The 141,822-nt window shown below is 46.2% G+C and overlaps 7 protein-coding genes across 13 annotated transcripts; 5 read left to right on the top strand and 2 right to left on the bottom strand.

Annotated features, from left to right (window-relative positions):
- The first annotated feature begins 2,087 nt into the window (after window positions 1-2,087).
- On the top strand, window positions 2,088-8,242 carry etaa1a (ETAA1 activator of ATR kinase a). Its single transcript, XM_031739422.2, has 6 exons — window positions 2,088-2,391; window positions 2,928-3,059; window positions 3,162-3,232; window positions 3,326-3,438; window positions 4,255-5,696; window positions 7,170-8,242. Exons 1-6 carry the CDS (start codon window positions 2,235-2,237, stop codon window positions 7,274-7,276), a joined length of 2,022 nt encoding a protein of 673 aa, XP_031595282.1. The 5' UTR covers window positions 2,088-2,234; the 3' UTR covers window positions 7,277-8,242.
- Window positions 8,243-63,218: 54,976 nt separating this feature from the next.
- esf1 (ESF1, nucleolar pre-rRNA processing protein, homolog (S. cerevisiae)) lies at window positions 63,219-73,351 on the bottom strand. The gene is made up of 14 exons (XM_031734764.2): window positions 73,252-73,351; window positions 71,693-72,069; window positions 71,180-71,484; window positions 70,981-71,094; window positions 70,782-70,891; window positions 68,821-68,973; window positions 68,121-68,235; window positions 67,759-67,939; window positions 67,523-67,672; window positions 67,297-67,424; window positions 66,597-66,687; window positions 65,445-65,536; window positions 65,218-65,364; window positions 63,219-63,727 (listed from the first exon to the last, which is right to left on the bottom strand). Exons 2-14 carry the CDS (start codon window positions 72,045-72,047, stop codon window positions 63,401-63,403), a joined length of 2,268 nt encoding a protein of 755 aa, XP_031590624.1. The 5' UTR covers window positions 72,048-72,069; window positions 73,252-73,351; the 3' UTR covers window positions 63,219-63,400.
- Window positions 73,146-85,818, top strand: ndufaf5 (NADH:ubiquinone oxidoreductase complex assembly factor 5). Its single transcript, XM_039613652.1, has 12 exons — window positions 73,146-73,211; window positions 73,535-73,905; window positions 75,460-75,500; window positions 80,575-80,638; window positions 82,384-82,431; window positions 82,528-82,631; window positions 83,248-83,287; window positions 83,399-83,596; window positions 83,687-83,747; window positions 84,243-84,326; window positions 85,306-85,388; window positions 85,567-85,818. The coding sequence occupies exons 2-12, from the start codon at window positions 73,669-73,671 to the stop codon at window positions 85,651-85,653; spliced, it is 1,047 nt and encodes a 348-aa protein (XP_039469586.1). The 5' UTR covers window positions 73,146-73,211; window positions 73,535-73,668; the 3' UTR covers window positions 85,654-85,818.
- A 747-nt stretch (window positions 85,819-86,565) lies between these two features.
- On the top strand, window positions 86,566-89,763 carry LOC120440668. The gene is made up of 2 exons (XM_039613648.1): window positions 86,566-86,636; window positions 88,545-89,763. Exons 1-2 carry the CDS (start codon window positions 86,582-86,584, stop codon window positions 89,261-89,263), a joined length of 774 nt encoding a protein of 257 aa, XP_039469582.1. The 5' UTR covers window positions 86,566-86,581; the 3' UTR covers window positions 89,264-89,763.
- Window positions 89,764-90,176: 413 nt separating this feature from the next.
- On the top strand, window positions 90,177-97,445 carry LOC116316236 (dynein regulatory complex subunit 4-like). The gene is made up of 11 exons (XM_031734759.2): window positions 90,177-90,336; window positions 90,468-90,560; window positions 90,859-91,056; window positions 91,154-91,360; window positions 91,439-91,493; window positions 91,670-91,875; window positions 92,593-92,760; window positions 96,512-96,598; window positions 96,675-96,884; window positions 96,997-97,062; window positions 97,137-97,445. Exons 1-11 carry the CDS (start codon window positions 90,334-90,336, stop codon window positions 97,170-97,172), a joined length of 1,329 nt encoding a protein of 442 aa, XP_031590619.1. The 5' UTR covers window positions 90,177-90,333; the 3' UTR covers window positions 97,173-97,445.
- A 3,909-nt stretch (window positions 97,446-101,354) lies between these two features.
- On the bottom strand, window positions 101,355-123,156 carry kif16ba (kinesin family member 16Ba). Of its 7 annotated transcripts, XM_031734771.2 has the most exons (28): window positions 122,832-123,151; window positions 119,863-119,932; window positions 119,670-119,783; window positions 119,458-119,574; window positions 117,770-117,867; window positions 117,584-117,693; window positions 117,226-117,368; window positions 116,785-116,953; window positions 116,472-116,603; window positions 116,221-116,396; window positions 115,989-116,054; window positions 115,846-115,905; window positions 115,655-115,774; window positions 115,256-115,307; window positions 115,044-115,181; window positions 114,683-114,765; window positions 114,509-114,597; window positions 113,257-113,289; window positions 112,913-112,966; window positions 111,470-112,825; window positions 111,214-111,357; window positions 111,017-111,119; window positions 108,824-108,877; window positions 108,537-108,584; window positions 104,620-104,742; window positions 102,957-103,046; window positions 102,202-102,285; window positions 101,355-101,826 (listed from the first exon to the last, which is right to left on the bottom strand). In XM_031734771.2, the coding sequence occupies exons 1-28, from the start codon at window positions 122,876-122,878 to the stop codon at window positions 101,665-101,667; spliced, it is 4,035 nt and encodes a 1,344-aa protein (XP_031590631.1). In that variant the 5' UTR covers window positions 122,879-123,151; the 3' UTR covers window positions 101,355-101,664. The 7 variants fall into 7 exon arrangements, with proteins under 7 accessions (XP_031590631.1, XP_031590632.1, XP_031590634.1 ...); XM_031734772.2 differs by lacking the exon at window positions 108,824-108,877 and having other exon boundaries at window positions 122,832-123,150; XM_031734774.2 differs by lacking the exons at window positions 108,824-108,877; window positions 113,257-113,289 and having other exon boundaries at window positions 122,832-123,150.
- A 3,326-nt stretch (window positions 123,157-126,482) lies between these two features.
- snrpb2 (small nuclear ribonucleoprotein polypeptide B2) lies at window positions 126,483-133,856 on the top strand. The gene is made up of 7 exons (XM_031734782.2): window positions 126,483-126,560; window positions 126,985-127,056; window positions 129,998-130,170; window positions 130,259-130,393; window positions 131,574-131,609; window positions 132,102-132,190; window positions 132,582-133,856. The coding sequence occupies exons 2-7, from the start codon at window positions 126,993-126,995 to the stop codon at window positions 132,739-132,741; spliced, it is 657 nt and encodes a 218-aa protein (XP_031590642.2). The 5' UTR covers window positions 126,483-126,560; window positions 126,985-126,992; the 3' UTR covers window positions 132,742-133,856.
- Window positions 133,857-141,822: the final 7,966 nt, after the last annotated feature.

Raw genomic sequence — 141,822 nt, 5'->3', positions numbered from 1 at the left:
CCTGGGCCGGGGGGCATCGGTCCAAGCAGACAGTGATCGATGGCTGAGATTAGAGAGCAGCATATCTGGCAGTGCCCTCTGAAAGCCCCTCCGGCGGCCCGGCTCACGTTTCAAAGCGCCGGCTCAGGCCAGAGAGCCTTTGAGGGCACGCTGATGGTAAAAGCAGGTAGAGCGCTGCTTCCTGCCGGCCTCAGCTCATTGAAACGCAGTGTTTTCTTTGCAGCAGCAGGGTTTTCTAATCACACACATGAAATATGGCGTGTATGTGAGTGTGGCTGCGGGCCAGGCGGAGGGCGAGCCGCCGCTCGGGTTTCACCTCCGTCTACAGCTGCCGAGCTGGAAACAGCCTCAGACTCAGTGTGCTCTTTTTACACGCTTCACCCAAAAATAATCCCTGATGGAGACATTTTAGCTTTGAAGGTGACCCCTTGGACTCAGCACAGCAGCTTTGCACGAGTCACCGTTCAGAAATAATCCTCGTTAGTGTGATTAACTTCGTCATGCTGAGCATGTGTCCCTGCAGACGGAGTAGCAGCAACTCAGTGTTCGTGTTCCCTGTAACAATGAACTTTGTGCGCCGGAGGCCTAGTGCTCACCTTAAGCTCCTGCACCACGCCAGCTCGTCCCGCTCCGGTTGGGGTTCCACTTTTCTGGATGTGCGAGGTGTTTCCTGTGTTTCATGTCTCCTGCTGTGATCAGAAACCTGACACCCATAACTTCACACATAACAGCCTGAGTTATTACTAAAGTTGTACCATTCACAATCTCTAAGCTACGTTTGGCCATTACACGAGCCCTGAACCTTTCACCACCAGAGAGCGACGTTTTACACGCCGCTGAGTTGAAATTCTTTTCATATTTCTGTCGTCCCCTCGTTTCCTCAGCAGCACTTTCCTCTTCTCATCCTAACTTAGAGCGTCTCCTTAACTTTGAGCTGTCTGGTTGAATGAGGCTTGCGGAGACTGGTTACACCATCTTGTGGTAAAAAGTGGTACTGCATGAAAGTACAGCCCAGCCCTGTTCGCCTTCTGATTTGGCTGATATCGCTCCAACATGTTTGTTCACAGTCTGCTGAGGTTTTAATTTTTGACTCTTTGAAACTGTTTTTAAACTCAGGATTTAAAATGTTTATCTTTATATTCACCTTCATTCATTCATTTAATTACTTTTTAAATGAAATCCCATTTATAAAATGTTTCTGTGCATGCTTCGCCATACTCAAACAGAAGCAGACCCCAATGGTGGAGGTGGAGGATCCATCAGTGCTGCTGGAACAAACCTCCACCCTCCTCTGCCGTGACTCCCAGCTGCTCCGTGTGTAGGTAGGTGGGTTTTATGCAGAGTCTGAATTCTGATTCATCACAGAGAGCAGCATAGCAGGGGGTGATGCACTAATTCTTCCGCTGGGGAATCCGAGGAGGAGAAGGAGGAGAGCTGCAACTGCAGACGAAAACACACACAAGTCTATCTAACTCTGATTTAATGAAGATGTACGGCTCCTTTGCCTGTCTGAGAGAGGGGCCCTCTGCACCTGAACACCCGGCACTGGTGTGCGGTGGTGTTGGAGTAATAAAGGCCGTAAAACGTGCAGTGATGCGATGGTTCATCTCACCTCTGCTGCTTTAGAGCTGATTCAGAAACATGAGCGTCACTTAATCTCTCATTTCCAGACTTCTGATTTCAGAGCTGTTCGAGGCAGGAATAAAGAAAAAACTAACTGCCTGCACGTCTTCATCGCAGGTGAATGGTGACGTCATTCAACGAGTCCAGGTTCATGCAGGGTCAAATTTCAACGTGTTATTATATCATATAACCCAAAAATAAAAGATACATCTACAAAAGTCTAAAGTCACTCTTTCATGTTTTTACTTTAATAAGGGATAAAATGTAGCATTAATTCAAATATACGTATAACTCTGCTACTCAAATTAAAATCTGAATATTTAAAAAAGTTTTAAAATACTACTTAAGCCTATCTATGTAAAAATGTAAAAAATTAAAAAACAAAACAAACATAAAATAAAAGTAAACACCGGAGTGACCCGTTTCCGCATTGCATTGTTGCTCTTGAACGCACCACCGCAGGGAACTCTGGGAAGGAGAAAAGATGGCGGGACGTTCAAAAGTTCGGCGGAGCGTCCGAATTTACAGCCTGAGAAAGTGAAGCTCAAAGAGCCATCCGGCGACACGAACCGTGGCTGCCCCGGCTCTCACCCGGAGCTCGGCCGCTGGCCATGAGTGGGGGCCGGCCTAAGCTCGGCCCTTTGGCCGCTCTGATGGGCACCCCGCTGGAGGAGCAACAGGCGGCTAAACCGAGAGCAAACCGCCTGAGCAGGAGCTCCAGACAGAGGCTGGGATCTGAGCAGGACTCCCCGATGAGCCAGCGGGCAGGTGAGCAGCACCTTTCTGTGCCTTTAGTGTCGGTTTAGCTCCTCGAAGCCGTTTTCTGTGACCGAACAACCGCTCTCCTGTTTGGACAGCGCGACACGCCAAACTACATTCAAATATCTTCAGATTTAAGGTTTTCTGAAACATTTCACTAAAAATCGTTTTCTCATTCGTGACAAAACGTGTGTACAGCCCGGAGAGCTCACACTCTGCAGTTTGGCTTGGAACAAGTTCCTCAGCCTGCAGCTGTGTGGCTAAAAACCAAACTAATATAGTTTTTACTTAACCAACCTCTGTCTAAACATTTGTGTTAGATATGGTTATTACATTGACCTGCAGTTTTCTAAAAACACATTAAAAGCTTTGTCTGCAGGCACACACAGTGAAACCCCACCATCACACTAACAGACAGCTAACGGTCCCCTCACAGTGTCAGTATCCATCACTGCCCCTTGGACCAGGTTAACAGACGCTACTTTAAACTTAAAATGTGAGATGTTTACAAAGCTGACAGAAATGATTTTCTTCCTTTGGTCCAGAGTTTAAGACCCCCACCAGAATCCCCAGGTTCAGACCAGCAGGAAGGGTCTGCGGCGAGTCTCCGCACAACGACTCCGACTTTCAGCAGGACATCATCTGGGACGCCACCTCCCCTTCGCCAAACAGACGCGGTAACGTGGAGTCAAATTTGCTGCGCTTGTCTGTGTTTAATGCACTTTGTTCCACGCTGAAGGCGTGTGTGCACCTGCCTGTGATTCTCTCGTTGTCTGCAGGTAAAAGAGGAAAAACGCGCCCAGCCGGAGCCGTGAGCATCTCGGAGATTGTCAGCAGGATCGCTCCGAAGGTCAGAAACCCCAAAAACAAACGCACCAGGCACAGATCGCAGCAAAAAGCATCTTGCTGTTAAAGCTAATGATCGACTATACTGATTCTGCAGCACGGCAGACCCAAGGATGCGGACCCGACGTTACAGCAGTGGATCGGAGACAGCGCCTCCATCCCCTGCACACCAGACGTTCAGCCGCCCAAACCCAAGAAGAAGTCCCCGAGGTGGGTTCAGCTCAGGAGACTGGCGGGAACGAGCCTCAGATGGCAAGCTCTACACCGCCGATGTAGACTCGGTGTGCCAAAAGAGGAATTACATCTGTTTTTATTCTTTACTGAAAGTAGAAAATCAAAGAGAGACTTTTTTCCCCAAGGTTCAAAACTTCCAGCAACTAAAGTGAAAGAACGTCACATGAGACAAAATTAAAGACAAACGTAATGAGAAAAAATAAAAAATAAGTTAATTTAATGTTTGTAATAATAATCTGCAGGCTTCCTTAAGTTGGCCAGTCAAAAGAAGGGCCTTAGAGAGACAGTAGCTGAAAGAGACGGTTTCAGACAAAGGAGGATTATTTTGAATGGTGGGTCATGCAAAGCTTCTCCAGACTCAAAGCGGGAAATGAAATTTAGCAGGAAGTGTTAAAATGATTTGGCTGCAGGTGACATCATCTCCCAGTTTAATCAGAGAAGGTGTGAACTGCATCATAACACAGAACCAAACAGGAAACGGTGCTTTACTAACACTGCAGCTGTTTCTGCCTCGTGGGTCGATCATGCTCACGGCCCGAGACTACTGGACACGGCCGCTACAGATGGAGCCGTGCTCGGATCAGATTAGATTATTGACAGTGATCATTAACCTCACAAATACTACAACAGGCTTATTTACAGAGGTCCTCGATAACAGCAGAGGTTCAGGTGCACAGGTGTGAGGAGCTCTGACGTTGGTCTAACACGTCCATCGCAGCACATTTACTGCATGTGTGTCTGGTTCCGACTCTCGCTGTTCTCTCGGTGAGCTGACGTTTCGTTCTGTTGCAGACCGAACGCCGTCGACGACCTGCTGAAGCTCGCCAAGCAGTTTGACTGCAACATGTTTCGTCAGGATGAGGAGGCGGCGGAGGACATGCACCAGCAGAGCCTGGAGCTCCTGTCCGAGGACATCCTGAATTTCGAGAACGGCGTTGAGATTGAAGTTTCTCCCTCAGTTCCTGGAAGCCGTCTGCCTGCTGCGAGCGTTGTGGCGGCGATGGGCGTGCAGCTTCTTCCAGATCAACGCACGGACGACGATCTGGATTTCCTCTTTGATGGGCCGACTCAGTACATGAGCGGGAACCTGAGCCAGGCCTCCTCAGCTCAGTCACAGGTTGAACCTCCCAGAGAGGCTTCTTGGAAACCGTCCGCCTCGTCACACGGCCCCACTTCAGCTGTTTCCACGCCGCACGGCAACGGTACATCAGCTGGCAACGACTTCGAGGACGACTGGGGAGACGACAACCTGCTAAACGACTCTTTGGTGTTAGAGATGACGCAAAATCCTCTGAAGTTCGCTTCTCCAAAGTTCTGCTCGACCCAGACACCTGCCGGCCAGGCGAGTTATCAGAGGGGAGCTCCGGCTGCTGCCGGTGTCGCTGTTGGGCTCGGCCAATCGGCGGCACCCAAAGCGGAAAAGGAAAACATCAGGCCGAGAGCGACTTTCCTCCTGGAGCCTAATCCTGCTTTCTCTGTGGAAAGGATCCAGAACGCACACCGGCAGGTGGGCTACAGCTCGTATCCCGCCGGTAGAGACTCTGACCAGAGCGAGTCTTCATCCTGGCGTGCCCGGGAGACCAGTAAGTCCAACCCGGTGAAGCCGGATCTGCAGAAACCACCGTCTGACCAAAAAAGGACTTCTGCGGGGATCTGCCGGTCTGTGGTGTCACAGACCACAAACGCTCCAAACTTCCCACAGAAAGCTGGAGTTTCCTCCCACAGCGAGCCGCCCGCTGATGCCGACTTCCTGAATGATGACCTGGACGCTTTCTTCCTGTCAGAGCCGGTCTGGGACGACCCAGCAGATGATGAGCTGCTGTGTGAAATGTGTGAGGACCTGGAGCGCCAGATCCTGGGTGTGGCTGAAAAACAGGCTCCTTTGATTGGTCAGATTCCCAGCCAGAGCGCAGCTCTGCGGCTGACCGGCAGAACCGGACAAGACGACAGGATCCGGCAGCCGGCAGCTCCTCCCTCCACAGGTACGGGCAGAGCAGCCGGCAGCTCATTGGCCGGTGGTTCTGCCTCCAGCGTCACCGTAAAGGTGAACGAGACTCTGAGGTTCACGGGGAAAAAAATGGCATCAGTATTCACGGTCGAGTCGGCGTGTCTGCAGGAGAGCAGCAGGGTCCAGGGGGTTGCCGCGCCGCAGAGAGCGCCGCAGCAACATGCCACCAAAGACCAATTCACCTTCAAGAGGCCGACCGACCCGGTGTCCATGGCAACCAACAACGGTAAGAGCACAATCAGTTGAGGTGAAGTGAGCTGTGTGTTTGTACTAGAGATGGCACGATACCACTTTTTTATGTCCGATACCGATATCATAAATTTGGATATCTGCCGATACCGATATGAATCCGATATAGTGTGTTTTAATCAATAAAACTGTTTTTTAATATCTTGCTGCATTTTGTATAAGTTCATACTCAAGTTTAAATAAACAACAACACTAAAGCTATTCTGTTATACCTGTATGTAAAAAATACACTGCAGCCAAAATATTTCATAGTTCAGCAACACTGATCAATCTAATAAACTTAAACCTGCTCCATCCTCCCTATTCTGGTATTTTAAAGAGTACTTAGCAGAAATATTAAGCAACCTAACTAATAGGGTTGCAAACTCCCAGCAAAAAAAATAGGAACCCCCACCCTCCACCTCATGATGCTTAATCGACGTAATCAACTTTAATTTGATGCAGTGTGAAAAAAAATGCACAGAAATAAATTATTTTTCAAGAATAATTAAATAGATTCAACATCTTTCTTCAACAGAATTGCAGACTGCACAGATGGTACCTTCCCAAAGGAAAAAGTACTATAGCTTACTAGGGTATATTAGACTTAACAGTTACTATATACAGTAATGGACTTCTATATATTTTACATCAGATTAAAACTTTGGGTGTAAGATTCAGATAATTATTTATTAAAAGCTAGGCATTTTAAATGAGAATAAGAAAGAAAAGTATGTCTTTGTGCCCCTTTTTCCTGTTAATGCCCTATCGGCCCCCTGGCTACACTTTGCTAGATCCGCCCCTGCACAGTTACCAGCCGTCAGCTACGTGAAAAGGATCCTGGTGTAGAAAGTAATATTAAATACATTCTAACAACAGCTTATCAAGCTTAAACGTGCTGCTGTTGTTCAGCCGCTGGTTTCCTCTTTCTGGTGCAAAGTGGGCCAAAAACAAAGAAGAGAGACGGACTCGACAGAAAAGCCGATCAGCTGATCATTGATCAGTTTCACGATTGAAGTAGCAGCAGGAGAGAGAGAGAGAGAGAGAGGCAGTCGCTCCATATATCGGTTGTTAAGCTTAACGTGGGAACGCTTTACAAACATTCAGAGATGAACTTACACACTTGCTTTACTTCTCTCTGGGATAACTTCCTGGAGATGAAATGCTGGTTTGGTAGTGAGGCTACAAATACACACAGCCGCTCTATCACGTGATGCACACTGCTCTGAGTGCTACGGTTATGAGCCGAGTTACGCTGTGTCGCAAGTTTTTTGAGGTGCTTTTTTGATATTTAATGGATCGGATTACATTTTTTATTTCTCGCCGATATCCGATCCAGTAATTTAGATCAGTATTGGACCGATACCGATACGTAATATCGGATCGGTCCATCTCTAATTTGTACGTGTGAAGTGGTTCTGTGGTTTCGGTGCTGTTTGCGTGACTCTGACCGATTTCTCGCTTTCTGCAGTTCGGGGGAAATGTTCGGCCGCGGAGATCGAGCGGAAGAAGCAGCAGGCGATGGAGAGGAGACGGCAGCGGCTGCAGGCCGCTCAGAACCTCCGAGATGTGACGTGACCGACCCGCGGGGCTGGGCGGCGGGTCGCCTGCCCGAGGATGAAAGCTGGCGGACACGTGGGCAGCTGCGCTCTGATTGGTCCGCTGAAGTGTGACTGATGGTCTTCTGTTTTGGCCTGTAGCTGATGTCACTGCTGTGTGTTTTTAATCGTTTCTGTATTTTTGGTTCACAGTAAAATATCTGATGAACTTTGGCGTCCTCTCTGTAAAACTAAAGGCTTTAAAAGCATGTAGGTTATCTGCACGCCAGTGCCTGAGGCTCGCGCTGCATCACAGCCCTGCCGGGCTTCTCTCGCTCGCCGTGTTTTTACCTGCGCAGGAAAACATCGTGTGGACGATCGTTATCACAGACTCGGAGAGAAGATTCCACCTGCGCTGAAAACTGAAAACATCCGGCTCATTCCTACCTGCTGAACTCGAAGTCGGACTCACACCTGTAAACGCACCAGTGTGAGCAGGTGATGCTCAGGTGGAGGCCCGAGACTCAGCTTCCTCCTCCACCTCTCTGAATGCTAACAGATGAACAGCCAGCAGTAGATGTATGAAACATTAAAGTGTCAGCAGGAAGTGACACGCGAGGGGAAGTACAGCTGTCTGGGGTCGGGATAACGAGGCCCGGGAAGCTGACCGGGTCACAGAGAGTCTTAAAACCCTGGAAATTCAGTTCCGTCGACTTCAGCTTTTAACATTTGTTCACATTTTATTGAAACACTGAAACATCTTTCCTTCGCAGACGGACTGACGTGTCGTGTACGCGCTGCAGGTTTGACCTACAGATTAAACTGGAGTCCATTTTTAATGTTCCTGTTTCTGTGTGAGCTCTGGTCTGTTCTCAGCTTCATATCAAACGATATTCAGATCGAAAACTGTACAAGTGCAAAATAATAAAAAATAAAATAAATTGAAATGAGCAAAGCTGCTCTTCTTTTAAAGATGAATGGATGTGATAAATGTTTCAGAACAATATCAATGAACTGAATCTGTGTTTCTTCCATCACTGATCGATTAATTGATTATAATTATGAAGTAATTAAACACTTCATGGGTAGTTTGTAGAACGTTTATGGACCCTGCTGGGTTTTTAATATGATTAGAAGTTATTAATGAATTCAGTGAAATTAAAAGCTTTTATTTTGGTAGGCGCTGCAGTCCCCAGAATAAACTTCCTCCTGCTGAAACGTTGGAGTCCGACTCGCTCAGCGTTAAACTGAAACCTGCTCCATGCAGCGGTTTAGCTCGTGTCTGACTCTGGGAAATGATGAACAAGCGTGACGTGAAGAGGGACGAAGCTCCTCCAGGTTTCCTGTTTGTGAGCATTACATTTCCTTGTACGACAGCTCACCTCCTCCTCTCCCAGCATCCACCTCTGTCACTCCAACCCTTCACTACATCCATGAACCTCCCCTGAGCCCTTCCTCCTCTTCCGTCTGCAGCTCCATCACACAGCGGGCCTCACCTCCATCTTTAAACCTTCCCTTTTACTCTTGTTTTCCTTCTGTCACACTTGTCTCCACCCTCTCTGCGGTCAGCCCGTGCGCTCGGGCTCGTCGGGTCTCTTCATTACCGGCGTGGCAGCTGTCTGATGGAGCTGATACCGTCCGGCAGGTAAGCTGAACCTTGTTATCAGCAGACAGGTGTGTAACTGTAGTCGTGCAAATCGCAGGCTTACAGACCTGTAATCTGCCTCGCTGCAGTCACATGACCTTTGCTCTCACTACTCTGTAAGGGGAGCTGACCACAGGCTGTGCTGGACATGTACAAAGTTTAATTATAAAGACTTTCCATATGAAAGGTGTCCGGCTGTGTCAGCGCTCTGTTTAAACTGCACAGTTAGAATGGCTCATCTCGCCCGTGGTCTTCTTCGGCCCGCTCATTGGACAGAGCGGGTTTTACCTGCTGATGGCTGGATCTGCACACAGTGATCAGTCTGATGAGAGCCCTTTCCCTACCAGGAAGAGCTCTCCCTTAAAGACTTCGGGGCAGACGTAGTAACACTGGGAGCAAACTGCAGAGCTATCTGGTCTGGGAACACCCCACTCCCTCCAGGAGGAGCTGGAAAAGCTGTCGATTCTCACTTTGGTGTTTCCCAAAGTTTAGTGTGGATGCAGAGCTGCCACGTGACGCTCCGGACTCCTACAATGACATACAGCGGATCCTCTTCCCGCTGCAGCCGACACAGACCTGCAGGTGAAATAAAGTTACCTGAGAATGACTCTGAACTCTGGGTGACCCGCTCCTCCTCTCCCCCGCCTCTCTCCATTAATTATTCCCATTGAGTCAGAGAGGATGGAGACAGGTGAGAGGAGCTCCAGGCTGATAAAGAGCAGGGCAGGTTTCACTTTAAAGACGCTTCCTGGTGTCAAACAAACAAGTACTGCGTCACTAAAACCGTCGAACAGCAGCAAAGTCTCTGAGACTGAGTGAATACAGTCAGCTGATTCAGCTTGGCTCTTTGTGAAACAGGACTTAGATCTTTAACACAGCTCACTTTTATTTACACGGTGCTTTACAATAAAAACGAGAGAAAACAGAAGGTTCACACCTGAGCTCACAGTGACACTGCAGACTGTCCTCATAATCCCTGTGATTTATCAGCAGACTATTGGCCGAACTATCAATATCGACATACGATGGTGGCTTCATGGATCGTTGGGAAACCTCTGGTCTCGTTAGGAGCAGCAGCTTCCATCACAGTTTGGATGGAGCTGCTCTCATTTCTAGAAACCTGACTGAACCTTTTAAACCCCCCAAACGACGAAGCAGAGATGAGTGCAGATGTGCAGGTTCTTACACACATGTCGACTGCTTCCTGATAATGAAATCTAACAGTGGGCGTTATGTGATGTGATCATAATAAACCGTCTTTAACTGAAGATTTGAAGAGATTTCATATAATCGCTGAACACAGACACACACTTTGGTTTGTGGAGGAGAGGCATGAAGTCTCGAGGTCTTCATCACAAAAATCTGCATCATGCGCTGTTTGAAAGGTACAAAGTCCAAAGAGCTGCTAATTATCACAAACATGCAAAATTCATATTTGAATTTCACCTTTAAAATGAGAAAAAGAAAAAAGAAGTGTTGCTAGACCGTCTGGTGCATAAATGCCGACATGATAACATCATAATATAATGATCATCATACGTATGTCCCTGTGTCCACGAGGGGACCAGTCCTGACGCATCTTTATGGTGTACACAAATGTTTTATACAAATCTCACAGTCGTTTATATTTTGTTACAGAGATCAAACAGTTTGTGTATCAGGCTGTAAACATGTTGATTCTTTAACATGGCAGTCTATGGGGGCTGACTCACTGCTGCCTCTGCTGGACGTCAGAAGAACTGCTTTATTTTTTAGCTCAGATTGGTGGGCGTGGCTTTACTTTGGTTCCACCTACACAGTAGTAACCAGTCTAACAACAACACTGTTGTGAAGGAAAGAAGGCTCAGGGTTTAAATAATCAGCATCATGGGCTCATCCGATCAGAATGAGAATAAGCAGTCATCTAATCATTCACAGGGTTCTCCTTTTATTCTCAACTCAATAAAGCAAAGAAGGAAAGACACACATGGACTGCCAATGCTGAAAGAAAACAGAGATTTAAGTTACTCATTACCTTAAACACCACATAAAATAAAAACCCAAACAGAACCTTACCTCTGCTGCCGCCCCGTGTGGGAGTGAAGAAAGAGTGAGCCAAAAGTGAATGCAGTCCTTATATACTGTGTGACAGGTGAGTGCAATTAAGGCCAAGCACCACACCCAATTAAAGGTGAGAGAACTAAACAAGGTGCACCTGGTGAAGTGAGTGGGTGTGCTGAGATGTGCTAAAAGGTGGGTCTTTTCAACAAACACATATGTTGACACTTCCTTTCTGTCTTGTGAAGAACAAAAGCTCATTTCAGTGAACTTTGACACGTTGACATAAAGAAGCTGATTCTGCTCATCTGCACGATTGTCCAGACGAACAGAATCAGCTTCTTAAGCTTCCTCAGCTGGATGATTGAGCACCATGGAGACGCTGGCTGTGTCCCGTGTCAGTCTGATCTTCATTCTATCAGAAACAGTTATCACAGCTCGTACATTTTCTTTTTACACATATATGTAAGCATTGAGCCAAATGTAATAATGCCAACATATTAAACGAACAATATTTGTCTCTTATATATAATACATCTGTATATACACTGTCAGAGATACTTGTCTTTGGGTGAAGATTTAAGGTGATAGGAAATATAAATAACTGCAACTTGCATTTTTGACCCAGAGTTCAAGCTCATATAATCTGACAATACTATAATATTGTCCATATTATATTAACATTACCACAGTGAGATGACTTTAGTCTCATGAATAACATTAGCTAATTATTATTTACTAACTAATCTTGAAATGACTGTTCAGTACAGAAATGAAGCCCAACTATCATGTTTTACAGTCCTGTGGTCTCAACTAATCAAAGTGATGTCATGACAAAAATGAAGGACCAACAAAACATTTTTTCTCCTTCATTTCTGTCACACAAAGCTGTATGTAACGTTTCTCGCGGTTAGAATCATGGTTGCTAGGCAACCTGAACAGCGCGACGAAGGCTAGACCGTCCCATTTCACAAGCCTCTCACTTCCGCACTTCCCGTACTTGTAGTACGCGTAGTGTGCGTACTTCAAGTGTGCAGACCCTGAATTGGGACACAGCCGCTGACTGTAGGAGCTGCTCTGACTCATACATGGGGCTGCAATGCCCCCTTGAGGACAGACGGTGCTCTCACAGTTTATCACAGAGAGTCTCTATCGTGTTCGTACTGAAGAGTGAAAGCTGTTAAAGTCTTTATGATTATAAAAGGCTTCAGGAAATGTTGTTGATCCTTTTCAGAGGTTTTTGTCTTCCTTCAGTGTGTCCATCCGTCCATCCGTCCGTCCGTCTGTCTGTCTTTTTAACAGCGCTGTTAAAAAAACTCACAGATTTTATTGTAATGCTGTTTAAACCCAGCAGAAGCAGCTGTGGGTTCAGTGGAGTTTCAACAGCTCTTCAACATGTTTGAATGTTTGTGCCAAACTCGGGGCTTCTTCACTTCCATCCTCAGAATAAAAACCAGCTGTCACAGTTTCTTGATCAGCTCACGTGTCAGGTGTTAAGGGTCTGATATTGAGGAGGAGTAGAAAAACAACGATGGTCCAGAAGAGCTTGGTCAAACAATTGATTTTAATGAACACACGCAGCGTGGGGAGATGTACACTGCAAAACATCAGCTGTAGATCTCCGCCCAAAAATACACAAGACAATCGTTTTATAGCATCAGGGTTTGTTTTCTGACGGCCCCTCATACGTCATCACATGCATGAGTTTCAAAACCACAAATGTTCTGTTAGCAATTTTTAACACAGTTTGAAAAGAACATCGCCTCCATCTCCATCCCAGGTGTCTTCCTGTAGCTCGCCTTCGCTCGCTTATCTCAGAACATCAGCAGCATGTCTTAAGGCACACTGTCACTTGTGCAGACACAATTTTGCAGTTGCAAACTTTTACAAAATATTATTTGAACCTTCGCCTACCCCTGAGTCTAACTGCTGTGTAAGTGTGTGTATGTGTGTGTGTCAACCTTAAATGCTCTCTCATCTCACCCGTTGTACTTCTGACCTTTCACCAGAACAGAGGCTCATCCTTATATGTAATAACCTAACTGAAACTATATATATGTAATATGTTGAATAAATGTTTTAATCAAGAACCACTACTAAAAGCTTAATCAAAAAATATAAATGAATAAAAGATAATAATGAATAACCTGGTTATTCAAACAGCATCATCCAAACAGCTCCTCAAAATAACTTACACTCACCCTCTGCTTTAGTTTCACTTTCACAAGCACGCTCTGCAAAAGCATGCGTTTTCTGTCAGCCTGCAACCTTTCACACTGAAGTCTGGGCTTCTCCCATACAAACCAACATAATCAGCATATAAACATTTAAGATTATAAAAAGCATTCAAAAGCATTTAAGATTATAGATTCAACTCAACAGTTTAAAATGGTTATCACTGCACCTGCAATAAAGGTTAATATGATGCCAGTATGTTTAACCATCTGAATGCAATATCAGTGCTGTAGATTATGTTATTAATGCAATGGTAATGATGATGATTATGAACAATAGCAGCAAAATATTTCCCTGATCCCCACACAGGCCAGCCGTCATTAAAACGGGATCAGATGCAGAGATCCATCCAGGACGGATCCTTACTTAAGACTTTAGGAGGAACAGAGCACTTTTGAAAAACACAGTTCACAGCTTTGACACACAGCCTGATGAAAAGTGAAGAGCTTCTTATCTAAAAGTGTTGACGACCCTGACGTTCACCCTGCAGCACTAAATATTTAACAATCAGAAAATCCAGATGTTGCAGGTGGAGGACTCTTCAGTCGTGTGTCAAAGTCAGCCGAGGTGTGAGCACATTTCACACTGGCCTTATAATCCACAGTCTTCCTCTTCCTGCCGTCTTTCACGGCTGCTCGGATTAGGAACGCTCTACGGCAGCATCGGCGCTCCTGTTTCCGTGTAGGACTCAAACATATTCCCAACTCCTGCTCGTGGCTTTAACCGACCTGACGAGAGTTTCACAGTCAGCGCTGTCTGAGGGGAACAGAGAGACTTCTGGGTGATTTCTTTGTTTAGCACAGCCACAAACGTGCCTGAACCATTACTGACACGACGAATCTGCTTTTATGGGGAATCAAACACACTTCATCAGATTTACTGCAAACAAATACGTTTAAGTCCAGGAAGTTCCCGTCAGCTGTGACCTCAGAGCAGCAAGTCCTGTTATTATTATTATTAATACACCAGCTGGTATATTAATATTTGACTTTTTTTAACCAGGAAGTTATTTCAGAATAAAAGGCTGATCATTACAAACTTATTAAATAAACACGACATGAAGCAATGAAGCGTCAACAAAGAAAACACGTGATGGGCAGCGTGTCCAGGTCACAGCTTACAGCGGAGGGTGTGGGGGCCATACTGAGTTAGACTGAAGCTCCTCTTTATTACCCCCCCTTTGACGATAATTCACTTTTTATTAATTTAATAAGAGCAACAATAGTAATTAATAATATAATTCTTAGCATCACTTTGTTACACACAGAAATTATGGCAGTTACAGAGTTAAAATGTTAGTATTTTAGATATTAGTGTTATAGAAGTGAGAAAAACTCCAATCTCAGCTATTCAATAGCTCTCAGCTCTCTTCATTCAGCTGTGATGATGTCAGAGGACCTGTTAAACACTCTGGAACATCTGGGAGATGAAGAGTTTGATGGTCAGGAGTTTGTCCTCCTGACCATCACACCGTGGTGTGAGTAGGTTTGGTGTGGTCTCTGCCTCTGCTGCACTGGAGGGGTGGCTGGCAGGGCAGTAATCAGGTTCTCCCCTTTTTCAGTGATGCTGGACCTGAGAGGAGAGACATGTGGAGTGGGGAAGCAGCATGAAAGCTGACAAAAGAGAATGTTGTTGTGCGTGGGGTCCCGATCGTTCCACACAGTGCATTTGTCTCTGCCCGTCGAGGACCTTAAGCATAAACTTACATCAAGAACTACCCTCAGTGTCCTAATGTGCTTATATTTGATAACCTTAGCTCCATATGCTGTAGCATATCATTTTACGTCAACTAGACGTTAGTAATTAATTTTCTTTGTTTCTGTCCAAAGTTGAGGCAGTGCTGTAAGGTTTTAAGAAATACTTCAGTTAAAACCCTCCCATGGAGCAGAGGGGCAGAAACTCGGTGGAGCTTGATTTTCCATGCTAACACAGATTATATGAACAGAACCGGGCGATCCTTCTGATTTTTTGGGTTTTCACTAGATTTCACCAGTGTCCATGTCTCAGTTTGTCTGTTGGATCTGGAGTTACCCACGGCTGGTGGCACGACACAGCTGAATGACATGTGTCTTTTGAGGGACTGGAAACATTTTAAGGCCTTTCATGTCCTTCATTAACGACTGTTTTAAAGATGGCCCTTGTGGACAGCAGAGTCTGAAACCTGGTGTGAGGAAGTGTTAGTGTGTGTTCACTTTTGTGACGTTGTGTCCATCAGTCTGATTATAAAGCAGAATGTCATGGTCCGGAGTCTGTGGACTCCGTGTTTATGTTTAAGTTTATTAATATTCTGTGGTTTTGTTTATTTGGGGTTGTTTTTTATGATTATCCCGAGCGTTTTGTGTCCTTTGTACTCTCCTGTTCCACGGTTCACGTTCCTATGTTCTGTCTCTGCAGTCTGTGTTAAGTTTGTATGTGTAGAGCTCAGTCGGTGTGTTTCCTGTTTTATTTTGAAGGTCCGTGTCTCTTGTCAGTGTTTCTAAGGGGTGTCCAAATTCATGGGCTGCATCCTCCTGAGGCCGCATTTGTAGGCCGATTACATCACAGCGACGCGATGAAGGTTTGGCTTTTTTCAGTGTTTTATTTGTTCATGAGTAAATTGGTTTGGCTGAGATTAAAGTTATTAGATTAGATTAGATTAGATTAATAAAAACTTTATTAATCCGCCGGGTGGTTTTCACACAGCTGAATAAACGTCAAACAGAAAACTGATTAAACAGAAGTGTGAGACGGTTGAGAAGTTATGCCAGTGTCCTGTTATATTGTAGACAGCAAGCAGCACATGGCCGAGCTGATTAAACTCCACCGAGACAGCAAATCAGAAGGCTAGACCGTCTAATTTCACAGCCATTTACTTCCGGCATACCCGACCTTCTGAGGACCCGGCCCACGTAGACCGCAAAGGCCGGGTCCTCAGGAGGATGCAGCCCATGAATTTGGACACGACTCTAGTTTCGCTTCCCCTTGTCTTGCTATATCCAATTAATCCCAGCCGCCTGTCTCCCATTCCCTGATTGCCCTGTGTGTATTTAACTCCTGTGTTTTCTTGTCTGTGTTGCTGGTTCTTCTACGTAATCTCCCTCCATCATTCTGTGTTTTTTCCCTGCGGCTCTCTGCATCGCTGTTTCAGGTTTCAGTTCTGTGTTTTGTTAGCTTTTTCCAGTTTAAGTTTTGCTTAGTTTCCATCCTCACCTTTGCCATTTCTGTTTGTATCACTGCTTTATGAATAAACTCACTTGCATCTCAGCTGCCTGCATCTTGGGTCCTAATTCTCCACCTCCACACCTCTGCCACAGTGGAAGTGACACAGCAGCTGAAGCCTTCAGGTGATAAACTGCTGTTGCAGTTTCTTCTCTCTCCGTCGGATTAAACTCAGTGCACATACAACTCAAACTGAACAATGAGAGTAGCAACAGCCTTATCCTCACAGCCTGACTGGTCGCTGTTACTGGGAGGTCGAGTGGAGAGGAGATGAGGCCCACTCTGATTATTAAATCATCGATGTATCCAAATCCATTTTTTTTTATTATTGTTATTATTCTAATGTCAATTCAATTCAATTTTATTTACTCAGCGCCAAATCACAACAGCAGTCGCCTCAAAGCACTTTATACTGTACAGTAGATCGCACAATAATACATACAGAGAAAAACCCAACAATCATATGACCCCCTATGAACAAGCACTTTGGCGACAGTGGGAAGGAAAAACTCCCTTTAACAGGAAGAAACCTCCGGCAGAACCAGGCTCAGGGAGGGCGGGGCCATCTGCTGTGATTGGTTGGGGTGAGAGAAGGAAGACAGGATAAAGACATGCTGTGGAAGAGAGACAGAGATTAATAACAGATATGATTCGATGCAGAGGGTCTATTAACACATAGTGAGTGAGAAAGGTGACTGGAATGGAAAACTCAATGCATCATGGGAATCCCCGGCAGCCTCACGCCTATTGCAGCATAACTAAGGGAGGATTCAGGGTCACCTGGTCCAGCCCTAACTATATGCTTTAGCAAAAGGAAAGTTTGAAGCCTAATCTTGAAAGTAGAGATAGTGTCTGTCTCCCGAATCCAAACTGGAAGCTGGTTCCACAGAAGAGGGGCCTGAAAACTGAAGGCTCTGCCTCCCATTCTACTTTTAAATACTCTAGGAACAACAAGTAGGCCTGCAGAGCGAGAGCGAAGTGCTCTAATAGGGTGATATGGTACTACAAGGTCATTAAGATAAGATGGGGCCTGATTATTTAAGACCTTGTATGTGAGGAGCAGGATTTTGAATTCTGGATTTAACAGGAAGCCAATGAAGGAAGCCAAAACAGGAGAAATCTGCTCTCTTTCTAGTCCCTGTCAGGACTCTTGCTGCAGCATTTTGGATCAGCTGAAGGCTTTTCAGGGAGTTTTTAGGACATCCTGATAATAATGAATTACAGTAGTCCAGCCTGGAAGTAATAAATGCATGAACTAGTTTTTCAGCATCACTCTGAGACAGGATATTTCTAATTTTAGAGATGTTGCACAAATGGAAGAAAGCAGTCTTACATATTTGTTTAATATGTGCATTGAAGGACATGTCCTGGTCAAAATGACTCCAAGGTTCCTCACAGCATTACTGGAGGCCAAGGTAATGCCATCCAGAGTAAGAATCTGCTTAGATACCATATTTCTAAGATTTTCAGGGCCGAGTACAATAACCTCAGTTTGATCTGAATTAAGAAGCAGAAAGTTAGCGGCCATCCAGGTCTTTATGTCTTTAAGACATTCCTGCAGTTTAACTCATTGGTGTGTGTTACCTGGCTTCATGGATAGATAGAGCTGCGTGTCATCTGCATAGCAGTGAAAATTTATGCTATGTCTTCTAATGATGCTGCCTAAGGGAAGCATGTATAATGTAAATAGAATTGGTCCTAGCACTGAACCCTGTGGAACACCATAATTGACCTTAGTGTGTGAAGAGGACTCTCCATTTACATGTACAAATTGGAGTCTATTAGATAGATATGATACAAACCACTGCAGTGCAGTACCTGTAATACCTACAGCATGTTCTTATCGCTCTAATAGGATATTATGGTCAACAGTATCGAACGCTGCACTGAGGTCTAGCAGGACAAGCACAGAGATGAGTCCACTGTCAGAGGCCATAAGAAGATCATTTGTAACCTTCACTAAAGCTGTTTCTGTGCTGTGATGAGCTCTGAAACCTGACTGAAACTCTTCAAATAAGCCATTCCTCTGCAGATGATCTGTTAGCTGTTTGACAACTACTCTTTCAAGGATGTTTGATATGAAAGGAAGGTTGGAGATTGGCCTATAATTAGCTAAGACTGCTGGGTCTAGAGATGCTTTTTAAGTAAAGGTTTAACTACAGCCACCTTGAAGGCCTGTGGTACATAGCCGATTATTAGAGATAGGTTGATCATATTTAAGATCGAAGAATTAATTAATGGCAGGACTTCTTTGAGCAGTTTTGTAGGAATGGGGTCTAAAAGACACGTTGATGGTTTGGAGGAATTAATTATTGAAGTTAACTCAGAAAGATCAATTGGAGAAAAAGAGTCTAACTTAACATCGATGGTACTAAAAGTAGCTGTAGATAATGTTACATCTGTGGGATGATTATTGGTCATTTTTTCTCTAATGATAAAAATTTTATTTGTGAAGAAGTTCATGAAGTCATTACTAGTTAACGTTAAAGGGATTGTTGGCTCAGTAGAGCTCTGACTGTTTGTCAGCCTGGCTACAGCGCTGAAGAGAAACCTGGGGTTCTTATTTTCTTCAATCAGTGACGAATAGTAAGATGTTCTGGCTTTATGGGAGGGTTTTCTTATAAAGCAGCAAACTATTTCTCCAGGCTAAATGATGATCCTCTAAATTTGTGACACACCATTTCCTCTCCAGCTTACGAGTTATCTGCTTTAGGCTACGTGTTTGAGAATTATACCACGGAGTCAGGTACTTGGATTTGAGGCCTTAGTTTTCACAGGAGCTACAGTATCCAGAGTCGCATGCGTAATGAGGAGGTAAAATTATTAACAAGATAATCGACCTCTGTTGGAGTAGCGTTCAGATAGCTGCTCTGCTCTATGTTGGTACAGGGCATTGAAGATGATAACAGTGGGTGGATTATATTCTTAAACTTAGTTACAGCACTTTCAGAAAGACATCTACTGTGATAAAGTCTACTCTCCACTGCTGTGTAATCAATTATTGTAAATGTAAATGTTATCAGGAAATGATCAGACAGCAGAGGGTTTTCAGGAAACACTGTTAAATGTTCAGTTTCTATGCCATATGTTAAAACAAGATCTAGAGTGTGATTAAAGTGGTGGGTGGGTTCTTTTACATTTTGAGAGAAGCCAATTGAGTCTAATAACAGATTAAATGCCATGTTGAGGCTGTCATTTTAGCATCTACATGGATGTTAAAATCACCCACAATAATTATTTTATCTGAGCTGAGCACTAAATCAGATAAAAGTCTGAGAAATCAGAGAGAAACTCTGTGTAAGGCCCAGGTGGACGATAGATGATAACAAGTAAGACTGGTTTCTGAGTTTTACAGCTGGGGTGGACGAGGCTAAGCATCAGGCTTTCAAATGAATTAAAAGTCTGTCTGGGTCTTTGGTTGATTAATAGGCTGGTGTGAAAAATTGCTGCCACACCGCCCCTCGGCCTGTGCTTCGAGATTTCTGGTAGTTAGAATGACTCGGGGTGTTGATTCATTTAAACTAACATAATCATCCTGCTGCAACCAGGTTTCTGTAAGGCAGAGTAAATCGATTTGTTGATCAATTATTAAGTCATGTACTAACAGAGACTTGGAGGAGAGAGACCTAATATTTAATAATCCACATTTCACTGTTTTACTCTTTGGTTCAGATGTGGATACTGTATTGTTCTTTCTTTGTGATTTTTATGTTTAAGTTGTTTATTGCTGGTTTTTAGTTTGTTTTTTGTCTGTTTGGGAGCTGACACAGTCTCAATGGAGATGGGTTTTTGGGGGTAGCAGGAGGAGAGAAGCTGCAGAGAGGCGTGTAAGACTGCAACTCTGCTTCCTGGTCCCAACTCTGGATAGTCATATTTTGGGGGTTTAATAAATTGGTCCATATTTCTAGAAATGAGAGCTGCTCCATCCAAAGTGGGATGGATGCCGTCTCTCTAACAAGACCAGGTTTCCTCCAGAAGGTTTGCCAATTATCTATGAAGCCCACATCGTTTCTGGGACACCACTCAGACAGCCAGCAATTTAAGGAGAACATGCGGCTAAACATGTCACTCCTGGTCTGATTGGGAGGGACCAGAGAAAACTACAGAGTCCCACATTGTTTTGGCAAAGTTACACACCGATTCAATATTGATTTTAGTGACCTCCGATTGGCGTAACCGGGTGTCATTACTGCCGACGTGAATTATGATCTTACTGTATTTACGTTTACCCTTAGCCAGCAGTTTTAAATTTCCTTCAATGTCGCCTGCTCTGGCCCCTGGAAGACAATTGACTATGGTTGCCGGTGTCTCTAGCTTCACATGTCTGAGAACAGAATCACCAGTTACCGGAGTTTGACCCCCGGCGGGTGTGTCGCCGAGTGGGGAAAAACGGTTAGACACATGAACAGGTTGGTAGTGTACCTGGGGCTTCTGTTTAGGACTATGCTTCCTCCTCTTTCCCCAGCTGCTTGGGGTCTAGTGATGTTTGATTCGTGAACGAATCGTTCAATACTCAAGAATCACTTTACTGACTCGTGAACCATGATTCACAAACGCAACTGACTCACTGACTCATCCCTGTTGCTGTTAGCAAGCTAATTCCATTAGTAGAAATATATCTAGCTCATAATTAAGCTATAATAAGTGGGGAAAAAAACAACAGCCAGTTTCTTAACAAAAACATTTCTGCTCTGAACTGGAAGAAAAAACCCTGAGTAGAAGCTCACATCAAGACAATAGCTCCTCGGTTCACAGTAGCATCGCTCAGCTAGCATGCTAACAGCACATTTGAGTTACTCACCCCCTCCCTTGCTGTGCTGAATCATATGCTGTTTCTCAATTCTCAAGTACGTGAGTACGTACTCGCATTCTCGGCGAGTACGTACTCACGTACTCGCCGAGAACGCATGGGAGATGCGGACTCGCCGAGAACGCGAGTACGCATCACGCATTTGAGAATTGAGAAACGGCCTTTGTCTGAGTTTCGGACGAAATGCATTCTGGGATATTTAGCTGTACTAAGTCCACACAAGTCACCACCGATGCATGCTCGATAAAACGGGCGGAGCGAGAACACATCCGGGACTTTTTCGCGTTCTCGGTTTGATGCGTACTTCGAATTGGAACAGTACTTGGTCTCCGACTGATGACGTATCACGAGTACACGAGAACGCAAGTACGCACAAGTACGCATATTGAGAAACGGCCATAGTGTAAGGCGAATCACTCACTCACTCACCCCCTCCCTCCTGGCTCACAGCTTCTTCTTCTTCTTGGTTGGCAACCAATGTTAAGGCGCTTTACCGCCCCCTGGCTCACAGCTCAGTGGACATTTAGATTAGATATATTTGACACATTTAAGGAAAATACCAATAAAATAAAATAAAAATACATAAATATTCCCTTTAGAATTTTTTTTGCTCTTTTTTGCTGTAAAAAAAATAGTTGTTTTCTTTTACAATCATTCATCTTAGCAGTAGGATTTACATTAAAAAGAGAAACAAATTAAGTCTGAGTGAAAATATACATTTTTGCACTCTGTAGTCAACTGACTCAGTGACTCAAATGACTCAAGAAACCCGATTCACTTTGGTGAGTGACTCATTAAAACTCGATTCAGTAAAAAGAATTGAATTTACCATCACTATTGGGGTCTGCCAGGGAACAGCTAGCGGGGCCTACGCTATCTTCAGCTGCACCAGCTACAGGGGCCTGGCTAGCTACGGGTGAATGAAGGGTGCGAAGCCGAATCTCCAATTCAGTAATCCTGGCCTCCAGAGCTGCAAATATGCTACATTTGTTACAGGTAATATTACTGCTAAAGGAGGCCGAGGAGTAGCTAAACATCTGACACAATGAGCAGGAAAGTGCAGGAGGGACAGGTGAAGTAGCCATGGTGCTAGCGAGTCGGCTATGAGCTAAGCTAAGCTAGCAAAACAGTAGAGACACAGTGAGTGAATACTTTGGCTATAAGTTAGGTCGTGAGTATGCAGAAAGTGTGCTTCGGATGAAGCACGTGAAGATTATACTATGAAAAAAGAATGTATCTAACAGTTTTTAATTAAATTGCTAAGCAGAAAAGCTACTCAGAAACACCACTGTGTTTGAGCAGGAACAGGAAGTGATACTCTACCACAGAGCGAGCGAACACCAAGTGACAGCGCCACCAAGAGTGTGGGGGTTTTCTGTGATTTTCAGTGATATATTAGTTTATATTATTTACTTTACAATTTTGGTTGACTTTTGAGCGCTTGAGTTGATATTATAAACAATTCATTACACTTGATTTATTACATTATTGTAGAGTCTATAAGGGCGACCACCTTCCTCCATGTGCAGTCGGGCTTAGGACTGTCCTTGGCGGAATCAATCAAGGCTGGCGGGGATGTTCTTCTCCAACGAGTGCACCTTCTTCTGCAAAACATCTGGGACACAGAGACGATTCCGAGAACATGGAAGAAGGCCATCATTATCCCAATCTTCAAGAAAGGCGACAACCGAGAATGCCAAAACTATCGTGGCATAAGTCTGCTCTCGATCGTTGGAAAAGTCTTCATGAAAGTAATTCGATCACACCTGCAGAAACATCGCGAACAAATGAGCCTGAGGAGCAAGCCGGCTTCAGACCTCACGGTGGGTGCTGTGACCAGATATTCAGCATTCGCCAGGTGATGGAGGAGGGAATTCGATGTGGGAAACAAATGGTCATGGTCTTTATTGACTTTTGATCCGCATTCAACTGCATCGATTGGCCAGCACTTTGTATGGCGCTGGAGACCGAGCACATCCCATCAAAAGTCATTAATCTCCTGCAGGAAAATTACAATGGATCATTGAGCCAAATATGCATCCAAAAGGAGCTGTCGACTGAATTCATTATCCGCACTGGAGTCCGCCAGGGAGACGTTGCCGCACCGCTGCTCTTCAACATTGTAGTTGACGCCATCATGAGGAAAGTCTTCAGGGGGAGACACAGAGTCCAGTTTGATGAAAATGGCACCTTTACGGATCTCATGTTTGCAGATGACAGTAGTGTGTTGGCCGAAGATGACGCCGAAGCTACAGACGTTCTATATAAGATCGCCCGCGCCGCCCAGTCATATGGCTTGAAGATGAACACTGACAAGATGAAGGTGTTGACAACAGATGGGTCGCCTGCCAACGTCTACCTCAACTGTATCCAGATAGAGCAAGTTCAGCAGTTCAAATACCTGGGCTCACTGATCGAGCAAAGAAAGGTTGCATCCATGGCGGCGATCCGCAGTCAAATAGGTCAAGCAACCACAGCATTCGCTTCTCTAAAGTGGTGCTTGTGGAAGCGGACCAATATTTCCATCTCGACCAAAATCCGCCTTTTCCGGACGCTGATCCTGCCAATTTTACTCTATGGATCCGAAACGTGGACAGTGCTTAAAGCGGACCTCAACAAACTCAAAGTTTTCCAGATGCGCTGCCTTCGGCAGATATTACTGGTACCACTTCGAGACCGCCTTTGAAATGAGGACATCCGACGGAGATGCAGCAACCAACCGCCAATTGAGAAGCATATTCAAAAACGCTGAATGTGATGGTTTGGCCATGTGTGTCGAATGGACGTGAGCAGACTACCACACCAACTCCTCTGGCGTAAACGATCCACCGTGTGGAGAATCCAACGAACGGCACTGAAGAAAGCATGGCTAAAACAGGTCGAAGATGACATCAGGGATCGCAGAATAAATCTCGACAAGGCCAGGACAATCGCCAACAATCGCTATGCATGGAAATGAGTTGTGAAGGAAATTCGACAACCATTGGCACCCACAGCAGCATATGGGCTTAGGAGTCGATCCAGATCTAACGCCAGCTAGGGATCAAAGAAGAAGAAAGAGTCTAAAGGCACAGCTCCTTTCAGCATGGCCGGAGGAGATGCACAGCACACACCACTCATGGTTTTCTGTATTTCTGTATATTACAGTGATTGACAGTAAAGAGGCCCAGAGATCCAGTGCTGTCTCCTGCCTCTTACTTAAAGGTCAGAACACAACGCATCGACAGGCGTAACACACACAAACGGGAATACACATAACTGCATTCTGGCTTTACTGATACTTACATGGTCTGAGGTCAGACCACTGTTGTAGGTCACAATCAGCCAAGGTTTCGGGTGAGCTCATCGTGAAACCTAGCTCCACCCAATCATGTAATTTCCTGAGGTCAGATGGCCCACGATGTGAGTCAGCGTTAAACTGTCTGGGAAGGATCTCAGAACTGGATTATAGATGGCAGACAGTTGGTGTCATAAGCCACCGCCTCTATGTATAATTAGGGGAGTTTACTTGGGTGGTGGCCAAGCTGCTTCTAGGGTGGAGGTAACACGAATGAAAGGGGTCTCGGCTACATTTGGCTAATCTGAACTTTCACAGATAAAACTCATCCTTGAGCTACTCGTAGGGCGAAAAGTTTCTCGTGTTTCTACTTGTCAGACACAGAAATGAACGGGCTGAGGTGTTTTACCTTCAGCACAGGGCCTCACCTGCAGGAGTGAGGCCGCAGGTGGATTTCTGCCTGACTGCTTTGTGCTTCCAGTGCAAGAAGGAAAGGAGCTTTTACAGCTCAGGCTTCCAGCTGTTATTGAGACAACATAAGTGTGTATTTCCAGAAAGGCTGGATTAGTTAAATAGCTGCAGTCATCCAGCAAAGCAGTGAGCAGTGCACAAGACAGATGAAGAAGGCATGAAGTAATAAAGTTTGGGCCAGCAGTCCAACTGAACGTGAACTTTCCATCAAGTCAATCAATCGATCTAACCCTTTTCACAGGTGGCTGGAGACCCTGGTCAGTGTGGTGGGTGGAGGGGTGATAACAGAATTAATGGTGTTGAATAAGACACGGGGCCTGTAGCTGTGGTTAGAGGTGATATCTGATAAATGCTTAGTTATTGGTGCCGAAATTTGGATTATAAAAGGAATGTGATCAGAAAAATTGAGCTTGCAAATTTGAATGTCACATAGCTGCAGACCAAAAGATAAATCTGAATTCAGAGAAAGTGTGGTGGATTTTTGTATGATATGTATAACTATGTAACTATATACACTATATATCTATGTGCACTGAACATATATATTGTAACTTTCATGTAGAGTCTTAAGCACAAGACATTTTGCTTCACCGAGGTTTATTAAGGTGGTACAGTAACAGGGCAGTTAATGTAAGGGGAGAGTTCTTTCATGCAGCACAACCAAAACAGTAACATTGCCTGAACACATCACGATAAAATATCATACGATATACTCACACACACACGCACACACACACACACACTTTGGGCGCGTGGGAAAGTTACCCAGCAGCAGGGGGCGGGGATACTGGTCCCTATTGTTGGGATTCAGAGATTCTTTTATTGTAACCATATAATCTGCCTTATGATAAATGCATTAATAACATGTTCTACAGTATTATTTTATCAGTAATATTTCTTATGGGGTTCATAATGCATTGAATATGTTTGTCATTACATTGACCTTTCTATTCACAGGTTGAGTTTATTTTATACACAATGCATAACTGTGCTTGTTTAGAGTTGATGTTCCATCCAAGAGGGTTTTAAGCTTCACTGGTGAGAGTGTCCAGGTGATACATGTTGAGGGAAGATGAGAACATAGCAGGTTAATTGCATGCATGCTTACAATACACTTATTAATTTAGTGGCAGGCCTCAGCGAAGGCCCAAGTGTCTTCTGCTCTCTTTTTGAGACCTGCGCCAATTCAGTCTACTTAGTGATTGGTGACGAGGGTCAATTATTAGCTTTTAACGATCCCGAAGCTTGAAGTTTATTACCTTAAAAGGCAGGTGTTATAGAAAAGAGAAGTTATATGACTGTTTATAGTTATTAAAATGTATAAGATGCGCTCATGTCTGCCAACAATGTATTTTTGACTTGTATTGACGTGTATGTGTGGGCGTTAATGTTCTATGGTATAAAACCAGTTTTTGATGAATTTTTGTCAGAGGAAGACATATGCAGATGTTGCCTCTCCTGTGTTAATAAACTCATCGTTTGATTGCATTCGTCTGGTGCCTCCGTCGTTTGTTGTCTGGTCTGCAGTTGATCGATCTCGCTTCACTATATATCAGGTACCAGAGGACGCCCCCAGGGCTCTTTTTCCTCCTGCTGCTGCTACCTGTCCGTCTCTGTGTTGCTCTGCTGTCTGTGCTGAAGGCTGTACACCCCGGGGTTTTGCTTTGCTTGCTTTCTGCTATGTAATTTTCTTGCTAAATGTCTGTATGTATTTTTTCCTGCTGTTCATATGATTCAGTGTATTAAACTCTGTTCCAAGAATTCTACTGTTTTACAGATTCTTTTTGAGTGTCTTGGTTTTAATTGGATCTAAAAGGGTTGGATCTCCACATCGTTGGTGGGAGAAGGTCATCAGGATGGCTTCAAAAATTTGCGACCACAATAGGGCTTAACTCACCAGGATTAAGCCAAGTTTCAGTCACAAATAAGAAAACTTTAACCTGTCTGTATTACTCCGTAGTCACAGTTTCTCTCCACAGACTGCTTTCAGCCATGACCCAGGTTGTTCTTCCGATTCTCTCCATCACTCCGAGTGGGGCTCTGGTTGACGAGAAGTTTAAAGTGTTGTTTCAAGAATCAAAATGAGCACAAACTTCAACAACCAAAGTGAAGCATTAAGACAAAACATAGCAATATCAAACAGGATCCACACATTTTGCCACAAATATATGTAAGACAACTAAATTGGGCCACAAAATAGATGTAAACCGACTAAACTAAGACACAAATCAGACAAAAATAGATGCAACATGATCACAAACAGACACATGTTGGCTATATATTGATACAAAATGACTGAAATCACACCTGCAACACTTTCTACATATTTGATAACAGAAGAAAAACACAAAGTTGGAATGTATTTTTGATTTGGATTTTTTTATTTCATGCCGAATGATATATTTTAAAAATCAAGCCAAATCACAAAGTCTCCTCCCTGTTTGTACTGTAAGGTCAAAACCCTACAGTACTACAGAGAACCCCAACAATCAAATGATCCCCCTCTGAGCAAGCACTGGGCGACTGTGGGGAAGAAAAACTCCCTTTAACAGGAAGAAACTTCCAACGGAACCGGGCTCAGAAGGGGCGGCCATCCGCTGCGACCGGTTGGGGGGGATGGAAATCAAAAAGGAGACGAGATGGCGTGAACTACAGTTGTTAGAATTTGGATTTGAGGGCCGATCTAAAAATTTTATGGTGATGTTTTAAATTTTGATTTGGTGCTAAAATTCTGCTTCAAGACGTTAAAAGAAGCAGGGCAGTGGGGAAAAGCCAAAAAGCTCATTTTAATCATCTCTGGCTTTAATGCACCACCTAAAGGCTTTCGCAGAGCTTTTCCCACCGCTAAAAAGAACCTGCAAATTTTGGATTTCTTTGGAGGACTGGGGATGACTCCGAGGCTGATTTTAGATGCCTTACCACAGCCTCATCGAAAGATGACTCATTTGCCATCGCAGCCTTTAAGACACTTTCTGGGGAGCCAAACTCCTTGATGAGGGATTTGGCTATTTTCTTCATGAACTGTTTCCCGTTATTCATGAGACTCGTGGTGGACTCTGTGCTGCTGAGTTCAGGCTTGATCAGATCTGTCAGACGGTTGATGGCCACGTCTAGTTCTGCTGACAGAGACACACACTGTTTGGTCTTAGATTTAGATTTTGCAAGAACGCTCACGAAGAGGAAGAAGGCGGGGTCATCGGACGTTTTCTCAACATCAGAAGATGGCACTGACACAGAACCATTCTCTGACATTTTAGAGGAAACCATGAGAGAGCCTGAAACTCCTGCAGAGCATTTTTCTGGATGCTCTGCAGGTGCAACGCCAGATTTTGGCATTGGAGGTGACATTTTAGATGCCAGAGAGCATTTTTCTGGAGAAATGCTCCCAGAATTTGCCGTTGAAGGTGATGGTACAGATTCCTCACCACTGCTCACTGAATCTGTGCTTGTTTCCTGCTTTGGGGTCTGTGTTCTTTTAATAACAGTGGCCCTCGACAAATCCTGCTTCAATGAAATGAACGCGGACTCTGTGGCCGGTGTCCAAGACAACTCAGCCCTCAGGTTTCGAAAGCGCCGACTTTCTTAATCAGGTCCCTTAAAGGCGGTTTTACCTGCGTAGTTTGGAATGAACTGTCTGCTGTAACCTGTCAACCCTAGAAAAGAAAGCAATTCTTTCACCGTGCGTGGTTTGGGATGTGTGAGAATTTGGTCTCTGTGTGTGCTCATTAACCCCACAGATTGTGTGCAATCACCCGCCCAGAAAAGTTACCTCGGTCGGACCAGCTGCAGTTTTTCTTTACTGACCTTGAAGCCGCATTCTGCCAGTCGATTCAACACTGCGAGCGAGGCTGCCGTACACGCCGCCACGGAAGGAGCTGCAATCAGGAGGTCATCAACATACTGGATTAATGTGCAGCCCTCAGGCAGTTGACATGGTGACAGGGCTTCTTTCAGCACCTGATTGAAAATGCCTGGGGACAGTGCAAAGCCCTGTGGCAACCGTGTATATCTGAACTGTCTGCCTCTGTATGTAAATGAAAAATGTCTCTGAGTGACTCGTGCAGTGGAAGACAAAAGAAGGCATTAGCCAAATCAATACAAGTGAACCATTTCTGGTCCCATGTAATTGCAGTGAGAGCTGTGTATGGGTTAGGCACAGGAACAGTTTCAGTGCGTAATATGGCATTAATAGCTCTCAAATCATGTGCCATTCTGTATTTCCCGTGCCCTGTTTTTCAACTGGTAAAATAGGCGTATTCCAGTATGAGTGTGATGGTTCTAACACCCCTACCTGCAACAGCCCTTCAATGGTTTCTGCAATACCTCGTCCAGCCTCTGGTTTGTGCCTGTACTGTGGTTTATTGATGGGTGCATCCGACTTCAGCTCGAAAAGAACAGGTGAACAGGAAGCTAAACCCACATCAGTTGGCCCTCTGGACCACAATGTGTCAGGCAGTTTGGGGAGTTCAGCCACCGCGTCTGGATGATCTGTTTTCTGTCTGCCATGTGTTCTAGAAATTTCTTTGTGTTCTAAAATCACAGCATCGTTAGACCAACAAAGTATACGATAGATTTTACATTTAGGAGCATACCAAACATTTGGAATTTGCGTACCTTGCCACCAAGAGTTGTCCAGCGCCCGCTTGACCATTGGCCCTAGTTCTCGTGCCTCATGACCAACATGGACCGCCAAAGTAATGTGAGGGGCTGAATCCTCTCCCACATGGTACCAGGGCAATTGTTCATCCGTTAATTTGACAGCCACGCGACACCTTCTGGTCCAATGTAAATATTGTGTGTTTTTACATTCCAAGTTTCTCCTCTAGATCACTCTCAAATTGTTCCCTATAGGTGTCGTCTTCTTCCTTATCATAAAAAGGGTGACGTGGTAAGGATCTCTAGGCTCAGAGTAGACGGCCAAGCTCATTATCCAGGGTCTCCATTGCTGGTATATTCTCAGAATGCCTTCCTCCACCAGTCGTCCCCAGTATATTTCTGCTGTGGACTGCTCAGGGTCTCTGACCAGATATTGAGTCTTTGAAGGCGATCCCAGGCACGGGAATTCTTTTCCTCCTGGCAGAGAGACCGTCAGGCCGTCTGCCGAACACATAATAGTTGCTCCCAGTTTCACAAGCAGATCCCTGCCCATGAGATTTACAGGCACCTGTGGTGACACCACATATCGGTGTTTCAAAGTCTGTTTTCCCAGCTGCGTCAAAGCTGGATCAGTCAGTGGCAGAGTCATCGGAATCCCGGAGAAACCCACAACACTGACTGTGCTATTTGAAAGCGTTGGCCGGATTTGGATCCGGGTCTCTATCCTGATGACCGCTGGCCCGCCAATGCACCAGGGCAATGTAGACCCGTTGGGAATTGGGGGACCGGTGGTTCGCAAAAGGGGCGTGGTGGATCCGGCAGGAGCGGACTAAGAGCTCGGCCTCTGGGGTCTCCAGGTAACAACTACAGTGGGAACTGCTGCTTCCTTTGTGGACAGGAGGGGCACTGGGCCAGAGGATGCCTTGCGGCAACCCGCAACTACGCAGGACGAGGCTATCAACCCCAGGCACGCGGAAACATCAGAGGAGGAGCTGCGTACAGGGGGGCGCACCAAGCTCCGAATCCCAGTGCAGCGCCTGTCGCCCAGTATCCAGTCGCTGACTGGGGCTGGGATGGGGAGCAATACTGACGCCGCCCGGAGGGACCGAACAGTGTGGGTGCGGCAGAACCCATGCTGTCGATGACCGTGGAAGGTACAGAACTACCCTTCCTGGTGGACACTGGAGCAACTTATTCCACAGTTGTTTCAGAAAAAAGGGGGGAGTAGAGATGTGCTCATGTATGTTAGCATAAAACTGGGCCCAATAGAAGCAAGACATCCAACATGCACACGACACGCAGCAGGGGTCGCAAAAATCATCCAGAAAACAGCACACATAGTAAGGGAACACCCACTGAAAGTGCTCACCACACACAGTGTAGTGGCTTATGTGAACTCACAGGCGTTCACAATGACCCCACTGAAACAACAGAGGTTGAGCAAAGTTTTAGATGCACCTAACCTGACATTCACACATGAAGGCATTAATATGGCAGATTTAATGGGGTCAGGGGAACCACATGATTGCGTGAAGAAAGCCCAGGTTGAAGAGAAAGTGAGAAAGGATCTAAAAGCGGAACCCATAGCAGGAGCAGAGGAGTGGTTCACAGATGGATGCTGCCACAGAGATGAAGAAGGACTTAAAGCAGGGTATGCTGTAGTTCGCAGAGTAGGACAGGAGTATCAGGTAATAGAGGCAGGAAGGATTGAGGGACAGCAGTCAGCCCAGAGAGCTGAAGTGATAGCCCTGAGCCGAGCGCTGCGGTTGGCCAAGAACCTGAAAGTGAACATTTACACTGACTCAGCATATGCGTTTGGAGCCGCACAGGTGGAGCTGGCTCAGTGGAAGAGAGCTGGATACAGAACTGCAACCAACGCACCGATCTGCCACAAGAAGGAAATGGAGGAACTGGAGAAAGCCCTAGAGGATCCAGATGAGGTGAGTATTGTAAAATGCAAAGGACATTCACAGGGAGACAATCCGGTGGCAAGAGGAAACCGGATAGCGGATGAAGCTGCAAAAAAGGCCGCAGGCTACAAAGGACAGAGACAAATGGTGCAGGTAACGGCAGAAGAAGAGGGGAGCACCAACACCTTGGAGGAGGTCAGACAGGCTCAGAAGGAAGCATCCCCAGAGGAAAAGGGGGTGTGGCAGGCTAGAGGAGCCTGGCAGGAGGAAGGCCTGTGGAGGAGCCCGGACGGGCGTCCAGTTTTGACGACTAAAATGGCAAAGCAGAAGGTAAGCGAAGCTCACGGACTGGGCCACGTGGGTATAAAACAAATGGAGAAAAACTTGTGTCGATGGTGGCACCGGAATTAAGGAACATGGTACAGGAGAAGGCCAGAACATGTCTAATCTGTGGAGCACACAATCCCAAACCAGCAGTGAAACCAGAGCCGGGTAAGTTTTTGATCCCTGAGAGACCAGGAGAGGAGATTGTTATTGATTTCACTGACATGATTGAGACAGGCCCCGGTGGTGTGAGGTATTTGTTGGTGTGTGTTGATGCCTTGACCGGCTGGCCCGAGGCTTGGCCAACCCGGAAGGAAGACGCAAAGAGTGTAATAAAGTGTTTGATTAACCATTACATTCCATGACACGGGTTTCCCGAAGGATTAGATCAGATAATGGCACACACTTTAAAAACCAGGATCTGCAAGAAGTAGAGAGAATGTTGGGAGTGCAGCATAAATTTGGGACAGTGTATCATCCCCAGTCTCAGGGAAAAGTAGAAAGAATGAATCTGAACTTAAAAATAAGATGGCTAAAATATGCGCACAAACAGGGTTAAGTTGGGTAGCTGCACTCCCCATTGCTTTGATGACCATACGATGTTCTGTGAATCAGTCAACAGGCTTTACCCGTGCACGAGCTGCTGACCGGGAGACAGTTTCCAGCCCCTTGGACAGTGGTCTCGGCGGAGCAGCCCCAGAAAAGGAACAGGTCTCATGCTGAATATTTTAACGAGTTGAAAGCCCTTGTGTCCAGTTTCACAAAACAGGTGACGTGTGAGAACCCCAGAGAGAAAGGAGAGGTCCCTGACGCCAAGGCGGTGTGGCTAAAGGTCATCAAACGCAAGTGGAAGGAACCCAGGTGGACAGGTCCATACGAGGTGACAGGGCGGACGGCTACAGCGGTCCAGCTGAAAGGGAAAGGCGACACCTGGTTCCATTGGACGCAGTGTGCGGCAGCAGACGAGAGCCTAGTGGACGAGGACCCGCTCCACCGGACACGGGGCAATAAATCTAAGAGGCAAAATAAATCCTCTCCCCGTGCAACGGGCCGATCGATAGTCTACCCGAGAGGCGAAGCAAGAAGAACCGCAAAGGAGGAGGTCGCCGCCTGCAGAAAGGAGCAACCACAAACTGAGTGGCCGGAGAAGGGTAGCTGAAAAGAGAAAAGCAAGCAGCAAAGAGACTCAGAAAAATCACGCTTTGTATTCTTTTATTTTTAATCATTAAATACACGTTGAAAAATGCCACGCCGTGAATTAGACCCTCATGAAGAGAGGGCACAAATTAAAATATTACTTGTTATTGTGAGTTTGATGTCTGTGATGATATTAATTATGGCCGTATGTTTGCTCGTTTATACTTTGCAGAAAACCCAAGCGAACTGTCCGGACCCGGAGGCCAGCCCACTCCAGCACCACAAGAGGGATCGTTCACGAAACGGGGCCAAGGGTGAGAACAAAGCGTGAAATCTCGGGTATAAAGGATGGGTGTCTCAGCAGATATAAGGGGCTAGAGTTGGACTACGTTAAAGGGTCCACAAGTGCGTATACGTTTGACTTATGTGAAGTGATAGATTGCGAAGGGGTAAATAGCAGCTGGAGGGGATATGATGTGTGGATTTGTAGTCACCCTGCCATATGCACACGGGAGGGAGCCCTCACTCCAGTCGGGAAGTCACGCTGTCCTGGGGTCTTATACTGCAGGGCAGTGGTGTATTCCTGGTTGGGGAATGTGGTAGGATGGACCGGAGTGGGGTGGCAGCCGCAAGTGCCTGAAGGGTTAAAAGGGATAGCAATACAGAGGATTTTTCCACTTCTCAGAACCCCATTACTCTTTCCCTGGGTCCTTGGAATGCTCTCCCTAGGTCAGAAAGTCCGGGAGGTGTGTTTTACCTGGTAATCGGGATAGATATGGTGGGAACAGATCCGACAGGGGTAATTAGGATAAATCTTGTCAACCCAAAACCCAAGCCAGTAGGAAACGTGTCGTCCACCGCACCACCAGAGGAACGGGAACCAAAAGCCAGGCGAGTCCTCACGGTAGATTATACGAGGTTAAAACCAAAGGATTTGATAGAACGCGCCACCGGGTTCAGTGACAGCAACCTGTGGCTGGACTGGATGGCATTAAATGCCGAGGAACAGCAGGTGTCAAATTGTGTGGCTTGTGCGTCGGCTAGACCACGTTTGTTCACAGAACCAGCACCACTACACCCAGAGGATCAGTGGGGCTATGACTGTATGCTGCAACTGACCAGAGGAGTGGTGAGCACTGGGAACTGCACGGTGTTGTCCAGTTTATTTCCCCAAACCGATAAACATACGGGCGGGGACCATTTATGCCGAAAAAGATAATTATACGTGTTTTAAGTTCTCCACAGATCACGTGAAATATGAGGTGGGAGAAATTGACCCAAGTTGGTGTTCGGTTACCAAAACGGGAGAACCACAAACAATGTAAGTCATGCAAACACTTTGATTGGGACCTGGGCTAGAAGTGGGCTTTATTATTATTGCGGACATAAAACTCTTTTGGCTCGTGTTCCTCTGGGAAGCGTGGGGACGTGCGCAATGGTGAGGCTAGGTGCGCCACTTATGTTAATAGGAAACCGGGTGAAGGCATTCCCAACGCACGACACACGCACACTGACAGCTAGGCGCAAGAGACACGTTCTGGGAAAAAGAGGGGCTGAGGGAACACATGCTTATGATCCTAGGATGGACTCGCCGACCTGGATAGACTCAATAGGAGTGCCCAGGGGAGTTCCAAATGAGTATAAGCTTGCAGATCAAATAGCCGCTTGGTTTGAAAATATTCCAATAATCGCTGCTCTCTTTCCTGTGACCCCTAACAAGAATGTGGATAGAATTAATTATGTTCACTATAATCTGCTGAGACTCTCTAACCTTACTCGAGATGGGATGGAAGGGCTAGTGGAGCAAGTGGGTCCGACCTCGTTGATGGGGTGCAGAATAGAATGGCTTTAGACATGTTGTTAGCAGAACGAGGCGGTGTATGTGCGATGTTCGGTGATCAATGCTGTACTTTTATTCCTAATAACACGGCTCCAGACGGGTCAGTCACTCGAGCTTTAGAGGGGCTGAAAACGCTCTCTAAGACCATGCACGAACATTCGGGGTTGAGAATCCGCTGGAGGGCTGGATGACCTCGGTCTTCGGACAGTGGAAAGGGTTTGTACTTCCCATTATGCTTTCATTAGCTGTGTTGGTGGGTATTTTGGTGACCTGTGGCTGTTGTCTCATTCCTTGTGCCCGAGCTCTGTTAGAAAAGGTGATCACGAAGGCAGTGGATCCAGGAGCAGAAGCCCACATACCCATGATGCCTTTGAGGGACATGGGAGTCGCGGTGTGGGACGAGGAGTGAAGCACCTGAAAGTATGGTGACCTCTGGTCAGTCAGAGGTCAAAAGGAGGAGTGAGGGGTCTGAAAAATGCTTTTGCCATGATGTAATCTGTAATTTCCACAAAGCATGCTGATCAGTGTGATTTTCAATGATTGAACTGTAGTAGAGACGAGCAAACATATGGGTAGATCTGAGAAGAGAGAACTTTTGTTATGAAAATGATTTTAATCTTTTATACATGATTGCATTTGAGCTTATTAAAGAGCTGTGGCTCCTGGTCAAGTGAAGGTCAGAAACTCTTGGCAGGCGTTAAGGATCAGCCAATACACGGTGAGGAGGACAGGAGCTCTGAAAGGAATGGCAACACACCTGCTTACATACGCCTGGAGTGATTTTTATCTTTTATTACTTATATTCTTTAAAGTTAAGATTTAAGTTTTTATCATTTATACCTTATATCTGTTGAGTAAGTTTTAAGTTTCAGTTCAGTTTGAGTAAGTTTCCTTCATGGTTCGAGTGTGACATTTACCCTAGAAATCACACAGAGTTCAGCTGTGTAGGTGCACAGGCCTGATGTCTGGCTAAGACGAGCAGTGTGAGGTTAGCAAAGGTGCAGACGGGGGTCATGACACATACATAGCCTACACAGCAGGCACCCACACATACACACACTCTCACATACACACACACACACCATAACAGATCTATTTTGGTAGGTAAGAAGTCAAGATGTGTTTTTGCTGCAATTGCAAATTGTGCTGGCAGATTGTCAGATGCTTACAGGAAGTATACCTGATCTACAGGAAGATAAGGAAGCGTACGTGGGGCGACACCGGGATGGAGATGAGACGTGATGTTCTGTAAAACTATGTTAAAGTTAGCAGGAACATTTTGTGGTTTAAGTGATGTAAGCTGTACTTTGTCTATTTTTGCAAAAGAGGGGGGCTTTGTTATTGTACCCATATAAAACCTTTGTTTAATCATCGTGAGTTCAGTTCGATTGCTGACTTTGCCCAGCCTCGGACTCCACGCGTGTAATCAATAAATCTTTGCTTTGACCACATCTTCCGGACCAGAGTTGTTATTTGCTTGTGAGCCCTCCGTACTCCTTTTCTCCAACTTTTGAACCTTAACATAACGTTTTGGATGTCATTCACAGCCCCAGACACCTCGTCCATTTGAATCACTTGATCTTTGTCTTCATTGTTCAGCCAGAGTAAAAGCTTTTGTAAAAACTTTTCTACTGCGTCTTCTACGAGGACATAGAGGACTTCAGCAGAATAGGGACGCTTTGAGCCAGGTGTTTGTCGTGGAGTCCTGGAGATGACGGTGTCTGAGAGGGATCTACCCATTAGAGGTTCGGGGATTTGATACATTCGATCCATCATAAGTAGATCAAACACTTTTGCCGTTAACTCCACAGTAAAGTCTCTGGTTGCCCCACTATTTCTAAAGTTCTCAAAGGTTTTTTCAGTGGAGAGCTCTTCTTTCTTAGTTAATTTGTCAAACAACTGATTAACGTGCGATCTAATGGCGTCAAAGTCGACTGGAGAAGAACGTATGTACCGTAGAAGCAAATTTCTGGAAGGGGCTTGATTTGCGCTCTGGGGACGAGGACTATGAGGCTCTGACCCTGGGAGGCTGACAGCTATGCTTTCATCGGAGGGCACTGTGTCACTCTTGGGATACTTGGAAACGTTTTTTAGACAAACAACAAATTTCCTGTTTGTCTTTATTTCTTGTCTCAGCTCGTTTTTCATATTTTCAAATTGTTTTTTCGCAAACATGGAAAAGCGATGTTTGCGTGCTTTGAGCCCGGAGTGAGAGGTGGACGGCACACCTTTGGAGAAGAAGTCTCTCAGCTTGTTGATAATGAATCCTGCATTAAAGGCAGGTTTGGGTAAGCTACACCTGTCACAGAGCTCTTCACTGTTTGAATCCATGTTCCCAAGTATCTCATTTACAATGTCAGCTGCAACCTGTTCTACTGGGGTTGGAGCTCGGATACTTTGGCTTTCTGCAGTGGGTTTTATTTCGTCTGGGAGCTCAGTTTCTTTCTCCTCATCATCTGGATCTTTATCTCCTTCTGTCATCTCTCCACCTGAGCTCCTTGATGACAGAATCACAGAAATCTCTGTGATTGCTGATTGCACTGACATCTTTGAATCCCTACTTTCTGAGCCGGAATCAGACCTGCTTGTCACGCACCTGCAGCGCAGCATACGTGCTACATTCCCTTTAATGCACGAGGCAGCGTGACAAACCATGCGGTGCAGCTTTTTAATATAACTACATTTGCCGCTAACATAAACGGCGGGGTCTTGCGGCAAATCAGGGCTTTCTGCGATCAGGGCAACTGCTGAGCTGACCTTTTCGGAGATCTCTTCCTCAACCATCCGTGTCAGCTCGTCAGCGCTCTCATGTTTCGGGACATTAAGAGTGCTGCCGATGGCGGCTGAGATCGAGTCTCCGAGGGACGGGCTTATTTTCCCCGCATCTAAAGGCTCCGGATCTTCCTTCGTCATGCGAGCCTGAATAACAGGAAGCGTTATTTTAAGGATTTCGGTAGAGGTGACCTGAATGATTTCAGAAATCATATCAGCGAACACCGCTTGGGCGTCCGAGTCAAGTCACATTTAGCTAACCTACGGCTAAGTTACGTGACGTTAGCGATATCGCCACTTAACGCGGCTCTTTGGTCGGTTAGATAGTTTAGGTTTGTGCCGAAGCTGGGTCTGTTTGTCGGTGTGAAGCCAAACGTACTTAAACGTTTCAGGAAACACCGAGCAGACGGTTCACCAAATATCTGGCCCGCGAACTGTGGTGAGGACGCAGACTCAACCATGCTGTGCTGCAGTTTGTCCTTAAAGAGCTCTCATCCTGTATAAAGCACTAATAATGAGACAGACAGTAGATGGAGGCGTCCTCCTCCTGTTTCTCTGCTGTTTTTGTCTTGCTTATATCAAACCACCTGAGTCTGTCACCTTTGTTATAAAGACAACACTCTGCAGGATCCTGTCCTGTTTCTCCTTTCTCTGATTAAAAGACATAAAGTGTGTCTTTGTGATTATAAGAGAAAACTGTGTTTTCATCCTGCAAGTTAACAGATATTTGATAAACTTCTGCTGCTTTTGTTGCTAACTGCTGTGGTTGATTTCCTTCTGCAAGTGTCCAGAGTCAGAAGAGACTGAGAAGGTGAGAGGAGACGGAGGCTCTCCACCCCAGATTAACAGGTTAACATAGCTGGACTGGCCATTGGGCGTTTGCCTGGTCGGCTGATGACTTTTTTTTCTTTTTTTTTTGTAACAGCATGAACAATGAGAGGTGGTGGATTGTCCAGATGCTGGCCGATGTATAAAAATTTGTATGGTGGTGGCTATGGCGGAGCTTCCCCGGAGGCCAGCAGGTGGATGAGGGAAGGGGAGGCAGGAGGAGGAGAGACCCGAGGCGGCTGCCGGTCGGAGCGTCAGGTGAACTGAACTTCAGGTAAGAAGTTATGACCTGCAGTCTATCTGGGTCAGATATAAACCAAGTTTAGGGGTAGTTTATTTTCCTTGTGCTGACTTTTTACAGTCAGTTACAATAACTTGTACTGCGTACTAGCTAGCATGACGGAGTTTCTATACAGCTGGGTGGGTGCTATGATGTTACTGATAGTGAACTTTATTTTATTCATAAGGTTAGTTAGTAGAGTTGCCAACGGCTCCTTAAAAAATGAAATGGTCCCTCATTCAGAGACAATATTACGCGTTTCGTATTGAGCTGAGAAGAGACGCAGTTTGTCCCGGACTTCAGCTAGAATGAAAAAAGACACAAAGCTGGAGTTATTCTGTGTTTATGCTGTCAGCTGTTTCTTCTTCTCTCATTCTCTCCCCCTCTCTCTCCTGTTGCTACTGTTGGGATTTAGAGATTCTTTTATTGCTGCCATATACTCTGCCTTATGATAAATGCATTAATAACATGTTCTACAGTATTATTTTATCAGTAATATTGTTTACAGGGTTCATATTGCATTGAATATGTTTGTCATCACATTCATTCTATTCACAGGTTGAGTTCATTCTATACACAATGCATAACTGTGCTTGTTTAGAGTTGATGTTCTATCCAAGAGGGTTTTAAGCTTCACTGGTGAGAGTGTCCAGGTGATACATGTTGAGGGAAGATGAGAACATAGCAGGTTAATTGCATGCATGCTTACAATACACATAAATCTAGTAGCAGGCCTGAGCGAAGGCCCAAGTGTCTTCTGCTTTTCTTTGAGACCTGCTGCAATTCTGTCTACTTAGTGATTGAGGACGAGGGTCCATTATTAGCCCTTAGAGGCCCTGAAGCTTGAAGTTATTACCTTAAAAGGAAGGTGTTATCAAAAAGAGAAGTTATATGTCTGTTCATAGTTATTAGAGATGTACAAGATGTACCCTTGTCTGTAAACAATGACTGGACATAATGTATTTTTGACCTGTATTGACGTGTATGTGGGGGTGTGATCCTCTATGCTATAAAACCAGAACTCAGTGTATTTCTGTCAGAGCAAATAAGCCATATGCTGACGGTTGTTCTCCGTTGTCAATAAACTCATCGTTTGATTGTACTTTTCTGGGCCTCCGTCGTTTGTTGTCTGGTCTACAGTTGATCGATCTCGCTTCATTTGGTGGAGGATGCGGGCAACTAAAGATCAGCAGAAAGAATTACAGGTGTTTGTTGTCGAGGCGGAGGTCGGCCAGATCAGGTGATCGAACGGCAGACGTCACGGTGATCGCTTGACTATTGGGCCCGCAAAAAGGTAAGGCACAAACCTCTTAAACTGAAATTGTGCTGTAGCAGATTATAATTCTAGAATATGTAGTCAAGTGGTCATCCATTGATCTCTGTTTTGAGTTTTGTTTGAAACGAAAACCTTTGTTGCAACGAAAGTGAAACTTAAGAGTAGTGTTGTGTTCACGGTCGCTCGGAAAAAGCAGTACTGAGCTAAAAGTAATTTGAGACGTTGTGTTAAGAAAATAGAGAGAAGAGAGATTGAGCTGTGATTGAGGAATAAAGAGATTATAAGTGTCTAAAAGTCACGGAGCCGGAGGACTCCACCCCCGGGAAAGACGTTTCCTGGGTATTAAACTGGGGGAAGGGCCCCACTGAGATTTTGTGGCCTCAGATATAGCCCTGGTGATCGCAGAGGATCATTGTTAGGGAGACACTTAATTGTGAGAAAAAGAGTAAAATACCGGACGCAAGAGTCCGAGGAAGTTGATATATGATTTAAGAGAAACTCAGGTCAGCCGTAAGCTTGAGGTTTTGCAGTAAAGCCAGCCGAGCAGTAAAGTGAAACTAAGGTCTGTTGTGTTGAAGTAACTCTGAGAATAAATACTGTGAGCTATGAGAGACGATTAAAAAGTATTACCTATGCATTTGTGGACCCGCTGTGGTCAGTGAAAAATTTGCGGACCCGCCGTGGTCAGTGAAAATTTGTGGACCACCGTGGGCCAAGAAAAGCTGTGTTTTTTCTTGGCCCAAAGACTAAGATGGCGCCGGTGAGGTCGGCTGCCGTCACGACTGCTCCGACCACCTTTTCTTCGTTTTTGTTTTTTAAGTTAGTTTTCAGCGTTCTTACATCGTCAAATTCATCACCATTGGGTACATTAGGTATAACAGTGACACTCTTGTTTCTATTGGTATACAATGTACTCACAATTCAAGTTTTAACTCCGGATCCGAGCTGGCGAGTGAGATCTTGAGGGAGAACAAAGGGCGACGCCGGCGGCGGCCTCGAGGGAAACGAGCCGGCGTCAGGAACAGGCTGAGAGCTCGTGCACACCGCACACCTCTGCCTAGCATCCTGCTCGCCAACGTCCAGTCACTGGAGAACAAGCTTGATGACCTCAGGGCCAGGATAAAGTTCCAGAGAGACATTCGGGACTGCAATCTCCTCTGCTTCACCGAGACATGGCTGAACCCAGCGGTGCGGACCACGCCATCCAGCCGGCCGAGTTCTTCTCGGTTCACCGCATGGACAGGACACGGGACTCGGGGAAGTCAAGGGGAGGCGGCGTGTGTTTAATGGTGAACAACAATTGGTGCAACAGCGCGAACGTTGTTCCTCTCACACGCTCCTGCACACCAAATCTGGAACTACTGTCCATCATGTGTCGTCCCTTTTATCTACCTCGAGAGTTTACATCGGTCATTATAAGTGCCGTTTATATACCACCACAAGCGGACACGGACACTGCCTTATGCGAGTTGCATGAGGCTCTCACCCGGCATCAGACACAACACCGGGACGCCGCGCTTATTGTGACGGGGGGACTTCAATAGTGCCAACCTCAAACGCCGCGCAGCGCGAACTTTCACCAACATATCACCTGCCCCACCAGAGGTGAAAGGACACTGGACCACTGCTACACTACGGTCAAGGACGGCTACAAGGCACAATCTCGCCCTCCGTTTGGCAAATCCGATCATGCCGCCATCTTCCTCATGCCAAAATACAAACAAAGGCTGAAACAGGAAGTTCCGGTTCAGAGGAAGGTCGCGCGCTGGACGGACCAATCGGTGGCCGCGTTACAGGACGCACTCGACGACGCAGACTGGGACATGTTCAGGAACAGCTCCGATGATGACGTCAACGTGTTTACGGAAGCGGTGGTGGGATTCATCGAAACTAGCAGATGATACCGTGGAGACAAAGACCATCACAACGTTTCCCAACCAGAAGCCGTGGGTGGATAAAACCATCCGCGACGCTCTGAGATCCCGCACCGCTGCCTACAACACGGGACTCGCGACGGGGGACATGGACCCGTACAAAGCCGCGTCTTATGACGTGCGGAAGGCGGTGAAAGAGGCGAAGCAGCGCTACGGGAGGAAACTAGAGTCACAACTCCAACAGAGTGACTCTAGGAGCCTGTGGCGGGGATTAAGGACAATAACGGACTATAAAGCACCAACAACCGGTTTGACGAACGCGGACGGGACTCTGGCAGACGAGCTGAACACTTTCTATGCTTGCTTGAGGCTGCAGCTAAGGACTACAACGATGCTAGCGCTAAGCGGCGCTAACGGCTGCAGACAGGAAGATACTGCCAACACCGGAAACGTGCTCGTCATCTCTGAGCATGACGTGAGGAGAGCCTTCAAGAGAGTGAACACCAGGAAAGCAGCAGGACCAGACGGCATCCCAGGTCGTATCCTCAGGGACTGCGCATACCAGCTAGCACCTGTGTTCACTGAGATATTCAACATCTCTTTATCTCAGTTGGTGATCCCCACATGCTTCAAGGAGTCCATCATTGTTCCTGTCCCGAAGAAACCCCACCCTGCTTCTCTCAATGACTATCGCCCTGTAGCCCTCACCTCAGTAGTGATGAAGTGCTTTGAACGCCTGGTCAGAGACTTCATCATTTCTTCACTACCAGACACACTGGACCCACTACAGTTCGCTTACCGTCCAAATCGTTCCACAGACGATGCCATCTCTCATCTCCTCCACACATCACTCACTCACCTGGACACTAGAAGGGGAATTATGTTAAAATGCTCTTCATCGACTACAGCTCTGCATTTAATACCATAATCCCTCCACACTCACCACCAAACTGGAGCACCTGGGACTCAGCTCATCTATGTGTCAGTGGATCTCCAACTTCCTAACTGGCAGACCACAGGCAGTAAGGATGGGCGGACATGTCTCAGCCTCCACCACTCTCAGCACTGGAGCCCCCAGGGTGTGTTCTGAGCCCCTGCTGTACTCTTTGTACACATATGACTGTGTGGCCACTACCAGCTCCACCACCATCATCAAGTTTGCTGACGACACCGTCGTGGTGGGCCTTATCTCTGATAACAACGAGACGGCCTACTTGAAGGAGGTTAGGAATCTGGAGACCTGGTGCCAGAGGAACAACCTCCTTCTAAACGTCAGTAAAACAAAGGAGTTGATAGTGGACTTCAGTACTAAGCAGGAGAGGAACTACCAGACCCCGTCATCAACGAGTGCCCAGTGGAGAGAGTGGACAGCTTCAAATACCTCGGAGTTCACATCACGCAGGACCTGTCATGGTCCTGTCACATCAACACCATAGTGAAAAAGGCCCGACAGCGTCTCTACCACCTCAGGCGCTTGAGAGACTTCCGACTGCCCTCCAAGGTGCTCAGGAACTTTTACACGTGCACCATAGAGAGCATCCTGACGGGAAACATCTTAACCTGGTTCGGGAACAGCACCATGCAGGACAGACGAGGCTCTACAGAGGGTTGTGCGATCAGCTGAGCGCACCATCCGCTCCGAGCTCCCTGACCTGCACTCAATCTACAGCAGGCGGTGCTGGACCAAGGCCAGGAAGATCGTGAAGGACCTCAGCCATCCCAACAACGGACTGTTCTCTCTGTTGAGGTCAGGAAAGCGATTCCGCTCCCCTGAAGACCAACACAGAGAGACTGAGGAGGAGCTTCTTCCCGCAGGCGATACGGTCTCTCAATCATCACACCACCACATAGAACGGACCCACACATATGGTTCTTACACACACACACTGGACAGTCTGGACTTTGTTTACACTTAATCACTTTAAGCATATTTGCACTGCACAAGACACCTACAATGTGGTTTGCACAACACTGGACATTATATTTCTCCATTTCCATTTAATACTTGTAAAATGCTGCTGTTATTGTATATATATTTATATTTCTTCATACATTCTTATATATTTCTATACTGTGTATTGTGTATTTTGCTGTACAGTTATTTTATTTTAAACTTTAATTCATATATATTTTATCTTATTCCTTCCCAGCTAAATTTACCCTTCATTCTAATTTGTGTTGTACAGTTATTTTATTTTCAACAAATTCATATATATATTTTATTTTATTCCTTCCTAGTTAAATTTACCCTTTTTAATTTTCATATTTATTTCCTATCTTATTCATAGCCCTTTCTTTTTTTCCTTAGGTCACGAGCAGTTGTGTAAGCATTTCACTGCATATCGTACTGTGTATGACTGTGTATGTGACAAATAAAATTTGAATTTGAATTTGAATTTGAATTTGAATTTTTTGTTGATATTCCTGGAGAATTTGCAGACCTGTTGACGTCTCTTAAAGACGAGCAGTGGTCTGTATATCCGGGTTGTAGGGACCCACTCATACAGCTGGAAACCGTGACGTAAGAAACTGTCTGCAATGATTTAAGTGCCAGCCGGCTGCAGGCTGTGTGTGAGAGAGGCTGTAAAAGTCTCTTTTTCCGTTCTTTTTTGCTGGGGAAAAGTGCGCAGTTAAAATTTGGGTGCGGTCACTTCCCCTTTTAATTTTAACAAAGAATAGATACATTGATTAAATGAGGGGTAGATAAAGGGCATGCTCATTGTGCCGTTGTTTCATTATAGGTGCTTGGAAATAGACAGTGAGAGGCCCATGGGGATCCCATTAAGGCTGCTGAAGCATTTTCCTGTTTTGTGAGCGTGCCTTTGGTGATTTTGAAATACAGTATCACTGGACAGGGTGATTCTAATATAAGAGTTATTTTAATCCAACCAGAAACAGAGTAAGAAATAAAGCTGTGAGCCTCCTCCTGAGTGGAGAGAATTTGCAGAATTTTTGAGTATCTCTTGTCAAAGAAAAGGGAAAAGAGATTCTGTGTACGGCAGACCGTGAAGTTTCTAGATTAGATCAGAGAGAACTAATGTGGCCGAAGGTTGGATCTGATATGAGGCGAACAGAGGACCGGTCTAAAAAGATTAAAAGGTACGCACAAACCTGTTCAATAAGCAAATTTGTGCAAATTGGCTGAATTCTAAATTATCTGTTCGCTGAGTAGATGATCTTAACTATTAAATTGGCGCAGTAGTGGTAAAACTGAATTCTCGAGAATAAAGTAAAACGTTGAAGTAATGAATGAGTAACTTGGAAGTAATGAGAAGCTTTGAAGCAAGGATAATGAAACTTTGAGAAACAGACAGTACTGAGTTAAAAGGTTATATGGTATTTCATGGTAAAAGAGAAAAAGAGACCAATGCATGTTTAAGAATAGAAGAATATAAGAGTTATTGGTCAGCTTATGGTTTAATAAGTGTCAAACTCCTGTACCTCTTTGAGACTTCAAAGAGGAGCTCCGGCGTGGGCATATGTCAGGTGGTGTTGCCGAGAGTTGTGGGCTCGGTGAATAGCTAATGATCAAGAGGATCATTTTGGGAGACGCTCATTTGCAAGTAAAAGGATTCATTTCGGATGAGGAAGTCCGACAGAAACACCTGGTGCTGTCAGGATGTTTAAGTGACACAGAAGTTCAGAAAATCGAGTCAGAAATGGTTTTGTGGCTCTTGGTAAACTGATTTTGAAGGAAAATCAGTGTTTATTGTGCTGAAGTAACAGATCCGGCGCGGTCTGAGGAAAAGAAATAAATCGGTTAATGGCTGATATATTTATATGAATTTTGGTGGATCTGCTGAGGTCCAGAAAATAATCAATGCGGACTGTGTTTGTTCGAACGTTGATAAATGATCCAGGAAGAATTGCCCTGGGTCTGTGTCTGTGTGTGTGTGTTGTTCAGTGACAACATGCACAGTTTAAAATTGGGCGCTGTTCCTTCCTCTTTTTGGTTTCAAAACACAAAGGCTGTTGGATGAAGAATTACCGTGTGAGGAACGGCTTCACTTTTGATTAGGGAAATAATATGCTTACTTTTGGGTTTATGAAGATCTCGTAACAATCTGGGGGAGATGCCGGGGTAAAAAGAGTGAGCTCGGACGAAGGGGTCCGAGAAAAGAACACCGTGAGTTGAGCAAGGTGTTTTAACTGACTCAGGATTTCAGAGAATCGAGTCAGCTGTGATCTTGAGTTTTAAGGGTAAGTTGATTTTAAAGGAAAATCAATGTTTACCATGTTGAAGTGATTCTGATGATATTACTAGATGTGTTGTGATACAAGTAAAGAATAAGTTGTGTAAATGTCAACACACGATTGTGTTGAGATGTATGGATCGGCTGCGGTCCACCTGATAAGTTAATACCGGGTAAACTGAGACAATAAACTGTTTTTAAATCTTCACTGGCTGCAGTGAGATACGTGTGCTGAAGATTACTGGACCCGGCGAGGTCCATATGATGAAGTTCTTGGGCAGATAAATGACAGAAACAGTTTCTGAATTTTGAGGAGAATTCTGAAGCACTGAGGTTGAATCTTCTCTGTGCTTGGTGCGCTGTGTGGACTTATATCAGAGTTATAAGTCCAAAGGTTATGACCTGGAGGTCATTCATGGTGTTTAAAGAAGAACAGGAATTAGAAAAGGATATTTCATGTCATATTTTGTGTAAATTGAGGAAAACTCACCACATGTGTTCACCTTTTTTCATTTAAAGGGACACAGACATTAACACACACACACACAGTACTAGGGTGTGAGTTACTTCCTCTCTTAATTTTAAACTGCAACACATGTTCATTGAACTAGAATTTCAGCAGTGAATGAGACAGGATTTAGATTAGGTTAAAGATCAGTTAAAGATAAAGATGACTTTTATTAGTCCCACAGCTGGGAAATTTGGTTTGTTAAAGCAAAAGTGCAAAGTTATGCAGCAGAAATTAGAAAACACTGGAATGCAATAAAATAAAGTAGAATAGAATAAAATAGAATACCAATACTATATACAGCTGAGTAAGAAAATACAAAATACAACTTTGTCAAAGAAAGAATTGCACATATAGCAGTCTTATTGCACGTATGAGGGTTCTGGTAAAGTACTAGTTCTGGTAAAAGTAAAAACTTAGGTTTAAAGTTTTATGCCCTGGAGGCCAAGAGTCGTGTGTAGAGAAGAACATGACTTAGAAACGGACATTAAAGGTCACATTTCGTCTAAGATGGGGAGAATTGTTCCATATGTGTTTATTTCTCTTCTTTTTAAGAGGACAGACGCACTGAGTGTTGTCTACTTGCTCTTTCTGATTCTAAGCAAGCAGGTTTGATAAAATACTCTTAGGAAAGCGTATTTTGAGTGCTTCTAAGTGTGTGAATGTTGTGAGTACTTGATTTGAATGATTCTGTGTGATTTGTACAAAATAATAAATAAGTAATAATAACTCATAGGAGAGTGCGTGAATAGAGGAGGCCTGAGAGAGTGTGTGCGTCAAACAGGAAGTCTGATTATAGCTGGGGAGAGACGTTGCAGCATGAAAACAGAGCAATTAGAGACTGAATGTCTTAAGAAAAGTAATAAAATATATTAATTACATGTTTTAGAAAAAGAAAGACTGAGAAAATAAATACATGAACTAACAATTACATTAATGAATAGAAAACACACGTACACAAATTGTTACAGGTGAAATGTTGGGAATAATCAGAAGTGAGATAGCTTAATATACTGATGAAATGAAGAAAGCAGCTTACACTCCTTTGATTTCCAGAGTCAGTGTGTCCCCTCACCTCATAGCACCCGTGCCCAGTTGGCCCCCGTATCAGGCGAAGCATGGAAGGCTGGACAGCCCATGACGGGTAGATCCCACCTCGAAACCCTGGGACAACCTAAGGCAAGGCGCAGTCACGATTGCTTGAACCTAGGTCCCTAAGTGAGCTTGGACTCACTGGAGGAGACGGACTTCAAGGGTAAAGCCGCTGGGGCAGAGGGGAAACGTCATTAACAATGACGAGTGATGAGCCAAAGAGGGAGACACTCACTGTCTTTCAGGGTGAATTGTTCCCTGAACCTGAAAATCAAGCTCTAACTTCTGGCTGAGGACAAGGAATGTTGTTATTTAAGGAGGAGATCAAATTTGGGAAAGAGAAAAACTGACTGTTTAAGTGGAACCTTGTGAGGGAGTCTGAAAAAAAAAAAACCCACAAAAAGAAACATATACACAATCATACACACAAATAGAAAATGCGTTAACCTTAGAATACAAAAGAGCTCATGAAGATCAGATAGCAGGTTTAGCATAGGAGTCTGTTTATCATGTTGTCCAACTCGCTTAGTGTGTAGTAAGTTTTCAGAAGAGAAAATTTAGAATTTAGTGTTGATGGTGTGCAAGTTGTGTGGTGTTTAACGAGATTTTCTGTGTATTGAGCAGGTGAGGTGATGTTAGTTGACCTGAGAGTGTCAGGACCCTGAAGAACTTGTGGCAAAATGTTCTGTGTTTAAGATTGTTGAGGTTGTTGTTGTAGTGATGGGTTACTTCTATCGGTTAGATTTGTGTTGTTTTCTTATTTTAATAGAGGGAGTTTTATCAAACATGCACATGTCGAAGGGGGTCCATCATTTTTGTAACAGTGCACTTAGAAAAACCTGTCAGGTGATTTTGTTTGGTGTTTTGATAAGCTAATAATCAGCTCTCTTCTTCTCATTTTTGTTCTAAGCAGGCCTGCAAAAGAGTGGATAACAGCGCTGACAAAAGTCTCGGGAGAACAAACATAAGGTGACCTTTTCCAGATTACAATGGGCAGAGGAAAGAGCTACCTGTGGGGATCTGATCAGATTGTGAGTCCCTGTCTAAAAGGATTGCAGCGAGCCAATCCAGTCCAAAAGCATAAAGAACTAGTTTCCGAGAAAAACTTAAAAGAAAATGAATGAATTGATTTTGCTGAGAGTGGAGAATCTGATTATTTGTGCGCAATTTTCCACTATTTGCAAGACCTGATGTTAATGCATGTGAGTGAATGTGTGTAAATGGATGGTGACTGGACGGACCAGGCAGACCATAGGTTGGACCGACTGGACACTGAGATAAAGACTGGACTAAGGTTGGACACATGACTGATAACTGTTCTGTTTTAAGTTTTCTTTTTATAACGCAGGTTGGATCATAAGTGGGGAAAAACTGAGTATGAAATGTGAAGTTCTGGTTAACACACAGGTTTTTGTTTCTAGGAAGTTCCAAGGATGCAGGCTGGGGATGGAGCCAAGAAAAGATTTGACATAATGATTAATTTGACTTCATTCCTTAAACACAGGTTTGAAGGGCCGGAGCATGTATACCTAATATGATAGGACTAACCTTTTTCTTTTAATCTCCTAAGCTCGAGTGAAGGATTTTGAGTTTGTAACACATAAGATGTGTCACAAAAGGGGGGAGTTACAGGATTTAAGGTTTAATTTGAAATGGGTTTTAGGATTACTCGATGACGTTTGGGGTTTTTGATAACTGAGATATGGTAAAATTGAGGCAGAAATTGTTTTGTGGTTCTTTTTGATCTGTTTCTATGCTCAGATGGTGATGGTTTATACCTTACCCTGGGCGTGTTTAATAAAACTAAAAGTGTTGCTCACACACATGAAGGGCATGGAGATTAAGTAAAGTTAATATAAAGGACAGAGCCCAGAACATGATATGGTGAAACAACTTTGAATGATTAAAGGAACCTTAGATGAACACAGTAGATTAGTGAGGTGTAGCAGAGAGAGGCTGTTTGTTTTCTATCCTTTACAGGAGAAGAGTTCAGGACCACAGCAACCACAGGGGTGGCAAGAATCCTGGAAGCCTGAGATCGAACGGAACCAACCAGAGAAAGGAGAAAAACAGAGCACAAATACACCTAGTTGTTTATATTACAAAGAAGATCAAAAGCTTGTTAGACACAGGTTATAATGGAAGCATAAAAGGGATGAGAGGAACTTTACATAACATAGAAATCCTGCAACAATTCGTAAATTGCCCAAACACAGTGTTCAGACCGGATATGCGCTACCCGTTAAAGGGGGCGAAGAAATCAGGCCTAAGTTTGAAAAATGAAACGGGTTAACTCGATAGAGGATGTTTCCAAAGGTCGAGAAAATAATGTAGGACCTTTTACCAGGAGAAAGCTAATTGTATCTTTTACACTTTACAGTGTGCACTGAGGGAAGTCAGGAATAGTTTAAACTAGGATTGAAAAAAATTAAACTAGGTGAAAAAAGGGGGTGTAGCAAGTAGATTTAGGGCAGCTCACAGCCTGGCGTAAACGCAAGGTGCCGTCACACAGCTTAAGTTATTTGTTTGATTTATTTTTATGACAAAATAATAAGGAAACATTGAAAACATACAACCCGTTGAGGAGACAGATAGGGTTGGGGAATTGAAGGGTTGTGTTTGTTTAGCATAATCTCTTTTGTTATATTTTAGCTTTAACAGGGAACATGCCTCTCTGGAGCTTCTCTCCTGATGCTACCCTGCCAAAGACCCTTATCCATAGAGACTATGTCAGCTCCCAAACAGACAACAACAAACCAAATCTAGCAATAAAACAACTTAAACATCAATAATAACAAAGCAAGAACAATACAGAATCCACATCTGAACCGAAGAATAAAACAGTGAAATGTGGATTATTAAATATTAGGTCTCTCTCTTCAAAGCCTCTGTTAGCTCACGCCGAGCGGTCGCAGCAGATGGCTGCCCGTACTTGAGCGTGGTTCTGCCGGAGGTTTCTTCCTGTTAAAAGGGAGTTTTTCCTTCCCACTGTTGCCAAAGTGCTTGCTCATAGGGGGTCACAAGATTGTTGGGTTTTTCTCTGTATCTATGAAGCGCCTGGAGCCAATTTTTGTTGTGATTTAGCGCTATATAAATAAAATTCAATTGAATTGTATTGAAGTAAACTTAATGTGATAAATTAGGAATTAGTTCATTTCTCAAGTGAAAAATGAAAAAGGGGGACTGGCTGTTAGGAATAAAAGAAATATTTTTAATGTGTATCTGCTCATTATCCTGTTTTATGTACTTTAATAATGAAGGCTTGTAGAGCAAGGCCACCTTTGACTTACAAACAAGAGCTCAGCCAGACTGAAAAACAGGAAGTTTTAGTGCACAAGGCATATTAATAGATATAGACACAAAAAGAGGAACTCCCCATATAAACAACGTTCAAGCCTGTGTGACGTGTAAAGTACCGAAATAACACCATATAAGTCACAGCTGATGATTCTAATGTTAGAGAGCTCTTGCAACTGGCGTTTGAGCTGTGCAGAGGTCTCTCACCCCCGGAAGACGATTGAAAGACAGGTACTTATGTATGTCAGCATAAGGTGGAGTCCAACAGAAGCAAGGCACCCTACATGCGCACAGCATGCAGCAGGGGTTGCCAAAATAATATAGAAAACAGCACATGCAGTGAGAGAACACCCACTAAAAGTTCTGACTACACATAGTGTGGTGGCATATGTGAACTCGCAGGCGTTCAACTATGACATCATTAGCACAACAGAGACTGAGTAAAGTTTTAGATGCTCCAAATCTGACATTTACACATGAAGGAATCAATATGGCAGATTTAATGGGATCAGGAGAACCTCATGATTGTACTAAGAAAGCAGAAGTTGAAGGGAAAGTCAGGGAAGATTTAAAAGCAGAACCTATCCCTGGAGCTGAGGATTGGTTCATAGATGGCTGCTGTCATCGTGATGAAGAATATGGAGGACCACAAGAGCCACGCGCATCGAAATAAAAATCTCTGTGCTTTAATAATGAATTGTAGAATAAATTCTGCAATTGTAAATTCATTTTTGAATTCCAATTTAATAAACTGCATTTCAAAATCCTTTTTCCAATTGCATTTCAAAATCCTTTTTCCAATTGCACTTTAATAAACTGCATTTTAAAATCCTTTTTCAGTTGCAATTTAATAAACTGCAGTTCAAAATCCTTTTCCACTTGCAATTTAATAAACTGCAGTTCAAAATCCTTTTTCCACCTGCAATTTAATAAACTGCAGTTCAAAATCCTTTTTCCACTTGCAATTTAATAAACTGCAGTTCAAAATCCTTTTTCCACCTGCAATTTAATAAACTGCAGTTCAAAATCCTTTTTCCACTTGCAATTTAATAAACTGCAGTTCAAAATCCTTTTTCCACTTGCAATTTAATAAACTGCAGTTCAAAATCCTTTTTCCACTTGCAATTTAATAAACTGCAGGTCAAAATCCATTTCCCTTTCCTGTTCGCTCCGGGATTAGCTGCTGGATTAGCTCCTGGATTAGCTCTTCGATTAACAATTTGCTGGAGGCTATTCAAATTAGCCACACCGTGGGATGTAAGGAGCTCTCTGATTGGTTGGTCAGACACAGGCTGTCTGCCAGCCTGGATTTTTCTAGCTCATAGCTTCGCCCTGCTACGAAGCGTGTGTGCTTGTACAAAGGCCGTTTAGCGTCGGGATTTACACTCGGCTCTACACGGATATGTGAAGAATGAAGGGACCCTGCAGCGAAACGGAGAGCCAACCTCTGACTGAGTGCCTGTCTACACAGTCTGACCACCTGTTGAAGGTAAGGTGCTAACGTGGCTAACGCTAGCATCACCACACCTAGCCCCGTTATTTTAAGGTCATCTTAGCTAATGAAAGTTTTACGTCGCAGCTGTACGAGCTCGCTACGTGTTTTGTAAGCTGCTGTGCTCTTCACAAATAAAGCTGGAAGCAGCTCAGACTGTTAGAACCAGCACTGAGCCCTGTTACATTTATACAGTGTTAAAGCAATGGCTGCAACCTACAGCCTTTAAAATAGCGATTAAAATGCTGACAGTAAACTCGTCAGTCCAAATGTTACCACATTACTCTATGGTACTTAGAGTTAAAACAACTGAGACAGGCTGATTAAAATAACAGCTGTCATTTCTCTCATTCCTTATATCAAGACTGGAGATCACACTACTGATTTCAGTTCATTTAATATGTGAGTGCACAGATTCATTCTCAACTGGACATAAATGATGATCAAAGGTTGTATATATGATGAATTCATCAAATCCCAGCCTCTAACACAGCGCGCTGAATCTTAGCTTTGAATGTCCAGTATATTCTAATCAGTGCAATGTAAGCATTCACTGAACCTACAGTATCTACACCTGTGTGGCAAATGTGTGGTAAAGATACAGATAATGAAATTTAATTATTAATACAATATACATCATGAAAAATGAAAGCTGAAATTGATTCAGTTTAGTACTTTTCTCTGTATGCTCTGTGATTATAAAGGCCTTAAATTCTGTGATATATACTGTAAATGATTTTCACAGAGGTCTTAAAGTACTTAAATCACTGCTGATAGTCTGGTTGTTTATATTTTCACACGTTTTTGTGTCTGTAGGGCTGTTTGATAACGATTTGGACTCCTCTGGGAGATGAGGACACACCCACATCTGTTCCATACTGCAGCCATGGATGGTGTTACAGCTCTCAGTCAGCTTTGGGCCATCAGACGCACACACTGGAAAACCAGCACCTGGACTTCATGCAGGAGAGACGGCCTCAGTGATGGACTCTGCATCCTCTACTTTACCTCTAATCTCTTTCTTCTTTTAACACACAATTAAAATCACTCCAAAAGAGTGTACTGAGGAAGTCTCTAACTTGTACACATTTGTACTTTTACTTGTTTTATGAGTTATTTTTAAGAAGAGTAAAGTTATTCACATAAAGTTGTTATTCTTCTTATTTATTCTTTTGTATCATGTACCACAGTCATACTGAACTTTACAGACCTGGTGAATTGGAGAAAACAAAGATCACACACACACACACACACACACACACACACACACACACACACACACACACACACACACACACACACACACACACACACACACACACACATATATGTATATCATTCAGCTTCAGCAGTATTTCTATTCATCTTATGAATTCCAGTCTAATGTCAATTCACTGAGTTCAGTTTTGGTCTTAAAGTCCAGAGAATACCACCTGGTTCAACAATCTTTTTATCTGATTATTGGCAAAATGTTTTCTTCTGAAAGAAGAAAACATTTTGGGCTCAATTTCAGCCTCAGGCAAAATTGAGCCCAAAGAAACAACAACAAAGTTTAGTTCCTCTGGATTTTCCATGGAAAATTGTTTTATCACTCATCCAGGTGACTTCTCCAGTGTCACGGATGACTGATGAATGTATCTCCCACTGGAAACCATTGTGTCCAGTTAAAGTCAATCGACTTTTTTTAAGGAGAGTTGTTAGATGCTGTGCTCATGAGGACAGTGGGTTTTAACTTGCAGCACAACACAAAGCTGCCATACTGGATCAACGATCAAAACACTTAATTGAGCAGAATTAAGTCAAAATGTAATATCCTCATATGATGACACATCACACATGATCCAGCATTGTTCTAAGAATGCAAACTTTCTTATTGGAAGTTTCCACAGCTGCCAGAAAGGGACAGATTTCTGTCTGGTCTTAATGTGTGGTCGTTGCTCTCTCGCTTTCTCTGGAATTGCTGCACAGAGGATGTAACACCCATGATAAGCACTGAGGTGTGTGTCCTTGTCAGGAATCAGCCATCCTCAGCTTCCAGATAAGGAAAAGTGGAACCAGAAGATATTCAAATGCATCTCCTCACAGCTGCTGATGAATTCTACAAAAAACAAAGTTTGTTAAAAACATTTGCAGGTGAATCACCACTGATTTATCAGTGACATCCATTTACTCAAAAATTACTGACAAGTGGATAACTAGAATATATATATATAATTTCAAAATGTCCTGTACAAAATGGAACTGTATATGACAAATGTGGTGTGGTGCTTGTGGAATTTTTAACAAGGACCCTACAAAACTTTACAGTACTCATGCTGCCAAACTTTTGACAGCTAGGTGTGCAGTAGGGCTGGGTATCGTCACTGATTTCTAGAATCGATTCAATTCCGATTCACAAGGTCCCGAATCGATTCGATCCACGATTCGATTAAATTCGATTTGAATCTGGGAAATTTTGACAGAAATATAATTCAGATCAGTACATTGACATATTTTGTATCTATAAAAGGAAGCTGACACACGCAAGACTTTATCAAAGGTGTGAGCGTCACAGCAGATGCTTTTGTGTCAAAGTAGCTGAAGATAAAACATAAAAACATGAAGGTGATTTTCCTGGCCTGGGATTTTATAAAAATATTCTGCAGTACATCAAAAACGAAAGAAAACCATTAATCAACATATGAACGTTACCTCTGACGTTACAGTGGTTTTATTAGAGACACGGCTGAGCGTTTTGCATTTTGCATAATTTTAAAAAGTTTAAATATGTTCAGTATTGAACGGCAGAAATTCTGTTTTCTTTTCGGAAGAATGTAAAATGAAAAAACAAAACAAAAAAAAAAACAGCGGCCGACAGCGCTGTAAACAACAGTAGAGTTACTGTTAATGCGAATAATGCAGAAAACAGTACACAGAGAGAGAGAGAGCTGTGCATGACGTGTGATTTTATCGTGGGTGAAGCAAAACAGTAAAAGTCAGAGGGAATTCATGACGATGTTTACATGAAGCGTAGTTTGGATCTTCTTTTGCTGCTGCTTCGGTCAATATTGTTTGGAGAGAGATAAAACTAACAGCTTTAGAATCAGCGCAAAAAGGGCGTGAACACAAAGTGCTACCCGCCGAAACATCAGAATCAGCGAGCTGTCGGCTTTCAGCACCGACCGTGTCCGTGCAGTTGTTGTGCCAGAAAGTGATTGCCGTCCGTGGGAACGCGCGCAGACGCTTAAAGCTGCAGCGCCCGTCGGGTGAGAAAGGCGACATCTCACTGATTCTGATCCGCGGGTCCGCGCTGTGTGTTTACGTCCTTGTGCAGAATCCGTGTACCTGCTCTCATTTACTGTCTTAGCTGTTTGGTGGTTGTTGAAATTTTGTGAGGTTTCACTCGAGATTCTGGCGTTTCGGGCAAAATAAATTTATATTAAAAAAATCGACTCAGGATTTTAATGAATCGATTTCACGTTATCCAAGCCAGAATCGATTTTAATCGATGAATCGATTATTAAAACCCACCCCTAGTGTGCAGTTCCTGCTTTAAATGCATTCAAAATCTAAGTGATAAGAGGCCAGAAATGTTTGAACTCGCTTATGAACCTACATCACTGAGGCCGTCTCTCCTGCATGAAGTCCAGGTGCTGGTTTTCCAGTGTGTGCGTCTGATGGCCCAAAGCTGACTCAGAGCTGTAACACCATCCATGGCTGCAGTATGGAACAGATGTGGGTGTGTCCTCATCTCCCAGAGGAGTCCAAATCGTCATCAAACAGCCCTACAGACACAAAAACGTGTGAAAATATAAACAACCAGACTATCAGCAGTGATTTAAGTACTTTAAGACCTCTGTGAAAATCATTTACAGTATATATCACAGAATTTAAGGCCTTTATAATCACAGAGCATACAGAGAAAAGTACTAAACTGAATCAATTTCAGCTTTCATTTTCATGATGTATATTGTATTAATAATTAAATTTCATTATCTGTATCTTTACCACACATTTGCCACACAGGTGTAGATACTATAGGTTCAGTGAATGCTTACATTGCACTGATTAGAATATACTGGACATTCAAAGCTAAGATTCAGCGCACTGTGTTAGAGGCTGGGATTTGATGAATTCATCATATATACAACCTTTGATCATCATTTATGTCCAGTTGAGAATGAATCTGTGCACTCACATATTAAATGAACTGAAATCAGTAGTGTGATCTCCAGTCTTGATATAAGGAATGGGAGAACTGACAGCTGTTATTTTAATCAGCCTGTCTCAGTTGTTTTAACTCTAAGTACCATAGAGTAATGTGGTAACATTTGGACTGACGAGTTTACTGTCAGCATTGTAATCGCTATTTTAAAGGCTGTAGGTTGCAGCCATTGCTTTAACACTGTATAAATGTAACAGGGCTCAGTGCTGGTTCTAACAGTCTGAGCTGCTTCCAGCTTTATTTGTGAAGAGCACAGCAGCTTACAAAACACGTAGCGAGCTTGTACAGCTGCGACGTAAAACTTTCATTAGCTAAGATGATCTTAAAATAACGGGGCTACGTGCCGTGATGCTAGCGTTAGCCACGTTAGCACCTTACCTTCAACAGGTGGTCAGACTGTGTAGACAGGCACTCAGTCAGAGGTTGGCTCTCCGTTTCGCTGCAGGGTCCCTTCATTCTTCACATATCCGTGTAGAGCCGAGTGTAAATCCCGAGGCTGAACGGCCTTTGTACAAGCACACACGCTTCGTAGCAGGGCGACGCTATGAGCTAGAAAAATCCAGGCTGGCAGACAGCCTGTGTCTGACCAACCAATCAGAGAGCTCCTTACATCCCACGGTGTGGCTAATTTGAATAGCCTCCAGCAAATTGTTAATCGAAGAGCTAATCCAGCAGCTAATCCAGCAGCTAATCCCGGAGCGAACAGGAAAGGGAAATGGATTTTGAACTGCAGTTTATTAAATTGCAAGTGGAAAAAGGATTTTGAACTGCAGTTTAAATTAAAAAGGATTTTGAAAGTTTATTAAATTGCAAAAAAGGATTTTGAACTGCAGTTTATTAAATTGCAAGTGGAAAAGGATTTTGATTAAATTGCAGGTGGAAAAGGATTTTGAACTGCAGTTTATTAAATTGCAAGTGGAAAAAGGATTTTGAACTGCAGTTTTTTGAACTGCAGTTTATTAAATTGCAGGTGGAAAAAGGATTTTGAACTGCAGTTTATTAAATTGCAACTGGAAAAGGATTTTGAAATGCAGTTTTTAAAATGCAGTTTATTAAAAAGGATTGAAATGCAATTAAAAATTCAAAAATGAATTTACAATTGCAGGATTTATTCTAAAATTCATTATTAAAGCACAGAAATTTTTATTTCGATGCGCGTGGCTCTTCTGGTCCTCCATAGAAGAAGGATCGAAAGCAGGCTATGCTATAGTCTGCAAACAAGGAACTGAATTTGAGCCCACGAGGAGCTCCAGAAGTGGAAGGAGCCACGCTGGACTGGTCCTTATGAGGTCGTTGCCAGAACAACTATAGCAGGTCAACTAAAAGGGAAAGGCGATGCCTGGTATCATTGGTCGCAGTGTGCGCCAGCACATGAGAGCTTGCTAGAGGAAAACTCCTCTTCAACTAACACAGGTGTCAACGATAACGAGCAGAGGCAAAATAAATCCTCTCACCTGTGCAACGGGCCAACCAGTAGTCCACCTGGGAGGCCGAAGAAAGAAGAGGAGCAGCTTAGAAGGTCGCCACGTCAGCAGAAAAGGAGCGGTGACAAGTTGAGGACTCCACAAAAGCAGGGGAGTTTCATTCCAGGATATAAAGTTTATATAACATGATGCAAACACACGAGTCAGAGACACGTAATGAGAAAACTGATTAGAATGTTCCTTACAACTACATGTTTATTGTATGCAATGATATTAACTATGGCTGTGTTGTTTATTGTCTATATTTTGCAGGGCACTCTGGACCACTTGTCTGAACACGGAGGCCAGTCCAGTCCAGCACTTCCTGAGACTGTAGTTGCTAAAACGGGATCGGTAAAAAGACAAAAGCGCGAGGTGTCAGGTAAAGGTGATGAGTGTCTCAGCATGAATAATGGCATAGAGTTGAATTATGTTAAAGGGTCTACCCGCTCATTCACGTTTGATTTGTGTGACGTTATTAAGTGTACAGGAGCTAGTAGTAGCTGGAGAGCGTATGATGTATGGGTCTGCAATCACCCCATGATATGCTTAGGGTAAATTTAGTTGATGCAAAGTCTAAGCCGCTCGCAGAAAGCTTAATCACCATTCTGACTGATCAGATGGTAACTTCGAGAACAGTAGCTCAAAAGGAACAGGAACCAAAAGAGAGATTACTTCTGACGACAGATTACTCTAGACTGAAGCCTAAGGATTTGATTGAGCGTGCCACCGGTTTCAAGGACAGTAACCTCTGGCTTGATTGGGTGGCTCAAAATGCTAGAGAACAACATGTATCTGACTGTGTTGCCTGTGCATCAGCTAGGCCACGTTTGTTTATAGAGCCCGATGCCAAAACAAGATAACTACACATGTTTTAAGTTTTCTACAGATAATGAAAAGTACAAGGTGGGAGAGATCGACCCAACTTGGTGTGCTGTCACACTCACGGGACGAACCACCAACAATGTAAGCGACCCTAGCATGATAATTGGAACATGGGCAAAAAGTGGGCTCTATTATTACTGTGGGGAAAATACTCGTGTTCCTATGGGAAGCGTAGGGACATGTGCGATGGTGCGATTGGGAGCTCCGCTCATGCTTATTGGGAACCAGGTAAAGGCTATTCCACAACACAACACACGTGCCTTTAGCCGCCAGAGGTAAGAGACATATTTTGGCCAAAAGAGGGACCCAGGGTACACATGCATATGACCCTAGGTTAAACTCTCCGACCTGGATAGACTCTATTGGAGTGCCCAGGAGAGTTCCAGATGAGTACAAGCTGGTAAATCCGATAGTGGTAGGATTTGAAAGTATATTTCTTTGGGTGACACCTAATAAGAATGTTGATCGCATTAACTATGTTCATTGCAATCTGCTGAGACTCTCTAACCTAACCAGGGATGCCATGATGGGGTTCGCAGAACAATTGGGTCCGAGTTTGCTGATGGGAAATCGAATGGCCCTTAACATGAGAAGGGAGGCGTGTGCGCCATATTCGGAGACATGTGCTGCACTTTTATCCCTAATAATACTGCCCCAGATGGCTCAGTAACCCGAGCTCTGGAGGGCTTGAAAACTTTGTCTAAAACTATGCATGAACACTCAGGTATCGAAAATCTGCTGGCGTCCTGGATGACATCTGTGTTTGGACAATGGAAAGGTGTGGCTATGTCAGTGATGTTTTCTTTGACTGTACTTTTGGGAATACTGGTCATCGCTAGTTTGTTGTATCATTCCTTGTGTCAGAGGATTGTTGGTAAAAGTAATGGCGAGGGTTCCTAACCCTGGCTGGGTTGAGGGCATCTACCAGATGAACTTAGAACCCCTAGAGTGGGCCAGGGAGTGATACAACATGAGGTGTGGTGACATTCCTTGTTGGAATGTCAAAAGAGGGAATGTTGGGATTTAGAGATTCTTTTATTGCTGCCATATACTCTGCCTTATGATAAATGCATTAATAACATGTTCTACAGTATTATTTTATCAGTAATATTGTTTACAGGGTTCATATTGCATTGAATATGTTTGTCATCACATTCATTTTATTCACAGGTTGAGTTCATTCTATACACAATGCATAACTGTGCTTGTTTAGAGTTGATGTTCTATCCAAGAGGGTTTTAAGCTTCACTGGTGAGAGTGTCCAGGTGATACATGTTGAGGGAAGATGAGAACATAGCAGGTTAATTGCATGCATGCTTACAATACATATAAATCTAGTAGCAGGCCTGAGCGAAGGCCCAAGTGTCTTCTGCTTTTCTTTGAGACCTGCTGCAATTCTGTCTACTTAGTGATTGAGGACGAGGGTCCATTATTAGCTCTTAGAGACCCTGAAGCTTGAAGTTATTACCTTAAAAGGAAGGTGTTATCAAAAAGAGAAGTTATATGTCTGTTCATAGTTATTAGAGATGTACAAGATGTACCCTTGTCTGTAAACAATGACTGGACATAATGTATTTTTTGACCTGTATTGACGTGTATGTGGGGTGTGATCCTCTATGCTATAAAACCAGAACTCAGTGTATTTTTGTCAGAGCAAATAAGCCATATGCTGACGGTTGTTCTCCGTTGTCAATAAACTCATCGTTTGATTGTACTTTTCTGGGCCTCCGTCGTTTGTTGTCTGGTCTACAGTTGATCGATCTCGCTTCACTACTTCAATCATGAAACTGATCAATGATCTAGCAAAGTTATCTAGCAAAGTGTTGCCAGGGGGCCAGGTAGGGCATTAACAGGGAAAGGGGTTCACAAAGAAATACTTTTCTTTCTTATTCTCATTTAAAATATCTCGCTTTTATTAAATAATTATCTGATTCTTGCGAAAAAAGTTTTTATCTGACGTAAAATGTATAGAAATCATACATATACCAAAGAACAGTGTACATCACTGTCACAACAGCGTTCGTTTTCTCTCAAAGGCTTTATGGCTTTAATACTTGGTGGGCCGGTCTGTAGTCAAAATGCCCGATTTTTTTGTCCCAGTCCAGCCCTGCAGGTTAATACTGGCAGTGTCACCATGCCAGCTGACTGTATTTCATCATCAGCCAGTGTTGTTCTTTATACATCAATATTACCAAAGTTTACCATAAGGCAGCATAGAAAGTATTTACTTGCTTTCAGGTTTCATTCAAATGTTAGTCTTTTCATTTGTTTCCTCACTTTTTTCCTGTTTCAAAATCAAACACCAGTTTGTGAGAAGATTATCTTCTGTTTTTAATAGGCAGATAAAGTTTTGCATTGGCTAATTTGCCAACTGTATGTTAAAAATGTTCGTATTTTAATATTCAAAAATGTTTGTGCCCAAAACATATGTGCACTATATGTCAGTAAAAATACTACGCAAATATTGCTGTCCTTGAATGCTGAGTAAACACTTAACGGTTGGTAGAAATTTTTTTTAACATTATCTGCCAATCACATCTGCCACCCTTCTCCAAATCTGTGCCCCTACCTGGCCCCCCCAACAAAAATTTTCTAGACCCGCCACTGTTGGACACATGTTGAAGACTCCTCCGAGCGCCTGCAGGCAGCCGGCTCTGTGACGTCACACAGACGACAGCTTACGCAGGCTGTTTATTCTGTTTAAATGGAGGAACAAGTACTGATAAATGTTTGTTTTTGATAGGGTTTTATTTGGGGCGTGCAGACTTTGAGCTCCAACTGTTCAGGCCCTGCAGATATTTAGAGGATTATGTATAACAGGACAGAGAAAATACTTCATTTGTTAGATTTATGTTGTAGTTTTGATTGTTTTTAATGGTTCTCTGAAATCCTGACAGTGTGGTATTTCTGATATTGTAATATTACAGTTTTGGGTCAAGACCATTAGTTTTTATAATCTTACATTTATTTCAATCACAAATCCAGAACAAATCTGAAAAAAGTAATTTTGCTCAAATAATAATAATGACAATTTGCTAAAAGAAGATAATTTTGCTCATGTCCCAGTGGCCCCAGGGTTACAGCCTGTGGCACTGACCTCCCACGTCACAAAGACCCTGGAAAGACTCATCCTGGACCATCTCCGACCTATCAGACCCGTCAGGACCCATCAGGATCCCCTTCAGTTTGCTTACGGAGCCTCAGAGCTGAGGACGCCATCAGCTACCTGCTCGATCATGTCTACACCCACCTGGACCAGCCGGCGAGCACTGAGAGGGTCATTTTTTTTACTTTTCCAGTGCATTCAACACCATCGGGCCGACCTTTCTGGGTGATAAGCTGACGGCAATGCAGGTGGATCCTCTCCGGTGCCCTGGATTGTTGATCACTGGACAGGAAGACCACAATTTGTGAGTCTTCCACATTGTGTGTCTGACAAGCTGAGGATGGGGACAGAGCTGCACTCCCTTAGGGTGGTGTCTGAGAGGAGGATGTTGTCCAAGACGAGGACAATGCTGGACAACACCTCCCACCCACTCTCTGACGTGCTCGCCAGTCACAGGAGCACATTCTTTGAAAGGCTGCGATTACCCATAATGCACCACTGAACGACACAGGAAATACTTCCTGCCAGTGGATCTCTGCACAACTCCTCCATCTAATGCACAGCACACAGTGCAGCAGTTACAGCCTGTAGCACATCCTCCACAGTGGAAATAACTAAGTTTCTCTGTAAGATCTGGATGTTTATAACTCAGATATTTCTTTGTAAATTTATAATATATTGTATTATTTTATTAGTCCGTATCGGAGCGACTGTGACCACAAAACTTCCTCTGGGATGACTAAAACATTCTGATCTGGATAACGGAAGCGTCTGTGATGTGTCCGTGACACAGGAGCAGCTTTAGCACCATCAAAAGTCAGATTTGGAGCTGTCACCCGTTTTCAGTGTGGGCAGAGTGCGTCTCTGAACTCATATCTTGTCTGACATTTACAGAAAAGGCCGATTTTGTCTGTAGTTTAACATGATGTCACTGTTGGTGATTCTCAGCCAATCAAACAGCAGGAATATCACATAAATGCCAAGTTCAGCATTTTTAGAGGGAGGCTGTGTTCTCATCACCTTTTCATGGAAAACTCGGATGAACTGATGGGTTTTGTACGGATTTCTGGAACGTTTGCCTGATTATTAACCCTCGGCCAGGATGGAAGGCTGCATTAAAGTTTGCTGATTAGAGGCGTGGCCTCTTTGACTCACAGGTGGATGGTGACACGGCCTGCCTGAACAGAACGATATTACAGCATTATAGCGAAGGAGCGATCCAAACGAATGACTCTGTGTTTTTAATCCTTTTAATCTCAGTTCTGTGAAACATCAATAATAAAACTTCCACGTTCGTCCTGCTGTCAGGTTCCCGTTGCACACAAAAATATTAACACAATAACCAGGGCAGTCCAGGAAGTAGATCCTGCGTGATCAGTTTACAGCGCCTGATGGATGTGGCTAACGTCTGGAGCTACACCAGCTTCTGCTTCTTGCGGGCCTGAAACTGCTGCGTTTTGCTTTTGATGGATCTGACGAGCAGCGACAGACTCGGGTCCATCTGCTTCGCTGTCGCCCGAGCGTCAGTATCTGCTTCCCAACTCTTCCCGCCGCTCTCCACCTGTGTGGGCGTGACCTCCTGAGCAGCCTCCAGGCGCAGCTGCTCCTCCTCCCGCCGGCGCTGCTTCTCGGCTACGATGCTCTGTGTGGCTTTGGTCTTCTTGTAGCTGGGGTGGGAGGGGTCCAGGTTGAAGAGATGGGAGGTGAACATGGCCTGGAAACGAGGGTCTTTAACGTCCACCTGCAGAGAGGGACAGATGGGACATTTCAGAGTAGCTCCAGGTGTATCGTGAGGTCAGGATGAGTTTCACGTACACCTGAGCCTGGATTGGCTCAGACGTGTCTGAAGGTCAGCGCCATCGTTTCCCACCGCAGTCACATCATGTGACCTGCTGCCATCAGCCAAACAATGCAGACCAATCAATCCTGCACAAACAGACTGAGGAATAGCTGTTTCCCCCGAGCGTGACCTCCATCACCCCCACCCACACACCCAATGCTACATGCAGAATAACTCCATCACTGCACTCTAACTTAATCACTAAGGTTAATCATTTATTTATCACTGCTGTTATTGTCTGTAAAAGCAGAGATCCTGAATTTTGTTGAACTTGTATAACAACAGTAAAGCTCCATTCTATTCTATTGTACTGTGGCTAATAGTGGTGCAACGGATCACGGTTGATCTGTATTCTGAACCGATCCCACTCCACGGTTCGGCACGCACGTCATCCGAAGATTCGAAAAAGAAGAAAAAAGTATGTGTATGGTGCGCGTGGTGGGTCTGTCAAGCGATAGTTATGGCCAGCGCTAGCGGTCCAAGTGGCGGAGCAGAAGAGTTTGCGGTATTTAAGCAGCCCTTTGCTGCCCAGTCCGACCGGGATAAAGCTATTACAAAAGCTACTGGGGTGTTTAGCTGCAGACGGGAGGCCGTATTCCGTTGTGCAAAACAAGGGGTTTAAACTATGATGAACGTGCTTGAGCCCCGCTATGATATCCCGTTGCGCGTCCACTTTAGTGGCAAGATCGTTCCAAGCATGTATGAGCAGGAGAAGTTTAAAGTTATGGCTGAACTGTCCCAGGCATCTTCTGTTGCTCTAACTACAAATGGGTGGAGCTCCAGGGCAACGGAAAGCCACGTGACCGTGACCGCTCGTTATATCACAGCGGAGTGCGATATAATGAACAGTATGTATTATTGTAGGGTCTACCTTACAATATAAAGCGCCTTGAGGCGACTGTTGTTGTGATTTGACGCTTTATAAATAAAATTGAATTGAATTGAGTGGTAGATACAAAGCCCTAAACTGCTCTATATTGTTTCATAATTTGTTTTTATATAATTGGGTGGAATGAGTCTTGAGTTGAATGTTTTTAACAGGCAAAAAAGACAAAAATTAAACATTTACTTATTGAAGTAAATAAGTAAATGTTTAATTTTTGTCTTTTTTCGCTGATCTGAAAATTGATCCGACCCGTGACTTAAAACCGTGATCCGATCCGAACCGTGAGAGTTTTGATCCGTTGCACCACTAGTGGCTAACAGTGAGCCTGGATCACTGCGTCTCTGCCTAAAATAAGAGCACGCTGGCCTCGCGTGTTCACATCGGCACATTGTTCACTTTCATTTGAATCTTGTTCAGTTCAGGCAACCACAAAATCACAGAGGTCAAAGGTTAAGCTGGCGCCTCTTTACAGTTTTCAGCCAGCAGCCATTGAGAGTATGTTCACCTGGAAGTCGTCATCCTCTGGCAGCTCCTCCCCTTTCTTCAGCAGCTTTTTCCTCTTCTTCTTGCTCAGGTTCTGCTGCTCCACGATCTTATCGTAGTTGAAGTGTTTGTGTTTGTCGTCGTCGTCCATCAGCAGAGCCATCTCAGCCTGGAAACACACACAGTTTATGTGGGACAGGCAGACACGATCAGATCCAGGACCAGCCGTGCTGCGGCGCGACTTCTGACCTTCTGTTTCTGCAGCTCCTCCTCCTCCTCGGCTGTCCGCCGCTCTTCCTCCTGCTTCTTCTTTTTCTTCCCTTTCTGTTTCTTCTTCACGTCTGCAGAGATAAAATCAGAGGTGCTGAAACTCTGTTGGTGGTCACGGACACACGCACACACAGTGTTGGGAAGGTTACTTTTAAAATGTATTCCATTACAGAATACTGAATACATGCCCCAAAATGTATTCTGTAACGTATTCCGTTACGTTACTCAATGAGAGTAACGTATTCTGAATACTTTGGATTACTTAATATATTATCATGCTGTTTACAACTACATGAATGTCCTATTGCTGTGATTTATTACTGTTACTGAAGGTCCGCGGCTCCGAACCGTAGTAAAGGGACCTCTGGCTAATACGGTGGGTTCGTGTCGGGCTGGTAGCCGAAAACTAGCTTTACTTTGTTGTCTGGGTCACTTTGCTTGCGGGAGACAGAGAGAGGCGTTGAAAGGCTTCTCCAACGGAACTTATTTTTTCCGGAGGAAAACACGAACACAGTGTACAGTTGAGTCTTAATAGCTTACTTACAAATGGGCTCCTCAGGCACTCTTCTTGGCTGCTGTGGTTATTATTATATTTACATGCTTCCAGCTCCCGTTTTTGCTCCGTGACAGCTCGGACTTTTCCTTTCTCTCCCTCCCTCGCTCACAGACACATAACGGGTATGGTAGTCCATTCTCCCTGCAGCACGGACTACACTGCCCATGATGCTACATTCTTTAGGGCCATGCCTGTAGCATTCTGCCTTTTAGCTTAGCACAACAACAACAACAAAAAAGCGCTCTCTCACCCAGGAAACACGCAGAGAGAGAGAGCGTCACCCTGTAACCATGGCAACCGTAACGCTGCCGCCTGGAACAACAGAACAGCTGTCAAACAAACCCAAACAGTCCTGACCCGCGACAATATGAAACAGGGAAGTACCGCCGTGTAATCCATTTATTTCAACAAAGTAACTGTATTCTGAATACCACCTTTTTAAACGGTAACTGTAACGGAATACAGTTACTCATATTTTGTATTCTGAATACGTAACGGCGGTACATGTATTCCGTTACTCCCCAACACTGCACACACACACGCACACACACACGCACGCACACACGCACGCACACCTGCAGCACCGAGCTCCTCGGAGAAGAAGGGGTCGCTCAGGTCGACGTCTGGAGGAAGCTCGTCGTCGCTGAGCGCTCCCTCGCCCGCTCCCTGATGAAGAGAAACCATCAGACAGGTCAGTGACATCATCATACTTGGATAAGATCGGCGTGAATACAAACGTCTCACGCTCAGCATAAAGAGGCTCAGAGGCGTTCGTCAGTGGCCAATCAGGCTGCAGCCTCAGGATGATGTAAGCAACACGTGTTGGACTGAAACCAGAACAAACTCGAATTCTCAGCAGACCTGTCTGCACGAAGATTCAAGCAGCGTCTCAACCTCTCCTGCTCCAATAGCCTGCATTATCCAAGACCGGGGCCAGGACCGGGACCAGGACCAGGACCGGGACCAGAAGCTCAGGGCTGGTTTATAATTACAGCTGATCACAGATAATTCTGCGTTCCTGCAGCGTTAGCCTCACTCAGCGAACTGCTGATGGATAATTCAGTACGTTCTGTTTTCCATAACTGATTCAGGAAATTGATCCGACATATCAAAGTAAAAGCAGCAGCTGTAACAGCAGAGCATCACTGACTCATCGATTTATTCAGGACTGAAGGCCGACATTGAGTGAGATGATGTAAGAATGCTGCTGCTAACGAAGGCTGGAACGTTCCATCTAACAAAGACGCCATTTGCGTCTGCAGGCCACGCCCTCACCTGTTTCCTCTCACACTTCTTCTGCTTCTTCTTCTCTCTCTTCTTCTGCAGGAACTCCTCCCAGGGCGTCAGCGCGTCTTTGCCCTCCAGCTTCTTCTTCACCAGCTGCTCCGTCGTCTCCTTCAGGCCTGCGTCGTGGAGAAAAACACTTTTAAAACAAGCCCCGCCTTCAGGCCCGACCTCTCCTCGTGTTAAGAAAGCAGGAAGTGAGGCTGTGTGCTCGCACCTGGCACCCAGGTGACCTCCATCTCCATGTCTTTGTCCTCCTGCACCTTCTTCTCTTTCTCCTGGATGCCTTTCAGCAGCTCTCTGTACTTGGAGATCTGCTCCTCGCTCTTCTTCTTCTTCTTCTCCTCCACCTCCACCACCCGCTCGTCTGTCCAACACAAACACAGCACACCTGATCGGCGCTGCTTTCACATTTCAGCAGTCAGAAAACCTTCATGTTCTCGTGTTTCTCACCTGCCGCTGTCTTCACGTCCTCTTCAAAGGCTCCGTCACCACCACCTTCCTCCTCCTCTTCCTCTTCGCTGGAGGAGGCCAGGTAGGCTCTGAAGTCCATTTCCAGCAGCTCGTCTTTGTTGAACTTCCTGTTTAGGGCCGTCACGCGCTCGTGATCGGTTTCATCCCACGTCAGCTGCACCTGATCGGGTCGACACAAACACGTCACCGGCTGAAGCACGGATCTGAGCTCCTGCCCTGACGTCAGTGCTGAGTAACAAACTTCATTCACACAGGTGAACCTGCCTGACACCATCACACCTTTGAAGTCTGCGAACACTCTTCCTGTCGCCTCTGATGGCGAGTGTCGGGGAAGCGCTTACCTTTGAGGTGGCGGTCCCAGACGAGGTGAAGAGCTTGGGTGTGTAGGCTGACAGGTTTACGTCCGTCGCCACGTCTTTGGGCTCCTCGTCAAACTTTACGTCATCGGGAACGAAGCTGCTCGCATAAGGAGACAAGAAGAAGAAGAAGACAAGCCGTGAGATCCTTTAACGACCTTCTAAAGTCGATAATCAACGTTAAAGTTGAACAACAGTAACGTGACACGTTTAACAAGCTAGAACAAATCTGTGTGTAATTACTGGATGATTTACACGCGTGTCATTAATATTTCTGTCGTTTTCATCATGGTGACCCTGCAGCGCGTGAACTTTAGTTCAGACCTTTGACTGAACTAAAGTTCATGGATCGAAGCTCAGCTGGGACCCGGGAATGTTAAGTAAATACTCAGATCCTGGATCCCAAAACACGGAGTCTCCTGGCTTCCCTGCAGACGTCAGATATGGGAACGACTACATCTAAAAACCTTCATTATGGAATAACTGAAACTGGGAAAGCTGGAAGTTTATCAACAGGAACACATGAATCATTTACTTTTAGACTGCTCAGTGACACGCAGGTCTGAACTGTGAGTGGTCTGAGCGCAGCTAAAGTCCAGGCGCTGCGCTCTCTCGTGCTCGGATCAGTTTTCGCTAACGTGACCATGACGTGTGCGCGTTGCGTCGATGCTGTGTGGTGACGTACCGCAGGTCGAGGACGGAGCAGCTGCTCTCGTACTCGTAGCCGTCACACTCCCCGTAGATCTGCGCCGCCGTCTCGGCCGAGTCGCACTCCGCCACGGCGTAGAAATACTTCAGACGCTTGAACTGGTAGTCCCGCAGCTTCTCCCTGTAAACCCTGAGAGCACACAACACTCATGACCACCTGACAGGTCAGCAGGGAGCCCCGCCCTGATACTGCACAGCTGTTTTTAAGTCTACACTGAATCACTGGTGTCCAAATGCAGCTTGTTTCAAAGCAATAAGGTTACAGTTACTCACTGGCCACTTCATTAGGTACACCTGTGCATCTGCTTGTTAATGCAAATACCTGATCAGCCAATCACAGGGCAGCAGCTCAGCGCATGCAGACATGCTGAAGTTCAAACTGAGGACCCGACTGATGAAGAAAGGAGGTTTCATAGACCTGAACGTGTCACGGTTGTGCTTCTGCTGATCTGCAGGATTTTCCCTCCAAACATCTGCAGCGAGCAGCGGCTCCCTGGGTGAAATGCTAGCAGAGGGCAGAGCATATCTAAACCTTGAAGCGGCAGAAGACCACGGCGCTGCTGCTGTGATGGTGTGGAGTGCTGCTCCAGCAAAGCTCAGGTCAGACGGTTTCTAGAACACCACAATGAGTTCGCTGCACTCACGGCTTCTGCAGACGCTCTACAGCACCTGTGCGATGATGTCATGATGATGTCACATCAACGTGAACCAAAATCTCTGAGGAACGTTTCCAGCAGATGTTGAATCTGATGCATGAAGAATTAAGAGTCCACCCCATTACCAGCAAGGTGTACCTAATGAAGTGGCCTGCATATTAATGTAATTGAAAAGTAATAGTAAAGCCAGCAAACGTCTCGCCGGTGCCAAACTATCAGAGAGCCGATGCAGCCTCGTGACAAAAACCTTCCCACAAGCTGCTCAACTAACAAAAGCTGTGTCCCAAAACCTAGCCTGCGTCCTCCTGAGGACCCGGCCTTCGTGGTCTACGTGGGCCGGGTCCTCAGAAGACCGAGAAGGCCGGAAGTGAGCGGCTGTGAAATGGGACGGTCTAGCCTTCAGCTCTGCGTCACCGCTGTCTCGGTGGAGTTTAATAAACTCGGCCATCTGCTCCTTGCTATCTAAAATATAACAGGACACTGGGGTAAACTCTCGACCGTCTCACACTTCTGTTTAATCGGTTTTCTGTCTGACGTTTATTCAGCTGTGTGAAAACCAAGCAGGAACCCACCCGATGGATTAATAAAGTTTTATTTAATCTAATCTAATAACTTTGTTCTCAGCCAAACCGATTTACTCAGAAACAAATAAAACACTGAAAAAAGCCAAACAATATCATTTCTAGGTTGTCTAAGTGACTTATATATTACGTTTAACCTGAGTAGCGAAAGTCCGCGGGGGGTCTGAAAACGATGTGCGGGGAGTTCGCTGGTCTCGCCGGCTCTAGTGACCCTCGAGCTCCCGGTCAGCTATCGAGCTGGTGGGTAACAGACGTCTCCGAAAACGTCGGAGCACTTTTGCAAATATCTGATATCCTGATAAACCGAGCAGATATTTGAAGTTTACACAGCTACATTCTCACCTGCAAATATGTTAAAAGTTTATTTTGTGACCCAGAAAGATTAATAAGAGTAATGTTAAAACTAAGTAGCTGCCGCCATTGTTGGAAACTGGAAATGGCTGGGCCGCGCTATGAATTCTGGGATAGGTTTGGCCACGAAGGACACACCCGACCCATCCTTCAAATCTGGGGAAAAGGAGGACGCATTTGTCGGCTGCATTCGGAGGAGTCTACGAATTTGGACAGCCTTCGTCGCGTTACTGTGACATGATCGGTCTACAAATGCGTCCTCAGGAGGATGCAGCCTACGTTTTGGGACACAGTTAAAGTCTGGCTGAACACTGCATCTAAATCCCGCCTCTCTGTGACATCATCATTACCTCTCCTCCTCCGTGTCGTCCTCTGAGTCGTCGGGCAGCGCCTTCAGCTCCATTGGTCCCTGAGTCTCCTCCGCCTTCAGCCTCTCCTTCCCAAACTCTGACGGGTAGATCTGCAAGCATAACCCAGCATGCACTGTGCTGATCATCAGCCCTTCCCGGCTCCGCCCACACACAGACAAACCCACGCAGGTCTCCTTACCTTCACAGAGAGCACGGCGCCGCCTTTGGGCGTGAAGGATTGGAGCAGAGCCAGCAGGTCTCGGGCCTTCAGCCGGTCCCAGTCCATGTTGCAGACGGCGAGCCGCGCCGACACCTGACACGGTGAGATCGTGTTAGCAACGTTTCCCGGTGCCGCAGACTAACCTTTGACCTTCAGCTTTTACCGCACGTAGCCTCACCTCATCGCTCCGCGGGGCGTCTTTGCACAGCTCCCCCCAGTCATGTTCGATCTCCTCTTCCTCGTTCCTCAGGACGGCGTCCACGTCGTCCTCGTCGTCTTCGTCCGAGCTCGTCTCAATGTTGCCCTTCCCTCGGGCCAGATCCGGCCCGCTGTCGCTGTCGTCCCCCAAATCCAGGCCCAACTCCTCTTCATCAGATCCACTCGCCTCGTCACTCTGATCCTTCTCCTCCTCACTGCCATCAGAGACGCGTAGGTCATCCTCCTCCTCCTCTGCAGACCGCTGCTCGTCATCATCTTCACCACCTGCGTCAGCATCGAACAGATGAGAGACCGTCAAATCATTTCTGATACACTGACCTGAGCAAGGTCAAAGGTCACCTAGACACCCCCCCACCAATCATCCACATAGAGCGCTGCATTGGGTTAGCGGCCTCGGTGTTGCTATGGTAACGGCTCGTCACCGTTTCAGTGTTTTTACCTGAAGTTCATTAACATGAAAACATCTCCTGACCTTCAGAGAGACTCGCTGCTCCTTTAGGCTGCTCTGTTTTGGCGCTGCCGTCCTTCTTCTTCTTCTCCTTCTTCTTCTTCACCTCTGCCGCCTTCTTGCCCTCGCCAGCTTCCTCCTCCTCCTCCGAGTCGGACAGTTTGTAGAAGCGCTTCAGGTCCTCAGCGGAGGTGTGGTTGATGGGCCGCCCTCGTTTGTCCACCGTGTACTTGACCTTGAAGCGCTCGTCGTGGAACATGGACTGAAAGCGTTTGTCGATCTTGACTTTGCGCTCTCTCTCAGGCATCTCCCAGAACCGCGGGTCCTTCTGGACCCGGAGGAAGCGCTCATCGCCGTCTGGGCGCTTTTTGGACGACATGGCGGTAAAATCTCAGCGTCACCTGCAGAACAAAAACCAGTTAAAAACCACGTTTCACACCGAGCTGGTTTCTGCTCGGACGTCAAACCCAACCCCGAGCCTCTTGATGGACACACATGTGGCATTCAGGGTCATTCAGTAATCCTCATTAATCACCGGCTCATGTTGGATTTATGAGGTTGTAGAACTAAAAATGCTCACGTTTAAAATAATTTTAATGCCAACAACGATGAAGCGGAGCGGAGCAAAGAAACGTGCAGTGGTGGACAACATTAACTCTGTGATGTCAGTGTGTACAGAGCCGGTCCTTCTCCTTCATGACCTCCGCTGGATCTTCTGGTCCTGAAGGACAGAGACTCGCTCCTGCCTCCTCCGAGCTCCAGGCCGACCACAGTTTGTCCCCAAATATCCACTTTGTCCCCCCGTGCAGGAGCAGTGTGGAGACAGTCTGTGCAGCAGGCCGGTCCAGTGGACGGCACGGCTGCCTCGTAGCTCTGGGTTAGAACCTGCTGGTTCTCCCGGCTCCTGCCTGGGTTCCCTCGGAGTTCTCCAGCTTCCTCCTACATGCTGCGTTTACAGGTGACTCTAGTGTTGCCTCAGGTGTGAGTGTGTTTCTCTGTGGCTGACAGACCGGCGACCTGCCCGGGTGGACTCGCCTCTCGCCGTGTGAGCGCTGAGACAGGCTTCCAGGCTGTGATCCTCTGAGGAGGCAGGAGCTGAGGTCCAGCTGAGGTCATGAGAGGTCAGCGGCGTGTAAACACGCCCTTTATTTCTCACTGTCATCACAGACGCGTGAGAACCGACGCAGCACCTGGTGATGACCTCACATGTATCAGTGTCGTTGAGCCGCTCAGGCTCAGACTGCAGCGCCGAGACGGGTATTATTGATCTGACTGTTATTATTGATCTGACTGTTATTACTGATCTGACGGTTTTGAATCGTTCTCTGTGCTCTTGCCTGTTTTCTCCTCTGAAACTTTTGGAGGTTTTATAGATGAGCAGGTTTGAAATCATCGCTCAGTTTGTGCCGCACACCTCAGCCTGGTTTTCTGTTTTCATGTTTACAACCTGGAGACACCGGAAATAGCTGAGAGCACCGGAAATACCTGAGAGGACCGGAAACGGCACTTCTACACTTGAAACATCTGAAAGACCTGAAACACCGTGAGCTTTAAAAGAAACTCAGAAACTGGTGAAAGTTTACCGACAGTGTCCGCTCCTCCGCGATCTCTCACACGTGTTTACCCGGCATGCAACACTGTAGCATCATCTGCTCCGCCCCACCCCTTTCTCTAAGGCGAGCGAAGTGGGACAAACAGGAGCGAAACGCGGTTTAAACACAGAGAGTGACGCAGCAAACAACAAACGCAAATTATTTTATTTATTTAATTATGATTGTATTTATTTATATATTATTTATTTGTTTTAATTTTACTCATTTTAATTTTTTTTTAACTTATTTTATTTAATTTTACTTCCGTTCTCAGGCTGTGATCCGTTTCCGGGGTTTCCGGTGAGCTCAGCTGAGGCCGGTCCGGGTTTTGGGTCTCTCCCCTCGGAGGTGACCCGGTGTGGAGGATCGGAAGTCTCCGTGTTGGTGTCTGTGAGTGTGTTCCGTGGGATGAGCGGCAGGCTGTGTCGGAGGCTCCTGCGGCTCGGCTGCCCTGCGAGCTCTGCGGGCAGCTGGAGCCGGCTCTCCGGGACCGGGCGACCGGGGGCCGGGCGCTCCGGGACCGGGCGCTCCGGGCTGTCGGGCGGAGGCCGCATGAACGTGTTCAGCAGGGAGATGAAGCAGAGGCAAAAGGACTGGGCCGCCCAGCTGCAGGACAGCCAGCAGTACGACTACCTGAGGGAGGAGGTGAGCCCCACCACCACACCTGTCCGGTTTTCTGTGTCTTTGTTTCTCCAACTTTATTTCAACAGAAACTTTAACAACAAGCACAACACACAGAGAACACGTTGTACAACAGTAGTGCAAAATTCTAACACAGTGGAAGAGTATGTATAATTAAACACACAGGATAGAAATACAGATTAAACGGGGAAAGTGAGCGATACAGAGACGCTGAATAATTAACTAAAGACATTAAAATATTACAAATATTCATGTTTTTAAAGCTTTCTTGTTGTGAGAGGAACAAACTGTTCTGTTTCTGTCCTGAGAGTGGAGAGCTTACATTTATGGATGTGGAATTTGATTAATGAGGGAAAAGCATGAGAGTCTTTCTCACTAAAGTCAGTAAAACCAAATAACACGTTTTGGTAAAAACGTACAAATTCTGATAAGATGCTGTCAGAGATGAAACTAACGATATGTTTCATAAAACCTTCATAAAAAGAAACGGAAGGAGGAACAGAGATAAAAGGACCTAATCTACAAGAGGAGAAACACATCTGACCTGAAGGAGACTGTCAGGACAGGGCGGAGCATGGACAGGTGTGGGGATACTGGGATGTTATACCTGGAAGGAACGCTGAGTAATTATACAAGAGCCAGTGTTATTGAAGAATACCATCATTAAACCCGTTTTCAAAGAAGAGCGATTTGATCTTGTAAAGAATGTTACAGATGTTCCAAATATAAACTATTTGTAGAGAACAGTGAAGTTTACAGATCAAAGAGTCTGCTGATGAAAGTTTGACTTTCTTTGGGATTTTCTGAATATTGTAAGTCTAAGCCACCCAAATGTGAAAAGACGTGATGAGAGAGGAAGTCCACATGGATGTTTTTAATCCACTTTTTTGAAAGCATCATTTAGGGAACTGAAATCTATCAAATTTAAGACACTATTGTTATAATTGTGCATAACTACAGATCTACGGACGTGGTGAACTTTGTTTTTCCACAGAAAATGAAATAACAATTTATCAACAGAGTTTCTGTGTGCTCTGCGCACGTGTAGTTATGCGTAGGAAATTAATGATGTCATTTCCGGTCGGGATGGCGAGGATGAGGCCTTGGGTACCTCCGAGCAGCCCGCTTCATTTGAAGGATTGTTTATAAAAACGTGTTACTCACCAGCGTAAATCATCACTGATGACATCAGTATTCCTGACTGACCTGCACCAAAAATGTCCTCCTCTCCTCCTGCCTGCAGCTCCATCTTCATCCTCCACCCGCCCTCCTCTGCACACGCTCAGACCAGGTCAGCCTCTCTGACCCTGAGCGGTCCCTCTGATGGACTCGTGTCCATCTTCAGGTCATCCTCAGCCTCATCAAACATCTGCATCATAGAGAATGAGATCAGAATTTGCAGCTGGGTTTGACGTCACCATCAGTGATGACCTCACTGAATGAATCACACGTGGTTCCTGTTGTTTTGGTGGATTTTGTCTAAAGGGGGAAAATGATTTCATTATAACAACCAGACCCATCCTCACTGATCAGACGCCCTGTGCTGTTGGTTTGCAGGTCGGGAGTCGAGTGGCCGATCGGGTTTACGACATCGCACGGTGAGTTCATGACGAGGCAGCTGGACCCACGTTTCACACAGTTTAACCACAGAGAGACACGTCTGCTTCAAAAGTCATAGAAATCATCTGAGGAGGTCAAAGACCAGGAAACGTTCACACAGCCAGATTACTCCAATGCAGTTTTGTTTCTATTGCAACGATCACAACAACAGTCGCCTCAAGGTGCTTTATATTGTAAGGTAGACCCTACTACAGTACATGCAGAGAAAAACCCAACAATCATATGACCCCCTATGAGCAAGCACTTTGGTGACAGTGGGAAGGAAAAACTCCCTTTTAACAGGAAGATAAGATAACTCTTTATTGTCATTGCACAACATAGTACAATGAAATACAAAGTATATATAAAATGAAATGAAAGTAAAACACAACACGACACATCACAGAAACTTAGAATAGAATAGAATAGAATAGAATAGAATAGAATAATCCTTTAATTGTCCCACAAGGGGAAATTTGGTTGTAACAGCAGCCAAAAAGACACATATACAAACAAACAGCACACAGGACACAGAACAGAAACATACACAATTTTTCTTACATATTTACATTAAGGACAATGGTTACTATAAACAGAGTACTGGACAGTTATTAAATTAAATATAAATAACTACAGATAAGAGGCAATCCAGGTTGTAGTGCGAATCGGTTAATTAACTTATTGCAGTTACAGCACAGATGTAAACATCTATGATTGTTGGGAGCAGTTCTGATTGTACAGTCTGACAGCTGCAGGGAGGAAGGACCTCATGAAACGCTCCTTCATGCATCTAGGATGCAGCAGTCTGTCACTGAAGCAGCTCTGCAGTTCAGCAACATTTCCATGCATGGGGTGGGAGACTCTGTCCATCAGAGATGTTATTTTGGCCAGAGTCCTTCTGTCTCCCACCACCTGCACTGGGTCCAGGGTGCATCCCAGAACAGAGCTGGCCTTCCTGATGAGTTTATCCAACCTCTTCCTCTCAGCTGCCGATAAACTGCTGCTCCAACATACCACACTGTAAAAAATGACAGATGCCACCACAGAGTCATAGAAGGTCTTTAAAAGCGCTCCCTGGACTCCAAATGACCTCAGCCGCCTCAGCAGGTAGAGTCTGCTCTGACCCTTCCTGTAAAGAGCATCAGTGTTGTGGCTCCAGTCCAGTTTATTATTCAGGTGAACACCCAGGTACCTATAAGAGTCCACTATCTCAATGTCCACTCCCTGGATGTTCACCGGTGTCAGTGTGGTGGGTCTGCGTCTCCGGAAGTCCACCGCCAACTCCTTTGTTTTCCTGGCGTTGATCAGCAGGTGGTTCTGCTGACACCAGTCCACAAAGTCCAGAGTCCACTGTCTGTACTCTGAGTCATCCTCACCTGTGATGAGGCCGACTATGGCAGAGTCGTCAGAGAACTTCTGTAGGTGGCAGCGTGGGAGTTGATGGAGAAGTCTGCAGTGTAGAGGTGAAGAGGAACGGTGCCAGCACAGTTCCTGTGGGGCCCCGTACTGCAGACCAGCGTATCAGAGACACAGCCCTGTGACCTCACATACTGTGGACGTTCTGTGAGGTAGTCCAGTATCCACTGGGACATGTGGTGGTCCACTCCCGATAGCTCCAGCTTGTCTCTCAGAAGTCGTGGCTGGATGGTGTTGAAAGCACTGGAGAAATCAAAGAACATGATCCTCACAGTGCTTCCAGGCTTCTCCAGGTGAGTCAGAGCTCGGTGCAGGAGGTAGATGATGGCATCCTCCACCCCGATGCCAGGCTGGTAAGCAAACTGCAGCGGATCCAATGAAGACCTCACCAGGGGGCGCAGATGGTTTAGAACCAACCTCTCGAGGGTCTTCATCAGATGCGATGTCAGGGCTACCGGCCTGTAGCTGCTGAGGTCCTTGGGATGGGAGGTCTTTGGTACCGGTACCACACAGGAGGTCTTCCACAGCTGTGGTACTTTCCCCAGTGACAGGCTCAGGTTGAACAGATATCCTAGGATGCCACACAGTTCATCTGCGCAGCATCTCAGGAGCCTGGAGCTGACGCCATCTGGACCTGCAGCCTTCTGCACCTTGATCTTGTGAAGCTCGTTCCTCACTTGAAGTGCTGAGATAGAAAGAGTGGATTTTGGGGGAGGGGGGTGTATGTTGGAGTCCACAGAAGCCGGGGGTGGGTGTAATGACTGGGAGCTGGGAGGTGTGAAGCTGAGAGGTGTGAAGTCCTGAGATGAAGGACAGGCAGTCCCTGAAGATGAAGGAGATTGCAGCAGGGGGGGCGATGCTGTGGGAGGGGTGGGTGGTTGATCAAACCTATTAAAATATTTATTTAGGTCATTCACCCACCCCAAGTCTCCTGCAGCCTGGGGGGTTGGTTTTTGTCCTGAGATTGTCTTCAGGCTGTTCCAAACCCCTCTGATGTTGTCCTGTTGCAGCTGCTTCCATCTTCCTCCTGTAGTTTTCCTTCCCTTGCCTTATCTTCCATTTCAGCTTCTTCTGGACAACTCTCAGCTCCTGTTTGTCTCCAGATCTAAAGACTCTCTTCTTCTCCTTGAGGAGAGCCTTAATTTCAGCATTTATCCATGGCTTGTTGTTAGAAAACACCGTACCTTTTGATGGGTGCGGTGTTGTCCACACAGAAGTTCATGTAATCCGTAATGCAGTCTGTGATGCTGTTGAGGTCATCCTCCAGGGGGCTGCAGAGGTTGTCCCACACAGTAGAATGGAAACAGTCCCTCAGGGCCTCTTCAGTCTCTGCCGACCATTTCCTTACTGTGCGTTTCACTACTGGTTCTCTGTGTACCAGAGGTTTATACACAGGCTGGAGATGAACCAGGTTGTGATCTGAGCACCCCAGGGGAGGAAGAGGTGATGAGCTGTATGCCTCCTTGGTGTTAGCATACAATAAGTCCAATGTTTTATTGTCTCTGGTGTGGCAGGTGACATACTGGGTGAAGGTGGGGAGAGTGGAGGACAGGGAGATGTGATTAAAGTCCCCAGAGATCAGGAAAAGGGCCTGAGGGTGCTGTGTTTGGAGTCTGCTGGTTACAGTGTGCAGGACCTCACAGGCTGCTGCAGCGCTAGCAGGGGGCGGGACATACACAGCTATCATAATCACGTGTGTAAACTCTCGCGGTAGATAGTACGGTCTCATGCTAACCGCTAGCAGCTCAATGTCCTTACAGCATAGCGTCTCTTTGATAGATAAATGCCCAGAGTTACACCATCTATCGTTCACAAACACAGCCGACCCCCTCCTCTCTTCTTACCACTCTCTGTTGTTCTGTCGGCCCGGATCAGATGAAAACCATCCATGTTTATGTGTGAGTCCGGAGTTAGTGCAGTTAGCCACGACTCTGTGAATCACATCAGGCTGCACTCCCTGTAGCTCCTCTGATGTCGGGTAAGAGCCGCCAGTTCGTCTACTTTATTGGGGAGAGATCTCACATTCCCCATAACAATAGATGGAATCGCAGGCCGGTACCTCCTAACTTTACTGCGACGCCCGATCCCGGCCCGAGTACCGCGTCTCTTCCTCCTCACCTCGCGGGGGATGCTGGCTTGCTCGGCGGTAGGCAGGGCAGCGGAGGCTCCGAGGGCTAACAGCTGATCCCTGCTGTAAACAATGGGAAGTCGGACCTCCACGCGCTCTCCGGACAAAGACGCCGTAAAAAATGTAATAAAGAACACCATCGTCCATAGATTTCTGAGCTCCATCGTGGGGGACAGCAGTCCACAATAGAAAAACAAAAACAATAAACACAAAACAACAGAGAAACATATATTAAAGAGAAAAAAGGACTCGGTCAGGTCGGAGCTGCTGATACTGGCTGCCAGCTCGGAGCGGCGCCGGAAGAACTTAACTTAGTAATAAAAAAGAAGAATAAGTGTATTTGTGTTGCACATCAATTATTATTGCACCTTGTTATAAATATAAATATTATTATTGTTACTGTTTTTACCGTTGTTACCCCCCAGGGAGGTAGCCAGTCAGGTCAGCTGTTTGCACTGATCAGGGCTATTGCCCTGTTGTAAAATCTGTCCTTGAGTCTATTTGATTGGGACCTCAGCAGCCTGAACCTCCTGCCAGACGGCAGCAGCTTAAACACCCGGTGTCCTGGGTGTGTACCGTCCCGTAGGATGCTGCACGCCCTCAGGAGACAGCGAGTGCTGTACAGGTCCTTCAGGGAGGGAGGAAGATGTCCAGTGATCTTTTGGGCCATATTGATGACCCTCTGGAGTGCCTTTCTGTGTGCTGTGGTGCAGCTGGAGAACCACACACCGATGCAATATGTCAGCACACTTTCAATGGAGCAGCGGTAGAAGACGGTCAGCAGCTCCTTCTTCAGGTCCATTTTTCTGAGGATTCTCAGAAAGTGGAGACGCTGTTGGGCCTTCTTCAAAACAGCCGAGGTGTTTGGGCTCCATTGGAGGTCTGTGTCTATGTGCACACCCAGAAACTTGAAACTGGAGACCCTTTCCACACACTCTCCGTTGATGCTGACAGGCTGCAGCTCAGACTTCCTCCTTCTGAAATCAACTACCAGTTCTTTTGTCTTGGTGGTATTGAGGTCCAGGTTGTTATCTACACACCAATCTGACAGCCTCTGAACTTCAGCTCTGTACGCCGTCTCGTCTCCCCCAGAGATGAGCCCCACCACGGTGGTATCATCTGCAAACTTGATGACTGCGTTGTCTGGGTGGGTACTGACACAGTCATGTGTGTACAGAGTGTACAGTAGGGGACTCAGTTCACAGCCTTGTGGAGAGCCGGTGTTGAGGCTGAGGAAAGATGAGGCCCCACTCTAACTCTCTGTACACGGTCTGAGAGGAAGTCTCTGATCCAGCGGCAGGTGGTAGAAGGAAGTCCGATTTCCAGCAGTTTAACTATTAGTCTGTCCGGGAGTATCGTATTGAAAGCAGAGCTAAAGTCAACAAAGAGCAGCCTGGCGTAACGACCCTGAAGAAACCTCCGGCAGAACCAGGCTCAGGGAGGGGCGGGGCCATCTGCTGTGACTGGTTGGGGTGAGAGAAGGAAGACAGGATAAAAAAAAGTCACCGTTTGTCTTCCTGTCTCCTCAGGACGTTTCCTCTGGCGCTGGACATCGGCGGAGGAAGAAGTCACATCGCAGAGCATTTAAGCAAAGTACAGTGTGTGTGTGTGTGTGTGTGTGTGTGTGTGTGTGTGTGTGCAACACCCACTGACTGAGGTCACCACTGTGACATCATCACGTGTATTCAGCAGCTACAGACGGATCGGATTTCCTGATCAGAGATGAACTGATGAGCACAGCTCAGGTTAAAGCTCTGCTGTTGCTGTTATGACCTCACAATGTTGCTCATATTAAACATGATAAACCTAAAATCACGAGCTCAGTGTGCAGAAAAGGCCTCAGACGAGTCTTTGTTACCTCGGTGACGAGCTGATGTCATTCATATCTCCTTATATGGTCATCTCCACAAACTGTATGTAGTTCACCAAAACAATCGAATAAAAAAACAGAAATCTTTTTGTGAGGTTGGAAAACCAAAATAAATAAAGTTATAGAGAAACTCTTATTTATAGTTTTGGATTTGTGCGATCACAGACTGTCTGAGGAGCTTTTAGGTGAATATGAGACTCAGAGTCAGCAGCTTTGACAGCTGCAGAGACGACACCACAGTGACAGAAACACTGAGAGTAAAACTGAACACAATTCAAAACTGAGATCACCTCAGGCGTCTGTCGAAGGTTAAACCTTTTCTTTCAAGGCGTGACTTGGAGACTGTTATCCGCGCTTTTATAACCTCACGCTTGGATTATTGTAACTCCCTTTTAATAGGAGTTGGACTGGGCACTCTGACACGCTTGCAACTAGTACAGAATGCTGCGGCACGGTTTTTATCTGGTAAAAGGAAATTTGAGCACATTACTCCGGTCCTGGCCTCCCTGCATTGGCTTCCAATTGAATTTAGGATTCATTTTAAAGTTCTTTTATTGGTTTTTTAATCTTTAAATGGTCTGGCACCTGCATATATGTCTGATTTGCTGAAGCCCTATGTCCCCACTCGTTCGCTCCGGTCAGCTGAGCAGCTGTTGCTCTCAGTCCCCAAATCACGGTTGAAACTGAGAGGAGACCGAGCGTCCTCTATTGTGGCTCCTAAGCTTTGGAATAATCTTCCTCTTCACATTAGGCAATCGACATCAGTGCTGGTTTTTAAATCCAGATTGAAAACGCATTTTTATTTACTGGCTTTTGACTCAGTGGTTGACTGACTTGTATTTACTTACATTTTATTGTTTTCGCTATGTTTATTATTTTATTGTATTTATTATTCTTATGGTATCTATTATGTTTTATTGTTCAGCACTTTGGTCAGCCTTGTGTGTTTTTAAAGTGCCATATAAATAAACGATGATGAAGATGATGATGAGATAAAATTGAACCTATAACAGCTCCGGTACAGACGCACAGCTCTCTGGCTCTGGGTGCTGCCCCTCTGTAGGCTTCCCAGAGTCGGTCAATCAGCACAAAGTGGAGACAGGAGCTAAAACATTTCAGACAGAATCAGAAAAAGACGGATTATTCTGAGCTGCGAATCATGCAAAGCTGCTCAGAGTCAAAAACCATAAAACCAGAGAGCGGGAGATGAGCAGAACGTTAAAGCCTCGCCTCCGTCAGTGCGCCCCAGGGTGGCTGTGGCTACAACGTAGCTTGCCATCACCAGTGTGTGAATGTGTGTGTGAACGGGTGGATGACTGGATATGTAAAGCACTTTGGGGTCCTTAGGGACTGAGTAAAGCGCTATACAAATACAGGCCATTTACCATTTACATGAGCTCAGATGTTTGCTGCATGTCTGTGTGCGCTGCTGTTATGATGACCTCTGTGCCGACGATGTGTCCTGCAGGAGGTGGTGGAGCGTTTCTGCCTGACAGACGTCTCCCAGCAGTCTCTGGTGGGTCCTCAGACTCGTCCTCAGATATCACAGACGGGGGCAGGAGTTTGAAGCAGACTCCTCTGATTTCATATGTGAATGTTGTTTTCTGATCAGAGACGGAGGAGGCCGAGCGAGATCCCGACTCACTGCGTCCTGGCTGACGAGGAGTTTCTGCCGTTCAAAGAAAACACCTTCGACCTGGTGGTGAGCAGCTTGGCGTGAGTACCAGAGCTCGTTTCACTGCAGCTCGTGAGTGACCGACTGTTTGCTGCAGTACCAACTTCAGCCACGAGATGGCGTCCAAGCTTTTTTAATGGGTTCCTACAGTAGTGTTTTATGTCAGGTTCCTGTTTTCTTGTTTTTGTGTCTTTTTTATAATTTGTGTGTCTTTGTGGTTGTTTTCAGTTTGAACCTCGTTCTACCGTCTTACCTGCTCATTCTGAGTCTCTGCGCCTGTTTCACTTCATTTCACAGCTTTTTAATAACTTCCTGTTTATGGTTTTTTACACTGTTTAATGTAAATGAAGTCAAATATATTAATCATGTGATTTGTGCTGATTATCTCAGTCACAGTTTAAACAGATTAAATTCCTTATATATTTTTAAATGGTTGCTAATAGAACTGGAGGACATCGTAAATAAATAATAATGACCTAAAAGTTGCAGGTTAATCATGTCGTTAGACTTCTATGTCCAGAAATGCAACGAGTGATTTTAAAAAATTAAAATGTTTGAAATAAAGTCGGTTTAGACTGAGAGGCTTTGTTATGAATAACATGTGTGCTCATTAAAACTGCAGCTGAGCTTCATGAAAGTCACGTCTGTGTTTTTCAGTCTGCACTGGATCAACGACCTGCCTGGAGCTCTCAGACAGGTGAGATGAACCTGTTGCGATAGCATAATGATCACCGACGGTTTTCACCGCTGTGCCATCGTTCTGACTGCAGCTCGCCCGTTAACGTTTTACTGTGCGCCGTCCTCTCAGATTCACCAGGTGCTGAAGCCGGACGGGGTGTTCATCGGAGCGATGGTGGGCGGCGAGACGCTCTATGAGCTGCGCTGTTCCCTGCAGCTGGCCGAGATGGAGCGGGAGGGCGGGTTCTCGCCCCACATCTCCCCCTACACCGCCGTCACCGACCTGGGAAACCTGCTGGGCCAAGCTGGCTTCAACATGCTCACTGTGGTGAGTCAGCATGGCTGCAGTTAGTTAAACACGCAGAATGTTTAACATCAGCTCGCGGTGACCTCTGACCCCTGCGCCTGTTTGTTCCAGGACATCGATGACATTCAGGTTCATTATCCAGGAATCATGGAAGTCATGACGGATTTACAAGGTACGAGCTGGGAACCATTCGTTTGACTCATGTCGCTCCTGAAACATTCAAACATGGCTGTACAGTCGTCGTCTTGACGTGGACGCGAACTGCACGCTGAGGATCTGCACCTGATAAATGAGTGTAGAGCCAGAAATGACGACTTCAGTTTGATTATGTAGGTCAGAGCGACTCTCAGAGTCGTCAGCACAGAGGTTTAGGTGACCGAGTCCCAGGATGGAGGCTCGTGGAGTGAACGTGCTGTTTTTATTCCTCCTTTCATTTACCTGCAAACAGGCTTCAAACTGAGCTGCAGAGGCTCCTCCTGAATAAGATGCATTTCAGGATTCGCTGTTTAAACTCTCTAAAACAGTTTGATGACCTCACTGCGGTTTGATTTCGGAACCAGTTTCAGCTCTGAGGTCATTCGTGAGGCTGTGTCAGTTTAAAGAAACTTTAGATTAAAGGTCAAAGTTTAAAAGTTCAGTGTTTGTGATGTGCTCTGACCCCGTGCAGGTATGGGTGAGAGTAACTGTGCGTGGAACAGGAAGTCGCTGCTGCACAGAGACACCATCTTAGCAGCAGCAGCGATTTACAAAGGTGAGTCTGAGCTGCTGTCTGATTGGTGCTAAATGACATGTGATACACTGATGAGTATTAGTAGCGTCAGATTCACAAAATGTGTGGACTCGACGATTTTGTTCGTACTGCCCTGTGCATGCAAGGGAATCGGTCCAAAGCAACAGCTTGGTGCAGCCTGCTCACCGACTCCACGTTCACCTCGTCTGAGCAGGAAGCCAGAAAAGCTGCACGTGTACAAACCGGAGTGATGAGGAGACGTCGTCGGGCTGAAATAATGAAGGTGCTTAATAATCTTTCCCCTGAGAACAAAAACAGCCAGAGGATGAAGAACACCTGATCACAGAGTGTGACCCTTTGAACCCTAAGCCAGTGGTGTCCAACTCCAGGCCTCGAGAGCCGGTGTCCTGCAGGGTTTAGATGTGTCCTTGATCCATCACAGCTGATTTAAATGTCTGACCTCCTCAGCATGTCCTGAAGTTCTCCAGAGGCCTGGTAATGAACCAATCATGTGATTCAGGTGTGCTGACCCAGGGTGAGATCTAAAACCTGCAGGACACCGGCCCTTGAGGCCTGGAGTTGGACATCCCTGCTTTAAACCCTAACCTGATGCTAGGTGAGCACAGGCAGCGGTGTAGGTAACAGGTAAGCAGAGGGTCATCAGCATAGAGGTGGAGGTGTGGCCTCAGTTTGAATGAGGTTGACGTTGTTCTCACGAGCACGTGCAGCACCGCGTTCTACTGAAGTGAGAAGCTTCTGGGTTGGAATCTGCGTCTCCGCTAACAAACAAACAGTTATTTTCCTTGTAATTAACAATAGTTGAATAAACACTAAAGCCAGTCAGAGCAGACACTGTGTTTCTGACACTTCTGCTTTCCACTCGTGTTCTTTGCTGGCCGGCTGTTGTTTGCTCATCAGTGACGCGTCAGACTGAAGCTTTAGTCACAGCGTGGCGGTTCATGTGTCACTGTGTTTTTCTCATGTGCCTGAAATGTTTCAGAGATGTACGGCAGTGAGGACGGCTCCATCCCCGCCACCTTTGAGATCCTCTACATGATTGGCTGGAAGCCTCACGAGTCTCAGGTGAGAACACCTGATCGCTCCGTGCGCTTCAGTCTGTTTCTGCTGCGTTCACGGTGGAACGATCTCCATCTTTAGGACGTGAGCGTGGCAGAATACTCACCGTTTGTTAACAAACAGCTTCTGGTTTTAGAAAAACCTGATTTTAGATCCATGACTTCAGCGTTTTTTTCCCTTTCAGGCCAAACCGGCGAAGCGAGGCTCGGCCACCGTGTCGTTTGGAGATTTATCAAAGATCAGCCGACCGAGCGGCACGGACCAACCGTAGAGCCTCGGAGCCGACTGTAGACGCCATATTTAATGAAAATAAAATGTTTTAGGGGCAAGAAACATGAACTCTGATGTACAGATGACAAATACGATGTTGTAAGAGTTTGTCTTTGACAGGAAGTTGTCTTTTAGAAATCTAAAAATAAAAGCTGACACATCTGTTCGCATGGCTGAAACATGAGAGAAACCAAACGGTTAAAGTGGGATTGAAACACTCAAAGTCATGTTCACTCAAATATCACACACACAGCAGCAGCTCAGCGCAGACGTGTAGACGTGGTGAAGGCGAGCTGCTGAAGTCCAAACTGAATGATGAAGAAAAGTGGTTCGAGTGACTGAACGTGGCACTGCTATCACTCCTGTCAGTGAGAACAGGAAGCTGAGGCTCACACTGACAGACCTGGCCAGCAGGAGATGGAGAAAGATCTGCTCAGAGTTTAAAGAGGATCCATCCTGCCTGGATCAGCTCTGCAACCCTGTTGAGATCCAACCAACCAAAATATGATTTTTTGTCATTTTTCAAATGATCTGAAACTTTTGACTGTATCTGCAAATCAAGAACCTCAAGACCAGACAAAATGGTGTCATGAGGGTCGCTGCAGTGACACGGCTGCAGGGTGGAGAGCGCCAGGGCGATGAGTCCCGCCTACCTGCTGTTTAACTGGTCCCATTTGAAATAACTTAAAATGATAAAAAAATATGTAAATGAGGAACTTTAATACCTGAATACAGGTTTGGCACATAACTAGAGAAGATTTTTTAAAATAGTGTTTTAAAGACATTATTTTTGTTCTTAAAAATCACTCTATGTGATCTCAGCAAATTAGGAACGAGTGTTGGCAGCCTGCGCCATAAGTACCCACCCATCACGATCCTCACTCAGAAGTTCCTCTTTCATAGAAACGCCGCTGCCGTCGTCTGCAGAGATGCTGCTCTACGTCTGCTTTCTCCTGTGTGTCCACATCTGTCACAGCGCTGCAGGTAAGAACGATTACAGCTGCAACAATGTAACACTCTTCTCTGTTTCCTCTGGTTATCTAAGAAACATAAATGCTGTTATGTTATATGATGATTATATGAAGCAGAACAAAAGGACAGAAACTAGAGTCAGTGTTATTGAATGAATATGAAAGTATAGACGCTGTTTCTGGAGCTGTTTGATCCACGTACAGGTTTCAGTTTATTTGCCGTTCATGTGCTCTCTGTGGGGCTCGCTGTGTTTTTAACCATGAGTCAGTCTGACTGAGAAACTGACACTGCACCAAGCGCTGAGCCTAAGCACACATACATAACCACACTTACAGCCATGCCCTGAACCCTCGCCTGCTTCCTGCGACTCAAACGAGACCAAAACTTCCAAAATAAACTTCATGTTTTATTCACACAGACCTGAAAGCAGCGGCTGAGACCATAAACTCATCGGGGAAGTGCTGACTAAGCTCAGAGAGCAGCAGAGCAGGACTGTCCTGTTCTCAGACTATCTATCTATCAGACCAGAGGATGTCGCCCCCTGCTGGCAGTACTAAGAATGCAGGTTTAAAAGGCTTCAGCATCCAGGCTGTAACATCTGATGAAGTGGTTTTAATTTAAAAAAGAAAAATGAAAAGAAACATAACTCCAGCCGTCCATTTTTCCACTGCTTACTGGGTTCAGGTTGCAGGGCAGGACTCTGAGCAGAGGAGCCAATGGAGTCAGTCCTCCTGTGGGGCTCCACCCATGGCCCAACTGTAGGTGGCTGAGAGATAACAGCTAGATACAGCTGGGCAATGGAACCAATTTCCTGCAGTCGCCCTGGGCACGAGGCGGGGGGCTGGTGTTCCTGTATCCCCTCAGTCCATGAGAGAGTTGCTTCCCTGCAGCTCTGGGTCAGGGTCCTGACTGCTATTTACCAAATGCAGTTCAGATTACCTACGTGGTGTCACCTGGTGGGGTGGGACTCCATCGTTCTGCTGGGAGACTTCAACGCTCAGGTGGGCATTGACATAGGTGGGCGGAGCCTGCCTGATCTGAACCCGAGGGGTCTTCTGTTTCTGGACTTACATGCAAATCCCAGTTTGTCCATAATGACCATGACAATGTCCACAGGCACTGGGAGACTGGGGACACGAGTCCGGGTGCACCTCCACTCCTGGAAGGAGCTGCAGCTCACGGTGGTTTTAACCCCAGAACCATAATGACATCATCAAAGAGAGACCAGCTTACACGATCCTGCTGACTCTGACTGTGGATCACTTCACTGGCACAATTCACATAAACTTATTAAAGCAAACTAAACACACTTCATTTCGTATTATAGGAGATAAATTCAGGTTGTAGGTTTTACTATGAGCTCTGTGCTGAAAGGGCGCCAGAGGACGTCTGCCGATGGTCCTTTAATACACCTGATATATACATGACATGCACGACTGACAAATGCAGCTGTGTCACAGCAGAGTCATGGAGACTGAACTTTAAATTACAAATCAAACAAGCATTCATAATTTTTATCATCAGGTCAACAAGTGCAGAGAACTCAAGTCTGTCACCTTCAGAAGCAAAATTAATAAAATGCAAATATTTATATTTAAAGTAAAGACATTTATTTTAAACCACATCGCAGAGCCGTCCATCAGGTTCGTACGGAGCTCTGAAGGCTGCTTCCTGTCAGAGAGCAGTTTGTTGGTTCGTCAGCCTCCTGAATCTCAACAACCGATGCTCCAACTTTTTTATTTAAATAAAGCATAACAGGAAACAACAGACTAAAGACAGACAAAGTGGAAATGTCCTTTAAATGTTTAAAAGATGAAAATAACTGAAGGGAAGGAAGGCCGGTCAGCGTGGTGTGAATCAGGAAGCATCCGATACAGATTCAGACATGTGACATCATCATTTCTGCTTTTTATTTGGCAGGAATCCCCACAGTCAGCACACAGCAGCACACGGACGCTGTGCTCACCTGTCCTCATGCTCAGGGAGATGTAACCTGGAGCCGAGCTATAGGAGGCACCCGGGTGACTCTTCTCACCGTCAGTAACGGTCATGTGAGCAGCAGTTCGGAGCGCTTTGGTTCCCGTAAGAACAACGAGCTGCTTATCAGGAATGTTGTAGAGTCTGATACTTCGATGTATCTGTGCAATGAGAGGAAGACAGCCTATCTGAATGTGACCACAGACCCCAGCATGGTGGATCAAACAGTCACAGGGAGAAAGGACGACCCTGACCAGAAGGTGCCGGCTGCAGGTGCAGACACAGCTCCTCCCTCAGACTTGTGGAAAGTTCCTGTTGGCGTGCTGGCAGGAGCTGCACTGGTGCTGTTGTCCATGTTGACTCTGAGACTGTGGAGGGCCGAGAAAGCAGCGAGGGACACGAGGGCGGTGCTGAGCGAGGTGGTTTATGAGGAGATCGGACACGCTGACGTGGAGCCCGGTCCAACCCCCGAGTCCAAGGTGGAAAACCCGTACTGCTGGTCCGAGGTCAGCGACCAGTCAAACACCTCCACAGCACCTGCTGCTCCTCTGTACAGCAACCTGTGCAGGCCCCAACCTGAAGGACACGACTCCGACACCTGCGTGTATTACCTTACCCAGAATCCTCTGCAGATAGGAAGCAGCTGCCAGAGCTCCTCCTGACTTCTTTAAACCAGTTATCATGGGTGAGGGGCGGGTCTGACTGAGACTCCTCCCCTGCGTCCTGCTCCTCTCCGGCTATCGAAGGACCATCACCTCCAAAAATGAACTTTCATTCAGTCAGACATGAAGGCAGTGACTGAGACCATGAACCAATCAGGAAGCAGTTTACTGAGATCAGCTCTTTCCTCAGCGACTTCTATTCAATCAGAACACAGGAGCCCCTCCCACACGCCCTGGAGAGGCCACTTCCATCTTTTATATACAGTCTAATTATTTTTACTTTGCTGAATCAATTTATGTACGAAACGTCTTAAAAGATGATGAACAGGCTGGAACAGCAGGTGCAGATCTTTAATATTGTGTGTGAATTTATAAAAGTGATTTTTAAATAATTGATGTCAGTTTATTTCAGAATCACTGCTCCTCGGAAAGCAAATAAACATATTCCAGTGTTTGCAAACATGTTCATGCAGCTGATAATAAACTAAATCAGCAAGAAATATTCATGCTTTAGCTCACAAGTTTTTTCTGCTTACAAATGATTCAAATAAAAATTTGTTCTCAAATTAGAATTTTCTCTCGGAGGCCTAATGACCATCGGCCTCGTCAGTTCAGCTGTGGGCAAAAAAGCATCAGTTTAAGACTTTAAATATAATTTATAAGAGAAAACTGTACAAGGCACAAAACACACACACACGTGGGTTATTCATGTCTTGTGGGGACATCTAATTTACACAAAGCTTTCCCTAACCATCTAAAATGAATGCCTAACCCTAACCCTGACACTAAAACCACATTTTGAGTCTCAAAATTGGGGCTGTTGGTCCCCACAAGTATAGTAAACTTCGAATTTTTGGTCCCCACGAAGATGTTGATACCCGTACACACACACACACACACACACACACACACACACGTGATACGGTCCTGCGTTGCCATGACAGCGTGTTTTGTTGATAGTGGAGCTGAGGCTCAGATAACTAACAGCTAACGTGTTTAACTCCAGCCGTAGTTTTCTGTCAGTATAATTAAAGTTTCCGGAGCCCTGTGAGTCTGCGCAGTGTGTCACGATGGTGAGTAAAGTTTTACTTTAACCGGTGTTTTTTTCAGTCATGTTGTTGTTAGCATGTTAGCTTAGCCCTAGCCTGGCAGTAACTGTTATCCTGAGCGGAACGTCACGCAACTCTTACCCTTCTGTCCTCAGCCGCCGAAGGCTAAAAGCAAGAAGAAGGGCGGGAATGTGAAGTCTTCCACGGTGGTAGACGGTCTGTCCACGGAGGACATGTCTAAGGATCAGGTCAGAGCTGCTAACGGTGCTAACGTTAGCCTCTCAAGATGTGTGGGAGGTGTGAGGGGGTCCATCAGGGGGTCCGCGGCCCGGCCCGGCCCCACAGTCCAACACATAACAGGCCCGATTGTGATCGTAAAATAACAAGTACACTGTCCACTTCATTAGGTACACCTGTAACCTCAGCCTGAGAAAATACATTTACCTGAAACACCACAATCAGCTGAAGTTTGAGGCTCTGTGTATTTCCTGCAAACTGCAGTTTTAAACGTTACGTTTCAGTGACCTGAGTGTGTCTGACCTCCAGCTGGAGGACCACATCATCCGGCTCCGGGAGGAGCTGGACCGCGAGCAAGAGGAGAAGAGCTACTTCCAGCTGGAGAGAGACAAGATCCAGGCCTTCTGGGAGATCTCCAAGAGGAACCTGGACAAGACGAAGGCCGAGCTGAGGAACAGGAGCCGGGAGAGAGATGAGGCCGAGGAGCGCCACCGAGTCGAGATCGAAGTGAGCTGCGCACGCGATCCTGGAGGTTTACTGTACCCTAATCCTGACTTTATCTCAACCTAATCTTAGTCCTGACCTGTCCTTGGTCACTGTCCAGGTCTATAAGCGGAAGCTTAAGCACGTCCTGTCTGAGCAGCACAACGCCATCACTGAGCTGAAGATGGAGGCCGTCTCTGCGTCCTCGCTGGTCGAGAGGAAGCACGTGCAGTCTGAGATAGCGCTCCACAGGAACGTTCAGGGTCTGCAGGCGGAGCTCACAGAGAAGAAGTTCCACATCGAGAGCCACATCAAAGCGCTGCAGCTGGTGAGGCGCTGCCCGTAAATCGATTTAACTTGATTTTTACACCTGGACACCTTGGTGATGTCACTTCCTCCTTGACAGAAACATCAGACGGAGCTGATGGAGCTCACCAACCACTACGAGCGCAGGATCAGAGGTAGGAACACCTGTGAGCTCAGCGCCGATCAGGTGACCTTTCAGCAATGGGACACCGATCTCCTCGTTTCCTTTCCTTTCCCCCACGTGTCCTAGTTCCTTCCTATTCTTTTCCCACTTCTTCCTTTCCGTTCATCTTCCTTCATAACCTCTGCTGCCGTTTCCCTCCCTGCACAGACATCGAGGTGAAATATCATAAGAAGATGCAGATGATGATCCAGGAGGAGAAGAACAAGCGTCAGGTGGCAGTCGCCGAGCTCGACGAGAGGATGAAGAGTCGAGAGGCGGCTCTGATCGAGGAGCACGACCGAGGTCTGCGGAGAGTCGAGGAGCATTTCACGTCCACTCGGGAGAGACTGCTGGCAGACCAGAGGATGCTCAAGGTGAGACCCGTGAGCAGGGACGGAGACTTCAAGGTGTGACTCAGGAGGCGTGCGGTGGGTGGAGCACAGGGACACAGATTCAAGGTTTTTACACATAAAATAATATTTAGAAACTTTTGAATTTTCACAGACTTTGTGTTTGTTTGAAGAGCAGTCCTTCTCCAGCTTCCTGACGGTTACAGAAAAGGTCAAAGGTAACACAGTTGGACATGAAATAGCATTTTTACTTTTACAAGAACAGGACTGAAAGTTGGCGACAGCTGGTCTGATGGAGAGTTCAAAGAGTTTACAGCTGCCTGCAGGGTTAGGGTACCGAAGAAGAGCTTAGAGTTCTTCGAGAACGATCTGCTTCGTGCGACCTGTTGGGCCGCTCACATTTCAGCAGATGGGGCAGGAATGAGGATCTCGTTTCTGAGATGTTTGACCAGAACATCTTTACAGATCTGAAACTTCTGTCCAAGCTGTCTCAGTGTGACTCACTTCCTGCTCGGGATCCGAGTTATATATCAGATCTTTTTAGAGCAAGTTCTTTATGAGGTCAAATATCTTCTTACACGTTTGCTGCAGAAATTGAAATGAAATGAAACTTGCTGTTAAATTCTGGATCCTAAATTTCCCATAATGCTGCTTTTTGTTTGGGGCTCACTGCTCGATAAAGCTAAGACCTGCCATCGGTGTGGCCATCTGTCTTCACGCTGAGTTTCCTGTGTTTGGTAGGAGGAGCTCACGGAGGCGCAGAAGCAGCAGGCTCAGGTGTCCCGAGAGTTCTCCAAGGCTCAGGAGGAGAGCAGAAGCCTGAAGGAGGCTCTGCCGGAGGCCCAGCGGGAGCTGGCTGAGCTGCGCCGTCGGCTGGAGGAGCACAACCGCTGCAAGGTCCAGATGCTGGTGCGTTTCTAAAAGCTCCGCCTCCCTCCACCATGGCATTGATAGGCCCCGCCCCTGCCCCTGAGGCTGCTAGCATTACAAGAATGGTGATGCAGAGCATGTTTCCTGTTAATAATTTTATCATTTGTGGCTCATTGGGAGAAACCAACATCAGGTCACATGGTCGTGACTTCACGCCCCTCGTGGCCCAACTGTCGCTTAGCTACGAGTTCGCCGGTGGAAGTAGTTCCAGAGGCCCGGGAAGCTCGCCCTTATCAGAGCAGAACCCGGATAACAAAACAATATTTCTGCTCATGGCGGATTTAATTCAGAGGGAGACCTGTGACATAAATTCTGATTAATTCGTTTATGTCTTTAATGGAGATCATGTGACCACAACCTCCAGTCACAGCTCAGATTAATCCTTCTTTATCTCATCCTCTGAAACAAGCTGCTTTAGCTCCTCCCACTTTCAGCTGACAGGTGAATCAGGAACATGAAAGCTGAGTGGGAGCTTTAACCACCTGGAGGCTTCTTTTCATAAATTATTGGTTGTTTGGATCAGCAATTTCATTTAAATAAGATAAGATAAGATAACTCTTTATTGTCATTGCACAACATAGTACAATGAAATTGGAAAACTCTCCTACGTCGGCACTACATACAACACAACACGACACATCACAGTAATTTAACTTAGTAATAAAAAAGAAGAATAAGTGTATTTGTGTTGCACATCAATTATTATTGCACCTTGTTATAAATATAAATATTATTATTGTTACTGTTTTTACCGTTGTTACCCCCCCGGGAGGTAGCCAGTCAGGTCAGCTGTTTGCACTGATCAGGGCTGTTGCCCTGTTGTAAAATCTGTCCTTGAGTCTATTCGTTCGGGACCTCAGCAGCCTGAACCTCCTGCCAGACGGCAGCAGCTTAAACACCCGGTGTCCTGGTGTGTACCGTCCCGTAGGATGCTGCACGCCCTCAGGAGACAGCGAGTGCTGTACAGGTCCTTCAGGGAGGGAGGAGGATGTCCAGTGATCTTTTGGGCCATATTGATGACCCTCTGAAGTGCCTTTCTGTGTGCTGTGGTGCAGCTGGAGAACCACACACCGATGCAGTATGTCAGCACACTTTCAATGGAGCAGCGGTAGAAGACGGTCAGCAGCTCCTTCTTCAGGTCCATTTTTCTGAGGATTCTCAGAAAGTGGAGACGCTGTTGGGCCTTCTTCAAAACAGTCGAGGTGTTTGGGCTCCATTGGAGGTCTGTGTCTATGTGCACACCCAGAAACTTGAAACTGGAGACCCTTTCCACACACTCTCCGTTGATGCTGACAGGCTGCAGCTCAGACTTCCTCCTTCTGAAATCAACTACCAGCTCTTTTTATCTTGGTGGTATTGAGGTCCAGGTTGTTATCTACACAGCAAGGGTAGATGGGTGGGTACTAACACAGTCATGTGTGTACAGAGTGTACAGTAGGGGACTCAGCACACAGCCTTGTGGAGAGCCGGTGTTGAGGCTGAGGGCTGAGGAAAGATGAGGCCCCACTCTAACTCTCTGTACACGGTCTGAGAGGAAGTCTCTGATCCAGCGGCAGGTGGTAGATGGAAGTCCGATTTCCAGCAGTTTAACTATTAGTCTGTCCGGGAGTATCGTATTGAAAGCAGAGCTAAAGTCAACAAAGAGCAGCCTGGCGTAACGGCCCTGCACTTCCAGGTGAGAGATGGTGGTGTGGAGCGTTGTAGCAATGACATCTTCAGTTGATCTGTTAGCTCTGTATGCGAACTGGAGCGGGTCGAGTGTGGGTGGCAGGCAGGACATGATGTGACGTCGGACCAGTTTCTCGAAGCACTTCATTATAACAGGTGTTAGAGCAACTGGTCAGTAGTCGTTGAGGCTGCTAATGTTAGTACGCTTTGGCAGTGGGACAATTGTGGCTGACTTTAGGCACGGCGGGATGCAGGACTGGGACAGTGAAGTGTTGAAGATCTTAGTGAAGACCCCAGCCAGCTGGTCTGCACACTCTTTTAGGACCCTTGCGGTTACCCCATCTGGTCCGGCGGCCTTCCTGGGGTTCACTGCCCTCAGTGTGCGCCTCACCTCATCTTCCTGCACTATGAGGCTTGGGCTGCTGCTGCCTCTGGTCCCTTCACCTCAAAGCGTGTGTCACATTGCAGACGAACAATGTTTGAGAGGTGAAATGAAGTTTATAGGATTCACAGAAAGTGTGCAACAGTTAATTTAAATTAGGCAGGTGCAGAAATTTGGGCACCCCAACAGAAAAATGACATCAGTATTTAGTAGATCCAACCTTTGCAGCATTAACAGCCTCTAAAGGCTTCCTGTAACTTCCAGTGAGAGTCTGGATTCTGGTTGAAGGTATTCTGGACCGTTCGTCTCCAGTTTGGTCAGGTTTGATGGTTTCTGAGCACGGACAGCCCGCTTTAAGTCACACCATAGATTTTCAATAATATTCAGGTCTGGGGACTGATGGCTGTTCCAGAACGTTGTAATAGTAATAATAATAATAATGATAGTAAATACTTTATTAGTCCTGTAGGAAATTGGCTCTCTGCCTTTAACCCACTTACTCAGTGAAACAGCACAACTTCAACTTTGTGACTGATTCTGGAACATTGTTCTCAAGAATCTGCTCACATTGACTGGAATCCATGCGACCCTCAACTTTAATGAGATTCCCAGTACCAGCACTGGGCCCACGGCCCCACAGCATGATGGGACCGCCACCAAATTGTACTGTGGGTAGTGTTTCTCTTGGCCTGCTTTGTTCTGTTTCCACCATGCACGCCGCCTCCTGTTATGTCCAGAAAGCTCAATTTTAGTTTCATGAGTCCACAGCAGTCCTGGGTCTCCAGCGTCGGCAGACCCAGGACACGCTGGAGAGATTATATCTCTCGGCTGGAACGCCTTGGTGTTCCCCCGGATAAGCTGGAGGAGGTGGCTGGGGAGAGGGAGGTCTGGGCTTCTCTGCTTAGGCTGCTGCCCCCGCGACCCGGCCCTGGATAAAGCGGGAGAAGATGGATGGATGGAGTCCACAGCAGCTTATTCCAAATTGCAGTTGGCTTGTCCAATCGTGCTTCAGCATACCTCAGGCTGCTTCTGCATTACTCCCCCATACAGCATCTCTTTGTGCACAGTGACACCATCTGCAGCCAGATGATGTTATAGGTCTTTGGAGCTGCTCTGTGGGTTGACTCTGACTGTTCTCACCATCCTTCATCTCGGCTTATCTAAGATGTTTCCTCACAGTGGAAACTGACAGCTGAAATCTCTCAGATAGCGTTCTGTATCCTTCCCCTAAACCATGATGTTGAACAGTCTTTGTTTTCAGCTCATTTGAGGCTGTTTGAGGCTCCCATGTTGCCTCTCTTCAGACGCAAAGAGGAGAAAAACTTGCAATTGGCCACCTTAAATACCCGTTCTGTTGGATTCACCTGTATGTAGGTCAAGGGTCACTGAGCTCACCAAACAAATTCTCTGTTCCAATAATTAGTGCTAAAGGTATCGAATCAATCAAACGACAAGACTGCCCAAATTTCTGCACCTGCCTAACTTCGATTAACTGTTGCTCACTTTGTGTAAACTTCATTTCACCTCTCAAACATCATCCTGTTCGTCTGCTGTGTGACATTTAAATGAAATTGCTGATCCAAACAACCGATGATTTATGAAGAAAAATCATGAAAATGATCAGGGGTGCCCAAACCTTTGCATACCACTGTATGTAACTGATGATGTCATCGCTGACAGGAGAGCCGGGCTGAGATGAAGGTCATGGAGAGGGAACTGAGAGATCTGACACTGGAGCACGATCTGCTGCTGCAGGCCTCTGAGAAGGTAACCCGCCTGCATCATCTCCTCTCCTGCCTCCATCCATGATGTTGACGATTGTGACCATGTCGGCGTCCCGCAGGTGCAGCAGGAACGCGACGACCTGCTGAAGAAGCAGAGGGACGCCATCATGGACGTGCAGCAGAGGAGCGAGCTGAAGGCGATGATGCTGGAGAGGAAGCTGGCGGCGCTAACCGAAACCTTGGAGAAGAAGGAGGCTCAGCTGTGCGCTGCGCTCTCAGCCTCCAGCGCCGACCCGACGGCAGCAGCCAGCGCCGCCAGCAGGCTGGAGGTAAAGATGGCGCTCGCACGTTTACAGGAAGCCAATCGTTAACGGGAAGACATGCAGATAAACGTCTCCACATCCAATTAGATCCGAGCGCTCACATGTCTGACCTTTGTAGGTCATCGTGGAGCAGAAGCACAACACCATCGCGTCCTTAAAGGAGGACCTGGCTCAGCAGCGTAAGGTGAGCGATAGTGGGCGGTGCATGGCTCACCTGTCAGCAGCTCAGATGGTGACTGACCGAGCGTTTCTCTGCAGGGGTACGACGAGCAGAGGGAGGGCCCAAAGACTTGAACCTGTGCAGCAGATCCTGGAGGGACCGGCCTCCACGACCTTCCAGCAGCTCGGATTTGAAAAGAAGTTAGACTCTTTCAAAATAAAACACATTTCCTCCTGAAGATGTAACGGACTCTGAATCGGTCCACGAAGCTTCTCCAATAATGTGGAAAGAAAATGAAACTTTATCATTTTGACTGAATATTTCTACTGTTATTGTTTACAGACCTCACTGCTGCTGCTGATCTACCAAAACAAACAAAATAAAGCTTCTTTTGGTTGGATTTTGAATTTTTATTGGTCTGCACTGAAATGTTTGGTTCTTTTAACTTAAAGACAAACAGCAGGGATTCACTCATTCAGAGTGGGGCACCGACCGCTGCACGCTTAACATGAATGTGATGAATGTGCAGCTGTGAAACACGAGACTGGCAACAAGGAAAGGAGAAACAACAGGATTCACATGTCAGCTTTTATTTAAATACATGGTCAATGTAGAAAAGTCAGTTATTAGAAACGCCGCCGTCACTGTTTTATGGTTTTGCTTCACTGAGAACCAAACCTGGAGCTGCGCCTTCTTAATTGGTCTGCTACTACGGTAACCTCACAGCAGCTAAAAACACCCCAACAGCACAAACACGTCCAGAGGTCCAGCTCAGGTGAAGCTGGCAGCTACAGCCATCGGTGTCACCTTCCACCTGTCAGTCAGAGGCCACGCCCCTAATCATGAAAACTAAGCTTTTATACAATTTAAACATGGAGGAGGAAATGATCCACAGAGCAACCAGTTTGTGTATCAGGATGTAAAACTGTGTGATTCACTTTTTATTTTAAGCCCAGAAGTTGAAGTTTTAAAGTTTTTCCCAGTCATTCTGTAAAAGTAGTTTTTAATAGTTTTTATTTATTTTTTTGACCAGGACATGTCCTTCAATGCACATATTAAACAAATATGTAAGACTGCTTTCTTCCATTTGTGCAACATCTCTAAAGTTAGAAATATCCTGTCTCAGAGTGATGCTGAAAAACTAGTTCATGCATTTATTACTTCCAGGCTGGACTACTGTAATTCTTTATTATCAGGATGTCCTAAAAACTCACTGAAAAGTCTTCAGCTGATCCAAAATGCTGCAGCAAGAGTCCTGACAGGGACTAGAAAGAGAGAGCAGATTTCTCCTGTTTTGGCTTCCCTTCATTGGCTTCCTGTTAAATCCAGAATTCAAAATCCTGCTCCTCACATACAAGGTCTTAAATAATCAGGCCCCATCTTATCTTAATGACCTTGTAGTACCATATCACCCTATTAGAGCACTTCGCTCTCGCACTGCAGGCTTACTTGTTGTTCCTAGAGTATTTAAAAGTAGAATGGGAGGCAGAGCCTTCAGTTTTCAGGCCCCTCTTCTGTGGAACCAGCTTCCAGTTTGGATTCAGGAGACAGACACTATCTCTACTTTCAAGATTAGGCTTCAAACTTTCCTTTTTTCTAAAGCATATAGTTAGGGCTGGACCAGGTGACCCTGAATCCTCCCCAAGTCTACGTTCACACTGCAGGTCTTAATGCTCAATTCCGATTTTTTGATCAAATCCGATTTTTTTTGTCTGCTTGTTCACACTACAAATAAAATGCAACAGCAAACTAGAGATGGACCGAGCCGATATTACGTATCGGTATCGGTCCAATATTGATCTAAATTGCTGGATCGGATATCGGAGAGAAATAAAAAATGTAATCCGATCCATTAAATATCAAAAAAACACCTCACAAAACTTGCGACACGGCGTAACTCGGCTCATAACCGTAGCACGTTGGAGCAGTGTGCGTCACGTGATAGAGCGGCTGTGTGTATTTGTAGCCTCACTACCAAACCAGCATTTCATCTCCGAGGAAGTTATCCCAGAGAGAAGTAAAGCAAGTGTGTAAGTTCATCTCTGAATGTTTGTAAAGCGTTCCCACGTTAAGCTTAACAACCGATATATGGAGCGACTGCCTCTCTCTCTCTCTCTCTCTCCTGCTGCTACTTCAATCATGAAACTGATCAATGATCAGCTGATCGGCTTTTCTGTCGAGTCCGTCTCTCTTCTTTGTTTTTGGCCCACTTTGCACCAGAAAGAGGAAACCAGCGGCTGAACAACAGCAGCACGTTTAAGCTTGATAAGCTATTGTTAGAATGTATTTAATATTACTTTCTACACCAGGATCCTTTTCTACGTAGCTGACGGCTGGTAACTGTGCAGGGGCGGATCTAGCAAAGTGTAGCCAGGGGGGCCGATAGGGCATGAACAGGGAAAAGGGGGCACAAAGACATACTTTTCTTTCTTATTCTCATTTAAAATGTCTCGCTTTTAATAAATAATTATCTGAATCTTACACCCAAAGTTTTAATCTGATGTAAAATGTATAGAAGTCCATTACTGTATATAGTAACTGTTAAGTCTAATATACCCTAGTAAGCTATAGTACTTTTTCCTTTGAGAAGATACCATCTGTGCAGTCTGCAATTCTGTTGAAGAAAGATGTTGAATCTATTTAATTATTCTTGAAAAATAATTTAATTCTGTGCATTTTTTTTTTTCACCCTGCATCAAATTAAAGTTGATTACGTCGATTAAGCATCATGAGGTGGAGGGTGGGGGGGGTTCCCTATTTTTTTTTGCTGGGAGTTTGCAACCCTATTAGTTAGGTTGCTTAATATTTCTGCTAAGTACTCTTTAAAATACCAGAATAGGGAGGATGGAGCAGGTTTAAGTTTATTAGATTGATCAGTGTTGCTGAACTATGAAATATTTTGGCTGCAGTGTATTTTTTACATACAGGTATAACAGAATAGCTTTAGTGTTGTTGTTTATTTAAACTGGAGTATGAACTTATACAAAATGCAGCAAGATATTAAAAAACAGTTTTATTGATTAAAAAACACACTATATCGGATTCATATCGGTATCGACAGATATCCAAATTTATGATATCGGTATCGGACATAAAAAAGTGGTATCGTGCCATCTCTACAGCAAACGTGCTCTAGTGTGAACGCTCAAAGCGGCCCGCATGCGCAAAAGCAGACGTCACACACAACGCGCTCTGTTTAGACACAGACCAAACACTGTTGTTTGACTGATGGCCTTAATATAAAGACTTGTTTCAGACTTTACATTTCCCAATTTTGCTTTAAGTTATAAAGTTAATTTGTTATTTACATACGGCCTAATAATGATCCTTACTGCTGTTTTAGAGGAGCGGTGCTTCAAAGGATAATCTGCAGATTATACAGTACAAATAAAATGTTCACGTTTCTCCAACGTTGTCTTCCAAACAGTTTCACTGACATCTACACTGGAAGCGTTCACGATGTCTTCTCCAGCGCTGATAATTGGCGTCTGTCTTGTCAGTGACGTAAAAGATGGATTTAATGCGACTTGACCGTTCACACAGCAGTCGCTTTCTAAAACATCAGATATGTATCGGATTCAGGACCACATACGAAAGTGACCCAGATCGGATTTGAAAATATCGGATTTGTGCCGTTCACACTGTCATACCATGATCGGATATGGGTCGCATAGGGTCAAAAAAAATCGGATTTGATGCGCTTTCGCCTGCAGTGTGAACGTAGCCTTAGTTATGCTGCAGTAGGTGTAGGCTGCTGGGGGATTCCCATGATGCACTGGGTGTTTCTTCTTCACTCACTATGTGTTAATAGACCTCTCTGCATCGAATCATATCTGTTATTAATCTCTGTCTCTCTTCCACAGCATGTCTTTATCCTGTCTTCCTTCTCTCACCCCAACCAATCACAGCAGATGGCCCCGCCCCTCGCTGAGCCTGGTTCTGCCGGAGGTTTCTTCCTGTTAAAAGGGAGTTTTTCCTTCCCACTGTCTCCAAAGTGCTGCTCATAGGGGGTCATATGATTGTTGGGTTTTTCTCTGTATGTATTATTGTAGGGTCTAGCTTACAGTATAAAGCGCCTTGAGGCGACTGTTGTTGTGATTTGGTGCTGTGTAAATAAAGCTGAATTGAATTATATATATGATGTCGACGCCTCACAGTAACTGTCCAGGTTCAGTCTGGCTACTGTTAACTGAGGTGTGATCATTCACCTGTTGCGTTGTGACAGCGCAGCACTCAACGATACAGAGATCCACCTCCTGATGATCGCAGTGCAAACCCAGAGAAAGCGTCACTGTGACAAACAGAGGAGGAGCAGCTCTTCTGAAACGAGTGAAGGTTTAATAAAGTGATTCTAAAAACGCTCAGACCCACTGAGCGCGAGCAACTGAACACGTTACATACAGACCAGGGATCGTGCAGAGTCCCACCTGCCTCTGGACAAACACTTGTGCTGAGCAGCACCTGATTGGTTGAGTCTGACGACAGCAGGGAGTCGGAGAGGAAAAGCTGACCTGCACGTTTTTCCTGCTCCTGACCCGCTAAGGCGCCGGGAAAAAGGCACCGAGCAGTTCTGTTTATGTTTTGGTTTGTCAGAGGTTTCCGCCACCCTCTGATGCGGCGCGGCGGTCAGCCGGTGCCATGGCTACTGTATTCGAAGACGCCTTTCTTGAAGAACGAGGAGAAGTCGCAGACGTCTCGTTTGGACAGATGGAAAAGGCCGTCTTCGTCTGCTCGGAGGGGCGAGCTGGAGGACGACAGCATCACCTGGAACAAGTTCCTCAGATAACGCTGCAGTGAACCACAGAAGAAGAAAGTAGCCTGTGTTAGTGAGCCAAAACATTAAGAACACTCACAGGTTAAGTGCAGCTGGCTCTTATCAGATGTCCTCATTATCCTCCTCACCATCATCAGTGCTGCTTGACTCCCTCTCCTTCCTCTGAGAATACCTGTCCTCGTTATGCTTTTAATGCTATGCTGCCTACAGGCCACGCCCACACGGACCACAGCCAATCAGCTCAAACTCAAAAACTTTACGTTTGAAGTCTTCAAGTGAAAAATTAATAAAGAATAAAGCACACACGTCCTGGTCACCTCTCGTTCAGATTACTGTAACATGGTTCCCCAGAAATCTACTTAATCAGCCCCAAATATTCCTCCACGTACCTCCAGGTGGTTCCGCCGCTCGGCGACCATTCGCTCATCCCGGTTTCCAAACAGCTTCTTTGGTGGGAAATCGAGAGCGGCGAGCTGAAACAGACAGAGTTCAGAGACGATCACCTGGTGCCAGAACACCGAGTATAAAAGCATAAGCTAGCCTCTTCATCAGGACGTTTCTGTGACGGACAAATCTGTAAGGCTGAGAGGAACCTGGACCGAGACCAGGTGAGTTCAGGTGACTGTGGAGCACAGTTTGGTCTTTCAGGTGTGTTCCTGCTGCTGCACGAGTCCCTAACCACAAAGACTCAAACCAGCAACTTTCAGATGATCCTTTATTGATCTGCGTTACAGTATTAAGTTACGAGTCATCTGCTACTGCTGTACCATCAGTGTCCTGTGGGCTACGCTGTAGAGCTGAAGGTTTTTTCTCATTAATCGTGGTCACAGTTTCTGATGATTAACTCAGTGTGCACTAAGCTCAGGCTGCTTGAAACACAGTTTTTTTCTACTCTGGGATCTGGATGATGTCACTGAGAGCTGGCTTGAAGTGGGAGGAGCTAAAGCAGACACAGGCTGAACTGAGATAAAGGATTTGAGAAAGCTTTGGGGCTTCGACTTGGAGTTAGATCTGTCTGAGCGCAGCACTCACAGCCCAAACCGTGGTCTAGGTAACGTTCTGGGCGTCTCGTCATTCTTCCGACTCAAACACAGAAACGTATTTCTGCTGCTTTGACCTTCTAAAAGCTGATGACATGTCTCACCTCTGGATATTTTAACTTCAGGCTCTTGTGCATTTCCCGGAAGCGGCTGTAGCGTCTGAACACCGTCCACATCTCGTCCATCACAGTGATCTGACCAAAGAGAAGCACATGAACATCGAGATGATGGACATCAAATCTGAGCTTGCTGATCTACTCAGCCAGATGTTTAATCCCTGTTCTACAAGAATGACACATCTGGATACCAGTGAAGATGAACCACCAGTTTACTTGACTTGTTGGTCATGAGTCAGAAAGTGCAGGAGACTTGTATGTGTTGGAGTAGTGCACGGGTCTGTCAGAGGAACGTTTCTACAGAAAGTAAACCTTCCAGTGTTCGTCTGAGACCCCCGTCACTTTAACATCTTTCAATGGCAGCTTAACCAGCTCTGGGTCTGCTGGGAGACTAACCCCACCGACAACTGGGCGAAAGGTTGGAAACCCAACAGCAGGTCGTCAGCCCATCACAGGGCTCTGAAACTAGTTGCACATCCCGTTTATCTAAGAAACGAGCCAAAGACGCCGATCGCACAGGAACAGGCTGATGATGCAAACAGAGTGCATCCGCCCTGCTTCACAGCCACACGGCGAGCGGAGACCACAGGAAGTCAATGCTATTTCACCACTTTAAGTGAAGGCCAGCAACAGATCCAAGCGGGCGTGACCTGAGAGAAGCTCTGCTCAACTTCGAGGTGAGCGATTGAAGCAACTACCAATGAGAGTGCAGGACACTGTAAATACGTTAGAGGGTTACCAAGGCAACCAGACCCTGGAACGTCTACGAGCAAGGCGTGAATCGCTTCCAGCATGGACGCAACTTTAGTCACGGCGGTGGCTCTCGTCTCGACTTTGGCCCATGGCGCTGTGCAAACTGCGATCAATCGACGGTTTCATGTAAACAGCTGAGCTTTTAATCAGAAATGTAGTTATTAACAAACGTGCTACAAGCAACCGTTTACCCCCGTGCATCGTTGCCAACCGCAGTAATTCACAGAACACGCACAGAGTGACGCGTTCAAGTCAAAGATGTAACTCAAATTCTTCAAGAGTTCAAATTTCAGAAAGAAACTAAAAGTAAGAAATGAAAAAATTGTGGACTTTGGCAGAGTCTTCGACGTCACTTTGTTTTTGTATTTGTTTTGGTAGCAGACAGAGACACATTATTTACTTCATACTGATGCGAATGCACCACATCTGGATTTCAGACTTGTTGGTTTGAAGATGTGAGCCCTCCTGTGAATGTTAGAGAGAAGGCAAAAACAAAGTGCATGTGCGACTGAGGCAAATGATATAAAGCACCTTGAGTGCTCAGAGTAGGAAAGTGCTGATTAAGAACCCGTCTATTTAGCATTTAGTTTCTCATGACCGTCGCCCAGGTTCACCCTGTGAGCCCTAACCCTAACGCAGATTCACCAGAACACACCTGTCCTGGTTTTTGAAAGTTGTTCTACGAACTCTTGACAATAAATGTTCTGACCTGCTTCATAAACACAGAGTGAGGGTTACGTGTCGTCACAGCTGATGAAATCAGCTTCAGGGTTTAAGCAGTCAAACCATGAACCTGACACTGTACATGTGTACCTAATAAAATGCACAAGCAGTGCAGACGCAAGCATGAAATCTCAGTTTTAACATGTATTTAGATAGAATCTGTGACTGGACTCACCTTCACCTCAAACTCAAAGTGCTCATCCTTCCCCTGTCCGCGGAGAACGTAACGAGGAATGCTAATTTTAACAGGCTCCTGGACGCCGCCACAGCTCGTCCCAGGAGGACGAGACACCAAGTGCTGGACAGGAAGTCGTTGAAAAAGAGAGGGAAAAAAAAGAAGTGGAGGGTAAAAGGCTGACTCGGAAAATTACAATCAAAAATTGTTCATTTACAAACCCATTATAGCCAAAAACCTCCAAACAAATCAGAAATCAAACCAAAAACTTTATTACTCTGTCAGCATCCCAACATCATGTCTCTGCAAAGAAATTACACATGAAGTAATATGAACATGGAAACCAGTCCTCTACACTGATCACAAGAAAATCATTTCGACGATTACATAAACAGCTAGTTTTCTGTAACATCAAAGGTTAAAAAGTTTACAATTTTATTTTAAAAAATTAGAAAAATACTTAAAGATGAGGCACCTTTTATGGTCTAATTTATTAATTAGAATTTATGTAACATCTTAAAATAAACAAGGTGTCTGATTGTGGACAAACACAAGATAGGCACACTACATTCATTCAGGTGTTCAGGTAATGCTGGGCTTCAGATGCACAGGTGATTAATCAGGGTCTGAGCTTCTGAGGAGCAGCCAAAGCATAATTTCCAGGATTCACACGGACCTCGATCAGAAGGAAGGTCAGCCGAGCCACGTCTGAACTGCACCTCTCTCTTCACAGTTTGTGGTTTGGGCTTCATAAAAACAAAGTCTACCACCACGCAGGTGTCGGTCTTCTTCACGAGCAGGCACCTGATGTCAGAACGCTTGCGGAGTTTGACTCCTTGAAACTGTGGGTGGGTGGGGACCAGACTGGATCCTCGCGGCACTGGATGAAAGACGCCATCCTCTTGGAGAAGAGCTACGTGGGTGTCCGTCAGGAGGAACTGGGAGATGGTGTCCCGGTGCACACAGGTAGAGTTCTTGACTTTGACGCTGGTGTAGAGCAGGGGACAGACATTAGCAAGTGAAGGTTTGCCGGGACCATCCATGTTCCCGTGGATGATGTAGAGCAAGTCGGCGAGGACGCGCTTAAATCTGGAAGTGATGTGAAGCCCGCTGTCAAGGATGACATCAGGAACTCTTGAAGTCCAATCCAGAGAGATTGCCATTAGGTCGCCAGAGAGCAATGGGTGACATTCAGTCTCTTCAGGGATCTTCTCAGGAAAGAGAGCATTCAGTAGAGCCCTGCAGAAGTCCTGAGTAAGCTCTTTGCTGTACGTGAAGATAGCTAGGATGGTGTCTTCGGTGCAGCCTGTTAGGCGGAGGTGCTGCCCTGCCAGACTTATCTGGACCTCCCGGATTTCTTGGAGTTTAAAGCGGTGACAAATAGTCAACATGTTTGTAGAATCAGTCCTCGCTGAGAGAATGATTAAGTCCGTCTCTGACAAAAGCAGACAGGCGGGTTTTGGGATGGGTTTCTTACAGTTAGCTGCTCTGAGCCAAAACAGACTCAAAACCTTGCCAAAACTCTCCCGAGGAGCCAGAGATTCCAACTTTTCCAGGATCTTCTGGGATGAAAATGTCTGTAGCTCAGACAAAACAGCTGGAAGCTTGACCAGCCTCTGATGAAACACTTCTGGACTGTTAACTCTCGAAGAGGACACGGATCCTTCAGGCCAACCAGAGATGTTCGGGATCGGCGGAGCTCCATGATTCTGTGGAAGCCTCAGCGCACAATCCTTCGACAGACCTACCGAAGTGCCTTTGTGCCCGGCTGCAATTGAAGGATTTGGCTCTTGGTGAAGCCGTGTTTGATGAATCAGCGGCAGCTCTTTGGATATCGTGCTCACGTACTGAGAGAGGACAACCTTCATGTCACCTGCTTGAACGTTTCGAATGATGTCCCGTGTGCCCTGAAGCTTTCTACCAGCATCTTTATACACCTCGGACAGTTTGTCAGCAAAGTAGCCGAAGACAAAGCTCTTATTGGCTGTCACTTTCTCTGCTTCTGCATGCAGTTCTGGTTTTGTTTGACCAATAAAGGATCCCATCATCTGCTGCTGACTTACTTGTAACCACTGAATCATTGAACTCATGTAACCACTGTTAAAGCTGCGTGACTTTGAGGAATGATCAGTGGGCAGTTTCGTCTCTTCTGCTCTCCCTGAATCACATGTTTGGGATTCAACCTTTTCCTCCGAGTTAGAATAAGAGCGTCCATCGTGAACCTCCTGCTTTTTACCACGATCATCGTCAACACAGCAGGCGGAATCACTTCCATCAGATTTGTTGCTGTGCTGTTCTGGGTGCACTTCTTGCTCAATTTTGTGTTCAGAGTTCAAACAGTTGAGGTCACAAACTGCTCGGCCCACTTCTCCTTTGCTGAGGTCATTGTTTTTAGGAACTTCCACTTTTTCAATGAAGACTTCCTCTGTAGATTCTTGCATTTCTTCTCTTTGAATCTGTATGAGACCACATTCTGGTTCCTCTGACATGTTTTTGTGGACATTAGGACAGACTGCCTCAAACTCCAGGGAATGCTGGAAGCTAGACCCTCTGGCTCTCTGTGTGCACAAAGGGGGGAGTCGAGTCCGTGACTAAAGTGGAGGCTCTAGGAATTATGCTGAAGTTCATAATCCACCCCAATGAGAATTACAGTTCCTCCAATCACCAGGTGCACAGGTGGGATGTAAGTGATTTAAAATCAATAAGGTGAAGGTTTGTCATGCAAATTAAATTGACAAGTGCATGAAAACTTCTTTCCGAGAGCTTTGAAGCTCAAACAGAGGTAAAAAAGCATTTGCAAACAGTTCACTTCCAGAGGCAAAGGTCGTCAGCTCATCTCAGCTTTGACTAAAATCATCTGCAAATACTGTTTTACCCAAGTTTGCACAGTTTGAAAGGAAAGACGTTTGGATACTCTGATCATTTCTGCCTCCCATGCTTTGGCTGACCACCATCATAAAGCAGAGAGTGAGCTTTCCGTTCTTGGGTCTTCCAAAAATAAAAAAGATAAACCAGCTGCAGGGTTTCCCTTTGAGGTTTAAGCTGAAACTGGTTTAACTGGTACCAACTCCTACATGCACAACACAGTCTTCTAAAAGACCTTTTAGCCAGCAAAGCCAGCTGACACATAAGCCAAAGCTAAAGCGGCCAGCAGGGGGCGACTCCTCTAGCTGGAATCTTCTACACTTGTATGGTTTTATCGCCTCAGTTTCTGGTTTCAGGTCCTTTTGGATAAAACACAAGGTTCGTTTTAGACGCTGAGAATCAGTCAGGCCTGATTCAGGGCGGGTCTAAACTGTGACGGACAGATGTGAACCTACGAGTCATCACATCTGGTTTCAAAAGACCAAGATGGAAACTGCAAAAATGCTCCGTCTGAGGCTCAAAAATAAATATGTTAATTAATTCATTTAAAAACTGTTACAAACTAGCCGAGGTGGTCTCTGTCCATCTTTTATAGTGAGTATGAACGGAACTACAGGTTAGCATCTGAAGTGTCTTGGAGGGTCAACTGTATCGACATGAAGCCTGTTTCGAGTTAAAGTGAAAGGATCATTCTTCCAGGGAACACCGACCTCTGAGGATATGCCCAGTATTGGCGACACCGTGTGAGCTTCTATATTTCACTAAGCCAATCTGATTGACGACAGGGTTTAAAAAGGATAAGAACTAATCCCTCGAACCCTCGGCTGAACCTCTGGATTAAACGCTGCAGCTGGAACATTCGGAGCTTCCGTGTTTGTCATTGAACATTTAAAGAGAAAGCCCATTCTCTGTTTCCTTTCAAATTAAAAGCATATTTATCACGTTAGGATAGTCTGATTTAATTAAGGGCATGCATGAGGCACATTTTGAACACGATGCAGAGATAAAGAACCGTGCCTTAATAACGCGGCAGGGTTCGATCCTGGTCTTACCTGATACTTGAGCTTCCTTGGATTAATGTTTGGGAGCTTTTCATCCTCCTGAAAACAATAAAACTAAACTTCAGTGTCTCCAAACATAATGTGAACAAAGTAAAAAGCATCGTGTTCGTTCAAAGTCATTATTTATGATGACAGGAAAAAGGGAGACCGATTAAATAAACCCAGGACAAATGAAACCCAGGGAGAGAGGAAAACAAAGCACATCTGGGGACTCGTGCAGATTAGAGAGCAGGAAAAGTCTGATGGTGGGAATGAAGGCTGGAGGATCCTGGTCTTACCTCATCTGTCAATCTAACAGAGCTACAGTCGCTAACCTCCTCCTCCTCCTCCTCCTGCATGGTTAAAGAGCTAAACATCAGTTCTACAGAGAAAACCTGGATTTATTCATCGGATCTTTACTGGAGACGACAACATGAAGCAAATACTTTACTACAAAATCTGCAGCAACATAATCCGTCAATATTTATTCACACGACAGACCGTCAGACTCCTGGAGACTGGGTGACACACACACACACACACACACACACACACACACACACACACACACACACACACACACACACACACACACACACACACACACACACACACACACACACACACACACAACCCCGTTCAGCTATCTTAGTGAGGACCCTCATTGACATAATGGTTTCCCTAGACCAGGGGTCGGCAGCATGCGGCTCTTTAGTCCTTATAGTGTGGCTCCTCATTTATTTTCCCAAACCACGCGAAGTATTTAGCTGAAGTGTATTTTATTTATGTTAGTTCTTTTTAACTTGTAGTTCTAAATTGGAAGATTATTGTGATATTGAAATATAAAAATAAATTTATATTCTATTATTTTTCATCGCTCAAAATAAGAGTCACACTCGCGGAAGCCGTGTACCCGCTTGAACGCCGTGCATTTATCGAGACTTTCAACCCCAGGTAGGCCAATTATGGATCTTCGGATCCACATTATGTCGGCAGCTGTTCTCCGTGAACTATGTTAAAGACAAACACCGCTCACGCCTGACAGATGACAGCTTACAGTCCTGCGTAAACTGACTTCAGATAGCCCGATTTGCGGACTCTGTGCGCAGAGGTTCAGGAGCAGAAGTCCCATTGTAAACAAATCACGGCAGACCCGACGATGTTTGCATGAGCATGCTTTTGAGCATCTCTTTATTGAGCACTTTTCACACACGGTTGCTGTACGCATACAGCCGGCTGTAGCTTTTCAGCTCACAGCCCAACATACACCACCAACAACACAACAGCACAGATAGCGCAGACGTAAAGGCGGCGAGGCGTGATTGCGGGTGTCGCTCAGGTGCGTCCGCCTCCCCTGCAGCGGCGCTGCAAACCACGCCCGCCAAGACGCATTAACCAGGTAAAATACATATTTAGGCAGAATTTTGCAAATATCTATTTTTCATTTTTCAGCAGCATAGAGCTTTTTTCCGATTATTTTTTAAGAGTCAGGTCAAGGCTCCAACAGCCCAAAGGCGATATAAGGGTGGCGGCTGACAACAGTTTTTGTTTGCTGGATCATTTTAGTTCAGCTGGGTGTCTTTGCTTTTGTTATATTTCTTTAAGAGTTCAAAATGTGTTGATTACGTAAATAAAATGTAATTTTCTCTGTAGCACTTCATGGATTTCATAAGCAGCACACCTTAGTTGTTCACACAAAGCACAAAGGTAAAAAACAATATATACAGTGTTATCTTCATTTTAGATGTCAAAAAGTATTTGCGGCTCCCAGTGTTTTCTTTTGCGTGGAAACCGGGTCCAAGTGGCTCTTTGGGTGTAAAAGGTTGCTGACCCCTGCCCTGACCCTTACCCTAAACCTAACCATAACCTAATTGTAACCCTGACACTAAAACCCCATTTGGAGCCTCAAAAATGCCTTTAAATGCCTTCAAAAATGTGAGGACTGGGTTGTGTGTCCTCACAAGTGACTGCTGGTTCTCACAAGTACAGTAAAATGCAGATTTCGGTCCTCACAAAGACAGCTAGACAGGAACACACACACACACACACACACACACACACACACACACACACACAGAGTCATTGTTGCAGTGTGTACACTACTGCATCGCGGTTTCGCCTCACCGTGCCGTCTCACTGCACATGGTTGGAATGGCAATAAAGCCACTGGACTAAAAACATTTAACTTTTCGGCCTTTTTAAAGCTGAATTCTGATCAACCTGACAATTAATCAATAACACTGCCAATCAGAATTTCAGAATAAAAGCTGAATGAATCAGCCTGAAGGTCAGTGGTTACTCTGAAAACGAGTGTCAGCTGTGGGGGATGAAGTGCCTCGAGGCGACTGTTGTATAAATAAAATTGAACTGGATCAGATTTGTGCCAACAACCCAATCAGAGGACGTGTCGACCGCTGTTCTCGGACTGAGATGCCCCGGGTGCGCGGCAGGTTAAATGTGGGCCGTGATGAAGAGTGCGATGCGGCTCTTACTCGCAGCGATTCTGTGGACAGAGACAGATCCATGCTGCTGCCGTTCAGGAGGTTCATCTTCCGTAGCCGCCGCTGGACTTCCTCTTCGATGTAGGCGTTTATCCTGCAGGCCGCACACACACACACACACACACACACACACAATGAACACGGGGAGGCGGTCCCTGCAGAGTGAGGCGGGGCTGGGTGTGGCGTACCTGTCGTCGGACAGCGGCAGCAGCGTGTTCAGACCCTGGATGTGGGTCTGACCCGCCCGCTCGTCGCTGCTGATGGAGTGCGTCCGGCTGGTGTCGTCGCCCTCGCTGATCCGCTGCCGCAGCTTCTGGATCTCACGCTGCACTCTGGACACGAAACACACAGTGAGCCTTCAAAATAAAAGCCCCAGCAAAAATAAATAAAATGCGGAACTTCTGGATTAAACCGGTTCCTTTTGGAATCCGTTTCCATAGAAACCTCTGCTGGTCCAGCTCCGCCCCCGTCCTCGGGGTCCTGGCGACGGAGCTCTTGCTTCTCTGCTCCTCGGAGTCGGGCTCGAGGGAGACGCTTCGCCTCAGGGCGGAGTGCCTCCTCTCCAGCCGGGCCACGGCCTGCTCCATCGCCTCCCTCTGCTGCTTCTCCTTTGACTCCAGGATCTCCTTCTCCTTCCTCCTCACCTTCTCCTCCTGCCGCGCCACATTAGCCGTGAACTCGTAGGTCTCCTGGAGCTGCTGGAGCTGCCGGGCGCTGTGCCAATGGAGGCTCAGCTTCTCCTCTTTGTCCTCCAGCTCCTTCTCCACCTGGAACAGCGTGTTGTCGAGCCCCGGAGGTCGGTCGCAGTTCCCGTTGCCGCTCCGCTCCAGCAGCTCCGAGGCTCTCTGCTTCTCCTCGGCGAGGGCGGGGAGGAGGCCGTCAGCGAGGTTGGCGAGCTGTCGCTCCTTTAGCTGCAGCCTGTGCTCCGCCTGTCGGAGCAGCTGCTCCTCGTGGCAGACAGCGGTGGCGTCCTGCGCTCCCTTCTCCTGCGTGTCCTTCAGGTGCTGCTGGCGCTCTCTCAGGCTGTGGGTGAGGAGCAGCAGGGCGCCGCGCTCTGCGGCAACCTCCTTCTCCAGGCGCTCCCTCTGCTGCCGCAGCCCCTCCTCCAGCAGGCCCAGCTCCTTCACCTGAGCCACCTTGAAGTCAGCGTAGCGGCTCTGGGCGGCCCGCGCCTCCTCGCCAGCGTCCTCCACGTCCGGCCGCTCGGCGGCCTCTTTGGCGCGGAGGAGGGCTTCTCTGATCTCTGCCAGCGCCCGCTGCTCTTCCTCCAGGCGGCAGGCATCCTCCCGGGTCAGCAGGGCAGTGGCGGCTTCGTGTTTCTCCCTCAGCTGCTCCTCCAGCCGCCCCACCAGATTCAGCTGCTCGCGCTCCTGCTCCTCCAGCCGCCGCCGCTCCGTCTCCAGACGCACCCGCTGCTCCTCGCGCTCCCTCTTCAGCCGCTCCAGCTCGCGGTAGATCTCCGTCTGCTCTGCCGCCTCCTGGTGCCTCCGCTGCTGCTCATCCCGCTCCTCCGCACGGTCTGCCTCGCGCTCCTGCGGCTCCTTCCGCCGTCGCCTCCGCTGGAGATCCACCTCATTGATCTCGGAGCGCCTCTCCTCCTCGAAGCGCTCCTTCTCAGCCAGGAAGTCTCGCAGCCGGCTCTCGATGTCCTGGCTGCGGCGGTGGAGGCTCTCCTCCTGGCGGAGGATCCGCTGCTGCACCTCCTCGGACTCCTTGCGCTGACTCTCCACCTCCTGCTGGAGGCGTTCCAGCTCCGCCTTCTCGCTCTGCTGCTTGGCCTCCATCTCTTTGATCAGCCTCCTGCGGGAACAAAACAAAGCAAACGTCACCTTAGGTGCCCGAGCTCCACCAATCAGAGAGCTGGTCTTCAGGTGGACGGACACGTACCTCTTCATCTCCAGCTTCTCCAGCTCTTCTCGCTGCTGTCGCTCAAACTCCAACCTAGGAAACAACACACCTCCGTCAGCTTTCTCTGAGCGCCCAAAACGCACAAACACACACAGACGAGCAGAGCGAGCGACGGCAGCACGTCAGACAAACAGCTTGGGATGAGACGGCAGGCAGCAACACGTCTAACCTCACAGCGGGACAGAAGCAGGAAGCTGGTGAGCAAATAAACAGCATGGATGAAGCAGACAGTGAGGGTGGAGGTGAGGAGGCACGGGACGAGTCGACACACGTCTTTGGGTCAAAACGGGACAGTTAGACAGGAAGTGCACGGCTGAGTCTACCTGAGGAAGACGGGGCCCTTCTCAGTGAAGAGACTGTCAACGGGACAGGGACACAGTTACATCCTTCAATCACAGCACGACAGGAAACTCCCTGCCCTCCTTTAGCTACTCCTCAGGTGTGTCAGGTGACTTCGTCTCTTCAGACTACTTAGAAATAACAGGCGTTCCCTCCTGGAACCGCTGGAGCTGCTTAAAATATAAAATGACTGTAACAAACTGTACAGAGCGGGATGTCGATATTCAGCCATTATTCACAGCAACGAGGAGAACGATTGGTCGGTGTCTGCGGTGCGTCGCGGGGTTAACGATCAGACCTCTGTAGCGGAAACGCCTCTCGGAGCAAGGATGTCAGTGGAGGGCGGCGAGCTCAGCGGACGTCTCTGTGTTAGAGACGCTCGGAGAGGTGTGGCCGACTGAGCTGAGCTCGCTTCAGCTGTTCCTGAATGTTTAATTACTCTAATCATCGTACGACGTGAGTAAAATAAGACGAAATGAAGCACGCTGTGCTAATGTGCAGCTCTGAACTCACTGCTGGAGCAGCCGATGACCTGCTGACTCATCAAACCTCGTGTGGTCGTCTGAGTGCTCTCACACTGTTTGAAGTCTGTACGGCGTTACAGCGCCGTGCATCAGCTCGTGTCTAAAAACCAGCTCAGAAACTTCCCCTGACGCTCGGACACGGCAGCGTGAAAGCAGCGCCCGTGTGGTGATGGCGGCGAGAGGTCTGGAAACTGGAAGTTTGACTGAATAATGGAGAAACGGGTCGAAGCTTCGTGCAGAGCTTCCTGATGGTGTCATTATTTTATTTAACTCCATGTACTGAAATAATGACGGATTATTTCGCTCATGTACGTGCACGCAGCTGCTCTGCTTTGACTCCTTGAAGCTGAGAGGCTGAGGCTGCTCCTCCATCAGGAGGAGGCGGGGCAGGAGGCCGTCCGCTTCACACAGACTCCCACTCAGTGTGGAGCACAGAGCGAGGAGGTGCACACGGTGCAGTCACTGCTGTGTTTGCAGAGTCACACAATCGGAAATCACAGCCTGTGCTCTCCGAGCCGACAGGTTAAAGGTCAGCTGGTGTGTGACATCATCATTTTACCAGTTTGATGACAGAGGAGCTCCATCAGCAGCCACTGCATGAAGCTCCTGATGGAGCCGAGAAGTTCAAGCTGATGTTCACCCCTCTGTGTGTGTGTGTGTGTGTGTGTGTGTGTGTGTGTGTGTGTGTGTGTGTGTGTGTGTGTTCAGTCACCCGGGGTTGTAGAGCATCACAGTGGAGAGGTTCTCGCAGGACTTGGACAGATCGGTCATGGAGAGGCTGAATGTGGAGAGAAGGCCACTCTGAAACAGGCAGACGGTGTCCTCGTGAGGTTCACCAAAGACCTTCAAACACCTTTCAACACCTAACCTGAGGCCACGCCCTCACCTTTCGTTTCTCCCGCAGCTTGGCCGCCTCCTTTGGATGGTTGAAGCGAAACATGTTGGTCCTGCCGAGCAGAATGACGGCGCCTGGAAGACAAAACCACAACCCGAAGAAACGGACGATTCAAATCAGAGCGGCAGAACGGAGAGCATCTCTCAGGTAAAGGTGTGTCGCCTCTGGATGGAGATCCAGGTGTCCTAACACTGGTCTGTCTGTGCACAGCGAACACCTGATGAAGCATCACGTTACTGTGGCAACGCCCTCCATTACCTTCAGCCCTTTAAAATCTGTTTAGACAGAGCAACACGCTACAGGCGACCAGCTGAAGCACCGAGGAAAGCTGGAAGCAGGAGACGGCCCTCACCCTGGTTCAGCTGCGACGGCTCCGTCACCTGGACTCCGTTGACCGAACACTGAGCTCCGGCGAGCGGCACCAGAGTCACCGTCCCGTTCTGGTTCTCAAACATGCAGTGCTCGCTCTCCAGGTCCAGACCGTGCAGGACTGCAGGAGGAACGAGAACACCGTCAGCAACGCCATCAGCCTCTGCACTCACCATCATTACAGTTATGACTCACTGATGTCCTGCTCTGTGGACGCGTCCTCTCTGCCCACGTAGGTCCGCCCCTCCTGCAGAAATGAGACAGATACACATGCAGTCACTCCACCCACCCCTGACGTCCAGCGGGGGCAGCGGTGAGTCAGCCCCACATGACTGTTTACGGCGTGATACACAAACAGTTTGGTCTTCACTCCTTCATAACACCTTTATAACTCACCTGAGCCGTTTAGAGCATTTTAATGAGATTATCTGACCAATAATACGGCTCCTGTGTTTAATCGTACTAACAGACCATGCACGAAGCATTGTGATTGGATGTTAGTAACTGGCAGGTATCCGTGTGTGGATGCAGCCTGACAGGCAATCTGAGGTTAAATATGATGACTAATCTAAAGGTGAGTCCGGGAGCGCTGACCTTTAAATGGTAGAGGATGATGCCGGTGCTGAGGAGGTCGTCGTCGATGCCAATGAGATGAGGCAGCTCGGAGTCCAGCACCACGCCGATGCCCTCTTTCCTCAGAGCGAGCGTCTCCTCCTGCAACATTTTACAACTTCAGCCACAAAAACCAAACATCTGCTCCGAGGAGGGTCAATGCTCGCTGCTACCTTGAGGATGTTTTGAGTCTCGTTCCATTTGTTGGTCCACTCTTTAGTCAGCTCCAAGACCTGCAAACAGCAGAGCGTCAGCTGCTTCTGCTCCCAGCTGTAAACGTAACGGAGGTCAAGCTGCCAGACGGCGTGAGACTCACCCGGGCTTCATTCTGGTGCAGCTTCTCCTCCATGCTCAGAGCGGTGGGCGAGTCCAACAGAGCGATCTGACAAACAGAAACCGCCAAGCTACTGAGCGTGCTCAGTCTGCGGCCTCGGGAACCGGACAGTTTCCCGTTCCCGAGGCCGCAGGCAACACGTGGCCTCACTTTAAAGGGCACAGAGGAAGACGCTGTGGTCCTGCACAACAACCTCCATGTTTGTAGTTCTTACCTGGTTGCCCTGGACCAGCAGAGCTTTGAGCCGGGCGATTTCAGCCCGCAGTTCTCGGATCAGCCTGACATTGGCGTCCTCGTTGATGGTGGGTTTGTTGATGATGTTCTTGGCTCGGTTGGCGTAGCGCAAAGTGCTGAGCGTCTCGCCGTAATTTACGTCGGCGGGAGAAATGGCTGAAACAGAAGGAGATTGCGTTTTCTCGGGGCACTCTCTGACTCGGATACGTTCATTTCATGTTTTCTGCTCACTGGCGATCATGATGGTCTTGGAGTTTCCGCCCAGGCTGTCCTTCAGCAGCCACGTCAGCACCGAGTCTCTGTAGGGAACGAACACCGACTTCTTCTTCAGGTTGGTGTTCACGCCGCCCTGCGACATGTCGGCTGGAACGAGAAACATCCGTCAGTCAGAATGAGGATGGGGAACGATTGGGCGGGCTTTAACGAGACGCCCGACTTTGACTCCATCCCCGAAAATAAAAACCGAAGCACTGATGACACAAGAGAAACAAAATCTAAGATTAAAAATGGTTAACCCCGCCCCTGAAGACAAACCGCTCCTGACCTAAAGCAGAGATGACGTTGCCCAGGGTGACCAGCGACTTGTTGATGTTCCCGCCCTCCTTCAGTCGGACACCAGTGGCTCCGGTGGCGTCGGCTCGCTCGCTGCCGGCCAGATCGACCAGGTGGATCTTACTGAGGGTTTCGCTGGGCATCTCGGCATCGAACTTGGCCTACAAGGATCGAGCACCAAAACCAAACAATCATCATCATCATCCGTGAACGTTTACACAACATCCACGGCCATCATTTTGAAGCAAGGAGAACATTTCAGAACTCTCGTGGTTCTTCTCGGGTTTCGCTCGTGGCCGGCTTGTTTTCGTGTCACTTCTCTCAGATTATTGGTAAAAATATTAATATTATAATAAACGCTCAGCTGAGCACTTCCTCTGCTGTGTTTTTAATACTTCTTTATGATGACGTGGAAGCCGTGACCGTCGCTGACCTGTGTGAAGTTGATGGTGAAGATGGCGTGCGAGCGGCTGCTGACGTCGTTCATGCCGGTGCTGGCGGTGGTGCGGTTGATGTTTCCGGCCTCCATCAGCTCCTCCACGTCACCGTAGTTCTGCACCAGGTGTTTGGACAGATCTGAGGTCAGGAGGGAAAACACGCCGAGCTCAGAGAGGACGATCGTATCAAAGATCAGACCAAGCGAAGAGCGAGCACGGGCCGTGTGACGTGGACGCAGTGAGGCTGATGGTTAACACCTTGACCCCCTCCCCCACCCCCTCAAGAATCATCGTGGACAAAGGGAACCAAACTCTGCGTCAGCGTATCGGGGGGACCGGACATAACGGTTTTACCTTCCACGTAGGGCCCGCCTTTCGGATGCTCCCTGACCCTCAGGTTGTAGGTCTGAGTGGACTTCCTCCTCAGCAGGTCTCTGACCCTCTCGTTGTAGATCTCCAGGTAGCTGAGGACACAAGCACAAATGTGAAAGCAGTCTTTCCAGCGTTTCGAACCCTCGGGTGCTGGAGCCGGACTCTCACCTGACTTCTGTGCGAAACGAAGCTTCGTCCCATCGAGTGGCCTCCGAGATCCGACTGAACAAACCCTCACAGATCCTCGGGATCAGGCCGGCGTCGCCCTAAACCGAGACGACACACATCAGATCAGCGGGCTGAGCTTTCATCTACACCAGGGTGGGGAACTCCAGACCTCGGGCCGGTGTCCTGCAGGTTTTAGATCCTGAGTCACATGATTCCCCACCCCTGATCTGCACCATCGTCGTGCTCCGTCACAACACGCTCGGAGGGTTTGACACCAACTCTGAAGCTTCGGCTCAGCTCGCCACAGAAAAACTGAACATGTAGAAACCACGGAGCACGTCTGCATGGCTTTCCTCAAACATCCCGAAGAAACGGCAGAGTGTCGATGCCGGCAAATAACTGAGTAATCTGCCAATCAGCACCAGCTTCAGCCGGTACTTCAGCATTCGAGGTATTTTTGAGTAAAATACATGAAGTTAGTTTAAAGTGGAGAATAACCCGGTGAGGGTCGCAGTGACTGAGCCTCAGCCGCCATCGCTCACATAAGGCTGCCTAAGAAGAGGCGGAGCGCGACCTTTGACCCTTCTGACCTGCTCTCTGTGTTTTCAGGTAACTCAGGAAGGTGCTGTTGGTGTGAGCAGCCGATGTGAATGATTCCAGCTCAGGGCTCGCAAAATCTACCTCAGCCCTGCCCGTCGGGCTATCATAGGAAGGGAAAATATGTGTCAATGCTTTCGCATTCTTTCACAAATGTAGCTGAGTAATTATGTCATTGGCATCAATGAGCCTCTGCCAATATGTGACACATTGAAATCGCGTTTGAATTTGCGCTTGTTTTTTGCTTCACTTTCACTTTGCGATCGCGTGAACGGTGTGTAGAGAGCGGCAGCACTCATTGGTGAGTCACAGATTAATTGCGCACCAATTCCTCTGACATCGTCTTATCACTCATTAGCTACTATTCAAACGTGACAAGTGAAATCTCCCACAGCAAGCTTAAACATGTGAGAGGTTGATTGCGCAGAGAATCGCTGACCGTTATGTAAGTACCTGTGTAAAAGCAGCAGGATATATATTTTAGTTCTGCTGAGCCAAATAAGACAAGTCAGGGTGAAGAAGGGGCAGCCAAAGAAAAGCCGACCACAAAACGGAAAAGTTATGACAAATCAGACTATGAGGCAAAAAGAAAGCTCAGCTTTTTTGGTTTCATGGACAAAAGAATTTATGTGGCTGGAATATGACGAGCTAAATAACATCATGTTCTGCCGGGTGTGTCGTGAGTTTCCCTCAATTTCTGAGTCGACAAGCGCCTTTGTTACTGGGACCAGTAATTTTAAGAAAGACCCCATCAGAAATGCAAGAAATGCATTATTGCTCAGTCTGCAATATCTTTCCCAGAACAAACAGCAATTGCAAAAAACATACTAAAAATAAACGAAGCACAAGAAGAAGTCCTGAAGAAGCTGTTTAGAGCAGCGTGCTATGTTGCAAAGAGTGAACCACCATTGGCAAAATGTAGCAGTCTTTGCAAAATTCAGCGCAGGAATATTAACGTCAAAGTGTGGCGGCGTTTCAGTCTGTCTGAGGAACTCGGACTCGTGACCTCGGCTTTTCCTCGTTATCATTTAAAACGAGATAAGGCGGGTCCGAGTCAGCTGACTGATCCATAGTCCTATCGGCAGTCTCACCGGCGCTCCCATCATGGTGTAGGACTTCCCAGAGCCCGTCTGACCGTAGGCAAAGACGCAGGCGTTGTAGCCCTCGAACGCCGCCTTCAGCACGTCGGAGCCCAAATCTTTGAAAACCTGCAAGTAAAAGAGAACAAATGAGGTTATCTTCTTCTTTGTGACATCACGGAGGCGGAGTCAATACGACGGGCCGCCGAGCATGACCCGCTCACCTTTTCCTGAGAGATGAAAGTGGCGCTCTTACAGTCCATCGAGTCGTAGGAGAAGTCGTACGTGAAGGTTTTGGTGTGCTCCCTCACCGAGTCGCCGAGAACGCCGTCGGAGATCTGAACCAATCACAGCTCAGAGGTTACAAACAGAGTAGTGAGCGCATTTTCCCGCCATTCTGACAAATAAGAGCATTACCTTCAGGTTGGTGATGGAGGTTTTGGTTCCTTCCATCTCGATGATGCACTTTGCCATCAGATCCTTCTCCCTGAAAAACACCACGAAGCTTCAAAGAGCGAGCGGGACGACCCTTTACCTTCAGTTAGAACGCTGCCAACGGCAACGCTGTCAGATGTTTGTTACCATAGTTACACAGATGATACTCCGCATACAGACCGATGATAATGACGTAACCAGGCTTCAGTGAGCTGCAGGTTACCAATGAAAACCAGTAACAGACTTAGAGAACTCGTATATGACATCATCTCCTCCAGGTCGGCCTCTTACACCATCCACCACTAACCAGCTGCACCCGCAACACCAGCTGCAGCTGCTGAGGCGTGTTGCATGGGCAGCAGGTGGCATGAAAGAAGAAACTGAACCGATAATCTAAGAAACGCTTAGAAACACTTTAAAATCTGCCATTTACCCACAACAACAACAACAGAGGAGGAGGGGCTTGTTTGTTTAAATAAGTCTGAATATGTACGAGACCTTTAAGATATTTACATTTTTTCTGTGCTGTTTTTTGCTGATATGACCACAGAAGCTTCTCTGTGGTCTGTGGATAAACACCACACACACACTGTCACACACTCCCACACACACACACGCACACTGCGACGTCCTGATGTTTTCTCACTCAGGTGTGTTTTATCTCTGCAGGTTGTGTAACTCTGTTTACTCTCACACTGAAGCAGTCACATGACCGGAGATCGAGTTAACACAAACACACCAGACCGGAGCTAAAAAGAAAAAAAAAAAAAGGGTCAAAGGTCAGCGGAGTGGATCATGAGACTGTGAAACGTGTGATTAACCTGCGCGGTGGTTACTTCACACGGATGAAGCTTTCTTTTTCCCCGTGAACGTGCCGGCTGCTTCTTTCCTCTGTGTGAACGCTCCGGTCCACCTTGTGCTCTCACACAGATTTTATTTTGAAATGCTCACATTAGTAAAAAGTTCAGGATGTTGGTTCATTCTTAGGAGAACAATAATCTCTCATTTCTGCTGTAATCTCAGACTGACAGCGCACAGATCCATGCTACAGCAGGAAGCACAACTAACTCCGCTCAGAAATGTAATTCCACACTTGGCGCTGCGTACATGAATAAAGACTTGTTAAACTGCACGTAGATCAGAAATCTGATTATTGGCTTGAACTCTGAGTTTAAGCTTCCAGCCTGGAGCTGAAGCAGTGAAATAAACAGGACGAGCAGCAGGGCCGTAACCTGCTGCGGGCCCCCGAGGACCCCCGACATTAACGTCAAGGTCGTCCTTTCACAAACACCTGGAAACCTGCACTGCAGAACCAGGCTTGCACACGTTCACCCTGCTGCCCTCAGACAGGTGGAGCAGGCCTGTCAAAGTGAACGCGTCACATCCACCAAATGTTTCCATTGGACAGAATGGCTCCCAGAATCTTCCGTACGTTAACAATAAAGGCTTATTATTAATACTGTTGCTGCTGTTCCAGAAGACGAGCAGCTCGGGGACAGAGCGGGTTTCTGCGGATACACCACGCTCAGGTATGAATGCCACGTTAGAAACGCCCTCTAACACACGAACGAGCTGGAAATATGAAAGCTGTGAGTCTGTGCTGCGTTCCACAGCATGCGCTTCTCTGGTTATTTCTAACCTTTGGAACTAAAACGCATCTTTATCCTCCGAGCACCAAATAACACGTTCACAGTCTCACGTAGTTACGATTCAGGTAAACACGTTAATAATGTGTACGTGGTCATGAGGTCAGAGACACCAGCACACAGTCCAGGTTCACACATTTGTGTGTGTCATGTCAGGTTTCTCAGACGCCCGTCAGCAAAACCACAAATCATGAGTTTAAAGCTCGACAGCGATTTTATATCCACACACACTGACTGAAATATTTATGCCTGGAGGTGATTCAAACACAACACTTCAGTTCACAGTGAAGGTGGACATTTTTGTTTTGAATGACAAATTCTCTGGAGACTGATGACATCACTTCCTGTTTCTAAACGACTCTGCTCTGAAAGGATGCGTGAGAATATTCCAACAAAGGACAGTCAGTTTGGCGCCTCTGGGCCTCCGTACATTAGAGACGCCCTGTGTGTCTTTGTAATCTTTCAATGAGGAATCTGACAGGTGTGGATTTTTCTCACCCCACCCTGCTGCACCGCCCTTCAGCCCCACACAAAAATCATGCAAAGCTGCAGACTTAAAATATGAAGCTGGAACAATGACGGCCTGCCAGAGAGTCGATATCCGGGTTATTAAATCTGACTGAGGCAAAAATAAAATGTCAGCAGGCGGGCTGAGTCCTCACGGTCACAGCTACGACTAAAAACAGCCACCTGACATGAACCAAGCTGCTGTGGGAACTAAATAAAAATGATATCTATACTTTAGGAAAGAAGTAAAGCAACGCTGACCTAAAATATAAAAACATAGAGGAAACCTCTGTTTGGCCTCCAGTTTGATCAAATCTGTCAGCACAAACCTGCAGAGGAGGGTCTGCTCGTAATCCCCATAATCAGAATAACTCTGACTCATAACACAAAGAGTCAGGATCTAGGTTATCGTGTCCACCAAAGACGAATAAAACCAGCTGGAACAACAAACAAAGACAACAATAATCAAAACTGCACTTTGCTGAGATCGGTCTGACGTCCTGAGGAGGCTTCAGTGATCATAATACACCAAACTGGGCCTCAAACATCAAAAACCTCCTGATACTCAGACTGTCCCCGGAATAAAACACAATCAAATGAAACCAGACCACATTTTAACCCTGACTTCAGAGACGGGGACGGCTGTGCTGTAGGTAGGGTAAACCTGGGGCCCCTGAGGGCCTCCCCCCGATCCCTGCAGACTTCTCAAGGTGAGCCCGCGGAAGTTCTCAGGTACACACAGGTGAGGCGATGATGTCAGCCGTGAACATGAACCGTGGTAAACTTAAAGTCACTCACCGCCTGTTCATGGGCCGGACCCGCACAGCCACCCGGACCGACGCCATGGCTCATCCCGCTGCTGTCCGCCGCTCCGCGGAGAGGAGCCGCTTTACGACCGCTATCAGCTAACAGGCGAGCGGATACACGGGGCAAAAGTCGCACAGATAAAAGCGGAGTGCGGAGAATGGTCCAAAGCGCACAGATGGGGGCGGAGGGGGGTCTCGGGAGGAGGTGGATGCTATCAGGGTCCGCTGACACCGAGTCGCTGTCCCGCTGCCTCAGACCTGCGGTCGCTGCTAGCTGTTAGCCTGCTAGCCGGCATCAGGTGGTAAAAACATCGGGATGTATGGAAGCCAGGAGGGGACACACCTCCGGACGGACGGGAAATGATCCAGCATCCAGCGAGAAGAAATACAGGACAAGAGAGACTTTAATGTACATCTTTTAATAACTGGGGTCATATGTATCTATCTATATATATATATATAGATAGATACATATATATATGTACTCATAAAAAACAGACATTTGAGGTTTTATATGAAACAATAAGTATACAGGAAGCAAAATCTGATTAATAATAATTTTAGAACTAGATTTAGATCCAAACAAAAAATATCTGACAATTTTTTTAATTGACTGAAATTGAAAATGCAAAATTAAGAAAACTTCAGATTTTTTTTGCATTGTTTTTTTATCTGACTGAAAATAAGTGCTGCCCTGGAAGATGGAATAGTTTGGCCTGTGCAGACACCTCTGAGGGCTGTTTTTTTTATTTCTAACAATTTATTTCAGTGAGCACTTGGATGTCTCAGCTTTTGCTTTTCCTGTTGCATGCTGGGGCAGCAGGTTGAGGGTCACTGATGCCAACAGATGCCAATAAACTGATCACAAGGCCAGTGATGTTGTGGGGATGGAGCTGGACTCCCTTAGGGTGGTGTCTGAGAGCCAGATGTTGTCCAAGATAGGGACAATGTTGGATAATACCTCCCACCCACTCCATGACGTGCTGGCTAGTCACAGGAGCAAGTTCAGTGAGAGACTGAGATTACCAAAAAGCACCAGTGAACGACACAGGAAATCATTCCTGCCTGTGTACAACTTCCTGTACAACTCCTCCATCTAACACACTGTAAAACAGTAAAATAGAATAGATTAGATTAGATTAGATTAGATTAGATTAGATTAGATTAGATTACATAAAACTTTATTAATCCCTCGGGTGGGTTCCTCCGGGAAATTCGGTTTCCAATAGCACTGCACCGACAGAAGTTACAGAATGTGAGCAGAAATATACCATATATACACATATATAAATACAGAGAATACAAAAGGATAAATAGAATAAATAGGAATAAGAATACAAGGGAATTGCACATTTCAAGTATTATGAGTCTATTGCACCGTTGGATATTAACACTTCACTGTGCAATACTTTTGTATTGCACAGTGAAGTGAAGAGGCACTACAGCTTAGTTGTCCCCCCCTCCTTTGTCACCCTGTCTCCCCTCCAGAGAGGAGTTAAACAGTCTGATGGCGTGTGGGACAAAGGAGTTTTTAAGTCTGTTGGTTCTTATCTTTGGAAGAAGCAACCTGTCACTGAACAGACTCCTCTGGTTGTTTATGGCCGTGTGCAGAGGATGCCCAGCATTGTCCATAATGTCCAGCAGTTTTTTTTAGTGTCCTTTTCTCTGCCACTGTCACCAGAGTGTCCAGCTTCATGCCGACCACAGAGCCAGCCTTCCTGATCAGTTTTTCCAGCCTGGATGATCCTTCTTTGCTGTGCTGCTCCCCCAGCACACCACAGCATAGAAAAGTACTCCTGCAACCACTGACTGGTAAAACATCCTCAGGGGCTTCCTGCAGATGTTGAAAGACCTCAGCCTCCTGAGGAAGTACAGTCGGCTTTGGCCTTTTTTATACAGGTGCTCTGTGTTGCATGACCAGTCCAGTTTGTTGTCCACCCACAGCCCGAGGTACTTGAAATAGAAAATGTTCACAGGTTAGAGTCAAATGTCAACCATATATATTCCACCCCTCTAATATTCTCACCTCTGTAATATTCTTGATATCTAAATTGAGCTATTTGTATACATTAGTACTATTTCTTATATAATGCAGTGAACATGGGGCTGCATTACATCCTGCAACACCTCGACCGCCCGGGAACTTATGCCAGGGTCCTGTTTGTGGACTTTAGTTCGGCTTTTAACACCATCGTGCCTGAACTTCTCTCTTCCAAACTCTCCCAGCTCAGTGGATCACCAGCTTCCTGTCAGTGGATCACCAGCTTCCTGTCAGTGGATCACCAGCTTCCTAACAGACAGAAAGCAACAAGTGAGGCTGGGGGAGATCACCTCTGAAACTCGGTCCCTCAGTATTGGTGCCCCTCAAGGATGTGTCCTCTCACCACTACTGTTCTCCCTCTACACTAATGACTGCACCTCCAAGAACTCGGCTGTTAAACTCCTAAAGTTTGCAGATGACACCACCGTCATTGGCCTCATTCAGGATGGTGATGAGTCTACATACCGACAGGAAGTTGAGCGGCTGGTACTCTGGTGCAGTCAGCACAATCTGGAGCTGAACACTCTTAAAACTGTAGAGATGACAGTGGACTTCAGGAGACATCCCTCAACTCTGCCCCCCCTCACCATATCAGTCAGCCCGGTGTCCACTGTGGAGATTTTCAAGTTCCTGGGTACCACCATCTCCCAGGACCTGAAGTGGGAGACCAACATCAACGCCATCCTCAGAAAGACCCAGCAGAGGATGTACTTCCTGAGACAACTGGGGAAGTAGAGTCTTCCACAGGAGCTGCTGATCCAGTTCTACACTGCAGTCATTGAGTCTGTCCTGTGCTCCTCCATCACAGTCTGGTATGGTGCAGCCACCAAACAGGACAGGAGCAGACTGCAGCGGACTGTACGGGCAGCAGAGAAGATCATCGGTGCCCCCCTGCCCTCCATCCAGGATCTGTACCTCTCAAGAACCAGGAAACGGGCAGGAATCATCACAGACCCCTCACACCCTGGACACAGACTCTTTGACCTGCTGCCCTCTGGCAGACGGTACAGAAGCCTGCAGACCAGGACCACCCGACACAGGAACAGTTTCTTTCCCCTCGCCATCTCCCTCCTAAACAGTTGACCTGTCACACTGCTCCCACTGCCAGACTGCACCTGCTCCTTATGTACATTCTGTAGTATTCATTCCACCTCATTTCATTTCTGTCATCCTGTATTCTATGTATATAAGTTTAGATTGTTTATTTATAGTTGGTTTATACAGCTTTGTGTATGTATATGTATGCATGTTTAATGTATATATAGACACGTGTGTGTGTGTGTGTGTGTGTGTGTGTGTGTGTGTGTGTGTGTGTGTGTTTTTTACATTGTTGTACTTGAGAGTCACCATCTACCGGAACCAAATTCCTTGTATGTGTCTGCGCATGGCCAATAAACACGATTCTGATTCTGATTCTGAGTTGTAAACTCTGTAACATGTATTATTTAAATAGTTTAGTCTGTTACTGCAACTGTGACCCACGTAATTTCCTTAGGGATTAATAAAGTATTCTGATTCTGATTTTAGTTTAGATTTAATGAATTGTAATAAGCTCACAGGTAGCTGCAGTTCTCCTCCTGGCCTCCTGGTGGCGGCGGAGGGCAGAGGTCGTTAAAGCTTCAGCCGGCGCCACAGCGGAGTGTTTCCGGAAACTTCATGAGCGGTGTGAGCCGAGAGGAGGTGAGTTCCATATTTATGTTAAAAACGTTTATCCGAGGCTCCTCTCACCGCGGTTTAACAAAGGAGCTGCGCGGGCGGAGGTTAAATCTGTAAAGGTGATTTTTGACGTTAAAGCGACGCCGGAAAAAAACATTTAGTTTAAAGGCTAGCTGGGCTAAGCTAACACATGCTAACATTAGCTGAGTGAGGGAGGTTTCTGGGAACCTTTGAATGAATTCAAGCTGAAGCTTTTGATTTAGCCAAAGCTCCTTAAACAGCGAGTTTTCAAGTGTAACTTAAACGATTTGTTTCTGCTCTGGTTGTGTGAGTTTACCGAGACATTAGCAGGAACGTGGGTAAGCTCGGGTGTTAAACGGGTAAACGAGGCTTAGAGGTGGAGTTGAACACTGAAGAAGCTGAAGCTGCTCTCCTGTTGTCTCCTCAGACTCCACCATGGACATCAGACCGAACCACACCATCTACATCAACAACATCAACGATAAAATCAAGAAGGAAGGTGGGTGCTGTTCCTCTGCATGGCTGACAGCAGCGAGTTTCTTCGGCATTAGAGACTGCTGTGCTGACGATCACAACGCTGACTTCACCTGAATAATCGAATTTTAACAATCAGTGGAAGTTGAAATGTGACTGAAATTAAAGTTGGATTAATTTTCTTTTTGTTTAACTGGGAAAACGAGACACTTGAGATTTAAATAGCGTGTTTGAAGAGAATAGACGGGGCTCTAGAGTGCGACCAATTTGGTCGCAAATGAGTAAACACAGAGCGGACCGACGCATCAGAATCAGCTTTGTCTTTCTCGGCTTTCTCACCCCACGGCCCGAACACGGACACGCTGTCGGAGCTCAGCGATTCTGATGCGTCGGGTCCGCGCTGTGTTTACGTCTTATTTGCGCTGATTCTGAGCTGCAGGTTTTGTCTCTCCAACCAAAATTCGCCGAGCCAAAAAGAAGCAGCAAACTACGCTTCACATGTGATCAATGTCGTCATGAATTCCCTCTGACTTTTGCTGTTTTGCTTCCACCACGATAAAAATCCCACTTCATGCACAGCTCTCTCTCTCTCTCTCTCTCTCTCTCTGTACTTCAAGAACAGTTTCCCGTCTCAAATCTCTGTTTTCTGCATTATTCATTGGCTTATTACCCACCAGTCTACCGTTGTTTACAGCGCTGTTGGCCGCTGTCTTTTTCTTTTCTTTTTCTTTTTCTTTTTTCCACTTAAATGACCTCGGACAAGAAAGCCTAATTTCTGCTGTTCAATACTGAAGAAATTTAAACTTCTTAAAATTATGCAAAATTGCAGAATATTGCAGAATATTTTTAAGGTTATCTGCTATAAAACGCCAGACCAGGAAAATCTCCTTCATGTTTTTCTGTTTTATTCTCAGTTACTTTGACACAAAGGCATCTGCTGTGATGTTCACAATTCTGATGAAGTCTCACATGTATCAGTGCTGATAAATGACCAGAATTATAATATTTCTGACTGTCTGAGGCTAAACTGAATCGAATCAGGACTTTGAGAACCGGAATCGAATGGATGATAGAAATCAGTGATGATACTCAGCCCTAGTGAGGAGCCTAGGCCTGACAGAAGTGGATGTAGCTGTGGGTAATAAGAAAAGATGAAAAGAACTATTGATAACTTTTGTGTTAAGTTAAGGCCTGATCCGTCTGAAATTCATAGCCAGCTCTGACGCGGTGCCATCAATCTTTGAATGCTGAAAAAACAGCAGTGTATCCAGAAAACACATTATATGCTGCAATAAATGCACTGCCCAAGTGTCCCCTCTCCCCACTGCCTTTCAGCAGCAGGCAGCAGCAAACAGGTCGTCAGAGGAGCCGAGATGATGATTAAGTTTAACATTTTCTACAATATTGACAAAGCACTTTAAGTACAAGATTGTTAGTTAATAATTTAGAAATGAATATTGTCTGTATGGACTTCCCCCCCCAAAGAAAGTGCACATGTAAAACTGCGGTGTTAAGCGATGCGGTTGAAAAATTTGAGTGCGCCTAACTTTTTGGCACAAAGTTAGTCTAGAGCCCTGATAGAAGCAGTAGCTGAATAACAGCCCAACACACAATGGACACATTAAACACTGCAAAGGCTGGAAGAAAAAAAACTAAGCATTAACTTAATGACGCACTCTGATTATAATCCATCAGACTGCTCCGTGTTTTAATGAGAGAGCTGTGGTATTGATTTAACCGTTAGCTCACACATTGGGCATTTTACCGGCTTTCTTTCCAACAGTTTCAGCAACAGTTGCCTCAAGATGCTTAGACAGGACAGAGTAGCTACGGCCCACTTTACCCTAACTTTGTAATTACATCTTTACAGCTTACCATGGATTCTTTAAGACTGCCTCAAATTCCTTCCTACTACTTACTAAACTTTAATGATATCGTCGCTCTTTTCTACTTTCAGTCTTTATTACGAGTAGTTTCACCTTTCATTGAATAGTCATCTTATCTGCTGCCAGTACACTTATCAGTAACTGTGATTGGTCAGATGCTGCTGGCACCGTCCTGTTCAGAGGAAATCTGGGACAATACCTTAGTAGTAGCGTTGTAATGCCGGGGTCAGGATAAGTCATCGTCTCTGTGAAAACTTCAGTTCAGCAAACAGAAACCTGAGGAGCAAAGAGCCGAACCTCCCAGAACCCCTGATAGACGGAGGTCTGTAGTGTGTGCGTGTGTGTGCGTGTGTGTGTGTGTGTGTGTGTGTGTGTGTGTGTGTGTGTGTGTGTGTGTGTGTGTGTGCTGTTTGAGTGTAGAGAAATGGAACAAGCGCAGGAAAAACAAAAACAAACATTATGTATGTACTGCTGAGTTATTTGCAGGAGACGAGGAGCCTTTTTTCTGCAGGCTTCACTCTGATCTTTGTTTCAAAACATGTTTTAATCATTTTCCGTATGAAGCTTTTGACAAAAACTGTCAAATGAATTCCTCGTTTTTCAGTTTTCTTCTTATTTCTTTTTTATTTGGTTCAGAAGTGGCAGTACTAATCATTGAAAATAAAATCTCCTGATTAGTAACACGTTGCAATCATGTAAACTTTATAAAGTTCTTGCACAGATGTGGTTTCAGACTCCGAGCCCTATTTTCTCAGTTTAAATCATTTTTCAGATAAATAAATAAAACAAATGTTCCACAGTTAAAGTTTTACTGATACAAACGTTTAGATTTCGCAGTAATGATATTCCTCAGAGTTATTTCTGATGTGAATGCAGCTCAAACTGATTCTTCTCTTGAAGCTTCATCCATGAATCATTTCTTTAAGACTTTAAATTGGATTAACTGATTAGTCACCAAGGATGGAGTACCAGTCGGCTGTGACCTTTGACCCTCCTTATAATAAAAAAATAAAAATACTCCAGGATGAATGTCGAGATGTTTGTGAGGGTGTTTGAACTCGTCTCATCTTCCTCCCGCAGAGCTGAAGCGCTCGCTCTACGCGCTCTTCTCCCAGTTCGGGCAGGTCATCGACATCGTGGCCATGAAGACGATGAAGATGAGGGGACAGGCCTTCGTCATCTTCAAAGAGCTTGCCGCCGCCACCAACGCCCTGAGGCAGCTGCAGGGCTTCCCCTTCTACAACAAGCCCATGGTAGGCCGGAACACCGCCTTCGTCGTGGTCATCGCTGACTTCCTCCCCCTGAGCAGCTGTGCCTTTAACCCTTTTGGTTTTTTTCCAGAGGATACAGTACGCCAAGACCGACTCTGAGGTCATCGCCAAGGTCAAAGGGTCATATGGCGACAAGGAGAAGAAGAAGAAGGAGAAGAAGAAGGCTCAGGAACTGGCGGCTAACGCCACGAAGAAACCGGCAGCGGTGAGTGAGCCAATAAAATGTCTCCCCTCACTCCTTCATCAGACCTGTAAACGTTCATATTTCGGACAATTTCACCAATTTTACAGGAAGTTACTGTTCACCAGACGATTTTTACCTGACAGCCCAGGTGAGCTGTTCGCCCGCGGCTGCTGTGATTGGTCGGTCGGTTTGTGTTGGAAGACATTTCCAATGATGGCAGAAATCTCTCGTCTGGTGGATCAGAGCGACAGTTCCCTCTGAAAAATGCTTTTACCACCGGGGGCGCCGTTTCTTTTCACGTTTGACTTTTTTCTGGTTTTTGAAAGATTTAATTTTTTTTAAAAGATTTTTAAAAAGTGTGTTTAACATTTTTATCATTATGAGACACAAATGCTGTGGCAACCCCGCCGACGTTAACGAGCAGCTGTTTATGGTTAGACAGATGCGGCGACGCCCTACCACAACGAGAGGACTGTGAGGGAGGGGGGGTGGACAGGGCCTGTGTACAGAAACCCTTCATGCAATACCGGGTGTGATCACGGGGCCGGGCTGGTCGCGGGGGGCCGGGCTGTAGTGGATACGTGCTCGCTCTAACTCGGATCATTTTCATGTTGTACATTTTTAACCTGGACTTCGGGGCCAAACTCTGACCCCGTCTGTCCTGCGTGAACCCCTGATGCCGTCTAGCGTGGATCACGGCGTACTTTCAAACAATAAACGGTAAACGACTTCATCCAGATGCTCCTGCAGCTGTCTCCCAGCATCTGTGATGACGTTGAAGCTGCAGTTTGTGTCTTTACGAGGTCAGACCGTCGCAGCGCTCCAGCTGCTGCATTGTAGTCGTCTTTATTGGACTGTGAATATAAATCAGCCGCCTCATTTCAGGCTAAATCGGCAGACGCTGCCGGTGGAAGCAGCCAGGCTCCTCTTCTTCAGCCGCTCTAACAGGGTTTCCGACAGGAAATGGCAGCAGCGGGGCCGGGCAGCGGAGGCAAACCAGCCTTAAACCAGGATGGCTGCTGCGCTCTGGTCCTTTATTCTGTTGTTTAACTAATTCTGCGCTCACTGCTCCTCCTCTCGTCGTTCCCGGTTTTCCCGGCGCTGTATTTCATTTCTGAGTCTGCTCTGCTCGCCGTTTCTCTGGAGATGAAACCTTTAAACGTGTTTCAGAGTTTAATGCCTCTGTCCTCCTTGTTTGCAGGGATTGGCCCCTCCTGCGCTCACACCTGCGGTGCAGGTAAGTTTTATCTGAACGTTGTCATGCCTTTGCCTGTCCTGTTTTTCCACAGGAGCCGGAAAAAACCTTCTTTGTGTTCCTGATAAGGAAACAAAGTTGAGTGATGGCGCCCTCTGGGTTTGCCGTGGCTCAGGAGGAGGCTGTGGGCCATCGGTGGTTTGATCCCCGCCGCCTACAGCCTGCGTTCTGTTGTCATTGTTTTAATGTGGCTGCAAACAGTGGATCGTCGCCACCTTCTGGCCACAGCAGTGTGTTGCAATCTAACAGCTGCTGCTTTAACAGCAGGAAAATAACTGTAACTTTTAGAAAATTAAAATTTTCTGTTAAAATTTGTAGAAAAGTGAAAGCAGTGAACATAAATCCCACACTGGCCCATGTCTCCTCCTGTTTTCCGTCTCTGGCTCACCTGTGGGACGCATCAGAGTTATGAATAACTCGCTTTTAACAGCGTGCTGCCACCAGGCGCTGATACGGCTCTCGTTCTCTTCGCAGGTTCCAGACAACCCTCCGAACTACATCCTGTTCCTCAGTAACCTCCCCGAGGAGACCAATGAGATGATGCTGTCCATGCTCTTCAACCAGTGAGTGCTGCACAGCGTGCTCACTGTAGTCCTGCCACATACAAACAGTAGCGCCCCCTGCTGTTCCACCCACAGAGCTCCATCCTAAAGGAGCAGCGTCGTCAGGAGCCGTGAGGCTGCTGAGCTCTTTGACGGAGCCGTCTGATTTAAAAGCGTTAAACAAATGTGAACAAGAACAAAATGCAGGATTTACAAATCTGATTATTTATTCTCAGCTGAAAACATCAAAGGTTTAAAGTTAGAACATTTCTTCATTTATGTATTTATAAAGTCCGTATTTCAAATGTTTGTGGTCAAATCCAGCAGAGTTTCCATACGTCAGCGTTTATTTAACGGCAGATCTGAACGCGCTCGGCCTCCTGATGTTTGAAAATTTGTTTTTCGCCTGCAGGTTTCCGGGTTTCAAAGAAGTGCGACTCGTGCCGGGGAAACACGACATCGCCTTCGTGGAGTTTGAAAGCGACACTCAGGCAGGCGTGGCCAAGGACGCACTGCAGGGCTTCCGGATCACGGCGACCTGCGCCATGAAGATCACCTATGCCAAGAAGTAGTCGCCTCGTCCAATCAGAGACGGGACACAGAGACTGAGGGGGGGCGGGGCTGGCGGTTTGGGGGATTTCTGTCGTCTGACGGTGTGCGCAGCCTTATGGCGTCTGTTTGTTGTTGTTTTTTTAAGTATATTTTCTGAGAGGAACGCCACGGGGCTGCTTCTGATTTTGTAAAATAAAATCATTTTTCATAAACGTGCCTCACATTTTTACTCTGACCCCCTCAGGTCTCAGAGGTCACGGTGTCATCTGATGAGGGTTCAGAGAGCACTCTTCTCCTTAGCGACCGGCGGTTGTCGTGGTTGCCGGTCGGCGTTTGGGCCTGTGTGGTTTTAGACATGAGCGCTGAGATGATTCAAGCCTGCGTGTTTTCACTGCGTTTCGCCTCAGGCTGCTTTTACATTATTGATCAAAGCTTTGTGTCGTCATGCCGACAGGTTTCACCTCGGGCGTCCTGCAGTTCACGCCTGCAGCGCCGGCGGCTCGTCTCACGTCTTCAGGATATGAAAACCACGTTAAAGCAAAGCCTCAGGTTTTATTTCTGTCGTATCTGAGTTGTAGTTGATCATCAACAACATCCAATTAAAATCTAAGAGTTTCACCAAACCTGAAGCTCCGCCTCTGTTAGTACAGTAAGCTCACAGCAGCCATATTATTGGTGATGATGTTATTCAAAAGGCTCCAAAAGCACAAACACGCTCAGGTCAGGTGAAGCCAGCAGCTTCAGCCGCCTGTGTCACCATCCACTGGTTGGTTAAAGAGGCCACGCCCCCTAATAATACAAACTAAACAGATGCAACTGCACAGGTGTCAGAACGGAGGATTGGCTCAGACTACAGGGTTGTTTTTTTTTTCCAACTCTTGGGTCTGTATGATGTCACCGAGCTCTTGTCCTTATATGGTCATCGGGCCTTGCCAGCTGCTGTTCAAAGCTTTACCTTAAGACAACTTTTCTCTGCTTTGATGTTTCTGCGACGAAGATGAAGATGACGAGACCCTGACCCCTTAAGATAAGATAAAAATGAGCAGAACAGAATTTTTCTGGGTTTTAAAATAGAAGTTCTTCCTCTTGTTTCTGTTTACGTTGTGATTTTTATTAAAACTGTGATTTAAACATGTGCGCCGTTGTTGCAGATTCTTTTCCAGTCGTTTTCCTGCCTCCACTTGTCTGTCGTGTCGCTGATCAGAGAAGGTTTATTGATCGGCCGTCGGCACATCAGTGCTTCCTGTGATGTCGGCTGTTAATTTCCTCAGAGCTGCCTGCAGGGGTTTATGGGATGGTGGACCCGTAAGTCAGCCATGACGGGGTGGGATCGACTTTTGGTATTTTATTGATCGGTCTCACAGTGCAGGCCGTCTGAAGACCAGCGACCAGCGTTTGTTTGAGAGCCTGTAGGAAGCACAGCCTGTATATAAAAGATGGAGGTAGCAACCTTGACCAAATAGTTGCACACTGGTTTGTAAAAGTGAAGCCTCGACGCCTGGAACAGAAACACCATCACTTAACAAGTGATGCAAGGAACTGCAGTTTCACAAAAACTCTGCAGACGCTGTAAAAGCCTCTGGTACAACGGGTTAGCGGGTGAGGTTAAAGAGCGGAGGGAGGGAGGGAAGGCAAATGTGATGTCATGCTGCTCTGGTGCTCTAACCTGTGAAAACAGGTGAGCGGAGAACAAGTGCTCATCACAGGAAGCCATCTGCACATTGTTCTGCCAACTTCCTCTGTTTAAGCTCCTCCCTCTGAGTGCCTGACACGGCGGTACAGCCATGGCTTAGACTGGGCGAGATGTACCCGTGCAGCTGTGATGTCAGTTTTGGCAACAGTGCGCATTTTTGTCATGGTCGTCTCCGTGTTTGGAAAGTCGGTGTGACGCCTGGAGGTCTGGACCAATGAGCGGCGGCCGGAGAACCCTTCTGACTTAGAATGATCATAGATTTAAGTTTGAGCCGAAAATAAAGACTGAGCTCAAAAACAAATAGGCTTTGCAATCACATGTTACTGCCCTCTGGTGGCTAGCACAAAGAATGCGGGTTGACTTTTCAGGCCCTGAAGCTTCGTCCATATCTGACACATCGATGTGAAGACATGAAGATGCAGCTGACATCTGGAGGAAGAAGCTTGTGGATCTTAAGTTTAGATTAAAAGGTTTTCAGGTTTTTGTGACTTCAGGAGCTTAAAACAGACAAAAACACTCCAATGAGGCCGAGCGTTAAACCTCTGACTGAATCACACCCTCGACCTGAAGATGGAAGGCCACCTCAGGTTTTATGTTTCATTCAGAGATGATTCCTCCGCCTGTGGAGAGTTTCCACCCCCACGCTGCTTTAATTCATCTGCCTCTTTGGCAGCTGCAGGAAAATGAATCAAAATGTTTGAGTGCATCAACAGAAGCGAGCAGAGAGAAACCACGCTGAGACACGCACGAGGAAATCTTTCATCCTGGATGGAAAACACATGCAAATGATCTTTATTCACTGTACGCTGATAAATATGACAGTCACATTAATAAATAACCAGCAGAGGAGGTGGGAGAGTGTGCGAGGCTTCTGCTTTTTAAAACAGAAACAATAATTGTTTCAAAGTACACACTGTGTCTGTGTTTGAAATAATGTGAGTGCCCAAAATGAACCGAACCCATCAGACGGGTGTAAAGAAGCACTCGCTGTAAAAACATCAGCAGCATCTGCTGTTGATGGGATATCAGCCGCAATTAAACTGGGCCTGGGCTGTACCTGTGTCTGCCCCCTGGTGGTGGAGACGGACAAAGATGGACGTAGCTGCCTTGACATCTCTTTTTTTAATGAATCCAGATTTGAAGCCTTGAGGTAAACGTGCCCGCCGTCGCTGTGCTGGTTGCAAAAATGGAGCTTGGACGAGGAGGGGCGGGTCTGACTGTGAAACCGGATGCTCATTGGTTAATGAGAAGTCACAGGTCACTGGGAAATCGTCCATTAAGAATCCTGGAAACGGCATCCATTTATTTTACTGTCTGTGCATTTTGCAGACGAGTATCTTAAAAGTTCTAAATCATCATCATCATATGAAAGTGTTATACGCACCCAGAGGCTCATTCAGACATGAATCACAGACATTAATTATTTTATTGTTAGCATATGTATATTTAAATTTCTGATTAAGGACAGGCAAACCTGAAATTGTGTTGTTGTGTAATTTTGAAATTTTCTATCTGCACAAATGTAAACATGGGAAGCACGTGACGCTTTAATGTTGTCTGCAGAAACGAGCTGGGCGGGCCCAGAAAACGGTGTCCAGGAGACCTGCCAACCACATCAGCCCGAGCTGCTGCCACAGGTGAAGGCTGGGGTGTAGATGGGCAGGTAAAGCCGATGTTCTCAGCTCTCTCATCACCATGACAGTCACATTGATGCTGACACCACCTCATGTTCGCCTTCCCATCACTCCGAGAAAGACACTGAAGTAACTGAACTACGTGAACCATAGTCACAGGTCTGCAGGAAACTAAGTGGACCGCACTTCCAGGAGGAGAAGTGCCGTTAAATGGACTCCAAACAGGAAACCTTGCGCAGCCCGACACAGACGGGACCGACACATCATCCTCCCACAGATAAGCCTCATGTTAAACTCAGTTCTAATGATTGATGTTGATAAAGCAGCAGACCATATCAGAAAACCAGAGGATGAAACAGGAAACGGTCACTCAGAGACCCTGCAGTTCATCGGGTGGGGGTTCCTGTGGAATCTGTGGGTGGGCATGTTTCTTTTACACTGAAATCTTGGATTCACTGGATTCAGGCGTCCGGGTTCCTGTGGAAAGCTCTGATGGAGCAGCTGTTTAGCTGGGGCCTCTGTATGAGCGATTACAGCCTGATGTGACTCTGAAGAAACAAAGCCAGCAGCAGTTTGTGGACCTCGGAGCAGATCTGGAGTCAGTCTGGTTTTCGTCATCGCTGCAGAATCCCTGGAAACGGATGATGGATGTGTTTGTGTGCGATAGCGTGTTTATGGAAGCGTCTGATGCTTCCAGGCTGCTCTCGGAGGTCCTGCCGGGGTTTCGTCAGCTTCGTCGCAGAAACATCAAAGCAGAGAAACCAGAGACGGCTGCGGGTTTACGAGCAGCGGATAAATGCTGCGTGATGCTTTCACAGCCGACTCTCGGCTCGTGGCGTTGATTTCAGAGGCTGCTGATAATGGAGTCGCCGGGGTCGGGCTCAGAGTGGGCCCATTTTTCCTCCTTTTGATCTGCAGAAAACCCCAAAAGCAGAAACAGCAAAGCAGACCTTTAGCCCCGCTTCAGGGACAGCACGGACACGTCCGTCCACCTGCAAACGTTAACATGAACTGTCTTCATGCCCTCAAAGTAAAAATGTTCATCCCAACTTTTTAGCTATCAAATACACGCAGAGTGTAAATATGCACTGTGTTCATGTTATAATAAAACTGTAGTAAAATGTTGGTGTTCAGCTTATTAATACCTCGTTTTAAGCAATAAAGAAAAATGCAGTCAATGAAATACACAGAAATCACGCGAGCGTTTCCTTTGAAACAAAAACTGTTCAAATAAAATGAGCTAAAGTTTGCTGGGTTATTACGCTGCGCAGACCAAACAGCGCCTTATTTCTACGAATCACGTATCACTCCTCACATCTGGTGTGCGTGACACGTCGCTGTGACTGCACGAAAGCTCTCGTCAAATCAGAGTTAGTATCTGTAAGAGTGCCATCTGTTGGTGAGAACGTGGCACTGCAGGTCAGTACACGGGACATTTAAGGTGGAATAAGGGACGAACCTGCTCATTATACGGGACATCCTGGATAAAACAGCCCTGTCCCAAAGTCATGTGACAGCTTGAGAGCTCAGTAACTGGTGGACTTGTGGGAAATGTGTAAGTATTTCATTTTTCTCACATAATTTAATGTTTGGTTCACAGGTAATTGTTGCATTAGAAATCACAGACACACACACACATGTCCTGCAGTCATATCCTGGGTGATAACAAGCAGCAAACAGGTTTCCCCTGTCAGAGTTGGTGGTGGTGGGGGGAGGGTGGAGGTTGGTCGCTGTTCGTCGGGAGCGCGCCTGCTGCTCGCACTCGTTTCTTTTCATTCAGCAGAGCAGAGCGAGGAAGAGAAGCATTTTCAGGTCTGTATGAAATCCTTCCACATCTTTTATTTATTTATCTCAGATCAGCTGATTTATTGTAAACAGGACTTTAACACTCACACTCAGCCTTGGGTCACAATGGGGGGGTAGGGGGGTTACTCTCTGAAACTTTATTCTGATTCTGTTTTTACGCTTTAAAATCTGCTTTACACACTGCCTCTGTCAGTGTGTTTAATCTGTAGGATCAGAGACTCTCTGTGTTTCTGTGTTTCTGTCTCTGCTGCTGAGCTTTGATTTGTCAGTATGAGGTCCAGGGGGTGAAATCAGGGGCCAAAAGTCCCCGAGGAAGTTTAATGCTTCATTTTTAATCTGCTGTGGAGGCAGAGAGGTCTCAGCTATACAGGCAGCAGTCGCTAACAGATGCTCGGGAATATCTGATCCTGCTGCATCAATAGTGACAGGAAAACAAGGAGTTGATCTGAACTTATTTTATTTTATTTTTATTTCTTCTTCACTGCATTTGTATCACAGCTTTTATAAAATTACTTTTTTGTAAACAAAATGTGAAACATGAAAAAATGATCACGTGTCAGCTTCAGCCATGACACTGATATATTCACTGGCAGGAAAATTACGTTATTTTTAAAACAAAATTTGTCATTTAAATGTTTTTCTTTTTAAATATTTTGTATTATTATTTTTCAGTATTATCATTGTGTTATCATATAATCATCCGGCTCCAGTCAGTCAGATCCTAAACATTAAAGCTACTTTTTGTAATTACCATTTACAAAATGCAACTCACATTGTCACCAGCAGGGAGCAGCACTTAGCCAGCGAGTTTGTTAAATGTCCACCTTTTAGCCTTTTTCTAAACAGTGTTGTCTTTTCTCAGCTCACCATCGTAAATTAAAATCAACACTTAAAAGACTTAGACTCACTGCTCCCTCCTGTGGTACAAGCTGGTATTACACTGAAGTATATTTAGACTAAAATACAACCCATCAGAATCAGAATCGTGTTTATTGGCCAAGTATATGTGCAGACAAATACAAGGAATTTGGTTCCGGTAGATGGTGGCTCTCAAGCACAGCAGTGTAAAACACACACACACACACACACACACACACACACACACACACACACACACACACGCACCCACACACACATGTATCTATATATACATTACACATGCATACACATACATACACAAAGCTGTGTAAACCAACTATAAATAACTAATCTAAACATATACATAAAATACAGAAATGAAATGAGGTGGAATGAATACTACAGAATGTACATAAGGGGCAGTTGCAGTCTGGCAGTGGGAGCAGTGTGACAGGTCAACTGTTTAGAAGGGAGATGGCGAGGGGAAAGAAAGTGTTCCTGTGTCGGGTGGTCCTGGTCTGCAGGCTTCTGTACCGTCTGCCAGAGGGCAGCAGGTCAAAGAGTCTGTGTCCAGGGTGTGAGGGGTCTGTGATGATTCCTGCCCGTTTCCTGGTTCTTGAGAGGTACAGATCCTGGATGGAGGGCAGGGGGGCGCCGATGATCTTCTCTGCTGCCCGTACAGTCCGCTGCAGTCTGCTCCTGTCCTGTTTAGTGGCTGCACCATACCAGACTGTGATGGAGGAGCACAGGACAGACTCAATGACTGCAGTGTAGAACTGGATCAGCAGCTCCTGTGGAAGACTGTACTTCCCCAGTTGTCTCAGGAAGTACATCCTCTGCTGGGTCTTTCTGAGGATGGAGTTGATGTTGGTCTCCCACTTCAGGTCCTGGGAGATGGTGGTACCCAGGAACTTGAAAATCTCCCACAGTGGACACAGGGCTGACTGATATGGTGAGGGGGGCAGAGTTGAGGATGTCTCCTGAAGTCCACTGTCATCTCTACAGTTTTAAGAGTGTTCAGCTCCAGATTGTGCTGACTGCACCAGAGTACCAGCCGCTCAACTTCCTGCCGGTATGCAGACTCATCACCATCCTGAATGAGGCCAATGACGGTGGTGTCATCTGCAAACTTTAGGAGTTTAACAGCCGAGTTCTTGGAGGTGCAGTCATTAGTGTAGAGGGAGAACAGTAGTGGTGAGAGGACACATCCTTGAGGGGCACCAATACTGAGGGACCGAGGTTTCAGAGGTGATCTCCCCAGCCTCACTTGTTGCTTTCTGTCTGTCAGGAAGCTGGTGATCCACTGACAGGTAGCTGGAGACACGCTGAGCTGGGAGAGTTTGGAAGAGAGAAGTTCAGGCACGATGGTGTTAAAAGCCGAACTAAAGTCCACAAACAGGATCCTGGCATAAGTTCCCGGGCGGTCGAGGTGTTGCAGGATGTAATGCAGCCCCATATTCACTGCATCATCCACCGACCTGTTTGCCCAGTAGGCAAACTGCAGGGGGTCCAGCTGGTGGCCTGTAATGTCCTTCAGATGGGCTAACACCAGTCGTTCAAAGGATTTCATGACCACAGACGTCAAGGCGACAGGTCTGTAGTCATTCAGTCCTGTGATGGTGGGTTTCTTGGGAACAGGGATGATGGTGGAGCGTTTGAAGCAGGAGGGAACTTCACACAGCTCCAGGGATCTGTTGAAGATGCGCATAAAGATGGGAGCCAGCTGTTCAGCACAGGTTTTGAGGCAGGAGGGTGAGACACCGTCTGGTCCGGGGGCTTTCCTGGGCTTCTGTTTCTGAAACAGTCGGCTCACATCCTCAGTGTGTATTCTGAGTTTCAGGGAGGAGGAAAGGGGGGTGGGAGGTGTGTCTGTTCATCCTTTGTCCAGTATATCCACCCCCCTCCTCTGCACATGCTCAGACCACCTCCACCTCTCTGACTCTGAGCTGTCCCTCTGATGGACTCAGGTCCATCCTGCTCACCCCACCGAACGTCTGATCATCTTCAGCTCAACTCCACCGTCTCCACCCATCACAGCAGGCAAGCGACCTTAGTCATAAATACATTTATAACTAAAGTTTTGGGACAAGAAAATAGTTCCACAGGGCTCTAGTCATTATCATTATTATTATTATTATTATTAATAATTATTATATTATATCAATATTATACTATTATTATTAAAAATAAACATTAAATCTGTTAAAATATATATATTGAAATTATTATGAGCACTAAAACATTAAGCAGACGTTAAAGCAGTGCAGTTTAATGTTGTGTTTTTAAAATGACATATTGCATGAAAGCTTTTTAAACTGTCTGTTTCTTGGCCATGTAAGCTCCCGAGTCTGTTTAAAAATATATGAATCAATAATCGGTGAAACATTTTAAAACAACAACGGCAGGAAAGACTCGGCCCCTCAGGACACCGCAGGCTGCGTTAAAGGGTTAACGATGGTGTGAGCAGCAGCTCCTTTCAGCACAAAAAACAATCAGGAGGCAGGTTGGTGAGAAGCTCCTGCGTCGAGTTTTCAGAGCTGAGATGCAACATTCCCCAGCCTGCAGACAAATCTGACGGCTGCTGCACACCAAACGTCCAGCCTCACCCCGAGCGGCCAACGAGACGCTCCATCTGCAGCAAACACGCAGGGAAAGAAGGCATCAGCGGTCATGACAGTAATGGTTTTAGAAACACAGGCTGGCCTGAAGGGGGCGCTCTGTTATATGCATTTATCCTCCCAATCCACTTCCTGTTAATGTCACTGTACAGGAACCTGCTGTAATTCAGCTGCATGTGCAGCAGGGGGCGCTGTTCCTAGACAAAACATTTTATTTTAGTCTGTGTAAATTTTCTCATGCTGACCACCAAACCCCAGCGTTCTGCTAGTGCGTGCCGACTGGTCGGTTAATGATTTAGGACAGGGCGTCCCCGCGATGGTGCTTGTTTCCAAATGATAACATCATTAATATGTTATCACTGAACTATAGCCACCGACTCAAACCCTCCTATTAAAAAATATACAGAAGACAAAAATGTTTGCCCCGTGAAACTTAATGTTTCAGCTCATGTAGTCTGGATGAACTCGAGAGCGCCCCCTGTGGAACAGAAA

Source organism: Oreochromis aureus, linkage group 6 (genome assembly GCF_013358895.1).
Source record: "Oreochromis aureus strain Israel breed Guangdong linkage group 6, ZZ_aureus, whole genome shotgun sequence".
Classification (NCBI taxonomy): domain Eukaryota; kingdom Metazoa; phylum Chordata; class Actinopteri; order Cichliformes; family Cichlidae; genus Oreochromis; species Oreochromis aureus.
Note: the sequence above shows the minus strand (reverse complement) of the source record. Positions and strands in the feature narration are given on the sequence as shown.

Bases quoted from the DNA above. Each gene is read 5' to 3' on its own strand.
- snrpb2 (XM_031734782.2), top strand. From the start codon at position 126,993: ATGGACATCAGACCGAACCACACCATCTACATCAACAACATCAACGAT. The intron at 127,057-129,997 runs GTGGGTGCTGTT...TTCCTCCCGCAG, and splicing joins CGATAAAATCAAGAAGGAAG to AGCTGAAGCGCTCGCTCTAC. The intron at 131,610-132,101 runs GTAAGTTTTATC...TTCTCTTCGCAG, and splicing joins CGCTCACACCTGCGGTGCAG to GTTCCAGACAACCCTCCGAA.
- kif16ba (XM_031734768.2), bottom strand. From the start codon at position 122,878: ATGGCGTCGGTCCGGGTGGCTGTGCGGGTCCGGCCCATGAACAGGCG. The intron at 119,933-122,831 runs GTGAGTGACTTT...GGTGTTTTTCAG, and splicing joins GTCCGGCCCATGAACAGGCG to GGAGAAGGATCTGATGGCAA. The intron at 108,878-111,016 runs GTAAGAGCCGCA...TTAACCATGCAG, and splicing joins TGTCCACAGAATCGCTGCGA to GAGGAGGAGGAGGAGGAGGT.
- LOC120440668 (XM_039613648.1), top strand. From the start codon at position 86,582: ATGCTGCTCTACGTCTGCTTTCTCCTGTGTGTCCACATCTGTCACAGC. The intron at 86,637-88,544 runs GTAAGAACGATT...TTTATTTGGCAG, and splicing joins CATCTGTCACAGCGCTGCAG to GAATCCCCACAGTCAGCACA.
- LOC116316236 (XM_031734759.2), top strand. The intron at 91,057-91,153 runs GTGAGCTGCGCA...GTCACTGTCCAG, and splicing joins GCCACCGAGTCGAGATCGAA to GTCTATAAGCGGAAGCTTAA. The intron at 91,876-92,592 runs GTGAGACCCGTG...TGTGTTTGGTAG, and splicing joins CAGACCAGAGGATGCTCAAG to GAGGAGCTCACGGAGGCGCA.
- ndufaf5 (XM_039613652.1), top strand. From the start codon at position 73,669: ATGAGCGGCAGGCTGTGTCGGAGGCTCCTGCGGCTCGGCTGCCCTGCG. The intron at 73,906-75,459 runs GTGAGCCCCACC...GTTGGTTTGCAG, and splicing joins ACGACTACCTGAGGGAGGAG to GTCGGGAGTCGAGTGGCCGA. The intron at 85,389-85,566 runs GTGAGAACACCT...TTTCCCTTTCAG, and splicing joins GGAAGCCTCACGAGTCTCAG to GCCAAACCGGCGAAGCGAGG.
- esf1 (XM_031734764.2), bottom strand. From the start codon at position 72,047: ATGTCGTCCAAAAAGCGCCCAGACGGCGATGAGCGCTTCCTCCGGGTC. The intron at 67,673-67,758 runs GTGAGAAACACG...TGTGTTGGACAG, and splicing joins GGACGTGAAGACAGCGGCAG to ACGAGCGGGTGGTGGAGGTG. The intron at 65,537-66,596 runs GTGTGCGTGCGT...TTATCTCTGCAG, and splicing joins CGAGGAGCTCGGTGCTGCAG to ACGTGAAGAAGAAACAGAAA.
- etaa1a (XM_031739422.2), top strand. From the start codon at position 2,235: ATGAGTGGGGGCCGGCCTAAGCTCGGCCCTTTGGCCGCTCTGATGGGC. The intron at 3,060-3,161 runs GTAACGTGGAGT...CGTTGTCTGCAG, and splicing joins CCCTTCGCCAAACAGACGCG to GTAAAAGAGGAAAAACGCGC. The intron at 3,233-3,325 runs GTCAGAAACCCC...CTGATTCTGCAG, and splicing joins TCAGCAGGATCGCTCCGAAG to CACGGCAGACCCAAGGATGC.